General features: G+C 39.0%; 4 protein-coding genes and 2 long non-coding RNA genes across 7 annotated transcripts; 4 read left to right on the plus strand and 2 right to left on the minus strand.

Moving 5' to 3' along the window:
• Window positions 1-65559: 65559 nt before the first annotated feature.
• On the plus strand, window positions 65560-67508 carry LOC110884597 (lactoylglutathione lyase). The gene is made up of 4 exons (XM_022132316.2): window positions 65560-65782; window positions 65876-66106; window positions 66212-66287; window positions 67362-67508. Exons 1-4 carry the CDS (start codon window positions 65699-65701, stop codon window positions 67391-67393), a joined length of 423 nt encoding a protein of 140 aa, XP_021988008.1. The 5' UTR covers window positions 65560-65698; the 3' UTR covers window positions 67394-67508.
• Window positions 67509-75257: 7749 nt separating this feature from the next.
• LOC110881353 lies at window positions 75258-77332 on the plus strand. The gene is made up of 3 exons (XR_002559702.2): window positions 75258-75692; window positions 76769-76844; window positions 77282-77332. It is a non-coding gene; the product is annotated as an uncharacterized LOC110881353 (long non-coding RNA).
• A 987-nt stretch (window positions 77333-78319) lies between these two features.
• LOC110884596 (protein SEMI-ROLLED LEAF 2) lies at window positions 78320-87093 on the plus strand. 2 transcript variants are annotated; one of them, XM_022132314.2, is made up of 19 exons: window positions 78320-78562; window positions 78781-79119; window positions 79212-79286; window positions 79387-79502; window positions 79675-79918; window positions 80740-80787; window positions 80872-81050; window positions 81816-82012; window positions 82724-83016; window positions 83723-83872; window positions 83960-84340; window positions 85082-85231; window positions 85316-85391; window positions 85495-85619; window positions 85712-85915; window positions 86002-86118; window positions 86202-86303; window positions 86427-86555; window positions 86725-87093. In XM_022132314.2, exons 2-19 carry the CDS (start codon window positions 78970-78972, stop codon window positions 86857-86859), a joined length of 2871 nt encoding a protein of 956 aa, XP_021988006.1. In that variant the 5' UTR covers window positions 78320-78562; window positions 78781-78969; the 3' UTR covers window positions 86860-87093. The 2 variants fall into 2 exon arrangements, with proteins under 2 accessions (XP_021988006.1, XP_021988005.1); XM_022132313.2 differs by having other exon boundaries at window positions 78321-78562; window positions 85495-85622.
• Window positions 87094-94672: 7579 nt separating this feature from the next.
• LOC110881352 lies at window positions 94673-95683 on the minus strand. Its single transcript, XR_002559701.2, has 2 exons — window positions 95485-95683; window positions 94673-94981 (listed from the first exon to the last, which is right to left on the minus strand). It is a non-coding gene; the product is annotated as an uncharacterized LOC110881352 (long non-coding RNA).
• Window positions 95684-100244: 4561 nt separating this feature from the next.
• On the plus strand, window positions 100245-103050 carry LOC110884595. Its single transcript, XM_022132311.2, has 3 exons — window positions 100245-100367; window positions 102546-102648; window positions 102741-103050. Exons 2-3 carry the CDS (start codon window positions 102555-102557, stop codon window positions 102887-102889), a joined length of 243 nt encoding a protein of 80 aa, XP_021988003.1. The 5' UTR covers window positions 100245-100367; window positions 102546-102554; the 3' UTR covers window positions 102890-103050.
• Window positions 103051-105151: 2101 nt separating this feature from the next.
• LOC110884594 lies at window positions 105152-107423 on the minus strand. Its single transcript, XM_022132310.2, has 3 exons — window positions 107284-107423; window positions 105976-106473; window positions 105152-105803 (listed from the first exon to the last, which is right to left on the minus strand). The coding sequence occupies exons 1-3, from the start codon at window positions 107375-107377 to the stop codon at window positions 105280-105282; spliced, it is 1116 nt and encodes a 371-aa protein (XP_021988002.1). The 5' UTR covers window positions 107378-107423; the 3' UTR covers window positions 105152-105279.
• Between the last annotated feature and the right edge of the window lie 36756 nt (window positions 107424-144179).

Consider the following 144179-nt stretch of genomic DNA (forward strand, 5'->3'; position numbering starts at 1 on the left):
TCGCAAGCTCGGACGACAATAAAACTGTTGAACAATTATCTTATTTTATTTGATCCGCCTGTGGATCCGTTTCAACTACTCGTGATATTTAATATTACATTTTATTTAGAGTTGAAATGAATCTATTTCTGCTTCCGTTGTGCATTATTATATTGTGTTCTTTGTCTATGATGATGCCAACTACGTCACCATACCCTCCACCGGGCCCACCGGTGACACGTGGAAATTGGGGGTGTGACAGGTTGGTATCAGAGCCAACTCTGAGTGAATTAAACACTAGCTTTTTGTGTTTAATCTCAGTTACACAATTGCACATTCCTCGATTCTCGAGTCTAGACAAAGAACTTAGGAAATATTCAAAATTTATTTTATTTTCTAACTTTGTCTTATATATATTTTATTGTGCCACTTGTTTGATTTTTGACAGGTTCAAGATGCCGCCACGTGTAAGAGGAAGGGGACGAGGAGCATTCGCAACCTCTCATGACCATGAAGCTGGGCCTTCGCATAGGCGAACCCCTTCAGGACCCCAAAACACTGATGCCCGAAACCTTTGGAGATCGTTCGCTGAACCCGCCAGGCACTCAGCATCACTGAGTACCTCACTTTCCCTACCACACTCTTTTGGGCCTCATTCTGAAAATGAGCCCCACAACTCCCACCAATCCTACATTCCTCTTCACCAGTCACCTTATGATTACCCAGCACCTGTCTATCAGGGCCTGTACAACCCGGATGATTACTTGGGAGAACCAGTGGGTCATAACCCACTTGGACCTGAAGACCACTTCCCGGGTGGCAATGAGATGGAGGTCGATGAGGATACCGATCCTTCTATGCCACCGTCCGGTACACCGAACCACCCCATCGAGATTTCTGATGGGTCACCATTTTTGGGATCACCTTACAATGGTCTCGACAGTTATGAGGAGAGATTCAAGCAGCATGACTGGGTGTTTACCCCCAGTTACCATAACTCTCCCATGCACCAGTCCTACCACAGCTCTCCCTTGCACTCCCTGCATCACTCCTAGCAGCAGCTTCAGCAGCAGCCTCAGCAGCAGCAGGACCCTTCTGAGGGTTTCTGGCGCGACGTGGTCACTCCGCCGCCGCCACCACCTCCAGTTTTGCCTCCTCCACCTCAGAGGCGAAGGGGAAGGAACGCCCGGATGTCCTATCGGCACCCCTCCACATTCGGGTAGCAGCCGATACTCGCCCCTTCATGAGGAGCCAGAGATGGGAGAATCTTCGCATCCCGTCTCAGAAGTAACATCTGCGCCAATCGCGCCACCACCACCACAGGATTTTGGGAACCCAATTCCCGCTTATGCTAGCGCGGCCGCATATAATCCCTTCGAGCCGACTTTTCCCCCAGGTTATGACTATACAGGGGATCCCTACTGGATAGCTTCGGGCTACAACCCTCTCAATCAGGAGGGTGCTTTTGGAGGTCCCTGGGCTACGGGACAATCAACTTTTGGATACTTATCGCATGGATACCAGCAGCCGCAGCCTCCTCAACCACCGCAGTATCCGCCACCGCCGCAGGCGCCGATGATGTCGCCACCGCAAGTTCAAGAAATCCTCCAGGGGATAAACGATGTGCGACGTGAATTGCGGCATGAATTGCGAGAAGATCGCCGACATAACCGCGGGATGTTTAAGAAGATGGTAGACTTGATCAAGGGAAAAAGCAAGAAGGATTATTAAATCCTTTGTTTGTTAGCTTATTTACTCATGTCCCTGCGAGGACATTTATTTTGTACCCTGCCTCTGCGTGGGCATATTTCCTTTCCTGTTCTACCCCTGCGTGGGTATGTTTGTTTCTGTTTGACCCCTGCGTGGGTTTGTTTGTTTTGTTGTTTGTTGGTTTAGCCCCTGCGTGGGCATGTTATTTGAGTAAAAGTCCCGTTTAGGGCAAACTGGTACTAGCCTATTTTATTTAAAATGGTTAATTTAAGTTTTTCATTTTATCTATATGCATAAATATAATATACAAATGAATGGAAAATATCAATTTTTATTTTAATTTACCAATTTAATATGAATCTTAAAAAGGTAAAACCTAGCTTGAATGTCATATTAAGGACCTGGCCAATATGGTAAAACCTGGTTAAAAAGATTCAAATCTCTGTTAACATCTGTAAACATGTTAACATTCTTGACTAGCGTGATTCGAAAAATCACACATGTCACCCTTTTAATAAATTGTCCAAAATTATATTGTATACATGTCTGATTATGACTTGATGCCTACGGGTTATGACTAATGTCATAAAAGGCAGCCGTGGGTTATAGACTCCCTGCCAAGCAAAGGATTATTTGTTTTAATTATACAATTCTAATCCTATAAAAATTCTAAATTTAAAATTTAGAAGTTTGTCTAAGTGACTAGGCCTACTGTGCCAATATATATATTTCATTCTATGATAAAGTTGCTAAAAAAAAGTGCTGAATGAAATTAAATAAATTAACTAATATGGCTTTATTACCATGGTTAATAAATCGTCAAGAACGATAATACTGTTAGGTTTCTAAATAGACCTTGTCCTTACTTTTATGTAGCTCCTAAAGCTACATGGCCAAGTCGGAAGAGACAAACAGTCATTCTGAGGAAAACCCAGATAATACTAAGATTCATGTAACTGGTGCGGAGCTACAAGCACTGGTAGAAAATGCTGTTGCCAGGGCCATTGATAGGCAATTCAGGGAATCGAGCGGGACTCGAAGTAGGACCCGAACCGTACCACGTTCCAAATCCAAGAATCATTCAGAGGCTCATAGCAAGCCGCCCTCTAAGAATGATGTATCAAAGAAAGATGAGCCAAAGAAGAATGATGAGGATAATCACTCCTCTACCCACAGCAGTGTTCCAAAAAAGGAGATCAAGCAGAAGCATGAAACGCACAGCAAGTCCTGTACGTATAAATATTTCGTTTCATGCAAACCCCGGGACTTTACTGGGGAGAAAGGAGCGGTCGACTGCATGACCTGGTTAGATGAAATGGATACAGTTGTTGATATCAGCGGGTGTGCTGATCGGGATGTAGTGAAGTACGTATCCCAATCATTCAAGGGAGACGCCCTGGCGTGGTGGAAATCTCTCTTACAAGCTGCCGGAAAGGCCACACTTTACAGTATGTCATGGGATCAGTTTGTAGCCCTGATCAAAGAAAATTTCTGCCCACAACACGAAGTCGAAAGGATTGAGTCAGACTTCGTATCCCTGGTAATGAAGAACCTCGACTGCCAGGCATATCTCACCACCTTCAACACTCTATCTTGATTGGTTCCATATTTGGTAACCCCAGAGCCGAGAAGGATTGCCCGTTTTATTGGGGGTTTGGCGCCTGAGATTAAGGCAAGCGTTAAGGCATCGAGGCCTACGACGTTCAGATCAGTAGCTGATCTATCTCTCTCTCTCACCCAGGATGTAGTCAGGTTGAGAGCTCTTAAGAACTCGGAGGAGAATAAGAGGAAACGTAAGGACGACACCTCACGAAGATCGGAGAAAAGACACCGAGGGAATAACGACCACAGGAAAGGGTCGGGATTTAAGAGAGATGGGCAACAATCAGGAGAGAAGCCCAGATGCAAAACTTGCAGGAAGAACCACTTTGGGAAGTGTCGATTTGAGTCGAAATCCCAGTCTCACGCAAAACAATGTGGAATCTGCAAATCCACAGACCATAAAACCTTGGAATGCAAGAAGCTAAAGGATGCAACTTGTTATGGTTGCAATGAGAAAGGGCACATCCGACCTAATTGCCCAAAGAATGCTAAGAAAGCCGATGATGGAAAGAAGACCAATGCAAGAGTCTTCAAGATGGACGCTAAGGAAGCGGTTCAAGATGACAACGTCATTACAGGTACTTTTCTTGTAAATGATGTTTTTGCTAGAGTACTATTTGATTCAGGAGCAGATAAGTCATTTGTAGATGATAAGTTCTGTAAGTTGTTAAACCTACCTGTTAAAACCTTAAGTGTGAAGTATGAGGTGGAATTAGCTGATGGAACCATAGAAACCGCCCCAACTGTTTTAGATGGATGTGTTATATCCATTAGGAATCATTCTTTCCCATTATCCTTGCTTCCCTTTAAGCTAGCTGGATTCGATATAGTGATAGGTATGGATTGGTTATCGCGTAACCAAGCCCAGATTGTATGCAACAGAAAGCAAGTGGTAGTTAAGACTCCGTCTGGAGAGTCACTCATTATCCAAGGAGATACCCAGCATGGATTCCCGGAGCAAGTGTCCATGCTCAAGGCATCCAGATGTCTGCAGAAGGGTTGTGCCATTTATATGGCACAAGTTACTATTGATGAGCCAAAGCCAAGGATTGAAGATATCCCTGTCATTTCGGAATACCCTGAAGTGTTCCCTGAAGAACTACCTGGTTTACCACCGGATAGGCAAGTGGAATTCCGAATTGACATCATTCCGGGTGCAGCGCCTGTAGCGAGAGCACCATATAGGTTGGCACCAACGGAGATGAAGGAGTTGAGGACGCAGTTAGATGATCTGTTAGCTAAAGGTTTTATTAGACCTAGCTCGTCTCCTTGGGGAGCGCCAATATTGTTTGTCAAAAAGAAAGATGGATCGATGCGTCTGTGCATCGATTACCGAGAGCTTAATAAAGTCACTATTAAGAATAGATATCCGTTACCCAGGATCGACGATCTGTTCGATCAGTTGCAAGGAGCAAGCTACTTTTCAAAGATCGACTTGAGGTCAGGCTATCATCAGTTGAAGGTCAAGGATGAAGATGTACACAAGACAGCGTTTAGGACTCGTTATGGACATTACGAGTTCCTAGTGATGCCTTTTGGGCTCACTAACGCACCAGCCGCATTCATGGATCTCATGAATCGCGTTTGCAAGCCTTATCTAGATAAATTCGTTATCGTCTTTATTGACGACATCCTTATCTATTCAAAGAACCAGGCTGACCACGAGAAACACCTTCGTTGTATTCTCAAACTTCTGCATCATGAGAAGCTCTATGCCAAATTTTCAAAGTGCGAATTTTGGCTTCGAGAAGTCCAACTCCTTGGGCATGTGGTAAGTGAGCGTGGAATCCAAGTAGATCCCGCTAAGGTAGAAGCAGTTATGAATTGGCAGGAGCCAAAGACTCCTACCGAAATTCGCAGTTTCCTAGGATTAGCAGGATACTATAGACGATTCATCGAAAATTTTTCAAGGATTGCTGCGCCTCTAACTTCGTTGACTCGTAAGAAGATTAAGTTTGATTGGGGCCCTAAGCAGCAGGAATCCTTTGACATTTTGAAGAAGAAGTTGAGCAATGCACCAGTGTTAACATTGCCCGATGGTATAGAAGAATTCGTGGTGTATTGCGATGCGTCACACACTGGTATGGGTTGTGTACTCATGCAGAGAGGCAAGGTCATTGCCTACGCTTCGCGTCAATTAAAGGTGCACGAGAAGAACTACACCACCCACGACTTGGAACTGGGTGCCGTTGTATTTGCATTGAAACTGTGGAGACACTACTTGTACATAACCAAGTGCGTGATTTATTCGGATCACAAGAGCCTTCAACATTTGTTCAATCAGAAGGACTTGAACATGCGACAAAGGCGATGGATGGAAACTTTAAATGATTACGACTGTGAGATAAGATACCATCCAGGCAAGGCAAATGTAGTTGCCGACGCCTTAAGCAGAAAAGAAAGAGTGAAACCGATCAGAATCAATGCCAAGCGCATTGAAATAAGGAATAATTTGAACGAAAGGGTGTTAGCTGCACAGAAAGAAGCTGTGTTGGAAGCTAACTATCCTGAAGAGAAGTTAGGAGTAACTGAGGAGCAGTTATCCTACGACAAAGATGGAATGCTAAGACTAAACGGACGAATATGGGTTCCAGTTTATGGAGGACTTCGGGATGTTATCCTCCAGGAAGCCCACAGCTCTAAATATTCCGTTCATCCTGGAGCTGATAAGATGTACCAGGATCTAAAGGCAAACTACTGGTGGATTGGTTTGAAAAAGTCTGTAGCTGAGCACGTAGCTAAATGTTTGACTTGTGCGCAAGTCAAAGCTGAGCATCAGAAGCCGTCAGGTTTGCTTCAACAACCTGAAATTCCCAAGTGGAAATGGGAAATGGTGACAATGGATTTCATCACCAAGTTGCCGAAGACGAGAAAAGGAAATGATACTATATAGGTCATAGTAGATAGACTGACCAAGTCAGCTCATTTTCTACCCATCAAGGAGACGTATAGCTCCGATATGTTAGCTCAATTATACGTTGATAAGATTGTAGCGCTACATGGTATACCTGTATCTATTATCTCCGATAGAGATACTAGATATACGTCTCATTTTTGGAAGAGTTTCCAACAATCATTGGGCACTCGTTTGAATTTTAGTACGGCTTATCATCCTCAGACTGATGGTCAGAGTGAGCGTACTATTCAAACTTTGGAAGACATGCTCCGTGCATGTGTGATCGATTTGGGTGGTAGTTGGGATAAGAACCTACCACTAATTGAATTCTCTTACAACAATAGCTACCATTCCAGCATAAAAGCTGCGCCTTTTGAGGCCTTATACGGTAGAAAGTGTAGATCGCCCATCTGTTGGGCAGAAGTTGGAGATGTCCAACTATCAGGACCAGAAATTGTTTTTGAGACGACGGACAAGATCGTTCAGATTCGCGATCGTTTGAAAGCTGCCAGAGATAGGTAGAAGAGTTATGCGGATCCTAAGCGCAAAGATTTTCACTTCGATGTAGGTGATAAGGTGTTGCTTAAAGTATCGCCCTGGAAGGGGGTGATGCGATTTGGTAAGAAAGGCAAGCTAAGCCCGAGATATATAGGACCTTTCGAAATTGTCGAACGTGTCGGGTCAGTTGCTTATAAGTTAAACTTGCCTGAAGAACTTAGCGCTATACATAATGTGTTCCACATCTGTAATCTGAAGAAGTGTTTCGCTGACGAATCACTGGTTATACCGCATACAGATATACACATTGATGAAAGCTTGAAGTTTGTAGAAAAACCATTGTCGATTGAGGATCGACAGGTTAAGAAGCTCCGAAGAAAGTACATACCTATTGTTAAGGTCAAATGGGATGCCCGTAGAGGTCCCGAATACACATGGGAAGTAGAATCCACGATGAAAGAAAAATACCCTCATTTGTTTCAGTAAATCTCGAGGTCGAGATTTCTTTTAAGGGGGTGAGGATGTAAAACCTCGAAAATTTACGTCCAATAATGCATTGACACGTGTCATAGGCTTTGAATATGTAAAAACATACTTTAGAGGGACTAAAGTTGACAAAAAGTGAAAACTATGGAATATAAGGGTCCGAAGTGTCAACAATGGATAAATAGACTCTACAATAACCCTACATGGTGTTTATAACCCTAAACGGATAGATCATGGATCATACGAAGCGGAAAATGCACGAAAGTGAGGAATTACAAACTACAGGGACTAAAAGTGTCAACATGTTGAATTTATACCTCTGAGTGATCTTTTGGCAGCCCCGAAGCTTTGTAATGATAAAATATACTCACTAGAATATGTGGTAAAAATTTCATGAAGTTTCGTTATCGTATGAGAAAGTTATGGCCAAAACGGTACTTGAAGGGTTAAAAGCGTCAACGTCGAATTTCATGGCTGTTCGGGTGAGCGCAAAGTTAACCGAGGACTTTACCATGTTGGTAAAAGTCCCAAGGTTCCTAAAAATCAAGTTTGAGGGTTTACGAGTCAAGATAAACGGCAAAAACCTCGCGTGCGAAGAACAGGGACCAAAACTGCAACATTTAACAAATGTTTGGGAGCTGCAGACCCCAGGCGGCCCGCCTGGGCTGCCTTACGCGGGTCGCGACCCGTGCCCAGCTGCAGAACTCGCGAACAGCGGCTGTTTTAGTCCGATTTTTGAGTTGAGGACAGCTTGCATCACCTCCCAAATGCTCCAATCAACTTCCATGCATGTAAGGACACCTGGGGACTTCTCACAACACCTGAAACCACTTTAAATCTGATCAAAATCACTACAATTGAGGTCTTGTGTTAGAAACAAGAACACTAGCAACCTTCAAAAATTCACAAGGCATCTCCAGGAGCTTTCTGATCGACAAGGCTACTACAAAGTGCTATCTAAGCTCCATTAGGACTCTGGTAAGCATCCATAACTTCCTCTAATTCGTTCTAGCATAGATTATTAGCCAAAAGTCAATCCGTAGTAAATATAGTTTGACTTTTCGATTAAACGAAGATGGCTCTGTCATTTCTCAAATTGAAACTACTTACAAGTTGGTATTTATGTGGGAAACAAACCCTCAAAAGGGTATTCTCTGATTCCCACTCTAAGCATGCTATTTGTCGAGTCAAAGTTGTTCTTAAAAAGTCAACAGGAAGTGTTTTTGCAAAATATAGCATAAATGGTAATGTAGATGACTTGCAATCAGTTTGATCATCAAAAATAACTTTGTAATGAATGTAAGAATATGTTTTATCATGATCAACTCGACAATCTTGGGTATAAACTCGGATCGGAACCGAAAGTCTTATAAAATGACTTTTTCTTTGACTCTCGATTCGGATCCGTGCATGCATGTTTGAGATCTGCATTAGAGCTTATTTTGAACCATTTATATTTATGATTAACCCTCTGGAATTTTACAACTTGATTCCATGCTTAACCGATTCATATGCATGTTTCCGATTTATGCTTAAAGTTGACTATTTTGCCCTTTTTGTTATAAAACGTGATTTTTGGAAAAATTAAAGAGTAGAAACCTTTATTACTGATTTATAAACTTGCACCGAAAATTTGATATCAGTTGGAGGTCCGGATTTAGAGTTATGGCCGATATCGTAAAACTATAGCTTTATGTTAAATAAACGGCGCATTTAGCATATAACCTATTTAAGGCCACTTTTTGATATAAAACTTTTTAACCACTGATGTTATATAATATTTTGGGATTTTTGAAGATTTTTATTTAATTTTGGCTGATCGTATCATAGGTCTCTAAATTTGATTCGGTTAATACCGGTTTTGACCTTTTAAGCCATAAAATGAGTTTTATGCATCCTTTTGACCCCAAACCTTTTTCTACTGATTTTATTTGTTAAATAAATTATTTTTAGCATTTTGGAAATATAAAAATCTCAGCTTTCTTTTGAAAACCCGGAAACGGCTCTAAATCGCCTTTCTAAGCGTTTTTAACGCATAGTATGCGTTATACCCATATTAAACATATAAGGATTATACCTACTGATGTATTTAGCATATTTTTATAAAATAACAGTAAGTATAAGTTTTTGAACTCAGATTTTCAGTTTTGACATTTTTAGCCCTTGTGAAATTACTAAAATACCCCTACGGTGCATAGTTTGATTTTAAATGATAAGTTTTGTATATGGGTCATACCCTACTGTTATAATATGTCAAATTAAGTATATTTATTGTATAAATCAGACCTATAACTCAGATTTCCAATTTAACTCGTTTATAATCTTTTAAATGACCAAAATGCCCTTATAAGGCATAAATTGAGTTTAAATTTATTCGGGGCATAATAGAACATAACTTGCTGATATTATATCATATTTAAAGCATATTATCTCAGGGAACTTGCATATGACTCTTTTGGTTGCCCGTAACGCTCTTTTAGCGTTCGGTTCGTTTTATGTAACTAGTTTGCATAAATTGACCGAAACGGGTCAAACGTTATCATTTTTGTCTCAAAATCCAGAATGTATTTAGTATACCCATATTATACAAGTATTCAAACTTGTAGGGTCTAAATCACATTCTATCCGGTCTTCGCTTAATCGTGCGCTTGAACCGTATCGTCCTTAAAACTAACCGGTCAAGCTTAGGCTTAAATAAAAGACCCGTTAGGAATCTAATAGGTTATTATAAACCTTTGTTCCAGAATAGGAGGCCCAGTAAAAGCTACCCTCACTTGCCAATTGTGATTCATACTTACTAAGGTAAATACTTTTAACTTATTTTCCCTATACGGGCTTGGGTTACGGTATATAGAATACCGCTTGATCGAGCGTACAAATCTTGCACCCTTGGGTGTTCAATTGAATAATTTGATCGGCTCGTTTAAACAGTCTTGTTTTACTTTAAGCCTTTGGGGGGTTAATGACCATGTCCCGGATATCCTTGGCATCATCTTACGAGATGGCCACGACAAGAGCACGAGGTGTAGGCGTACACCTGTCAGTGAATAACTCTTTAATGTGGTGTGTCTATTGATCTTTAACCCGGACAAGATCCGGGCTACTGAACGCACAAGTAACATGTAATTCGTTCACAAGATTATATTGCATAATTATCCCAAGTTATAAAAATATTTTATGCCATGTGCATTTAAATCAATTTTCAATCATTTTCAAAATGAGTCAGTTAATTTGTATTTACCAGTGTAAACTGACGTATTTTCCCAAAAGGTTAAGTGCAGGTACTACACGTACTAGGCTGGCTGTCTCCTAGAGCGTCCACAATAGTCTCGCAAGCTTGGACGACAATAAAACTGTTGAACAATTATCTTATTTTATTTGATCCGCCTGTGGATCCGTTTCAACTACTCGTGATATTTAATATTACATTTTATTTAGAGTTGAAATGAATCTATTTCTGCTTCCGCTGTGCATTATTATATTGTGTTGTTTGTCTATGATGATGCCAACTACGTCACCATACCCTCCACCGGGCCCACCGGTGACACGTGGAAATTGGGGGTGTGACAGTCAGCATGTTCAATAGGTTATCCGTTCATGGTGCTACTGTGCTTTTGTGCATCATGTTTGTCACTAGGGTTCAGTATGAAAATAATGTAGTGACGGAAATCAAAGTATGATGCAGATATGTACAAGTATCAACAGTCAAGTAGCAGTTCATTCACAATTTCAGTTAAGCACAGTAATTAGGCAGCAATTAATTATTAATTAAATCTTTTGGATACCTGGTTTTGTGAGGGTTGTCACATTCTCCCCCCGTTAGAAAAATTTCGTCCCGAAATTTAAGTTCTGCTTGTAGAAGCAGGGTTTTTAGGAAATAGATGGGGGTATTTTTCTTTCATTCGGTCCTCACGCTCCCAGGTGAATTCAGGACCATGGCGGGCATTCCAACGAACTTTGACGAGCTTGACACTGCTCCGGCGGGTCTTGTTCACTTTCCAATCCGTGACCTCAACGGGTTCTTCAACGAAGTGGAGCGTGTCGTCAACATGAATTTCGTCGGTAGGAATGAAAACGGTATCTTGTGTTGGACTTTTCTTCAGATTGGATACATGAAATGTATCGTGAACTCCATTTAGCTCAGCAGGTAAGTCCAGCTTGTAAGCTACGGTCCCGATTCTTTCCAAAATCCTGAACGGACCAATATATCGCGGATTCAATTTTCACGCTTCCCAAAGCGTGCCACACCCTTCCAGGGTGATACCTTCAACAAAACCATATCTCCAACCTCAAACTCTAGAGGTTTCCTGCTTCGATCCGCGTAGGCTTTCTGCCGGTCACGAGCCGCACTGATGCGATCTCGTATCTGTGCAATCTTATCTGTGGTTTCCTGGACTACATCAGGACCAACCAACTGTCTATCACCGGCGTCAGACCAACAGAGCGGTGATCTGCACTTGCGCCCATATAAAGCTTCGATTGGCGCGGCACCAATACTGGTATGGTAGCTGTTGTTGTATGAAAACTCAACCAGAGGCAAATGCTTATCCCAGCTACCGCCCAAATCCATAACACATGCTCTCAGCATGTCCTCCAACGTCTGAATCGTCCGCTCGCTTTGACCGTCGGTCTGCGGGTGAAACGCGGTGCTCATATTCAACTTCGAGCCAAAAGCTTCTTGGAATGATTGCCAAATCCTTGATACGAACCTTCCGTCTCTATCGGAGATAATCGAGAGAGGTACTCCATGGCGTGTAACAATCTCTCTCATGTAAATTTCCGCCAATTTGCTTGTATTATCCTTTTCTCAGATAGGTAAAAAGTGTGCTGACTTCGTTAATCGGTCCACTATCACCCAGATGGTGTCATGGCCTCTTGGCGTTCTTGGCAATTTCGTAATAAAATCCATGGAGATTTGTTCCCACTTCCACTTGGGAATCTCTGGTTGTTGCAGAAGTCCTGAAGGCTTCTGGTATTCCGCTTTAACCTTGGCACAAGTTAAACATTTGCTCACATAAACAGCCACATCGCCTCTCATCCTAGGCCACCAATAATAATCTTTAAGATCCTGGTACATCTTATCCGCTCCAGGGTGGATAGAGTACCGCGACTTGTGAGCTTCATCAAAAATAACCTTCCTTAAACCTCCAAACAAAGGAACCCAAATCCTTTTCTCAAAACACAACGTTCCTTCCTTGTTTAGTATCAATAACTTCTCCATCCCACAGAGATACTCTTCTCTAAGGTTTCTTTCCTTGAGAGCTTCTTGCTGCGATGTACGAATGCGTAAGGAAAGATCGGTCTGAATAATCATCTCCAAAGCCCTAACCCTTATGGGCTTGATTCTCTCTTTTCGACTTAGGGCATCGGCGACCACATTCGCCTTCCCTGGATGATACTTAATCTCGCAGTCGTAGTCGTTCAACAACTCAACCCATCGTCTTTGCCTCATATTCAACTCCTTCTGGTTGAATATATGCTGGAGGCTCTTGTGATCTGTGAAGATCGTACATTTCGTCCCATAAAGGTAGTGTCTCCAGATCTTTAAAGCAAAAACCACTGCGCCGAGTTCCAAATCATGTGTGGTATAGTTCTTTTCATGCACTTTCAATTGACGCGATGCGTAGGCAATAACCTTTTGGCGTTGCATCAACACACAACCCAATCCTTGACGCGAAGCGTCGCAGTATACCACAAAATCATCTGTACCTTCTGGTAGTGCTAAGATTGGCGCGTTGCAAAGCTTATCTTTCAATATCTGAAATGCTTCTTCCTGTTTGATTCCCCAATCAAACTTCTTGTCTTTCTGCGTGAGGAGCGTCAATGGTTGAGCGATCTTTGAAAAGTTCTCGATGAATCTTCGGTAATAGCCAGCCAAACCCAAGAATTGCCGAATCTCGGTTGGCGTCTTTGGCGTTTCCCAATTCTTGATCGCCTCGATCTTGGTTGGATCCACGTGGATTCTATTTCCATTTACCACGTGCCCAAGGAATTGCACTTCTCTTAGCCAAAACTCGCACTTAGAGAACTTGGCATACAACTGTTCTTTCTTTAGCAGCTCCAGAATGACTCTTAAATGCTGCTCGTGCTCAGCCTTCGTCTTTGAATAAATCAAAATATCATCGATGAAAACAATCACGAACTTATCCAAGTACAGCTTGCAAACCCGATTCATCAAGTCCATGAACACTGCAGGTGCGTTTGTCAGACTAAACGGCATAACGAGAAACTCGTAGTGTCCATATCGAGTTCTGAAGGCTGTCTTTGGGATACTCTCCTCCTGTATCCTTAACTGATGGTAACCAGATCGCAAATCGATCTTCGAATAGAAGCTTGAACCTTGAAGTTGGTCGAACAGATCATCAATCCTTGGCAGAGGATATCTATTCTTGATTGTCAGCTTATTCAGCTCTCGGTAGTCAATACACATGCGGAAACTACCGTCCTTCTTGACAAACAAAACTGGAGCTCCCCAAGGCGAGAAGCTTGGTCGGATGAATCCCTTGTCTAACAACTCCTGGAGTTGTGTTGACAGTTCTTGCATCTCAGACGGAGCAAGTCTATAAGGTGCCTTAGCCACAGGCGCGGCGCCTGGAACTAAGTCAATGCGGAACTCTACTTGCCTTTGAGGCGGCAAGCCAGGCAAATCTTCTGGGAAGACTTCTGGGTACTCCCTCACGACAGGGATGTCTTCGATCTTCGGTTCTTCAACTTTCTTATCCACAATGTGTGCCAGAAAAGCAACACATCCTTTCTGCAAACACTTTCTTGCTTTCAGACAGCTAATAATCCTCAACGGCGTCTCACGCTTCTCTCCGTGAACAACAATGGTCTCACCATCTTCGGTCGGGATACGAACGACCTTCTCATGACAAACTATCTCGGCCTTGTTGCCTGATAACCAATCCATTCCTACTACCACGTCGAAGCTTCCCAACTGGACTGGTAGTAGGTCCAGAGCGAACTCACGCTCTCCCAATTCAATCACACAACCCCTGACGACTTCATTGGCCTCTACTAACTTCCCATTCGCCAATTCGATCGAGTACGGAACATTTAATTTACTAGCAGCTAAACCAAGCATATTCTTAAACTCTAACGACACGAAGCTGAAATCGGCGCCAGTATCAAATAAAACGGATGCATAGCGTTGGTTTACAGGGAACGTACCAGTGACAACATTGGGATCCTGGTGCGCTTCCCTTGCTTCTATGTTGAAAACCCTTCCGCGGGCTTGGTTTAATTCCGGGCAATTCCTCTTGTAGTGCCCAAGATCACCACAGTTGAAACATCCGGGTCTCTGCCCATTTCCACCACCGTTTCCAGCTTGATTGTTCCTCTGATTACGATTCATAGTGCCCGCTTGGTTTGCATTTCCCATCACCTCCATTGTTTCCTTGTGAGCGATTTCCATTACCACCACGATTATTTCTATTCCTGAATCCTCCTTGGCCTCCCCGGCCAGCATTAGCCCAACAGGAATCCTTCAAGTGACCAGTCTTTCCACAAGCTTCACATACTTTTGGCCCGCATCGACCAGAGTGATGGCGTTGGCAAGAGTTACATTTGGGATGTGCACCCATATATCCCTTACCTTTCCTCCTACCACCAGTTGTATCCTGAACTGGCATACTTGATTCCCCTTTCTTAACCACCACCCCGGTGCCCTGCTTGAAGTTTGAAAACTTCCGCTTGTTCCCTCCTGATGACTCCACATGAGTCTCTTTCTTCTTTGGCTCAACTTCATCAAACTTGTTCAAACGAATTGCCTCCTCTGTGAGAGCCACGCTCAAATCAATGGCTTCAGTGATAGTCGCGGGTTTGGAGGAGGTCACCATGCTTATGATTTGAGGAGCTAATCCCCAAATGAAGCGTTCAATTCTCTTGAACTCAGGAGTGACCATGTAGGGTACCACATGCGACAAGTCGTGGAACCTCTGAACATACTCTGCTATCTTTGGACCTTCCATTTTCAAATGCCAGAACTCGGTCTCTAATCTCTGAATTTCAGCGCGGGAACAGTACTTTTTGCGCATGAGTTCCTTCAGTTCGGTCCAGGTCAGCGCGTAGGCAGCAGCTTCGCCAAGTGTCTGTACTTGCAAATTCCACCAGGATAGGGCTCCATCCAAAAATAGCCCAGAGATATAGGTGACTTGCTGATCCAGTGCGCATTTGCTCATGCGAAGAACAGATTCTGTTTTCTCAGCCCAGCGGACAAAGGCGACAGCACCTCCTGTGCCATCAAAGTTTACGGGCTTACAGTCTAAGAACTGTTTGTAGGTGCACCCATGAGGTGGATTGTTGTTGTTGCCAGTGTTGCCAGAGTTGCTTCCACTCATTCCTCCTTGAGAGGCAGCATATTGAGCAATGGCAGTAGCAATGACTTGCTGTAGTTCGGCCTGAGTCGTAGGCATTTGCTGTTGTTGACGTCTTGGCGGCATCTTCTAAAGATGTGTTTACGTCGGTCAGGCCATAGTAAAGCGTATTTATATAGTAATAGTAATAGTACATAACATCTCATGTTATCAATATATCACAGATACCAATCACACAACATCCTATGTCATAAAAATATATGTAAGAAATCAAGCGAATCAAATATGATGAGAATACTGCGATTGCTATATATTGAGACCACGTAGTAAGTGTATCAGTACATCACTGTGTCATACAATCATCAATCAACTGGGGGCTACATCACCCCTGTCCAAAAACTATATCAGGTCAGTGTCAAATACATCAAATACATCAAATATATGTCAACAAAAGTCAGAATCATGTAGTCTCCAAAAATGTTGTGCAGTCAAAAGCAATCGCGGTCCTCTCACCAACGTCTACCCAAACAGCACTGATGAGCTCTATACAGATGACGGTGGAGGAGGGGGAAAGTGAGTGTAAAACAAACGAAGTAACTGGAGCCAGTCCTCCTCCATGGCTCTCTGTGTACGGATGAAAGAAGCGACCTGCTGCTCTAAAGCAAAGAGACGTGCAGCATAATCTGGGGGTACAGGTCGAAATGGCTGCAAAGGAGAGTGTGTCTGACCATGGCACTGGCATGGTGGCAGCTGAGCTCTCTCAAGCTCCTGGATGCGCTGCGTGTGTGACTCGTGCTGAAAAACGAAAGACATCAAAACGTCCTCTATAGTGTGTCCCACATGGAATGGATGGTAAGGATCAGTAGGTGGCATGACAGGCGGTGACGGCCAAAGGAATGGCGTACTGGTGGGATCAAAAGGTGCCACGTGAAACGGTGAAGCGGATGGTATAACAGGTGGAAACTGTGGCCTGAAAGGAACAGACATCGGCACATGCCCAAAAGGATGGGCCGAAGAACCCTCTCCAGGTCTCGTTGGAGGTACAAACTGAGGAACCTGAAAAGAGAAATCAATATGTCGTGTATCAGTGTGGTGTGGGGGAATAGGTGGAACATCCTCATCAGCAGGGATCCACCCGTGCTGTGCGTGCTCGTCCGGTGGATCCATGTGTGCCGCGAACAGTGCATGCTCGGGCTCTAGTGGAACGGGATCAGGTGGGGGAGCAACAAAAGGATCAACGGGTGCAATATGATCAACAGGATGGTCAACAGGTATATCAACAATAAGAGGTGGATCGACATGATCGGCACCAATAACATGATCACCCTCCAGATGATCATCGACAGGCGGGTCAGCTAGAACAGGCTCAACAGGGATGCCAGCATGTACGGGGTCATGCTCAGGCATAGGGTCTAGAGCAGCTGCCTGCTCAGGGGCGATGGCAGGCTCTGGATCATCAAAAGCCATCTCAAAATCGAACTCGGGGTCGATAGGATCGACTGGGTCAGCTGGATCCTCCATGGGCTGATCCATCGGTATGAACTCTATATCATGATCCGGGTCGAATCCCGGAGGAAAGATAGGATCAGAATCCTCTATGTCATCATGGTCAAACGCAAAGCTGGGAATAGGAGCAACAGAGGATGCCTGGTCGGGGTCCGAACCATGCGAAAAGTGTTGTGCGCTCAAAGGGTGGGAAGGTGCGGATGCCACAGACTCAAAGGAGTCTGGGACCGGAGAATGCGCAGGCGAATCCTCGGCGGGAGCATCAGCGATCATCAGAAGATCGCCAGCAGGAAGTAGGGCCGCGTCCTGGATCTCATCCTCTAGAAGATCATCATCCTCTTTGGGCTCATCATCATACAGATCAATATCGCCATCGGCCTCGGCGTCAAGAAGCAAATCATACGCAGGATAAACGGCTAAGGGTATAGGAGCCGGAATCTCTACTAATGGTAGGTACTCAATGGGAGGGCCATCTGCAGGCTCATCAGCACCCTCAGGTAGTGCAAAGGGCTGAAAATCGTCCTCGTCAGTGCTGGTGTAGTCAGAAGTGTGCACCTCGTGCTCTGAGGATGGGAGGTCATCAGATATTACAGGTATAGGTCCGGTGGTGTCCGAATCGCATACGCATAAACATGTCGCATGGCACAGGCGATTCATGATGTCAGTAACATAAACACAATTATGCACAAATAATCAGTCATACAATCAAGTAATCACATAAGTCACCGAGTAAGAAATCACATAATCCTCCTAGTCCCACTAGCCTCCCAGTCTCCTAGACTGACATTCCTAGTCCCACTAGCCAAATTCCTCCCAGTCTCTAAGACTGCTCTATCATCCACCTCGACCTCCTAGATCGAGCCTCGGCCTCCATGACCGAGCCTCAGCCTTCATGACTGAGCCTACTCTTCCTAGTCTCACTAGCCATCTACCTCGATCTCTAAGATCGAGCCTCGACCTCCTAGACCGAGCCTCAGCCTCCAAGACTGAGCCTAACATAATAAACATCTACCTCGATCTCTAAGATCGAGCCTCGGCCTCCAAGACCAAGCCTCAGCCTCCAAGACTGAGCCTAAATAATAAAATGTGCTCAACATTTGTTTATAAAAAGGTTTTGGATCTGGACTTAAGTGGTATGCAGTAAAAATGTTTTCGTGAGAGCCCTAGTGATCATAGTCTAGACTCGAGAAAGAATCCTAGTTCGCTATGATCAGAGCTCTGATACCAAGCTGTCACACCCTGGCTTTGCGGAAGCGTGGTTAATTTGGTGTGACTTCTTAATACCATAGCTTAATCATAACAAAGCTATATGAATTAAAAACATGCAAGGTCATCCATTAAGTTTTAAAAACCAAATACAATACCATTGTCTTTAACGGGAAAATACCCTAGCAACCATAACATTGTTCAATCCAACAAACAAAACATAAACACGGTTTAAGGACTGTGACTTGTCCAGGAAAGAGTCACATTCCCTAAACCCCGGATGACCTCGGAAACTAGTGCAGCGGGAAAACGTGCCATACCGTGCCAGATCTTTTAATTCCCTGAAATACATGTAAGTTGAAAAATCAACAATAATGTTGAGCGAGTTCATGCGAAAGTGAGTAAATAAACCTTTATATTTATCAAAATCCTGGTATGTAGCAAATAAGAAAAAAGAGATCACCAATGGTTTGCAAGGCCATTGATACGTGTGAAGTGCAAGTAGGAAGACTCAACCCTTGCGATTTTGCGTCGGGGCACAAAGTCACCCCGAGGTCCGTTATGCTGGACCTGGGGTTGGGCTCGCTACACCCAAATAGATCTACCGCTTACGTCCCTCGATCCTACAATGAGGATTAATGGCCTCCAGTTCCCGCCTACCCACTCACATGATCTAAGTAGTAACCCTCCTTACGCTAACCATACCATGTAAAAGTACTCATAATCATAGTAACATGTATTTCACCCCCGCAGTTTAGAAAACTGAAAACAGTTAAGAGAAAAGGGGGACATGAACTCACAGTCGGTGCCTCTACCAAGTACTCCAAATCGGGCAGCTGTGCAACGACCTACATGTGCTAAGTCTATTAGACGGCCGTGCCTTAGCTTTATAGTTTAAGTTTTTGGGAAATAGTTAGACAACTATTCCGTGTTTACTTTTCGTATATACTTGGTAGTTAATCTCCTTCCCAAGGATGGGGGATTTAATACATGTGCGTTCAAATTATATCATTAAGTCTCACTTAATATATAATTATTTCTAATTCCAAAATATAAATATTTTTCTCAAAAATATTACATTTTCATTCCACGAAATTTTCCCCAAAAATAATACGTTGACAAAGTACGCGTTCATAAATATTTCCGTATAATGCGTAAGTTACGTTTTATCATTCGAGTGGTAATAAATATTACCAGTGTAACTTATATAGTTTTCGTAGAGGCGTTCGTATTATTTTGGATCTGTTAACGTTCGAAAATATTATTTTTACTCTAAAAATAATATTTATGTATTTTTCACAAAATAATCATAAACAGTGTGGTGAAAATATATTTACTAAACATATATATTTATCACGTTTAGTTTTTGTGAAAATCCCATCTCCGATATTTTGTAAATAAAGTCATGGCGAAATTTATATTTCGAAAACCTGTCAAAAATAATTCTAACACTTGTAGTGTAAATAATTTTAAGTGTTAGGTTTTTAGAAAATTTCGCCAGAGTTTCCTCTGTAACTGGAGGTGGCCACGCTTTCAAGCGTATCATTTTCTTTTACTAAATCAATTTCAACAACTTCTTTATTCAATCAAACAATTTCCGACACATCAAACTAGTCGACAAGTATGTAAATCGCATAAGTACATGAACTTGTAGTTTTTCCGAAACTATAGTGTAAACCCCATTATATTTTGTGGATCTTTATATAAAGTAATCCGATCTCGTAAAAACCTCGTTTTTAGAGTAAATCCATCTTTACAACTTCTCGTCATCTTTTACAAAGTTTGTTATTTTGTCGAAACTTTTCATTTCACAAGTGTTTACACACTTGTGGGTTATAAAAATCATACTTGTTAATGTAAGATCTATTTTTAGAAAACATGATTTTCTTTGACGCTTGGTCCTTTGAAAATACCACTTGCAGATACGTAGATCTGCTAGTTTTAAACACTATTTTTACAAGTAAAACATTTTTACACAAGTTCATGTTTCGCGTGTGGTAGAGTTTCACCTTTTAACCCTTGTACCATTCAAAACAAGCTTATGTCAAGATCCATGACCTTAACCAAACCGGGTTAAATGATGATCCGAGCTACCACAACATAGATCGGGTCTAGATAACCACACAAAATCAATACTACAACATTTACACAACTAGTGATCTTTTAACCAACAATACTCATGTTTTTAGTAGACTTTTGTGCTTCAAATTGCAAGTTTCCGAATTTTAACTGTTATATAACATATTAACCACTTTAGAATAGTTCGAGAGAGTGTTTTAAGCATTATACCTCTAGCTCGAGGCTAGGGAAGAATCTATGCGAAAAATGCGTGGATAAAAGCTAGGTAGAGGGGTCCTTCGTCTTCCGTTTGCTCCAAGACTCCTTATATGCGACCCTTAACACTTGTAGATGATTGGAATGTGATGATCAAGATCGAAAATGGATGGATGGGGGTGAGGGGGGTTCGGCCGAGAATATAGGGAGCAAGAGAGGGAGTAATTTTTGTGTGTTGTGTGGAGTGAATAATCTCTAGTGCCATCCATCATACTTATAGACAATTTAGAAGTTTTAATCCAATGGATTATATGTTATTTAGATATGGGACAAGAGGCAATATTTTAATAAAAAAAAATGGTACAAGACTTGTTACATGGGGACCGAACTCGGCCCAAGGGGGGGGGGTACTAGTTCGATTCCAATTAGATTAGTTGGTGTTTAGTTAGGTTAACTAAGTTAGATTTAGGGATTAACTTGGTTAGTAGAGTGTTGTGCTCTAATGCGGGTGCTAGGGTATTCAGGGACCCTAACTGGCTCAGAAAAAGATAAATAATGTTAGTGTCTATATTTTCATGTTCCGGGTATAGTCCGGTTGTTTTGTTGGATAGTAATCCGTTAATGTGCTTAACAAAACTTTTAAGTGTCGTAAATACCATTTTTAGTGACACAACTTATTCCTGACACTTTGGAAAGTGTCTAGTAATATTTTTCTCATGTTTTGGCACTTTATTAGCTAGCCAGAAGCTGAAATGTTAATTAAAGTGCTGTGTTTTGTGCTCAGTGTATGTTTTAGGCACATCCAGTCATCGTAACTTATTCCTAGAGACGCAGTTCTACAACCCTTGTATCCCTACACTCACTATGGGTGTAGTAAAATAATTCTGGCTCATACAGGCCTTAGAGGCAGTATTTGCCTGATGCTGGCTTTGTCAGCATGTTCAATAGGTTATCCGTTCATGGTGCTACTGTGCTTTTGTGCATCATGTTTGTCACTAGGGTTCAGTATGAAAATAATGTAGTGACGGAAATCAAAGTATGATGCAGATATGTACAAGTATCAACAGTCAAGTAGCAGTTCATTCACAATTTCAGTTAAGCACAGTAATTAGGCAGCAATTAATTATTAATTAAATCGTACGGATACCTGGTTTTGTGAGGGTTGTCACAATACATACAGAAATACATGATTTATACAAGAATACATGATTTATACAAGATACATACCATGTTTTCATACCAAGTTTCCATATAATTTGACAAGAAAATGATTTTAAATTCGTTTTCTCAACCATACTTCAAAGACCGGTTATTCAAAAAGGACTTATTTCAAATCTTTTACAAACAAACTATGAACTCGCTCAACTTTGTTGATTTTTCGCATGTTTCTTTCTCAGGTTGCATTTCTAAGGCAAGGCACGGTTGGAATAGGAGAACTATTGGAGACACGAGTACTTAGTGGCGTTCAATTTCTAAAACACTTAGATTATTTGCTTCCGCTGTGCAATGAAGATACCAGTCCAGTCACGCCAATGCTCTGATAATTTCGGGGTGTGACAGATTGGTATCAGAGCTATAGGTTATAGCGAATAAGGTTTTCTGTAGAGATACCTAGGCTCTAACCTCACTATCCTCTGGGAACTTAGAATATTAAAACCTGAATGCATACAGAATGCCTAGTACTCGAATATGGTTTCCAACCGTTGCCGAAAAACAAACAGTCAAAATTCTGTTTTCAAACATACGCTATTGTGGTGTTTTAAACATGGTACACAAAAACAGTCGCATACAGTACACAAAACTCTGAGAGTTTAGGAAACATGCATTTAAGACCTTCAGAAACTTGTGTTGAAGTTCATTAAAGGTCATCACGTAGGAACCGCGAATATAAACTCGGGCACACACTATTATCCATATTGTCTATGATATTTTAACTTCCCGAGCAGGTAGCCTACGCAGAACGAAACGCTAGTGCACAGGTATACGTGAAACTTAAGCTATACATCAACGAAGGTTGAAGTACGTCACATACAACTTTCGAGGAAGCGGCAGTTTGGCACGCGGTCCTGCAAACAACACGAGTCATGCTAAGAAGCAGACGTATGTCTCCGCATCCCCCCTATCTTATTAATGATGAGTACGCTATGTTCGACATCCGATGGTAATGTCACCTAACAACTGGTCGTCACATGAAACCCCAGGTAAAGTCCTTAAATTTCTTTATTGAAATTCCGACTTTTGCATCTAGTGAGTAGATTTTCGCATCTCTACTCCTTTACATGGTCATTGTATCACGATCATTTCTTTCATTATAGCGAATCCTCATTGCTTCATTTCTTCAAAACTTATGTGTTACGCATGCATCGTTTGTTGCGCTTGTGGTTTCGTTTCGAATGAGCGTTTCATTAAAGTTCAAATATTATTTCGCTAAATCTAATTATTGATTTGTGATTCGAATGACCCACGTTATTGTAATTGTTGGCTCCTTTGTAATCAAGTCAACACATTTTCTTGAAATCCCTTTCTTTTCAAGTTACATACATGGTTTTCATTGTGACCATGTCGAAAGTTTTCTTGTCGATACATGCAATTATTGTCGGCTTGCGCCGAAATCGAATTCAATTGTTTGAACTTGTTCATTTCACATATTCAATTCAAGACACCATATGATGTATTGAAAACATCATATTCGAATTCGTTTTAACAAGCGTTTCATTGTTCTGAGTCGTAGTAGATTTGTTTGGTCTACGACTCCATTAAGTCGTTTGTTGATTTCGACACCTTGTGGTGAGATTTTCACTAAATTGAAGCTCGCGCTAATCTCATGCATGGATTTAATTGTCTGTTTATTGATTTAGATTAAATCCGCTTCGATTTATTATCGCGCTTTCATTTGACTTCAAACACAGGTGATACTTGTTTGATCACCACTATTATTGAATTATTTTTTATCACTACGACACCTTGTGGCATCGGTAGGACTTGCAGCTTGGGCTGATCATGATCAAGCGTTTCATGCAAAACTATTTCGTTTGGGCTTGTTGATTCTAAGCTTCTCCCAGCGAATGTTATTGTTTCTAACATTCATTTGCATATTATAAACATCTATTTGGAATTCCATTGGTCGAAATTCCTCTTTTATTGGACCCCTGTTAACTTGGTCACACAAGTGACTGTATCAGTATGCCTGGTTTCCTTTGACATTATTCGTAATTACTTACATATAATGTAACTCTAAGGAGTTGACGTAGTCTAAATTTCGAGGACGAAATTTTATTAACAGGGGGCGAATGTGACAACCGGTAATTTACGCCCTTAATTACGTGATTAACAGGTGATTAACACGACGATAAATAGTGTTTACGGCGCTAATTAACTTAACCAGACCCTTGGAGTGCCCAGGAACGTTTATTCGAATATACAGTGCGCGTGTGGTGATTTACAGGAAATCTGCTGAATGTTACGCAACAACGAACTGATACCGTACGAAATACTGACGACACCGACAAATATGGATGTTACACGAACATTTTATGCTTATGGAGTTTGGGTTGCGATACCGTGTCTCGTAGGAATTACGGGTCATTTACACACGAGATGGGCTTGTGGGCCCTGGGCCCAAGCCCAAAACCCACAAGCCTAAACCTACATATAATATATTAGATCTCTCACTTGAAGATCTATACAAAATCCATACATAATCTGTACATGATCTTGCCAAAATCTTATAAAATAACTATAACTAGAATTATCACCCGCCGCAATGCGGCGGTGATTCTTTAGTTATATATTGTATTAGTGAAATACAAATGTTTCTTACATGACCACGAGCCTGTGTGTAAAACATAGAAAAGAATAACTAAGTCGATTTCTGACCCGAGCGTTGCGACAAGCCTATCAAACGGGAAAAATAGACGCGCTGCGATGAGCCTGTCAAACGGGAAAAGTAGATGAAAAAAACATTGAACCCCACACGCACATTGCGACGTGTTAATTCGGAAAATTTAGAACGAAACATTAAACAGAAAATTTAAGAAAGATGAAAAGTCTAAGGGACCAAAATTGAAAGTAAAAAAGTATTGGGGTTAAATTGTAGAAGATGAAAAACTTTGTGTTAAAAGAAAAAAAATCAAAGGGGTTACTTGCAAAAGATGGAAACTTTAGAATTAAAAGTGAAATATCAAATTAATCAAAGGGTTAAATTACTTAAGATTGAAACTTTAAACCTAATTTGTCAAATATGTAAACTTTAGAGTTAGAAATGAAAATTTCAAAATTATTTTTGAAAAACTCCCAAAGCAACATGTACAACACATATATGCATAACAAACTTGCTAATTTATAGTATTTAAATTAAATTAAATTAAATACCTTTATAAAATCTATGAAAGATTGCAAATCTTTACAAAAATCTATAGAAAAGATTTTCAAAATATCATCAACATGCCTATAAAATACCCTAACTTCCTTGTCTACACCCACAAATATTCTTACTCAACAATCCATCTTCTCTAATTACATCCTTACAAAAGAGAGCTTTCACTCACACAACACACACACATAAAAACAACAAGTCCCTCATTTCTCTCGATCATCTTTACAAACAACAACACATACCCAAACACCCTCTCCCCTCTTGTCTGCTTGGTCCAACAGTCGGAGTGGAATTCCAGCCGGTCGGTGCCGTTTTTCCGACGCCTATGACACGACCACCCTCCTCCCTCTTCAACTCTACCCACCCCCCCTCTCTGATGAACTCCAGCACGACACAACGAAGTCCGCGGCGGCCGGAGGTGATGGCTGCGGCTGCGATACACAGAGGGAACAGAGAAAGAGAGAGACTGAGACAAGGAGAGAGAGAAACGGAGACGGAGCAGTGCCGCCGCTCACGGCGGCGGCAGTGGAAGAATTCGGCGGAGCCGGTGTCGTTTTTCTGAGCGGCGATAGTTTCTGCCGACGTGTATTTTCCGGCGATGGTGGTATCCCCGGTAAGCCCTCTCATCTCATGTTTTGGTTATTTATTCTTTTCTTTGATTTCACCGGCCGATGTGTCTGTTCAGGCGAGGTGTGGTTGTTCCGGTGGTAACCGACGATGGTGATGAGGATAGCCAACAACAGGCTCGGGATTGTGGTTGGTTCGGTCAACTTTGGTCAAGATTTGGTTCAAGCTTTTCGGTTCAATGGGATCTAACAGTGTTAGGTTCGGGTCTTTTCGGGTCAATAGTCGAAAACTAGTCAACAGATGGGTTCGGGTCAGCGATCAGGTCAACGGTTCGGGTGGGATCGGTTAACCCGAGTCGACTCGGTCAAACTCGGGTCAACTCAGTTGACTCAGTCAACTCAGTCAAACGTCACGCCACGAAGACTTGGTAAAGAATTTAGGACGCGACACATTAATTTCGTTAACTATTCCTTATTTTAATATTATGTGATATCGAGCTCGAACCGACATGATTATAGTTTACGTTTTTATGAAATATTGGCGAATTTGATATATTGTTTGATTATTGTTGAATTTTTAAAAATATAACGACAACTTGTGTTGTCGGGGCCGTCCAAAAACAGAGGAAAGTCTGCCCATTTTTCGAGAAAATCCGTAAAATAAAACGAGTTTTATTATAAAACAAAAATGTGTTTTTATTAAAACGACAATTATTGATATAAAACGAGATACAAATATAAAGTTTCTTTCGACAACAACTTACAACTTACGAAAACAACGATACGGAAAATATTTCGGCAACAAATAAATATATTTATTATATTTATTTCGAACGATAAACTCGAATCTTCTTGTAGATAAATATAGTTTATTTCGAACATTAAACGACTCGTATCCTTTTATAAAATAAATATAGTTTATATATTTATTTCAAACGTCAAACAAAAACAACGATTCTTTTATAAAATAGATATAACTTATCTATTTATGTCAAACATCGTACAACGTGAATTCGTTTTTACAAAATAAATATAGTTTTTATATTTATTTCAAATATCGTACCACACGAATTCCTTTATAAAAATAAATATAGTTTTATATTTATTTCAAACTTCAAGCAACTCGATGATACTTTTGTAAAATAAATATATCTTTTATATTTATTTCAAACGCCTAAACGACATATACATATGTTTTGGCAAATATATACAAAACGCAATATATATAATACAAGTTTATTATATATTACTTTCGTACGAATATTCCTATATACACAAACGACTTCTCGGGGCGACAAAGTTTAACTTCATCGTTTTCATTAAGTTAACAACATACCGTCAAATTTTTCGATTAACGATTCGGTAGAGCTCAGTAACACGTAGTGTAGTTACCGCAATTGCTTAGAAACTTATAAGATATTCCGTGTTAGGAATATTGTAGAACGCACGCTAGCAAGTCAAGTCTTGGAAACGGCATCACGAAGTCGTAAACTAGCTAGCCTTGCGCAGGAATATTCAGGTGAGTTCATAACCCCACCTTTTTACGGTTTTACATTTTTCTAAATGTTTTCGGGGTGGAAAGACATGCACTTTTTGCAAAGCATACAAGAATTACATATTTCTAAACCATTTTACAAGCAAGTTTTAACTGACACAAATGGTTTACGAAAAGCCTATGTTTTATACCGGTTTTTCAAACAAGCGTATTTTTCGAAATATGCATACACACAAATTCTAGTATGACACCTGGGTCACTGCGACCATCAAACAAATCCCAAACCAATAAAATATTGTATTTCGTACTTGGGATTTGTACAAATATGTGTATCATTTGCACATATCAATTCTTGTTCGATTTTGGGCTCTAAATCGCTTTCTGGAAGGTCATACGCGCACTGATGCGTAAATATAACCAGTTTAATGCAACGGACACTCCGGAATAGTGAAAAAGACTTAACATACCTTAAATAACCTTTACATAACTTAGAAATAAGTTTTGAAGGCTTTGGTATGTCAAAAACAAGTTAATTCGCCTACAGGGACTAAATTTGACAAACTGCGAAAGTATGCCAATTTGAACTGTAACAGACATTCTGGAACATGACCATAAGTTAAACATACCATAAATATCCTTTACATAGCTTAGAAATAGGCTTTGAGGGGTTCGGTGTGCTAAAATAAACTTTTGGGTCATTCAGGGACTAAAAGCGTCAAAAAGTGCACAAGTTTGCACTTTCGCGCATAACTTACGTTCTGAATACATCCGGACATCCAAAATTTATGTAGGCACTAAAATATTTTATTTTAGTGTTTGGAATAAGAAAAATCCATTCGTCACGCCATTTGGATCGTTTTTCGCGCTTATGCGCATTCCGTCGTAATTAACCGAACATCGCGATCGTACGGCCAAATGAACCGACATCTGAGATGTTTTCAAGCATATTTCATGTTCCCAATGTCTTAACATCATTTTGGAGCTTGAAATTGGGTTTGACGGGTGTTAGAAGTGCCGTTACGCAACGAAACAAGGTGCAGGGACTGAAACTGTAATTCTGCCAAAGTTAATGGCTTACGGACCGTAAGCCATGACCCTTACAGTCCGTAAGGGGTCCCCAGAACAGCAGATCAGTTTAAACAACTGTTTCCTCTTCAGGATAATGAGGGGCCAATTTGCACTTGCCTCTTCAGGATAATGAGGGGCCAATTTGCACTTGCCTCTTCAGGATAATGAGGGGCCAATTTGCACTTGCCTCTTCAGGATAATGAGGGGCCAATTTGCGCTTGCCTCTTCAGAATAATGAGGGGCCAATTTGCACTTGCCTCTTCAGGATAATGAGGGGCCAATTTGCACTTGCCTCTTCAGGATAATGAGGGGCCAATTTACACTTGCCCTTTCATGCTCATGAGGGGCCATTTTGATGTTACCATAAGGTTTCAACAAGTGAATGGACAAGATCAACGCACGATATTCAAGAAACGATCCTAACGGTGGTCCATTTCCTATAAATACCCACCATCTATTTCATTCTTCCTCACAAAATCTGATCTAAAGAGCTCTAAGTTGATGCCCTTGCTTCATACCTTGCGGGGACCCGTTGTAAGTGTTCCTTCGTTCTTTTATCGCTTTTCGTGTCTGAAAGTCAAACTATGTTTAACTTTCTGCATTGACCAGTTTATGGTCAACACGAAGTTCGTTCGAACTTCATAACGTGAGCGTGATCACGATGGTTATAGTCCCTAGTGACTATACCTACTGATTACCACGTTATCTAGGCTCAGTGACGAACCGTAGTTTCGGCCAAAATACGTATTCTTGCGTATTTTGTAACCAAACTACAATTGGGTGTCAAAACCGTTTGTTTTGATACCAAACTTGTTTTCTAAACTTAGTTAAGCATGTTTTAACATGCTTAGCTCGTCACTTTTAGTTTAGTGCTTATATAGGGTCGTACGATAAGCGATCTAAACAATCGCTTATACTTTCGAACCCGAGTCGTTTGGTCGATCATTAGGATCCGACCAAACACATTAGGTGACCATAGTTGTATAAGGAATAACCTTCCGAGGTTATACCTTATGGGCACATCGTTTAAGTAGTTGTATGATAGGTAGTTTATATGCCTTAGGTAAATTACCAAAATGCCCTTTTTACGCCAAAATTCATATTAAGCATATGTAACATAACTTTTGATATCTAAACTGATCCGGTAACAATATTAGACATGTTAAGGCACATTTTACTTATCATAGGACTAGTTAGGCGTTCCGAACGCGTTTTACGCGAACGACACGTTAAAGTAGCATAAGCTACCTAAACTGGTCGTAATGGGTCGTAAGCACTTAGGTTAGGTTTCATTTTAGTATGTGGGCTTTGTTAAACCATATTACATGAGTTCCCATACTCGTTTGGTTTACGAACCCTCATTCTATCCAATCCTCCGACTTAGGTCCGGTATATTAACATAGTTACCTATATTAGGTGTCGTTTGATATCCGTGATCTCTAGCACTGTTTGGTTGTTACTCAAGGACTACTAAGCAATCTCAAGTGAGTACATAGACCCCTCTTTTACTGTTTTCCAAACATTTTGGGGTGAAACACATGTGCCTACTTGTTACTTTTGTGCCTTTCATGCTTTCATATCATATGCTTGTTATGTTCAATAATACACTTATAGTACATGATTTCATTGTTTTTATGCTATGTATGCCCATTGTATGCATACTTAGTACATCATTTTACATTACATTTTATGCTATGTATACCCATTGTGTGCATACTTAGTACATCATTTTACATTACATTTTATGCTATGTATGCCCATTGTGTGCATATTTAGTACATCATTTTACATTACATTTTATGCTATGTATGCCCATTGTGTGCATACTTAGTACATTTATTCATCACATGCTTACATTTTGGTATGACATTTGGTTTGTTTAAATAAGACAATGTACATTCATTAACACCGATCATGCCGCTCGTTAGTAGGTAATGGTACCATAGGACTTGACAACTCCCGTTCCTGAACCCTAGGTTTGTTTGGGTGGAAGGAATGACCGAATTCGATATACATTTACACAAGATAGACCTTTAAATTCGTTTAGGGGTTTATCGCCACAGTCACAAGGCTTGGATGTATGCATTTTCACAATATCGCATAGATGTTTATATCAGTATATCATGCATTTGTTCCACAAAACATAACTTTGATTTAAACCCTATTTTACTTCAATACCTTGTTTTGTGCATTTTACGTATGGTTTAGTTTATATATTTCACTTACCATACATGATATTTTGGATACACATTACATGATTTACATTAGACATAAACATTTTGACATTCATATACACAATTCATGATTTACATTAGACATAAACATTTTGACATTGATATACACAACTCATGATTTACATTAGACATAGCTTTCACACAAAAATTTTGACATTTGATTATACATAAACATTTTACAATGGTGGTTTGGTTTGAGTAAGTGATTTAAGTAATGAGGCGTGTGTAATATGATACAAGCATGGTGGATACGCCGCTGGTACTTCTTATATATAAGTGCTTGTATGATATTACATATCGTAGCGTTATTTGAATCATTTCAATCTAGACATATAACATTTTTTACAAATAACATACTTTTCACAATACATTGTTTACAAACAACTTATCTAATACAAACTCATTTTACTTGGTTATTTACTTAACCATGTATTGTTCTTTTATACATATATATATCATTTGGTTTATTTATCACTTTTCAAATGATTTACAAGACAAAGCTAATTACAAGGTTCATGACTAAACATTTTCTTAAACATAAGTCATGAATCTTATTTTCACAAAACCTATGTATCTCACAGGCATTTTTTATGCTGACGTACCTATTTTCACATGTGTTTCAGGATATGATGCATAGGATTTATTAAGATACACTTAGGCGGACTTGGGCCTTAGTGACAATAAAAGATGCAAGACTAGTTATTTATGTTATATTTCTTTGAGTGTCAATACATTGTAACTCTTTTATTCAATTAAACAATATTTCAATTTCCATGTGTTATGAAACAATGATTCTGTTACAACACTCCCCGACGTTTCTGCCACGTTTTGTTGTTCCACGTGGTCGGGGTGTGACATCTAGCTTTCTAAACTACGGGAAAATACAAGTACAAAGAAATGATACAAGAATTGAGAAATGATACGTGAATTGAGGAATGATACGAGAAATCGTGTCACGAATAGGGTACCATAAGCACCATTAATCAACAAAAACAGTCAAAATTTTGTTTTCAAACATACGCTATTGTGGTGTTTTATACATGGTACACAAAAACAGTCGCATACAGTACACAAAACTCTGAGAGTTCAGGAAACATGCATTTAAGACCTTCAGAAACTTGTGTTGAAGTTCATTAAAGGTCATCACGTAGGAACCGCGAATATAAACTCGGGCACACACTATTATCCATATTGTCTATGATATTTTAACTTCCCGGGCAGGTAGCCTACGCAAAACGAAACGCTAGTGCACAGGTATACGTGAAACTTAAGCTATACATCAACGAAGGTTGAAGTACGTCGCATACGACTTTCGAGGAAGCGGCAGTCTGGCACGCGGTCCTGCAAACAACACGAGTTATGCTAAGAAGCAAATGTATGTCTCCGCATCCCCCTATCTTATTAATGATGAGTACGCTATGTTCGACATCCGATGGTAATGTCACCTAACAACTGGTCGTCACATGAAACCCCAGGTAAAGTCCTTAAATTTCTTTATTGAAATTCCGACTTTTGCATCTAGTGAGTAGATTTTCGCATCTCTACTCCTTTACATGGTCATTGTATCACGGTCATTTCTTTCATTATAGCGAATCCTCATTGCTTCATTTCTTGAAAACCTATGTGTTACGCATGCATCGTTTGTTGCGCATGTGGTTTCGTTTCGAATGAGCGTTTCATTAAAGTTCAAATATTATTTCGCTAAATCTAATTATTGATTTACGAAAAGCTTATGTTTTATACCGGTTTTTCAAACAAGCGTATTTTTCGAAATATGCATACACACGAATTCTAGTTTTCTAAACTACGAGAAAATACAAGTACAAAGAAATGATACAAGAATTGAGAAATGATACAAGAATTGAGGAATGATACGAGAAATCGTGTCACGAATAGGGTACCATAAGCACCATTAATCAACAATATACCTAGACCGCAGAACAAAAGGTTAGATCTAACGGGTGTCGGGCAGCCTCACTCTTGGTGAGAACGAGTACCAAGCAGTGCTTTTGTGTCTCAGAATATGCCAACTAGAAAATGCCTAAGGTTTGGTTGCTTCCTATGTCGTGTCACATGTTAATGGCCTTGCAACCCATTAACAACAAGATACATACAGAAATACATGATTTATACAAGAATACATGATTTATATAAGATACATACCATGTTTTCATACCAAGTTTCCATATAATTTGACAAGAAAATGATTTTAAATTCGTTTTCTCAACCATACTTCAATGTCACACCCCGATTTCCACACGTTTCACCGGTGGGCCCGGTGGGGGATTTCCGTGACGTAGTTGGTAACATTACAGTCAAACAACACAATATTCAAATGCACAACGGAAGCAAAAGATATATATATTTCAACCGAATATTATTGTAATATCATGTATTACAAACAGTTGAAAATAATCCACAGGGGGATCAAAAATAAATAGGAAATATTGTTCAAAAGTTGACATCCAAGCTTGCGAGACTTATTGTGGACGCTAGGAGAAAGCCAGCCTAGTTCGCATAGTACCTGCACTTAACCTTTTTGGGAAAATACGTCAGTATACACTAGTAAATACATTCAACCGACACTTTTGAAAAAGGTTTAATAAAATTGATTTGAATGCACGTGGCACAAACTTTTTCTAACTTGGGATAATTATTTTAATATAATATTATAAACGAATTATATGTTTCTTATGCGTTCAGTAGCCCGTTCCGTAGTCCGGGTTAAAGATCAATAGACACACCACATTATTTATTCATTCATTTATGCACAGACGGGTGTACGCCTACACCCCGTGCTCAAGTCGTGGCCATCTCGTAAGATGATGCCAAGGATATCCGGGACATGGTCATTAACCCCCCAAAAAGCTCCAGAAAAGCTCCACAATGCAGAAATGAGATGTGAACTAAATGTTGCAACTCTAAGGCTTTATATAGTGATCTTTGGTGCATAAGATCATGATAACTAAGTCTACTATGGATCCCAGATCATTTACAAGTGCCCCTAAGGCCTAGGAACAGTTTAGGGGTCGCCTATGCTGAGAATAATGGTTCTAAGTCGGTTAAAACACCAAACAGTGCTGCTGCCAACGTTTTCTGCATCTGGGCGTTTCACGCGGCCCGCGTAAGATCTTAACAAGGCTTTCGCGGCCCGCCTGAATCTCTCTGACAGAAACAAATCATTCTACTACCGACGCGGCCCGCGTAAGCCCTTGTTAAATCTTACACGGCCCGCCTGAGACCTGCTGTAAGATTTTTCAAATCTTTTACATTATTGCAGTTGGCTCTTGGCTCTTCGGAGGGGTAACTTTGCATTATGAACCCTTTTTATTTACGTACAAGGGCCTCGAGACTTTTACCCATCTTGTTAAGTCCTCAGTTACTTTGTTACTACCCGAAAAGTCATAACTTTCAATGTTGACGCCTTCAACCCCTCATGTACGAATTCGGTCATAACTTTCTCATTTTATAACGAAACTCTATGAAATTTATATCGTGCATTCTCGTGAGCATAATTTACCGTTACAAAGCTTCGGGTTTGCTAAAAGGTCTCTCAGAGGTATAACTTAAACATGTTGACACATTTAACCCTTATAGTTTGTAATCTCTCGCTTTCTTTCACTTTTAGTTCCGTATGATCCATGATTCATTCGTTTAAAGGTACGAGCATCATGTAGGGTTACTGTAAAGTATATTTATCCCTTGTTGACATTTTGAACCCGTGAATTCACATACTTTCTATGTGTGTCAACTTTAGTCCCTCTAGAGTATTCACTAACACGTTCAAGCTTATGACACGTGTCAATACATTATAGGACGTGAATTTTCGAGGTGTTACATCCTCACCCCCTTAAAAGAAATCTCGACCTCAAGATTTACTGAAACAAATGAGGGTATTTTTCTTTCATCGTGGACTCTACCTCCCACGTGTACTCGGGACCTCTTCGGGCATCCCATTTTACCTTTACAATCGGTATATACTTCCTTCGAAGCTTCTTAACCTGTCGATCCTCGATCGACATAGTTTTTTCAACAAACTTTAAGCTCTCATCTATGTGTACATCTGTATGCGGTATGACTAGTGATTCATCAGCGAAACACTTCTTCAAGTTGCAGATGTGGAAAACATTGTGAATACCACTGAGCTCTTCCGGTAAGTTTAACTTATGGGCAACCGATCCGACACGTTCGATGATCTCGAATGGTCCAATGTATCTCGGGCTTAACTTGCCTTTCTTACCAAATCGCATCACTCCCTTCCAGGGTGATACTTTAAGCAGTACCTTGTCACCTACCTCGAAGTTAAAAGGTTTACGTTTCAAATCTGCGTAGCTTTTCTGCCTATCCCTGGCAGCTTTCAGACGGTCACGAATCTGGACAATCTTGTCCGTTGTTTCAAAGATTATTTCAGGTCCTGTCAGTTGGACATCTCCAACTTCCGCCCAACAAACGGGCGTTCTGCATTTCCTACCATACAAGGCCTCAAAAGGCGTAGCCTTAATGCTGGTATGATAGCTATTGTTGTACGAGAACTCGATTAATGGTAGGTGGTTATCCCAACTACCACCTAAATCAATCACACATGCACGAAGCATGTCCTCCAAAGTTTGGATTGTACGCTCACTCTGTCCGTCCGTCTGAGGATGGTAAGCCGTACTGAAATTTAAGCGCGTGCCCAAAGATTGTTGGAAACTTTTCCAAAAATGTGACGTGTATCTGGTATCTCTGTCAGAGATAATAGACACCGGCACGCCATGTAGAGGTACAATCTTATCTACGTACAATTGGGCTAGCATGTCGGAGCTATAAGTCTCCTTAATGGGTAGGAAATGTGCTGACTTAGTCAGTCTATCAACTATAACCCATATCGTATTATTTCCTTTCCTTGTCTTCGGCAACTTGGTGATGAAATCCATCGTCACCATCTCCCACTTCCACGTGGGAAGTTCAGGCTGTTGCAGCAAACCTGACGGCTTCTGGTGTTCAGCTTTTACTTGCGCACATGTCAAACACTTGGCTACATAGGTAGCTATAGACTTCTTCAGGCCTATCCACCAAAAGTTTGCCTTCAAATCCTGGTACATCTTGTCAGCTCCAGGATGAATGGAGTATTTGGAACTGTGGGCTTCCTGGAGGATAACATCTCGTAGTCCTCCATAAACTGGAACCCATATTCGTCCATTTAACCTTAAAATTCCGTCCTTTCCATAGGATAACTGTTCTTCAGTTACTCCTAGCTTTTCATTAGGATAGTTAGCTTCTAGCACAGCTTCCTTCTGTGCAGCTAACAACCTTTCATTCAAGCTATTCTTTATCTCAATGCTCTTGGCATTGATTCTAATAGGCTTCACCCTTTCCTTTCGACTCAAGGCATCGGCGACTACATTCGCCTTACCAGGATGGTACCTTATCTCACAATCATAATCATTCAGAGTTTCCATCCATCGTCGCTGCCTCATGTTTAAATCCTTCTGGTTGAACAGATGCTGGAGGCTCTTGTGATCAGAATAGATCACAAACTTGATACCATATAAGTAGTGCCTCCATAGCTTCAGTGCGAATACAACGGCACCCAACTCCAAGTCATGGGTGGTGTAATTCTTTTCATGCACCTTTAATTAACGTGAAGCATAGGCAATAACCTTGCCTTTCTGTATAAGCACACACCCCATCCCGGTGTGTGATGCATCACAGTATACCACAAATTCTTCTATTCCTTCAGGAAATGTCAACACAGGTGCATTGCTTAGCTTCTGCTTAAGGATATCAAAAGCTTCTTGCTGCTTAGGGCCCCAGTTAAACTTAATATTCTTTCTAGTTAAAGAAGTTAGGGGTGCAGCAATTCTTGAAAAATTTTCAATAAAACGCCTGTAATAACCTGCCAATCCCAAGAAGCTGCGAATTTCTGTGGGCGTCTTCGGCTCTTGCCAATTCATGACAGCTTCCACCTTAGCGGGATCCACTTGAATACCATGCTCACTAACCATATGTCCAAGGAATTGGACTTCTCGAAGCCAGAATTCACATTTAGAGAATTTGGCGTAAAGTTTCTCCTGTTGAAGAAGTGAAAGAATACAGCGAAGATGCTTCTCATGATCAGCTTGGTTCTTTGAATAAATCAGAATGTCGTCAATGAAGACGATAACAAATTTGTCCAAGTATGGTTTGCAGACACGGTTCATGAGATCCATGAACGCCGCTGGTGCATTAGTGAGCCCAAAAGGCATCACTAGGAACTCGTAATGACCGTAACGAGTCCTAAATGCAGTCTTGTGTACGTCTTCATCTCTAACCATCAGTTGGTGATAACCTGACCTCAGATCGATCTTAGAGAAATAGCTTGCCCCTTGAAGTTGATCGAACAGATTGTCGATCCTGGGTAATGGATACCTATTCTTAATAGTGACCTTGTTAAGCTCACAGTAATCGATGCACAGACGCATCGATCCATCCTTCTTCTTGACAAATAAGATTGGTGCTCCCCAAGGAGACGAACTAGGTCTAATGAAACCTTTGGCTAGCAATTCATCCAGTTGTGTTCTTAATTCCTTCATCTCTGTTGGTGCCAATCTGTAGGGTGCTCTTGCAACAGGTGCTGCCCCAGGAATAATGTCAATCCTGAACTCCACCTGCCTATCTGGGGGTAAACCAGGTAGTTCTTCGGGAAAAACTTCAGGGTCTTCAGAAATGACGGGGATATCCTCAATCTTGGGTTTCGGCTCATCGATAGTTACTTGTACCATGTAGATGACACAACCCTTCTTCAAACACTGAGAAGCCTTGAGCATAGATACTTGCTCCGGCAGTCCATACCGGGTATCTCCCTGAATGGTAAGTGACTCACCAGACGGAGTCTTGATCATCACCTTCTTCTTATTATAGACAATCTGGGCCTGGTTATGAGATAACCAGTCCATACCCAAAACTATGTCGAAACCGGCTAACTTCAAAGGAAGTAGGGACAAGGGAAAAGAGTGGTTCTTAATGGATATGAAACATCCTTCTAATATGGTTGAGGCGGTTTCTAAGGTGCCATCTGCTAATTCCACCTCATACTTCACGCTTAAGGTTTTGACAAGTATATTCAGCAATTTGCAAAACTTATTATCTACAAATGATTTATCAGCTCCCGAATCAAATAGCACTCTCGCATAAACATCATTTATAAGAAAGGTACCTGTGATCACGTTATCGTCCTGCACAGCTTCCTTTGCATCCATTCTGAAGACCCTAGCATTGGTCTTCTTTCCTTCATTAGCTTTCTTTGCATACTTTGGGCAATTTGTCTTAATGTGCCCCTTCACGTTGCAACTGTAGCATGCCGCGTCCTTCAGTTTCTTGCACTCGAGGGTTTTATGTTCTGTGGACTTGCAAATCCCACAAGGCCTTGTATGAGATTGGGATCTCGAGTCAAGTCTGCACTTCCCAAAGTGATATTTCTGACAAGTCTTACATTTGGGCTTATCTCCAGACTGATGCCCATATTTCCTTGAACCAGATCCCTTCCTATGGTCATTGTTTCCTACGTGCTTCTTATTCGATCGACGCGAGTTGTCATCATCATCATGCTTCCTTTTCTCGGCATCCTTGTTCCTCAGCGATCTCTGCCTGACCGCATCCAGCGTGAGGGATAAGGATATATCAGCTACTGACCTGAATGTAGCTGGCCGAGAGGCTTTTACACTTGCCTTGATCTCCGGAGCTAAGCCCCCTATGAAACGAGCTATTCTTTCGGGTTCCGGGGTCACCAGATAAGGAACCAACCTTGACATTCTATTAAAGCTCGTAAGGTAAGCTTGGCAATCCAGATTCTTCATCACTAACGACAGAAAATCCGACTCAATCTTTTCCACCTCATGCTGAGGGCAGTAGTTCTCTCGGATGAGGGCAACAAATTGTTCCCATGACATACCGTACAGTGGATTCTTTCCAGTTGCCTGAATCAATGATCTCCACCAGGCTAAGGCTCACCTTTAAACGATTGAGACACAAATTTCACTACATCCTTGATGTGCGTGAAGTGTGTTATATTTTTAGGTATGTATTTTAAGCCCTTTTACACTTTTTAGCCAAGTTTTAAATTTATAAAACACGATATTTACTAACACTAAACACACATATGGGCAAGTGCACCCATCGTGGACGTAGTATAGTGTTGGTAAGATACCGAGGTCGTCCAAGGACACAAGAGCTTTTAGTACCGGTTTATCCTCAACGTCTAATCAAATCAAAATGTTAGAAAAAGATTTTTAAACTAAGAAAATAAAACTAACTAAAATGCTGAAAAATAAAATAAAAGTAAAAACAGATAGACAAGATGAATCACTTGGATCCGACTCGTGTGTTAGTATAACCTTTGATTATTTTTGCACTTTTGCACTTGTTTAAGAGATTATCTTAGTTATTGTAGTAGGCCCCTCTTTTGAAGGCGACGTTACCCTCAACCCAGTAGTTTGAGTCAGCAAGGATACAATCCTAAAGGGTCGGATTATTGAAAGATAATTAATTAAGTTATTAATGCAAATTATGGTAGGCCCCTCTTTTGGAGGTGACGTTACACTCGACTAAGTAGTCTGAGTCAGCAGGGATACAGTCCTAAATAGCCAGGTTATAGTATTAATAATAGTTAACTTATGAGGGGATCAAAGAGTTTGGACCCCCGCCATCCAATACCTTTGGGTATTGAAGGAGGTCCTACTAAATTTGACCCAGGTCCCTTGCAGGACCTCTAAACGCTGAACAAGTGCAAGACCCTTACCAAACCGTTCCCTTAACCCCCGGCCAGGTAGCCAACATACCTCCATATAGACCGTGGAGATATGAATGGTGAAAATCTTTTATTTTATATAGACAGTAAAATAATGCCAAGACACCACGGACAAACGATAAGGAAGAATCACCTTCAACATAAGAAACTAGTTATTAAAGTCATTAATACAAAACCAAATAAGAAGTGCAAAAGATTAAAAATAAAAAGTATTATACTAAACACTTGTCTTCACCAAGTGATGTAAGAGACTTAGGCAAACATGGCCTTGATTGTCAAGAACTCTTACGATCAATCTTGGATCCCGAGACGACTCACACACTCTATGATAGACAATGGATGATGGTGGTGGATGATGGTGTTGTGATGGTGGTGGGTGGTGGATGAAGTGTGAGAGAGGTGGTGTGCCAAGGGATGAGTTGAAATGTCTCCAAGCACTCCTATTTATAGGCTGGGCAGAAGCCTGGGCACGGCCCCGTGTCCACTGGGCACGGCCTCGTGCCCGTCTGACACTATCTCTCCTCATTAATTGTAATTCGCAATTACAATTAATGCGCCTGCAGTACTTTGGGCACGCCCCCGTGTTCACTGGGCACGGCCCCGTGGTGAGCAATAGAAGCTTCTACAGGTTTGTCTTTTCTGCTGCTTCTTGGGCACGGCCCCGTGCTCGCTGAGCACGGGGCGTGTTCAGCCTTCTGTCTTCTCTGTTTTGCTTGGGAGGATGCTGTCGAGGGGTCGGGCAGTCTACTTTTGTTCCCTTTCTTGTATTTATGTTAGATTTAGCTGTCTTTTTGCTTCTTTTGTTAATTTGAGCTCATTTAATCTTGAAAATACAAAAGGAAGACAAAAATGCCCTCTTTCCAACATTAGTACTTAAAAAGGGTTAGTTTTATGCCTCATTTGATGTAATTTATATGTTGCAATTTACACACATCAAATATCCCCACACTTGAATTTTTGCTTGTCCTCAAGCAAAACTCTTTAATATGTGGCTTACACTCCCAAATGGAATGGGTAGAAGAGAAGGTTTTGGGCTTGTCATAGAGTGTCGGGAATTTCCAAGATTGTTTAGGTTTTATTTTTACTTATTTACAATCCTATTCGTCATGATTTATTAAAAACTTTTCATAAGGTAAATTATTTATTAAGGCATAACATGCCTTTCTAAAATTCCATTTATATACAGGTTCACATACCTCACGGGGGAAATCACTCACACTCGGCCGAAGGTGTATTTTTAGTGAATCACTCGAGAGCGGCATGGAACTTATTCCTACCATAAGCTTGCCAAGTAATCAATCCTCCTCCTTTTTAACTTTACACCTTTGTAAATATCAAGAGGACTTTTTGGGTAAAGGGTTAGGCTTGGGCTAAAGGTGGGTAGTTGGGTTAGTGGTTAGTAGAAAACGCGAAAGGCGTAAGAAGCGTCGGTTTTCGTAAAACATTTTGTTTTTGTGACTTTCTATTTTTTTAATGAAGTATTTATTCAAACAAGCTTTTGTTTTAGGAGCTTTGTTTGTTTATTTCCAACTTCATATAAATTTTTTTTTCGATAGTCACACGAAAACCGAGCTTGTTACTAAAATAAAAGGTAAAAATAAAAAGGGTTTTTGGTGGGTAAAAAGGGTTTTGGGTTAAGAAATGAAAAGGTTTAGGCTCAAAGGGGTTAACTAGGGGGAATTTTTTTTTTTTTGGGTAGGTGAAAAGAAAAATAAAAATAATGGTGTTGAAAGAAAAAGGGTTAGTCCTAATGCCTCTATCATTTACTTACTTGGGTTTAAGTTGGTAAGGACCGGAAATGTATTGTCGTGGCAAGTTCTAGAGTCGTAAGAACCAAGCGGCTATTCACACAAGAAACGAAAAATGAGCATTTAGCGTAAAGATGTATATTTGTATGCTCAATAAAGGCTCAAAACTCACTTTTGTGGGAATGGGTTTTTATGTGATCAAGTATATATAATCAAATTTTAACTAAGCTTGTTATGCCGTTTCATAATTTTCTTATGTTGGTTCTTTTTATCACGACGCTATCGGTTGTAAACTTGTAAAAATATAACCTTGTTAGACTTAGAATTCCCAACTTAAACTTAGACAAGTAAAAAAAATGAAATTGCTTAGCGGTTCCAATAGAGTTTTGTGCAAGGCTTGTTATTAGGACTTGCAAAATTCAAGGTTTTAGCATCCCCCCCACACTTAAATTACACATTGTCCTCAATGTGTCCCAAAAATAATTTTTTTTAGGTTGATTGAATGTGTAAAATGGTGTTTAAAGCAAAATTCTATGTTACTGGCAGTCTGGACACGACCCCGTGTTTAACTGCCAGTAATGTGAACTTACAGAAGATGGACACGGGGGCGTGTTGGCTGGACACGACCCCGTGTCTGGCAAAAATCTGCAGAAAAATAAGCAAACAGCAGATCTAAGAGGTGGGCACGGGGGCGTGTCGGCTGGACACGTCCCCGTGTGGACTGTCTGCAAGGCTGAAAAAGATGTTTCTTCTTCCGGTTTTCTTGTCCTCGCTTTGTTAGTGCTAATGATTAGCACTCTAAGCACCAATTGTACCTGTTTTATCACTAAATACCACACCAAGCAATACCAAACGTCCTAAATTACCGTAGTTAATCATCCAAACCATAAAGTAAAAGAAACATAAAGCAGAAAGTAAAAAGAAGTTAAGGAAAGTAAATTGTCTAACACTCGGCACGTAGGCCGGAAATTGTTTTGATAGATAAAAGGGGACCTTAACCTGTGGGCTCGCCATCAACCCGCTCCTGCTCCTTCTTCAACCTTCTAGTCCATATCCTCATCGCTGTCATCACCTCCGTCCCCATGACCCGCCATATACTCCCGGATGTTTCCAATGCCGTCTTGTATATCGGTGATGCTTCGCTTAATAGCCCCGACCCGGTGATATGTATTGTTGGCAAGGTTGTAGGTGTTCCTGGTGCACATGAGGTTTTCCTGCAAAAGATCATGTAAACTTTGAAGGTTAGGAAAACTGCCTCCTTGGGAGGAGGATTGGCACGGATCACCATGGGGTTGATACTGGTAGTGGGGAGGTGGAGCGTGAAGGACTAGGGCCTCCTGTGGGTTCCATACATGACCTTGCATCCTTTGAAAGCTCACTGATCCGTCTTCCGCCTCATAAATTAGGTTCATGGCGCGGCAAATGTGTATATCAACTCGTCCCGACCATGGGCTCCTTTCAAAGGACCTAGGAATGCGCGTGAAGTGCTTGAAGAGGCGGTACACCCACCCTACAAAGAAGATAGGGGTTGGTGCACGAGCAATACGGTTCAGATGCATGTTTCGAAGCAGGAGATATGGAACATCGAGGGCCCTCCGGTTGTGGATGCAGTGAAGGACTACCAAATCTTTTAACCCAACAACACCGCTACTGTCATGTCGCTGACTAAGAGAGTAAGTGAGGATCCTATGGATGTAGCGATAAAGCAGATCCCTCAGCTTAGTACTCTTTGTGTTGCTCGGGTTGTAGTGTCCTTCACCGATTTGGGCCCATGCGGCTTGGCGCTCATTTTCATCCAGATCTCGTAGTCCCCCGGTGTTTTCCTCATTTCCCGAATCTTCTTCCGTATACAGTCCCAATATTGCCCCAAACTGCACCATAGAGATCGAGTACCTTGTCCCACCACATCGAAATGCAACCCCCTCATTGTCAAACGGGTCACACCTTGAAGTGAAGGTGAAAGTACTGTAGAATTCCATAGTGCATTGATGTACCGAACGAAGTCGAGTGGTCAAGGCAACCCTTAGTGGTCCGGTAACAAGGTTGTTGAATCGGTCGAGCTGGTTCACCAAGGTTAATAGGTCCGTGCACGCTTGCCTCGGGTATTCCTCGGGCCTTGTTTGAAGTATCTCGTATCTTGCCCTAGCATCGAGCTCATTCGCGTTAAATCTTGTGAACTTCGACATCTGAAAGAATACACCAAAAGTTAGCACGAAACAGTGAGATTTTCGAAAGAAACTGCAAACAGTGAGCTGGACACGGCCCCGTGCTCAGCGGGCACGACCCCGTGTCCAGGCGTCTGTTACTCAAAAACTTCATTTTTCGACCCGGTCCCGAAAATCTGAAAATTTTTGGCCAAATAGGTGCGGTTTCCCCCGAAAATGAAACCCCAAGTGCCGTTTTTCTCAAAACAAACTGTTTACCCCTTCAATTTTATCTTTTTCGGTTCAAAAACAAGGGTTTGAGGTTTTTGTGAGAAATCGGGCAAATCTATCAACAATACAAGTGTATTTACTTCCCATTACACTAATCTAAACTAATACTAACGAATTATTTCAAAAATTTGAGGTTTGATCCGGATGAACTTCAAGAACCCTAGATTTTTCCCCAAATTTTTTATGTTTAACTACATGCAAGTAACTAATCTAACTACTAATGATGATAGAATCATAACTTGATGTTGTTAGATCTAGAGGTAACGTCGAAAATCTGCAGAAAATCGCCTCGGACCAGAGCTTTTTCGGGGAAACGGGGCGTGTGGAATGATGTAACTGTTATGAAAAGAGGGTTTTATCCCGACAGTTGCGCCGACACGGCCCCGTGCCGAGCAAAGTGTTTAATTTTTTTTATGTGCTCGTGTGAGTGCCCGTTTTTCCCAATAAGCATGGTAAAAAGACTTACCTCTTTCGATGTATACTTACTTGTTCGTAACATACCAGGTATGATGTGGATGCTTTTTATTCGTTGACCGTTTGAAGCGAGATCTTTTCTTCCTCATCCTCAATGGATCCTTGATAGAGTTTTAGCCGTTGGCCATTGACTTTGAATGGAATCCCATTTCGAGCTTTAATTTCTACTACACCGTGAGGAAAAATATGGGTGATGGAAAAAGGTCCTGACCACCTAGATTTCAGTTTACCCGGAAATAATCGAAGTCGTGAATTAAACAACAGAACTTGGTCTCCTACTCGAAATTCATTAGGTTTAATATATTTGTCGTGTAAATTTTTCATTCTTTCCTTATAAATTTCAGAGTTAGAATATGCATAATTCCTTAGTTCGTCTAATTCATTCATTTGACAAAATCGATTTTTACATGCAGTTTCTAAGTCTAGGTTTACATTTTTTATTGCCCAGTAGGCTCTGTGAGCTATTCTACTGGCAAATGACAACTTTTTCCATAGACAAGCTTATACGGGGTTGTGCCTATAGTGGTTTTATAAGCAGTTCGAAAGGCCCATAAAGCATCATCTAATTTATCAGCCCATTCCTTTTTATTTAAACCCACGGTTTTTTCAAGTATCCGTTTTAAACCTCTGTTAGTCACTTCGGCTTGTCCATTTGTTTGAGGGTGATATGCCGTTGAGACCCGGTGATAGACCGCCATATCTTGTTAAGATTTTTTTCGAGTTGGTGGTTACAAAAATGGTACCTCTATCACTTATTAATGCTTTGGGTGTTCCAAAACGAGAGAATAATTTTTTCAGAAATCTTACCACTACTCTTCCATCGTTTGTTGGCAGAGCTTCGGCCTCGGCCCATTTAGACAAGTAATCAACTGCCACAAGTATATATTTGTTTCCTTTTAACGGTGGGAAGGGTCCCATGAAATCGAGTCCCCACACATCAAAAATTTCACAAACGAGAATGCCATTTTGAGGCATTTCATTTTTGGAAGAAATATTACCTGATCTTTGGCAAGCATCACATGTCCTTACAAGATCTTGCGCATCTTTTTAAATCGTTGGCCAATAAAATCCGGAATCAAATACCTTTCGTGCGGTACTAGCGGCACCATGATGTCCTCCATATGGACCTTCATGACAATGGCGGAGAATTCTTCGTGCTTCGCCACCATGGACACACCTTCGGATGAGTTGGTCAGCACATATTTTGAAAAGATAAGGGTCTTCCCAAAAGTAATGTTTCACATCGGCAAAGAACTTCTTTCTTTGATGATGTGGCCATCCTTTGGTGACTATACCGCTAGCTAAGTAATTAGCGTAGTCGGCATACCATGGTTCTTGTCTGCTTTCCACCATTTCCAAGGATTCTGTTGGAAATTTTTCATTGATTTGTTCGTCCCTGGTTGCCTCCAAAGCTGGGTCTTCTAGGCGTGAAAGATGATCTGCAGCAGTGTTTTCTGCTCCTCTTTTGTCTTTGATTTCAATATCAAATTCTTAGAGGAGTAGAATCCATCTGATCAAACGTGGTTTTGCGTCTTGTTTCTTGAAAATGTATCGGATAGCTGCATGATCTGTATAGACTACAGTTTTAGAAAGAACAAGGTAAGAACGGAATTTATCAAATGCAAATACCACAGCTAGTAACTCTTTTTCAGTAGTTGTGTAATTTTCTTGTGCATCATTAAGTGTTTTACTAGCATAATAAATTGGGTGGAAATGCTTGTCTTTTCTTTGTCCCAAGACTGCTCCAACAGCAAAGTCACTTGCATCACACATGATTTCAAAAGGTAATTTCCAATCAGGTGCTATCATGATAGGTGCATTGACTAGCATTTCCTTGAGGGTTAGAAATGCTTGATTGCAATCCTTGTCAAAGATGAAAGGTGCATCTTTTTCAAGTAATTTTGTTAGAGGTCTTGAAATTTTTGAAAAGTCCTTGATAAACCTTCTATAAAATCCGGCATGCCCTAGGAAACTTCTGATTGCTCTTACGGAGGAGGGTGGAGGTAATCGAGAAATAGTGTCCACTTTTGCCGATCAACTTCCATTCCTTCGCTCGAGATTTTGTGACCGAGTACTATCCCCTCTGTCACCATGAAATGGCATTTTTCCCAGTTAAGGGCGAGGTTAGTTTCCTCACATCGGGATAGCATTCGTTTAAGGTTATCGAGGCATTGGTCATATGAATCTCCAAAGATAGAAAAGTCGTCCATGAAGACTTCCATTGTTTTTTCTATCATATCATGGAAAATGGCTACCATACAACGTTGGAATGTTGCAGGTGCATTACATAGACCAAATGGCATGCGTCGATAGGCGAAAGTTCCGTAGGGGCATGTGAAAGTCGTCTTTTCTTGGTCTTCAGATGCTATTGGAATTTGAAAGTAACCTGAAAAACCATCCAAGAAACAGTAAAATTTATGACCGGATAGTCGTTCTAACATTTGATCAATGAAGGGCAAAGGAAAGTGATCTTTCCTTGTTACTTCATTTAATCGTCTATAGTCTATACAAACTCTCCATCCCGTGACGGTTCTTGTTGGTATTAATTCATTCTTTTCATTATTTATTACCGTCATACCTCCTTTCTTCGGGACTACTTGGACGGGACTTACCCATGGACTATCGGAAATAGGATAGATTAGTCCGGCGTCAAGTAGTTTGATGACCTCATTTTTAACCACTTCTTGCACATTGGGATTTACTCTACGTTGTGGTTGTATTACCGTTTTGTAGTCATCATTCATTAAAATTTTGTGCGTGCACATGGAAGGACTTATTCCTTTGATATCTACAAGCTTCCAAGCGATCGTACTTTTGTGTTTTTTAAGAAGATTGATTAATTTTTCTTTTTCTACACTACTTAATTTAGACGAAATAATTACAGGTAATTTACTATCTTTGTCTAGAAAAGCATATTCCAAACCTTTCGGAAGTTCTTTGAGTTCAATGGGTGGGTCTTTAGGAGACACCTTATTTTGTGGCTCATCTAGATCAAGAACTTTAAAGGTTTGTTCTATGGCGACCTCTTCTTCAACAAAGTGGTCAACTTCTTCACTTGTATCGGGTGGCTCATCTTCATCTTCAATTAGGGGGTCATTATTGCCAAAAGGATATTTCATTGAACGCTCAAGATCTATGCTCCTTTTGAATGCCCCTAATTGAAGAGTTAGATTGTTAAATTTCTGGTTTTTCAAAGCTTCATGAGTTTTTACAAAAGGTTTTCCCAAGATTAGAGGAGCGTCATCGAGGATGACAAAGTCGGTTGGAATAACCATTTGATTTGTTTGAACCAAAACATCCTCAACCATACCGATTGATTTTATTACCTTCCGATTGGATAGAAAAATGGGTATTTTAAGTGGAGAAAAATCAATAATACTTAATTTTTCAAAAATGTAGTTAGGCATTATGTTAACACAAAGATCTTTATCAATGGTGACATTACTAATAAATGAATTTTGAAAAAAAAACATGGAACCAGTGTAATGTTAATTTCAAAGGGATCCTCTTTTATTAGTGAAGTTTGATCATTAGTTAACTTAACACTTACCATTTCCTCAATTTTAGTGTTAGTGTTTAACTCTTTTAAAAACTTAGCATGAGTGGTTACTAAACAATGATTTTCAAAAGAAGGTGACAAGAGATTAATTTCTTCAAAATTAGACTCTTCTTGAATTTTAACGTTATCGGCCTCACCTCTTTCGTTGTTTAGCTCATGTGTCGCTTTTTCACTTATTTGTTCTTCCATTTTTAATTCCTTAATTATCGTTTCTTCCTTTTTTAATTCTTCTCTTGCGCGGGACTCCTCTTCCCTTGCGCGAGATTCGTTTATGCAACGTTCGATAAATTTAAGGTTTTCTATTATCCTATCGGCTATGTCGGTGATAGAGTAAGGATCGGGATCCTCATGGCTTGAACCTGGTTGTTCGATCCTTGGTTCCTCATAGTACCCATATGAAGTAGATGGTTCATACCATTGTTCTTCATTGTAAGCATATGATGGATAAGGGTCGAAATTTTGTTCTTCATAGTACTCATATGAGGTGGGTTGTTCACGCCATGGTTCCTTATAATAAGCGTATGAAGGTGGTGGCTCATATCTTGAATCCTCTAAGTATGAGTATGAAGGTTCATACCTTGGTTCATCAAAATATGAGTATGAGGGAGAAGGTTCATACCTTTGGTCTTCATAAGGTGTGTATGAAGTTGATGGCTCGTACCTGGGCTCCTCATAATAGTTGTATGAAGTGGATGGTTGGAATGAGTTACAATATTGTGCCGAGTGCGGGTTACCACAATTAGTGCAATAGTCTCTCATATAATCATCCTCCTCATAGGTGTAGTTGTAGCCTCCTGAGTATTGATCCATAAGAATCACTCAACAGACCACAACTGAGTCTCGGGACCAGAAAACAAAAACAAAAATGGAAACAGAAGCTGGACACGGCCCCGCGTTCAGTGGACACGGCCCCGTGTTCAGGGTCTGTATCTGGGCATTTTAATTAAAGTTTCTGGTCTTGTTGAGCACAGGGGCGTGTTCAGTGGGCATGGCCCCGTGTTCAGACTCTGTATCTGGGTATCTAACTAAAAATGTGCAGCACGGCCCCGTGTTTAGTGAACACGGCCCCGTGTTCAGGCTACTGTAAATGCAAACTAAACTAAAATGCAGGAAAATGTGCGCGCGTTTTAAAAAGGTTTTGAAAAACTGATTAGGCCGTCGATTTTAAGCTTTCTTAAAATCCTTGTGTCCCCGGCAACGGCGCCAAAAACTTGATATGCGTGAAGTGTGTTATATTTTTAGGTATGTATTTTAAGCCCTTTTACACTTTTTAGCCAAGTTTTAAATTTATAAAACACGATATTTACTAACACTAAACACACATATGGGCAAGTGCACCCATCGTGGACGTAGTATAGTGTTGGTAAGATACCGAGGTCGTCCTAGGACACAAGAGCTTTTAGTACCGGTTTATCCTCAACGTCTAATCAAATCAAAATGTTAGAAAAAGATTTTTAAACTAAGAAAATAAAACTAACTAAAATGCTGAAAAAATAAAATAAAAGTAAAAACAGATAGACAAGATGAATCACTTGGATCCGACTCGTGTGTTAGTATAACCTTTGATTATTTTTGCACTTTTGCACTTGTTTAAGAGATTATCTTAGTTATTGTAGTAGGCCCCTCTTTTGAAGGCGACGTTACCCTCAACCCAGTAGTTTGAGTCAGCAAGGATACAATCCTAAAGGGTCGGATTATTTAAAGATAATTAATTAAGTTATTAATGCAAATTATGGTAGGCCCCTCTTTTGGAGGTGACGTTACCCTCGACTAAGTAGTCTGAGTCAGCAGGGATACAGTCCTAAATAGCCGGGTTATAGTATTAATAGTAGTTAACTTATGAGGATCAAAGAGTTTGGACCCCCGCCATCCAATACCTTTGGGTATTGAAGGAGGTCCTACTAAATTTGACCTAGGTCCCTTGCAGGACCTCTAAACGCTGAACAAGGGCAAGACCCTTACCAAACCGTCCCCTTAACCCCCGACCAGGTAGCCAACTGTGACACCTGTGTCACTTCAACCATCAAACAGATACCAAACCAATGAAATATTGTATTTCATACTTGGTATTTGTAAAAATATGTGTATCAATTGCACATATTAACTCTTGTTCGATTTCGGGCTCTAAATCGCTTTCTGGAAGGCTATATGCGCCCTGATGCGTAAATATAACTAGTTTAATGCAACAAACACTCCGGAACAGTGACATAGGCTTAAAATACCTTAAATAACCTTTACATAACTTAGAAATAAGTTTTAGAAGGTTTGGTATGCCGAAATCAAGTTTATTCGCTTACAGGGACTAAATTCGACAAACTGCGAAAGTATGCCGATTTGTACTGTAACGAACATTCCGGAACTTGATCATAAGTTACAGATACCCTAAATATCCTTTACATAGCTTAGAAATAGGCTTTGAGGGGTTCGGTATGCTAAAATAAACTTATTTGATCAATAGAGACTAAAAGCGTCAAAAGTGCATAAGTTTGCATTTTCGCGCATATCTTTCGTCCTGAATATATCCGGACATCCAAAATTTATGTAATCATTAAAATATTTTATTTTATTGATTGGCATAATAAAATTCCATTCGTCGCGTAATTTGGATCGTTTTTGCGTTCATTACGATTTCCTTCGTAATTAACCGAACAACGCAACCGTACGACCAAACAAACCGACATCCAAGATGTTTTTGAGCATATTTTAAGTTCCCTATACTTTAACTTTATTTTAGAGCCTTGAAATGGGGTTAACGGGGCTTAAAAGTGCAAAACAATCAAGTTTTACAAGTGCAGGGACCATTTTTGAAATTTCTGGCAGATACATTGAACTTGGTCCACTTTAGAGATTTGATTGTTTTAAACCCATGGTTTTGCAATACCATGGGCTGATATTTAATGGTTATTACAATTCTATGGGCTCATATTAGGGGCTCCCATGGTTTTACAAAACCATGGGCACATGTGTATGGTTGAGATTAAATCACGTTTTACGACGAACGATCTTAACGGTTCCATGAAATCTATAAATACCCCTCACCCATTTCATTCTTCCACACATTTGAATCTGATTCTACACTCTCTAAGTGGAAGTATATGCTTCCTACCTGAGAGTGAATCGGGTTCGAATCTTGCGGGGACCTTCTGTAAGTATTCTTTCGCGTTTATTGTTCGTTTTAGCGTTAAAGTCAAACTGCGTTTGACTTTTTGCATTGATCAGTTTATGGTCAACGCGAAGTTCGTTTGAACTTCATAACATGAGCGAAATCACGATGGTTATGGTCCCTAGTGACTATACCTACTGATTTCCACGTTATCTAGGCTCAGTGACGAGTCGTAGTTTCGGCCAAAATGCGTTTCCTCGCGTATTTTGTAACCAAACTACTCTAGGGTATTAAAACCGTTTGTTTTAATACCAAACCTGTTTTCTAACTTTACTAAACATGTTCTAGCATGTTTAGCTCGTCGCTTTTAGATCTGTGCTTGTCTAGGGTCGTAAAGGTAAGCGATCTAAACAATCGCTTATACTTTCGAACCCGACCCATTTGGCCGATCATTAGGATCCGACCAAACACATTAGGTGACCATAGTTGTATAGGGAATAACCTTCCGAGGTTATGCCTTATGGTCACGTCGTTTAAGTAGTTGTATGATAAATAGTTCTTATGCCTTAGGTAAATTACCAAAATACCCTTTTTACGCATAAATTCATTTTAAGCATATGTAACCTAAATTTTGACATCTAAACTGATTAGGTAACTATATTAGACATGTTAAGGCATATTTTACTTATCATAGGACTAGTTAAGCGGTCCGGACGCGTTTTACGCGAACGACGCGTTAAAGTAGCATAAGCTACCTAAACAGGTCGTAACGGGTCATAAGCACTTAAGTTAGGTTTCATGTTAGTATATGGACTTTGTTAAACCATATCGCATGAGTTCCAATACTCATTTGGTTTACGAAACCTCATACTATCCAATCCCCCGGTCCGGTTATTTATGTAGTTATCTATATAGGGTGCCGTTTGATTCCGTGATCCCTCCAGCTTTGCTTGGTTGTTGTTCAAGACTTCTAAGCACCCTCAAGTGAGTACATAGTCCCCTCTTTTACTGTTTTTCAAACGTTTTGAGGTGAAACACATGTGCCTACTTGTTACTTTCATGCTTTTCATGTTTTCATATCATATACTTGCTATTTTCATTAGTACACTATTAGTACATGATTTCATTATGTTTTGCTATGTATGTTTACTTAGCATGCTAGCACATTGTTTTACATTGCATTTCTTTTGCTATGTGTGTTTACTTAACATGCTAGCACATTGTTTTACATTACATTTCTTTTGCTATGTATGTTTACTTAACATGCTAGCACATTGTTTTACATGACTTTTCTGCTTTGTATGTTAACTTAGCATACTTAGTACATTTGATTTACATTTACCTTTTCATGCTATGTATGTTCATTTAGTCCATACTTAGTACATTCACATCACATCACATGCTTACATTCGGTATAACATTTGGTTTGTAAAAACAGGACTTATATACATTCATTAACATTAGCTACTCCGCTCGGTAGTAAGTAATGGTACCATAGGACTTGACAAATCCCGTTCCTGACATCCTGGGTTGGTTTGGATGAAAGGAATGACTGAATCCGAAAACATTTCACATTGATAACCTTTACTTAAGGTTATCCGTCTGTCTCAAGGCTTAAATGTATGCGTTTAACATACCGCATAAGTGTTTGTATCAGTATAGCATGCATTTCCACAAAACATAACTTTGATTTAAACCAAGTTTTACTTCAATACTTTGTTTTGTTTATTTTCACCTATGGTTTAGTGATACATATTTCACTAGCCATACATTACATTTTGTTTACACATTACATGATTGACATTTGACATAGACATTTTTGACATGGTTTTCACAATGACATTTGACAATTGGTTTAGACATGGGCAATTTACATTGGTGGTTTGTTTGGGTAAGTGATTTAAGTAACGAGATGTGTGTAATATGATACAAGCATGGTGGATACGCCGCTGGTACTTCCTATATATAAGGCTTGTATTATATTACATATCGTAGCGTTACATAAATCATTCAATTTGGACTTATATATTTTATACAAGTGACATATTTTTCACAAGACATTGTTTTACAAAACTGCTTGTTATATACAAACTCATTTTATTTGGTTATTCATTTAACCATACATTATTCTTTTAGATATACATATCTATCATCGTTTTTCAAATGATTTATAAAACAAAACATTTTTACAAGGATCATGACTGACTTTTGTTAAACAACTTTTTCCAAACTTATAAGTCATGAGTCCTAAATCAATAAAACCTATGTACTCGCCGGCATTTTTATGCTGACATACCTATTTTCACATGTGTTTCAGGAGTTTATTCATAGGATTGATCAAGATACACATAGGCGGACTTGGGCCTTAGTGACAATAAAAGATGCAAGACTAGTTGATTATGTTATATTCTTCGTTTGTTAAGACATTGTAACTCCTTTAATCAAGAAAACAAAATTTCAATTTTCCATGTGTTATGAAACAATGATTCTGTTACAACACTCCCCGACGATTCCGCCACGTTTTGTTGTTTTACGTGGTCGGGGTGTGACAGAAAAGTTGGTATCAGAGCTCATGGTTATAGGGAATTAGGTTATTAGTAATGCTTTGACCTAGTCTATAACCTTCCTAGGACCCCAACGCGAGATTACTTGCGTTTAGTCATAAAACAATACCGTCACCTATCCTTAGGCGACAACCACAACAAGAACAAAAATTTCAAATCCGCTTTGAAAACTAATCATCTGTTCTAGGATGATTGATTACTAGGTTTTGAACCCTTCGTTATAAGGTTTCGAACCCTCTAAGTTTTCAAAATCTCGTCAAAGTTTGGGTCTTATAATGTGAACACGTGCAAACTGGAAGGGTGAATGCCTGTACTCTGAGATTTCTGTCTAAGGCTAGAGTGTTCGTACAAATCCGCAGTATCGGACCAGTCACTCTTACCTGGGAACTCTTGGGGTGAGTGTTCACTTATAGGCAAGCATTTCTTCAGCGATACATTATTATGACCCACTTGCTTTGATTTGTCACCATCTCATTTGTTTGCCTTAGGTAACAAACAAATGATCGCAATTTTTATGCATTGCCATTCTGTTTTGATTATCCGATAACCTTTCACTTGTTTCTTCCTCTGTCTTTCATTCCCTTCTAGAATGTCTCTTCCTCTCAGCAACGGTCAAATGTCCGAGCAAACAGCCAAATCTGCCCAGCAAATAGGCGAAGTGATTCTGAAGTCTGTGGATTTAGGCATTGCCATGTCTCGTCTCAATAATGAAGCCACTCAAGAGTCACCGATGGAAGCAGAAGTTGAGCCTGCACCAAAATCAAGGAAGCGTAAGGCTTCAAGGAAACCCGTTTCAGTTGCATCAAATCAAGCGGGACCTAGCCAAGTAGCGACGCCACCAGCTAGGAAGCCGTACTTGGGAGCTGCCCCATGGTGCAAGCGATGCAACCGTCATCATTTAAACCTCATACCCTGTTCTAAATGTACCTACTGTGGACGGTGGGGACATTTGATTAGCATATGCCGCTTTGCTATCCAAAACAAAGCTGTTGCAAACCTTGCTGCTACCCAACTCTAAGTCAACCCTACTCAAGCTCGTTTTCCGTCTGGTGCTTGCTACAACTGTGGCGAGATGAGCCATTTCAGGAACAAATGCCCAAAGATTGTCAATGCAAATCCAACCCTTGGATAAGCATTTGGCTGAGCAAAAGATGTTGCTGTCTTATGCCTTGTTTCTTTTGTTTTCTTGTATTATGAAACAATCTGTCTTGTTCATAAATAAAAGTCGTTGTTCGCAATTCTGATGTGCAAGTGTAGTTACATGTGTGTATGGCATTTCCCTATAATACCTACATTAAGGAACTATGCTCAGACTACTATTGTGATTCTCCCTTTCAAGTGATCGCTCATGATTTCCTCGAAAAATTTAAGTACTCGTTTCATTCTAGGAGACGAAGTACGAGAAATAAAGCGAAATTGTGAGTAATCGTGCTTTTTGCACATCTGTGTCTTTGAATCCTTGGTTAGATAACTAAGTTTATTTTCAAATCTCATACCCATTACGTTCTGATTTTTTTCAACATGCATAACATGAGTTTTCAAAAACAACCTTCATAATTTCAAAATGTTATTAATACAGTATAATTACTTATATCAAGTGCATGATTTCAAAAGCATTATTCATGTTTTCAAAAACCTTATACGTAATTTCAAAATTCATCTCGCATGATTTTAAAACATTTTTTTATATACCTACCTAATACACCTACTTTATGATTTCAAAAGTATTATATATAAGGTTTCCAAAAACATTGAACACATTTTAGAACCCCATGCATAGTTTTTCAAAGTATCATCCTCATACATTGACTTAACCTTCAAATTCCGCTTCATATGTCGCCTTGGCATATCTAGCATCTCAACTTCATAAGCATTTTTATCTCATGTTTTGACTCAAGCACGTCTAGTGCAAGATTTCAAAACATCTTCAACTTCTAAAATCCATATGGGATCTTTTTATCTTCACAATTAGACCCTTGTGGTTGATTATCATTCAAATCCGAATCCTTAATTGGATTCCTTGTGTACCTTAATTCGAACATTTCGATTCCTTACAATCGAAATCGAATTCTATCTTTAAGATCTTTCTATCTTCATAGTTAGATTCTTGATAATGTTTAAAGTACCAAATGAAATCCACGGAATGGATTCCTAGTGTGCTTTAAATACTTGCGCGCAATTAACAAAATGATAACAAATTTAAAATCAGGTTAAACAATTATATGATTATGTGTTTATGCATTTTGTGTTTTCTTTTATGCATTTTGTGTTTTTTGTATACTCTGGATATTCGTTATCCAAATCCTCGTAGAACCTCTCATATCTTCATATGAGGGATTCGTAGTAGGATATTCAAAGAGGTACTACCTTAAATCCTTATTGGGCTTCTACGTGATAGTCAAGACCCTTGGATTATATAGTACCATTCCACGATTCAAAAAGAGACCCTTTGAGTGGTCTAATCAAAAGATCGATTCAGAATCTGGTTAAGAATGACATGTGATGATATAAGCTGAAAAGACTCCTTGGCGGTCTAGAGATCATTTATTGACTCAATTGAAAGGACCCTATGGTAGTCTAGCCACAATCATCACAGGATCGTTCGTTGTTCTCTTCCCCTACACATTTTAAGATGCACTGTCCGGACTGTGCAAGGAATTACATAATTATGGACGCGTACATAATTATGAAATTCAGTGCACAGAAACCCAGTAAGAATTATTAGGTGTAAGAACCAATAGTGACAACCATAACAAAATGTGAACAATGTAATAGAGGTACGGTGGACGCACCAATAACACTTTATATACTTGTATATAAGTGTCCCTCTCACATTTCAAGCATGATGTTATTTAAAGTTACTAGAAGTTCAGGACTCTAACCAGTGTTGTTCGATCTTTTCAAACTCTCACAAGTTTCCTCTAAAGTAAATTTCGGGACGAAATTTCCTAAAGTAGGGGAGACTGTGACACCTGTGTCACTTCAACCATCAAACAGATACCAAACCAATGAAATATTGTATTTCATGCTTGGTATTTGTAAAAATATGTGTATCATTTGCACATATCAACTCTTGTTCGATTTCGGGCTCTAAATCGCTTTCTGGAAGGCTATATGCGCCCTGATGCGTAAATATAACTAGTTTAATGCAACAAACACTCCGGAACAGTGACATAGGCTTAAAATACCTTAAATAACCTTTACATAACTTAGAAATAAGTTTTAGAAGGTTTGGTATGCCGAAATCAAGTTTATTCGCTTACAGGGACTAAATTCGACAAACTGCGAAAGTATGCCGATTTGTACTGTAACGAACATTCCGGAACTTGATCATAAGTTACAGATACCCTAAATATCCTTTACATAGCTTAGAAATAGGCTTTGAGGGGTTCGGTATGCTAAAATAAACTTATTTGATCAATAGAGACTAAAAGCGTCAAAAGTGCATAAGTTTGCATTTTCGCGCATATCTTTCGTCCTGAATATATCCGGACATCCAAAATTTATGTAATCATTAAAATATTTTATTTTATTGATTGGCATAATAAAATTCCATTCGTCGCGTAATTTGGATCGTTTTTGCGTTCATTACGATTTCCGTCGTAATTAACCGAACAACGCAACCGTACGACCAAACAAACCGACATCCAAGATGTTTTTGAGCATATTTTAAGTTCCCTATACTTTAACTTTATTTTAGAGCCTTGAAATGGGGTTAACGGGGCTTAAAAGTGCAAAACAATCAAGTTTTACAAGTACAGGGACCATTTTTGAAATTTCTGGCAGATACATTGAACTTGGTCCACTTTTGAGATTTGATGGTTTTAAACCCATGGTTTTGCAATACCATGGGCTGATATTTAATGGTTATTACAATTCTATGGGCTCATATTATGGGCTTCCATGGTTTTACAAAACCATGGGCACATGTGTACGGTTGAGATTAAATCACGTTTTACGACGAACGATCTTAACGGTTCCATAAAATCTATAAATACCCCTCACCCATTTCATTCTTCCACACATTTGAATCTGATTCTACACTCTCTAAGTGGAAGTATATGCTTCCTACCTGAGAGTGAATCGGGTTCGAATCTTGCGGGGACCTTCTGTAAGTATTCTTTCGCGTTTATTGTTCGTTTTAGCGTTAAAGTCAAACTGCGTTTGACTTTTTGCATTGATCAGTTTATGGTCAACGCGAAGTTCGTTTGAACTTCATAACATGAGCGAAATCACGATGGTTATGGTCCCTAGTGACTATACCTACTGATTTCCACGTTATCTAGGCTCAGTGACGAGTCGTAGTTTCGGCCAAAATGCGTTTCCTCGCGTATTTTGTAACCAAACTACTCTAGGGTATTAAAACCGTTTGTTTTAATACCAAACCTGTTTCTAACTTTACTAAACATGTTCTAGCATGTTTAGCTCGTCGCTTTTAGATCTGTGCTTGTCTAGGGTCGTAAAGGTAAGCGATCTAAACAATCGCTTATACTTTCGAACCCGACCCATTTGGCCGATCATTAGGATCCGACCAAACACATTAGGTGACCATAGTTGTATAGGGAATAACCTTCAGAGGTTATGCCTTATGGTCACGTCGTTTAAGTAGTTGTATGATAAATAGTTCTTATGCCTTAGGTAAATTACCAAAATACCCTTTTTACGCATAAATTCATTTTAAGCATATGTAACCTAAATTTTGACATCTAAACTGATTAGGTAACTATATTAGACATGTTAAGGCATATTTTACTTATCATAGGACTAGTTAAGCGGTCCGAACGCGTTTTACGCGAACGACGCGTTAAAGTAGCATAAGCTACCTAAACAGGCCGTAACGGGTCATAAGCACTTAAGTTAGGTTTCATGTTAGTATATGGACTTTGTTAAACCATATCGCATGAGTTCCAATACTCATTTGGTTTACGAAACCTCATACTATCCAATCCCCCGGTCCGGTTATTTATGTAGTTATCTATATAGGGTGTCGTTTGATTCCGTGATCCCTCCAGCTTTGCTTGGTTGTTGTTCAAGACTTCTAAGCACCCTCAAGTGAGTACATAGTCCCCTCTTTTACTGTTTTTCAAACGTTTTGAGGTGAAACACATGTGCCTACTTGTTACTTTCATGCTTTTCATGTTTTCATATCATATACTTGCTATTTTCATTAGTACACTATTAGTACATGATTTCATTATGTTTTGCTATGTATGTTTACTTAGCATGCTAGCACATTGTTTTACATTGCATTTCTTTTGCTATGTGTGTTTACTTAACATGCTAGCACATTGTTTTACATTACATTTCTTTTGCTATGTATGTTTACTTAACATGCTAGCACATTGTTTTACATGACTTTTCTGCTTTGTATGTCAACTTAGCATACTTAGTACATTTTATTTACATTTACCTTTTCATGCTATGTATGTTCATTTAGTCCATACTTAGTACATTCACATCACATCACATGCTTACATTCGGTATAACATTTGGTTTGTAAAAACGGGACTTATATACATTCATTAACATTAGCTACTCCGCTCGGTAGTAAGTAATGGTACCATAGGACTTGACAAATCCCGTTCCTGACATCCTGGGTTGGTTTGGATGAAAGGAATGACTGAATCCGAAAACATTTCACATTGATAACCTTTACTTCAGGTTATCCGTCTGTCTCAAGGCTTGAATGTATGCGTTTAACATACCGCATAAGTGTTTGTATCAGTATAGCATGCATTTCCACAAAACATAACTTTGATTTAAACCAAGTTTTACTTCAATACTTTGTTTTGTGTATTTTCACCTATGGTTTAGTGATACATATTTCACTAGCCATACATTACATTTTGTTTACACATTACATGATTGACATTTGACATAGACATTTTTGACATGGTTTTCACAATGACATTTGACAATTGGTTTAGACATGGGCAATTTACATTGGTGGTTTAGTGATACATATTTCACTAGCCATACATTACATTTTGTTTACACATTACATGATTGACATTTGACATAGACATTTTTGACATGGTTTTCACAATGACATTTGACAATTGGTTTAGACATGGGCAATTTACATACCGCATAAGTGTTTGTATCAGTATAGCATGCATTTCCACAAAACATAACTTTGATTTAAACCAAGTTTTACTTCAATACTTTGTTTTGTGTATTTTCACCTGTGGTTTAGTGATACATATTTCACTAGCCATACATTACATTTTGTTTACACATTACATGATTGACATTTGACATAGACATTTTTGACATGGTTTTCACAATGACATTTGACAATTGGTTTAGACATGGGCAATTTACATTGGTGGTTTGTTTGGGTAAGTGATTTAAGTAACGAGATGTGTGTAATATGATACAAGCATGGTGGATACGCCACTGGTACTTCCTATATATAAGGCTTGTATTATATTACATATCGTAGCGTTACATAAATCATTCAATTTGGACTTATATATTTTATACAAATGACATATTTTTCACAAGACATTGTTTTACAAAACTGCTTGTTATATACAAACTCATTTTATTTGGTTATTCATTTAACCATACATTATTTTTTACATATACATATCTATCATCGTTTTTCAAATGATTTATAAAACAAAACATTTTTACAAGGATCATGACTGACTTTTGTTAAACAACTTTTTCCAAACTTATAAGTCATGAGTCCTAAATCAATAAAACCTATGTACTCGCCGGCATTTTTATGCTGACATACCTATTTTCACATGTGTTTCAGGAGTTGATTCATAGGATTGATCAAGATACACATAGGCGAACTTGGGCCTTAGTGACAATAAAAGATGCATGACTGGTTGATTATGTTATATTCTTCGTTTGTTAAGACATTGTAACTCCTTTAATCAATAAAACAAAATTTCAATTTTCCATGTGTTATGAAACAATGATTCTGTTACAACACTCCTCGACGATTCCGCCACGTTTTGTTGTTTTACGTGGTCGGGGTGTGACACCAACATACCTCCATATAGACCGTGGAGATATGAATGGTGAAAATCTTTTATTTTATATAGACAGTAAAATAATGCCAAGACACCACGGACAAACGATAAGGAAGAATCACCTTCAACATAAGAAACTAGTTATTAAAGTCATTAATACAAAACCAATTAAGAAGTGCAAAAGATTAAAAATAAAAAGTATTATACTAAACACTTGTCTTCACCAAGTGATGTAAGAGACTTAGGCAAACATGGCCATAATTGTCAAGAACTCTTACGATCAATCTTGGATCCCGAGACGACTCACACACTCTATGATGGACAATGGATGATGGAGGTGGATGATGGTGTTGTGATGGTGGTGGGTGGTGGATGAAGTGTGAGAGAGGTGGTGTGCCAAGGGATGAGCTGAAATGTCTCCAAGCACTCCTATTTATAGGCTGGACAGAAGCCTGGGCACGGCCCCATGTCCGCTGGGCACGGCCCCTTGCCCGTCTGACACTATCTCTCCTCATTAATTGTAATTCGCAATTATAATTAATGCGCCTGCAGTACTTTGGGCACGCCCCCGTGGTGAGCAATGGAAGCTTCTACAGGTTTGTCTTTTCTGTTGCTTCTTGGGAACGGCCCCGTGCTCGCTGAGCACGGGGCATGTTCAGCCTTCTGTCTTCTCTGTTTTGCTTGGGAGGATGCTGTCGAGGGGTCGGGCAGTCTACTTTTGTTCCCTTTCTTGTATTTAGATTTAGCTGTCTTTTGCTTCTTTTGTTAATTTGAGCTCATTTAATCCTGAAATACAAAAGGAAGACAAAAATGCACTTTTTCCAACATTAGTACTTAAAAAGGGTTAGTTTTATGCCTCATTTGATGTAATTTATATGTTGCATTTTACACACATCAATCCTTCTCAGCACATCTGCTGATATCAACCACTGTGTCCATCTCATCCAACCATGTCATGCAGTCTATTGCTCCTTTCTCCCCCGTAAAGTCCCGGGGCTTGCATGAAACGAAGTATTTGTAGGAGCAACCCTTATCACGGGGTCCTTGATTCAGCACGACCCTTTGAGACGGGACACTAGGAGAAAGCCAGCCTAGTTCGCATAGTACCTGCACTTAACCTTTTTGGGAAAATACGTCAGTTTACACTGGTAAATACATTCAACCGACACTTTTGAAAAAGGTTTAATAAAATTGATTTGAATGCACGTGGCACAAACTTTTTTATAACTTGGGATAATTATTTTAATATAATATTGTAAACGAATTACATGTTTCTTATGCGTTCTGTAGTCCGTTCTGTAGTCCGGGTTAAAGATCAACAGACACACCACATTATTTATTCATTCATTTATGCACAGACGGGTGTACGCCTATACCCCGTGCTCAAGTCGTGGCCATCTCGTAAGATGATGCCAAGGATATCCGGGACATGGTCATTAACCCCCCAAAGGCTTTAATCAAACAAAACATTTTAAAACAAAGCATATCAATAATATAACCTCTAATCGATTAAAAATTCAATGCTGGACCAAGCGGTATTTTATATACCGTACCCCAAGCCCGTATAGGGAAATAAGTTAAAAGTATTTACCTTTGCAAAGTATAATTCACAAACAGCAATTGCAAGTAGCTTTTACCGGGTCTCCTATTCTGGAACGAAGGTTTATAATAACCTATTAGAATCCTAACGGGTCTTTAATTAAGTCTAAACTTAGACCGGTTAGTTTTAACGAAAGATACGGTTCGAACGCACGAATAAGCGAAGACCGGAATAGAATGTGATTTAGACCCGACAAGTTTGAAGACTTGTATAATATGGGTAATCCAACCACATTCTGGATTTTGAGATAAAAACGACAAGGTTTGACCCGTTTCGGTTAATTTATGTAAACTAGTTACATAAACCGAACCGAACGCGAAAATTGCGTAACGGGTAACCGTAAGAGTCTTATACAGGTTTTCTAAGTCAATATGCTCTAAATATGTTGTGATATCAGTAGGATACCATCCATTATGCCCATAACGAGTTTAATCCCATAATACGCCCCGTAGGGGTATTTTGGTCATTTTAAAGTTTATAAAAGAGATTATTTATACTTCTGATGTTCGGGTCTGACGTAATCAGTAAAACCACTTATTTTAACAAGTTACATCAGTAGGTAATAAGTCTTTATGACAAAAATGGTTTTAAACCCAAACTATGCGTTTAATACGCGTATAAAGTCGTTTTAAGCGATTTCCGGGTTATACAGGAAATCTGAGTTTTCTGATCAGGTTATATAGTTCAAAATACTTTATTTATTATTTAAAATCAGTAGCAATTGGATTGGCGTCAAAATGCTATGTAGAACTTGTTTTATGTCCGAAAAGAGTATATTCGGTATTTACCGAATCAAGGTCATAACCTTAGGTTATGAGTAGGTTAAATATAATTAAAAATCTTTAAAAATCTCAAAATATTATATTACATCAGTGTGTAAAAGGTTTGGTGTCGAAAATTGGGTTTAGATAGGCTTTATGCTAAGTGCGCCGTTTAATTAACAAAAGTTTTCTTAATTGCGCTATTTAGCATAACTCCTATTCTAGACCTCGAATTGACATGAAATTTTAGGGACATGTTTAGAAATCAGTAACTAAGGTTATTGTCCTTTCACATATCCAAAATTCTCGTTTTAAGGTCAAAAGGGCATTATGGTCAACATTTAAGCATTTAACGGAAAAGGTGCATATGACTCGGACAAACAACGAACCAGCCACAGAGGGTTATACCATCATGTGACCTGGTCCTAAGGGAGTCCTAAGGCATTTCTAAGTCATACTAAAACGGGTCAGAACTGAAGTCAAAGCAAAAGTCAAAGTTTTGCGACTTTCGGTTCCGAACCGGGTCAAAACAGTAAATGGTTGGATCAAACAAGCTTAGACCAGTTATTAAGCTTATCATCAAGTTATATGAGTGATAAAATAGGTTACATGCCTTCTACATTGTTAATTATGCGTTAAATCGAAAATTAGCATTCTGTTGACTTTTTCTAAGCAACTTTGACCCGATATTTGAACTAGTTAGAGTGGAAATCAAAGGGTGCCCTTTTAAGGGTTTAATGCCCACATGATTACCAACTTATAACTACCTTTGATTCGACTAATCACTGGACCATTAGTGATTAATCGCTAAGTCAACCGCTAATTACGACGGTTTGACTTTTAAGCTAAAACTAAGCAAAAACTCAACTAAGAAAGGTTAAGCATACTTACTGGAGTCCTATGCACGATTAGGAAGGCTTAGAGAAGGCACTTGTGCTCCAGAAATGCTCCACAATGCAGAAATGAGATGTGAACTAAATGTTGCAACTCTAAGGCTTTATATAGTGATCTTTGGTGCATAAGATCATGAAAACTAAGTCTGCTATGGATCCCAGATCATTTACAAGTGCCCCTAAGGCCTAGGAACAGGTTAGGGTTCGCCCATGCTGAGAATAATGGTTCTAAGTCAGTTATAACACCAAACAGTGTTGCTGCCAACGTTTTCTGCATCTGGGCGTTTCACGCGGCCCGCGTAAGATCTTAACAAGGCTTACGTGGCCCGCCTGAATCTCTCTGACAGAAACAAATCATTCTACTACCGACGCGGCCCGCGTAAGCCCTTGTTAAATCTTACGCGGCCTGCCTGAGACCTGATGTAAGATTTTTCAAATCTTTTACATTATTGCAGTTGGCTCTTGGCTCTTCGGAGGGGTAACTTTGCATTATGAACCATTTTTATTTACGTACAAGGGCCTCGAGACTTTTACCCATCTTGTTAAGTCCTCGGTTACTTTGTTACTACCCGAAAAGTCATTACTTTTAATGTTGACGCCTTCAACCCCTCATGTACGAATTCGATCACAACTTTCTCATATTATAATGAAACTCTATGAAATTTATATCGTGCATTCTAGTGAGCATAATTTACCGTTACAAAGCTTCGGGTTTGCTAAAAGGTCACTCAGAGGTATAACTTAAACATGTTGACACATTTAACCCCTGTAGTTTGTAATCTCTCACTTTTTTTCACTTTTAGTTCCGTATGATCCATGATTCATTCGTTTGAAGGTACGAGCATCATGTAGGGTTACTGTAAAGTATATTTATCCCTTGTTGACATTTTGAACCCGTGAATTCACATACTTTCTATGTCTGACAACTTTAGTCCCTCTAGAGTATTCACTAACACGTTCAAGCTTATGACACGTGTCAATACATTATAGGATGTGAATTTTCGAGGTGTTACATTCAAAAACCAGTTATTCAAAAAAGATTTATTTCAAATCTTTTACAAACAAACTATGAACTCGCTCAACTTTATGTTGATTTTTCGCATGTTTCTTTCTCAGATTGCATTTCTAAGGCAAGGCACGATTGGAATAGGAGAACCATTGGAGACACGAGTACTTAGTGGCGTTCAATTTCTAAAACACTTAGATTATTTGCTTCCGCTGTGCAATGAAGATGCCAGTACAGTCACGCCAATGCTCTGATAATTTCGAGGTGTGACAACGCTGATTCCACACCCCATTTTTTTGAGGTGGTTTGGTGGAGCTCACAATCACCACTTGTCGAGCAAAATCCCAAACCCAAACCTCCCACACCCCACAACCTAAAATGACACATGACATTAAGACAAAAGAAAAAAAAAACAAAGATCAAGCCCTCCTCGCATTTTCACAATAACGCCAGGAGCAGGGGCGGACCCACCCCCAGCCCAATGTGGGCGGGCGCACCCCCGGAAAAAAAAAAATTTAATGCTATTTTCCGTTGAAAATCCCGTCCGCAACCCTTGAAATTTTTTCGTCCGCATATCTTAGGTAAAAAATGTTATTGATTTATATTCTAAATTTTTTTAGTAAACTCTGATTTTTTTTTTTTAAAAAACTACCTAAACTATATAAACTTATACTATCCAACTTAACGCAAATAACTAATAACTTAACCCACTGTTTCATTAAACATAACTAGCTCACTAATTCCTATCCAATTAACCAAACTTAACATAAGTTCAAACTATAATAATTAAAATAAGCCCAACAGTCTCTTAGAATTCCTCCCGCCCTCTCTCTCTTGCGTCATCTCCTGCCAACGATCAGCGAACACAGCAGCAGCCACAACGGCACATCATCAGCAACCTGAACCACCGCCGTCCGACACCAAACCAGTCGGAATCTGATAAAGGGTAAGTTTTTATGTTTTTAAATGATTTTAGTTGATATTATAGGAGAAAAAAGGTAATAAAATTCTTAAATAGGTTTGAAATTTCGTGTGTTTTGATGTTGTTTATGGTTATTTAGATGATATTTCGGGTGATTATATTGTTTAGATTATTTTTAAGGTGATTACACACGATTTATAGGGCTTGAATAGTTGAAAATTAAAATTGAAACATTATGTTATGAAGCGATGAACTTATGGATCAATTTGTTTGTGATAGGAACCATGAGTAGAGACGTTATGGATAGATTTTAAAAAAAGAAAAACCGTAAGGTGACGTTTTAATTTTATTTGTAATAATGTTTGACGTGTTTCTAATGATTATATAAATTTAGTTTGATTTTGTTTTATTTTACATGACCTGACTCGACCGGATTCGAACCGATTTTTTTACTTATAAACATAACATCACACCACAAAGATGGTGTTCCGGTGTTTTAAGGCGTGAAGTGGCACATCGCCACCACTACACATATGGTCTTTTAGAGAGAGAAAAAAAGTGATCTCGGGCAAAAGGTTTGTTTAGGATATTGACACGCGTACTCCAGCATCCACATAAACAAGCCAATGTGGATGATTTCTTTTCCTGCAACTCATTAGATAACATAATGGCTGCTGCCGTAGGAGCCTCCTTCAATCATGTCGCCAGAGAGTCTTCGGACGTCGATCGGCTTGCCCACTTTTACCAAGACGTAAGTCAGTCATCCTCAACAATCTACTCTTAATCAATTTCCCTATGCATATATGTTTTTTGTTATCTGTCTGACTCACTTGTTTAATGGTAGATATTTGGATTTGAACGAATTGAAAGCCCTAAATTTGAGTTCAAGGTGATATGGCTTAGGCAATCGCCTTCTTTCTGCCTTCACCTCATCGAGAGGGACCCAACCACCAAGCTTCCAGAAGCTCCATGGAGTGCTGCTAGCGATGCTGTCGCAGATCCCAACAAGCTCTTCAGAGGCCATCATCTTTGTTTCACTGTTTCTAATTTTGACCACTTCGTCACTGCTATCAAGGTATCTATCTATTTCTAATACTAGCAATTAAAACAGTATATAGGGTTTCCAACACTGAAACAGAGATGTATCCAAAAAGTGTTGTGATTAAATAAATGTATCCAGGCAAAAGGAATTCAGACACATGAGAGGACTCAGCCGAATGGGAAAACCAAGCAAGTCTTTTTCTTCGATCCTGATGGTTAGTTAGTTCTACCTTATCTCTTCTTCGTTTGTGTAATTTTGGTTTGACAAAAATACCAGATGAAACGCTTTAATGACTAAATTGGTACATGTCCAAGAGCAACCATCTATATTGCTATCTGATGACAACAAATCTTTGTTAAAAATAGTCAAGAGTTAATTGCCCGGATGGTATCATTTTTTCACCTTTAGTCATCAACTTTTCAAAATTGCATGTATGTTTCTGTGGTTTGATTGTTTGTTACTCGGATAGTTCCTGAACTGAACTGGATGGTCGTTAGTTTGCTCAGTTAAATCCATATAAAATGACTAAATTGCCCTTGATAATAAAACAAAATAAATTAAATAAGTATTAAATAAGATCGTGTCTTTTTTGCTACCGTTTCTGATCAGAACCTGAAGGTTCTCTTTCCAGTTTATGGAAGATTGACCAACTTACTTTTATTAGGTGTACGGAAGATGCAAAGAACATGTTTGATGAAATGGCTAGTAAAGAAAATGTTGTATGAAACGCCTGAAGATGATTTTTTTTTTCTGTAAAATGTGTCCAAGATTATGGTCAGGGCTAGCGATCTTTCATTTAAATACAATAACTTAATCGCCGAAGTTAAGATGTGAAGGTGCTCCGCCGCCGGAAGTTTTGGCCGGAGTAGAGTGGGGCCAATTGAACTATTAAATAATAAAAATTATATTTGTTATGTTTTATTTATTATTTCTTTTAATATGAAGGGTAGTTTAGTCATGTTACACCAACTTATCTGAGTAAACTAACGGTCATCCACTATCGAAGTAACAAAACCACAGGGAACATACATGTAATTTTAAAAAGTTAGGGACTAAAGGTGAAAAAACAACAAACCACATGGAGCATCCGGGCAATTAACTCAAATAGTTATTTAGGAGGTTTTGTGGATTAATTATAACACTGTAGCGACTTCGGTTCTGGTTCCTTTTCATCCAACGTATTTGTTTGACGCGTGAAAAATTTAACCTGTATAAGCCAATGTACTTGATTTACTTTTGATGCGTTAATGTTGTTTGACTGACAATCAGTGTCATGTCCCATGTGCAGGTAATGGCTTGGAGGTTGCTAGCAGTGAGTAACCAGATCCATAAAATAGATGACAATGTAATGCACCATAGTTAAGGATGGTAATAAACTTTTAAAACTGGATGTTGTTGTGTTGTGTTGATTTACATGTTTTTCTTTTTTCTTTTTTCTTTTTTCTTATTTTTCCTACGACCTATATAAGCCCTCGGGCATCGTCCGTTAAACAGATAAATCTAAACGAAACATCATCAAACTCAACATTGGATACAACCCGTCAAAGGCAATCAATAAACCCAAAACATCACCCGATCGTAAGAAACCCTAAAATACGTCTTCCTTAGAGACGAACGTCACAATAAGCATACCGTGACGTGAAACCTTTGGTAACATTAGTATAAAAACAAACCAAACAAACCAAAAGTCGGAAAGACGATACAACTCTGTAACGTTGGCCGGAAAATGTAAATAAGTAACACAAATCCAATAAAACAATTCGTTCAAACAATAACCACCCAAAAACCAAGCCATTCGAACAACATGCGTGAATCAATGAACAAAAAACTTACCTAAAGTAGCCGGAAAATCGCCGGAGAAAGTAAGTCAAAGTTGCCACAGTGTAGAGAGATACAGAGAGACATGTAGACAAAGAGTGAGAAAGCCTAAAGAATAAGAGACGGTGAGGGGAAAACCTTTTAAACCTCTCACCAACCTAAAATCTACAACCAAAAAAACTAAAATCTACAACCAAAAAAGCAACACAAACAGACACCTAAAGCAGGTAAAACCAATAAAGCACAAAGTACAACCCAGAACGTATAGAAATCTTGTAAATTAACATTATATAAATGAGGTTTGTATTAAAAATAATTGATTTTGATTGGTTTTTTAATTCGTTCTCATAGTTCTCGCAATATTTAGTGTTCGATAATCATCCCCATAAACTAGTATAATTCAATTGTTGCATTTCTACTCTTTAAGCCGACTTAGTTATTTAGCCTTTGTTAACTTTAATTAAGCTTAATACAAAATGTATTTGATTTGATTAAGATGAAATGTAAAAAATGGTTAAATATATTGTCAAATCTTACGGCGGTCCGGTTTTATACGACCGGTTTTTAGTATAAACCGTAAATCAGATCGTTTGATACGGTTTTAAACCGAAGCGTGAGCACTCTAATACGAACTACTCATTCTCTCTTCTCTGTTTTCCATTTTCCCATTTTTATAATATCTAGCTAAATATATAAACCCATGTTTGTAACCCGATGCTACAACCCGGTTTCAACCTGATTTAGACGACCCGTCCATATTCAATGTAGGTGTAAGTTAAATCACAACACTAAAAAACGTTGGAACACACTCAAAAAATGAAAAAAAAAAAAAAAAAAAAAAAAAAAAAAAAAAAACGCTCTCAAAATGCTATACTAGTGGAGGAAGTAATACAAGATGAAGAGGAAAAAAAATAAAATATGTTTCATGTTGTAACGGTTTTTTTTAATGAAATTATATATTAGTTACTTATAAAATTACAAAACATTTTTTAGAATGGCGATACCAAAATAAATAAAGTATGAACTTTTAAGTAATATATGAACATTATTTATTTTTGAAAGTTTTTTAATCGGTTTGAATAAGAGGGTAAAGAGGCTCAAAATGGGGTTGAGAACCTAAACCAGTCCCAATCAAACCATATTCTGTTTCGTACGGTTCAGTTCTCTAATTCACCAAACCAGTTTCAACATGACCCGGGTTTAGGCACAACCGGATTTGTATACTTTCAATCTCAACCCAAATTGATTTCAACCCGAATCATGTTAAAACCCGATTTGTGCACCTCTAACAACCCGATTTGTGGACCTCTAACTAAACATATAATAGGATGTCTGTAAACCTTTTTTTACATCAATTTTTTTTTTTGAGTTTTTGTATATAACACACATACTAGCCGTTAAAATAAAAAAAAAAACTTATTTTTTGTAAATTATATTTTACTATTTCTAAATGTTTTTAAACTTCTATATTTATCCAGTGGCGGATCTAGAAACGGATCGTAGCCGTAACGTTTTATAAATAAGCCGTAACGAAATCGAAAAAACGTCAATTTTTTTCGAAATTCACATTAATTTTTCCAAATTTTTCCGTGCCAAGCCGTAGCGGGCGTTGCCCCCTTGTATAAACTACATCCGCCACTGTATTTATCGATATGCAAAAACTTCGAAATATATTAGGTATAAATAAATTTCTTACATGTAAAAATAATTTTGTTATGAGTTTTTCATGTTTTATCAATGGTTTACCGGGTCCTCACTTTTTATGGTATATATATGGAAAAAATAAAATAAAAACTCACTTGAGATGAAAAACCCATGAAAACCTTATGTAACAAATTGTTATACATATCTTCAAAGAGCAAAAAAAAAAAAAACGTTGAATAAGATATGAAACGATAAAACAAATAATGATTAAAAAGAGAGCAACTAAAAAAAGTCCATTCGGGATGGATTAGTTAGTTGTTCAAGTATTTATCAAGTCAGGTGACGTTATTGGTACTCACGAATAAACATTAATGTATGGAAACAAACACGACTTTAAGTGTATGGGGGTGGCTTTGGCACGAACTAATATATGGTTCATGCTCCGGGTCACCTATTCAACACACAAACCCGCAACCGAATATACTACAACCTAGGACTGTAAACGAACATAACAGAACCAAACGGAGCCATGTTTATGTTCGTTCATCTAGCATTGAACTTGTTCACCAACACATATTGAACGAAACTTATTGTTTATGTTTGTTTATTAAGAAACTGAACTTGTTCACGAATGGTTAACGAACAGAAACAAACATATACCCTTTAAAAAATAATTTCTTAATGTCAAAAACTAGGCATATTCACCTTCTTAAGCACTTGATATCCCAAAACAAAGGCACTCTACACTAGTTACACTTAAAAAGCATAAACACATAATCCCAAAATAATGTATATATGTGTGTGCCCTCGAGAGGGGGGGGGGATGAAATTGCACTAATTTTAACGTTATTTACTAATTTCGTGAAAATAACGTTAAAAGCGGGGGACAGTTAATCATGCATCATGTAGTGTCGTTGATAGTTGAAAGACAATGAGGTACATGCACCAATCGGCCTTTTTGCCGAGAGTTATGCGCCTTATGTCCAAGGCTTGATGCAAAACTATTATAGAGTCGGGGGTCTCACTAGAAACAACCTCTCTAGTCTTATGAGGCAGTGGTAAGCTGTCTACATCTTACCCTCCTCAGACCCGACCTTAACTTTGTTGTTGGTGAGATTTACTGAGTATGATGATATAATCCCAAAATATTGTTTCAAAGATTTAGCTTTCTAATGACTAAAAAATAAACAAACATAACAAAAGGCCATAAACGGGCATAAACAAACATATTACTGAACGTTCACGAACACAATTAAACAAACGTGACTTTGCCCGTGTTCATTCATTTAATTAATCAAACGAAATTCCATATTCGTTCAATGTCGCTTAAATGGCAAGACAAGACAATTCGGGTGTGGGTTGAAGAGGAACAAAGGGAATGGTTACCGAATTGTTTGGAGGAGGAGGAGATTGTAGATGAGTCACTTTCAATGAACGACGGCATCAATGTTAACATGGTCGATGAACAGGTAGACAATGGCAAAGGAGATCCCAGTGAAGATGCGAAGGTTGACGGCATGGCTGATTCCGGTAACGTAAATTTGGTAAACAGTAGTAATATGGAAAATCGTAATGGTGTCAATTATGGCACTAATAATCAGCCGTCTTTGGATGGAAAGGATTCGAATTTGCATATTAAAAGGGACAATTTCTTTTGTTATTCTTTTGGGCACATTTCTAATGGTGATAAGGTGGGCCTTAAGAAATACAAAAAGGTGGATAGGATAATAAGGGCCCAATCTGTTTCACCGCAGACAAATGTAGGCCTAAGAAATGACCAAGAAGTGATGACCCATTTGGGTTAAATCCTTTATTGGGTATTAATGATGATTCAAGTGGGCCAAGTGAGGAGGAGAGTGTTTTGTTGGCTGAGGAAAATAGAGATGTAGAAGAATATTTAACACCAGACCTGAACCAGAAGCTTCATACTGAGTCTGCTAATACTGATGCGAACGATGAACAACAGTTTCGGCATTCTGAAGAGGTTGCAAAGACGATTGAACTGGGTCAGAGACTTGGTGTCGAGAACAATGGGGAATTCAAGAAACAGGTAATGGATTCGATTCATCATGAAGGCTTTCAATCGGTTCCTTTATGAATTTTTTAACTTTAAACGTCCGTGGGTTGGGGGTCCAAGCGAAGAAGGTTTGGTTTCGGGATATACGTAGGGAGCAACAGATAGGGTGTGTTTTAATGCAAGAGACTTTGTGTCATAGTTTGGTTGAAAGGGATCTTGAGGGTTTTTGGGGTAATGGAGGGTTTGAATTCGGTTTTGTGGAAATCACAGGACGATCTGGTGGTCTGGTGATCGACAATATGGGATACAAACGTTTTTGATTTGCTGGTCAAGGAGAGGAATCAGAATTATTTGTTATGTTCTGGTTCGATTAAAGGAAGCGGAGAGTTGATTATGTGTTGAATGTGTACGCGCCACAAAACGAGGTTGATAAACGGAAATTATGGATGAATATTGTTGATATTATCACAGCTAGAAATGGTTTATAGGTAGTGGGAGGGGATTTTAACTCAGTTCGGTATGAGGATGAAAGGCAAAATTCCAACTTTAATGCGGCAGCGGCTAGAGAGTTCAACACTTTCATTGAAGAGGCGAGGTTACATGAATTTATGCTCAGGGGGCGCAAGTTTACTTTTTCGGTAGGTAATAAATTAAGCCGAATTGATAGATTATTCGTTTGTTGGGATTTTTTTTTGTAGATGGGCGTCTGCTGAATACAGAGTTTTGCCAAAAGGTTGTCCCGATCATTGTCCGGTCATCCTCAAGACGTTTTCAGGTAACTTCGGGCCAAAACCATTTCGGTTTTTCAACTCTTGGTTACAAAGGGACGATTTTGAGGGGGTGGTGTTGAAGGCAAATAATGAATTTCGTGGACATGGTTGTCCTGATGCGGTGTTATTACAAAAACTCAAATGGTTTCGAAAATACATCACAGAGTGGAAGGAAATTATTAAACAAAAAGATCTTGAGGAAGAATTGATTTTAAAGAATGAGGTTGAAGATCTTGATATAATTCGCGAACAAAGGGATTTGAATGAAGAGGAAGAATGGGTTTGGGAGGAGAGTCGAAGACGAATTAGAGAAATAGAAGAGTTCAAATATAAAGATCTGCAACTGAAATCTAGCTGTAAATGGGCAACAGATGGGGATGATAACACGCGGTATTTTCATGGTCTCATTAACAAAAGAAAGGCGTCAAACAGTATTCCAGGGTTGATGGTTAATGGGAATTGGGAGACGAAGGCGTCTAAAATTAAAAAAGAAGTTTTTCAATTTTTCAAGAAGAAGTTCGTTGAGGAAATGAAAGTTAGACCTAAACTGGTAGGTCATGAGTTGAAACGATTGTCTGACGATGAAGCGGCCTTGGTGGTTGCACCTTTTCCAGAGACGGAAGTCAAGGAGGCGGTATTTGGTTGTGGTAATGATAAGGCACCGGGACCGGACGGATTTAATTTTATGTTCATAAAGAGGTTTTGGAACATTCTTTCAGCAGATTTTATGAATATTATGAATGAGTTTTTTGAAACCGGGTCCATAAGTCGAGGTGTTGGCTCTTCATTTATAACTTTAATTCCTAAAAATTCGGCCCCTTCGGGATTAGGAGATTATAGGCCAATAACTCTCATTGGGATGATTAGCAAGGTGATTTCTAAGATCTTAGCGAATAGGCTCCGAAAGGTTATGGGGAATATCACTTCAGAAACGCAATCTGCTTTCTTGAGTGGTAGATTTATTTTAGACGGGCCGATGATGATTAATGAGATATTGGCTTGGGCGAGGCAGATGGGCAAGGAGATGTTTATTTTTAAAATTATTTTGAAAAAGCATATGATAATGTGCATTGGGGGTTTTTATTAGATATGCTTCGTCAGTTGGGGTTCCAGATTCGATGGTGTTTATGGGTGGAGGGTATCTTGATGTCGGCGAGGTCGTCAGTGCTTGTTAATGGAGCTCTTACATTTGAATTTGACTGCAAGAAAGGAATTCGACAAGGTGATCCGTTATCGCCTTTCTTGTTTGTCATTGTCATGGAGGCATTCTCTAGCTTGTTCAGGAAAGTTAAAGACATTGGGGTTTTTGATAGTATTCGGCTTCCTAATGGTGGCCCCAGGTAAATCATTTTTTATATGCAGATGATGCCATGATCCTAGGAGAATGGTCGATTTATAATTTCAACAATCTGAAGAGAATGTTGCGATTATTTCATATATGCTCGGGACTTCGAATTAATATTCATAAATCCATCTTATATGGTATGGGGGTGGGGTTGGATGTTACTCAAACGATGGCTGCGGGTATGGGTTGCAAGGCGGGTAATATCCCTTTTGTATATTTAGGCATAAAAGTTGGCGCCAATATAAACCGAGTTCTTAGTTGGCAACCGGTTAAGGAGGTTTTCCAGGCGCGGTTATCTAGATGGAAATCACAAGTTCTCTCAATTGGTGGAAGACTAACTCTAATCCGTTCGGTTTTAGAAAGTCTTCCCACTTATTATTTTTCCCTCTATAAAGCACCGAAAAAAATTATCAATGATTTAGAGGCGATGATGAAGAAGTTCTTGTGGGGGGGGGGGAGGGGGTAGTGACGGGGTTAAAAAGTTACATTGGGTTGGATGGGATAAGGTCACGGTGGCGAAAGGTAAAGGCGGTCTGGGTGTTAATAGGCTAGAAAATTCGAATCAAGCTCTTGTGTTAAAATGGTTGTGGAGGTATAGGAGCGAGAACAATGCTTTATGGAAAAAGGTTGTAGATGCGGTCCACTCATCAGCTCGCAATTGGGATCTTTATCCAGTTCAAACAAGGTACAAAGGGGGTTGGTATAATATTGTGAAATGGGGAAAGCAATCGAAGGTGGCTGATGTCGGCTTTAATAGCCTTATTAGAGCTGATACTGGAAATGGTGATTTGATTCGATTTTGGATGGATCCTTGGTTATGTGGGCAACCATTAAAGGTGCGTTTTCCTAATCTTTACAGACTTGAAACTGACAAACATTGTAAGGTGTCGGATCAGGTATTGAAGGCGGGAGGCGCTAGGAGTTTTGGGTGGAAATGGCGGCGCGATCCGACATCTTTAGAAGAATCTTTGGAATTGACGGATTGTATTAATATGCTTACGACTGTGAAGCTTTCTGAAAAGAAAGTGTAACATTCGTCAAAATGGGTCCCAAGACCCGACCCATTTTGAAACTAGGATCCTGACCTTTGAACCAACGGAACTTATTTCGCGAAATGAATAATCGTTGAAAGATTTTTATCCTAATTTAATTCGGTTATAAATATGGTTACTTATTTATATATTCGTTTAACTAATTGTTAGAGTTTGTAATTAATTTAAGTTATAACTCTGTAGGTGTCGGTTAGTATAAACCTGTAATGTTAAGGGACCTAATGGTAAGCTTTGAAACTTGGAATTAATAATAATAATAATAAGGAAACAAAATGTCATTCGTATGATGGGCTTTATTAACTTAATCTTACAAGTTATTTTAGAATCATATAAAGTTAAATATGACATATAAATAGAGTATATAAATGATATTACAAGGCTTTTGGTTTCAATCCTAGTGTACCTTTTTATGAGTAAAGTTTTAATTGAATTTGGACATTTAATATTAGGTTGGTGATAATTAATGGTTTGGGTTCAACATCATTTCTGCACACCACGTTTGAAACCTTTGCCGCCCAAATGCCAACAACCACATCTCAGTGAATTTACTTCTTGGTTGTTCCTAATTTATCGAAATTGAACCGACGTTTTCTGTTTTTAAAATCAACCCTACATGCCTTAAACTTACCTCATATCTTCTTTTAGATCAAACTCAACCTTACACATCACCCCAAACCATTCGGCCGCCACCCTCCTTTTTGCGCCACAATCCCTCACCCCCTACAGCTTCTGGTCGCCCATACCCCTCCTCTGGTACACCCTCATAGCCACCCTTGGTCACCATTCTAAACACACCTCACCTCTATTCACGTCCGCAATGCACCAAGACTCGCCGGAGACACGAAGACGCCGCCGCCGGGCTCTTTGACTCGTTACGTTGCAAACGGAACGCCACCCGGATCACGTGGAACTCACCGGAGCATCCCGAAGTCATCGGAAACTAACCCGGAACTCGCCTTATCACCTATAGTTGGTATACATCTCTTTTTTTTTGTCAATTCATTTCACGATTTCGTTGTTTCATTGCTATGGAAATAATGAACAGAAGAAGATGAACACTTGAACGGTGTTCAAAACATTACTAAAATTTAAAAACAATTGTAATCTTTTACATGTAACAATGGTATTTCGAATGGCTTTATTACGAAGAATATGTAACTTGATTTGAATAGTATAAGAATGCAAAACAAAAAAAAAATGCTTGATGAACTACCATGCTGAAACAAAAAGAAAATATAGAACAGTTCGGTCTTTTTTTTATAATGAAGATGATGAACCCCCCACTCTTTTGTCTTATTCTTAATTTATTTTATCTGTTTGATGTTAATTATTTATTTATTTTTTTTTTTTTTGAACGGCCAACAAACTCAATCCCGAGGACTCTCGGGGCACCCACTGGACAAACGGAGTACTCCGAGAGTAACCCGAGTCCACCACCAATTCCGGGGAAAACCCGGTATTTATTTTTCTTCTCTATTGCAATCATCCATATTCTAAATATGTTATTTTTGAAATTTGTGTACACTAACATACTTCCTTACGAGCATCTCGATTAAAAGTTGTGTTTTAATATCAAGAGCATTAAATTAAAGCCAATTATTTATGTTCCTTTTTTTTTTCTTCTCAAAGTTGGTCGCACAACATTTGAAGATAGTGAGCAAATCATTTTGTCCATATTATTTAAAGTGTTCCTATCTTATAACTATTTTTATTTAAATAGTTAGTAATATCCTTTTATAAAAATAGATAAATACAATCTAATATTATAAATTACTTTATGAAGATAGGAATTTTAATAGAATAATTTATTTAAATTATGTGTCCCATATATTATGTTGAGAAGATAAAATGAGGGACGCATATAGTTTAATATAAAATAATAATAACAAACAAGTAAGGCATAAGCTAATATGCGTGGTTTTATTAAGTTTCATTTTTTTAGGCATCATGTTTTCAAAATAATAAACAAACGAGACCCATAACTTCAACGCATAAACCATAAATATTAGGGTTATTAACTAGATCGTGTTATGTGTTGTAAATGTTTAGGAAAATCGTTATCGTTTATTCGGTTTCCCAATCTTTACTCGTGCGTTATTGCAAGAAATCTCCATATGCGACCACTGTGAGTATACTCGTATTTTCCCCTTTTACTTTTACCACTTTTGGGGTGTAACATGTTTATCTATCAACAAACTTACACATGAACATTTTGCTTAAACACATGAACATTCCTATAACATGCTTGTATACGTGATGGCTTGATGCTTTAAACTTGGATTAATCTTATGTGTTGAATTTATCATTAACTTCGTACGAGCCAAACCGTGACATATGTAGCGCTATAGGATTAACGACCCGCCTCTTTATCTTCGGTTATGTCATGAGCATATTGCGTTTCCTTGGTTCGATATGTTAGACACATACCATGTTTAGATGTTTATCTTGAATCACATGCTTGCTATGAGGAATTGTTTAAAACTTATCTTTTGCTATGTATGTATCAAACTTGTATACTCGCCTTTGCTTTTGCATTGAATTGTATTTTTAAACATGTTACAGGTTGATGATGACGATGCTATAAAAAGAAGTAGCGTTGATGCCTAGATACACATATAGATGTTTAGGTTAATATGTTGTATCAAATTTTGCTTATGTTGTTATGTATTACTTTTTGGAACTTGTTGTCATTTGAGTTTATGTAATGTTGACTATTTGAAGTTATGAAATGAAATTGGGATTATTAAAATATTGTCACAAATAGCGTTATGATGTCTCTAGCAATCTTCACACTTCGTCTCATCCCGATGTTTCCGCCATTGGTTGGGGTGTGACAGAAAGATTCATGGTCGTGGCATGGTACCGGCTCAGAGTTCACAGTGGCAAATGTAAAAGATTGGATTACTTCGACAGACATATCAGTTACGACGGCTCAATTTGACTGGTGTAAGTGGTTACCTTTGAAACGCAATGTTTTTATGTGGAGAGCGATGCTTGAAAGACTACCGACCAAAGCAGCTTTGATCAAGAGGAACATTCAAGTGGAGAATAATTTGTGCATCTTTTATGAAGATAGCGAAGAGACTGCAGAGCACATTTTTACAGGTTGCATGTTTTCAACTTTACTGTGGTAGTTTATAGCAAAATGGTGCAGGTTTCCGGTTCTATATATTTGCGACTTAAAGGATCTCATGGGTCTTTATAATAACATGAGACTCAATGCGGCGACAAAGAATATGGTTCAAGGTTTGATGATTATAGGGTGTTAGAGAATATGGAAGGCTCGGAATGATTGCATATTTAATAACAAGAGTACAAAAATTGCGGAGATCATTTCGGATGTGAAGGCGTACGGCTTTTTATGGTACAAACATAGGAATAGAAATAGAACATGTACTTGGGAAGAATGGTGTAAATGTGATATGATGTAAGGTTTTTGGGCCGTTTGGTCTCCGTCTTAGGGATCAAACGTGTCGTTTCTTTTTAATGAAGTTTAATTTAAAAAAAAAAAGTATTTATTAAAATCATGGGCCCACACAAATACATTTGAATACTTCCCTCCCTTGTCCCAATATTACATATATCCTACGTTAATAATAAAGGTATATTACAATAACGTCAATATGAGTATGAATAGCTTAAAAATTTTGGGTGAACGATAAAAAAAGAAAAACAAGGGAGAGAGAGAATGCGAGAGAAAACAGGAATGGTTACTGGTTTGAGGGGGAGACACATAAGAGGAATGGTGCAGCAAATGTTGAAAATTTGGTACATTGTCGAATTTCTTTAACGTTTATTAACCAGCCTTCTTGCCTCTCTCCGTATAGGCGTGTCGACTTGAAGGTAATCAACAAATCTTTCATGTCAAATTACATAATTCAATCAACCATTTGATCCAGTTTTGTTTCCATGATATAGGATTTCAGTTTCGCCATGAATAATATATATGCACACCACCTGTTTGATGAAATGCTTGACTGACATTTAATATTATATTCTCTTGTTTCTGTGTGATGGATTGGGGGTGAATTTGATTTGCTAATTTAGATCTTTTATTACAGGCTGGTGGGGCATTTGCAGAAGTACCCCTCTTTTAGTTTCTTAGCTTGACTTCCCTTCTCGAATTACGAGGATTTTCGTGATTTAGAAGGGAAGGAAGCTGAATTATTCTTTTTTTTTTCTTTTTATATTTGTCACCTTCTTGTTATACATTATACATTATTACCTTTGTCATAATTTAAATATCGAAAATGAGCGTTGTATCCGGGGTGATATCCCGGCAAGTTGTGCCATGTTGTGGCGCGCTTTGCTGCTGCTTTTGCCCTGGATTGAGAACACGGTCTCGGCAGCCTGTGAAGCGGTACAAGAAGCTGATTGCAGATATATTCCCTACTTCACCGGTTAGTGCCCTATTAGATATTTTATTGTATATGTTATTAGCATTTTCATTGTTGACTCTCTAATTTCAATGTTCTGTTTTGGATTTTAATAGGATGAAGAACCAAACGATCGAAAGATCGGAAAACTTTGTGAATATGCTGTGAGAAACCCTTTACGGATACCGAGGGTAAGTTTTTGTTTTCGATGTAGTCAAAATTGATGTTAACCATATTTGTGTGAAAGTGATGTAATTTCCCACTTTTGTTAACTTTCAATCTTATATCCAGATCAATGCCACCCTTGAGCAACGCTGTTACAAGGAATTAAGAAATCAAAACTTTCGAGGTGTAAGAATTGTAATGTGTATATACAGGAAGATATTGATTTCATGCAAGGATCAAATGTGAGTTCATTCATATTATGTACATTTGTATTCTTCCACTATTTCATGCATTCGTATATATCTATATCTATATCTATATATATATATATATATATATATAGAGAGAGAGAGAGAGAGAGAGAGAGAATATCATTTTGCATATGAATAATATATTTTGTGTTTATGTGAATAGGCCTCTTTTTGCTAGTAGTCTGATATCTATCATGCATACTCTATTGGACGAGACACGACAGGACGAAATGCAAATCATAGGATGCCAAACACTATTTGACTTCGTAAACAGCCAGAAAGACGGGACTTACATGTTTAGCTTGGAGAAATTTATCCCTAAACTTTGTCAATTATCTCAAGAAGTTGGGACCGATGAGAGAGTGGAGCCACTTCGTTCCGCTGGGTTGCAAGCCCTTTCTTCTCTGGTATCCTGTTCTTCTCTACATCATTATTCTAAATGAGTGGTTCAGGCAGGTCACAACGGGCAGTTTGTAAGTGCGGGTCGAAATGGGTCGGGTAGGGTTGGGTTGACCTACAAACACTTTTTTGTTTATCATTCCTAACTTTTTTTTATAAATATCTAATGCTTGTATTGATTTTAATAAACTATATTATTACAATAATAATCTAACTTTTAAAGAAAGAGTACAATAATAATCTAATTTTAGTGAAAGAGATTTAGAAGGTTGTATGCGTTAAAATACACAATGGGTGACTTTCAACAAGTTGAACCTATTTGATGTGTTTGAGATAAAAAAAAAAGAGTTAAGTATACGGATGGTCCCTGTGGTTGACTAAAATTTTGGATTTGGTCCCTAGATTTTCAAAATTACATGGATGGTCCCTATGGTTTGCACTTTGTAACACATTTAGTCCTTAACTTGGACCTGCTGAAACCTTTAAATTTGTTAGTCGGGGACTAAATGCGTTACAAAGTGCAAACCACAGGGACCATCCGTGTACGTTTAGAAAGATAGGGACCAAATCCAAAATTTTGGGTAACTACAAGGACCATTCGTGTACTTTACTCTAAAAAATAACCTCGTTACCCAGATCGATTATCCGTAAATAAATAGGTCAAAATTGCCACCTCTGGCTATTATAATTTGTAATTAACCTAACGTGGATCTAGTAAGTTAGATAATAAAAAGCAAAGTGAAGGATTAGCTACTCTTTTCTTTATGCTAATATGATATACAAAAAGGATATGGAATATCTTGTTTATTTATTTGTTTTGTTTTGGTAGGTTTGGTTCATGGGCAAATATTCATACATGTCACCAGAGTTTGACAATGTAAGCATAGTTCTTACAACTTATAGTGTACAAAGCATATGAATTAAGACCCTATTAATGATGTCTTTCATCTATATTACATAGATTGTTTCGGTAGTTTTGGAAAACTATGGAGCTTCAGTAATCGACTCTTACAATCCAAACCAGAGCCGTCGGGTACAAGACGTGCTTAAAAGTGAAATGAATATCTCTCCAAATGGTTTGACGAAGGTTCCATCGTGGAGTGCAATTGTTAATGAAAAGGGTGAAGTGACCGTGACACTGTAAGTTGACTCTTTTTTTAAACTAATGTCTCCTTTCCACGGTAATGCGATATAGAAAATAATTTAGATTAGAGGGTGTGTGGATGTCAGTTTGGAAAGTGATTATGTGATATTGAATAACTAGAATCAGATACTTATATAGTGTTTGATAAACTCTCTTATTTGACTAATTGAGGCTCTTTGTGAAACGGGAGTGAGTTTCTCAAACTAGCTTAAAAGAAGGGTAAAAAAGTAATTTGATTTTACCTTAAAAATCATTTTATTTATTTATTTATTCTTTGCGATTGGTATGACACTATTATCCATAGAGCAAATTGTCCATCCCTGAGGTTGGCCACTTTTGCGACTTTCGTCCAAAGGTTTGTTATTTCGCATATGGGTCCTCGTGGTTTGAAAATCTTGCCATTTTTGTCCCTAAGGTTTGACACTTTATTGCGACTTTCGTTCCTCGAGGTTTGGCCCTCAAGGATGAAAATGACAAGATTTTGAAACCATGAGGACCCAGATGTGGAAAAACAAACCTTTGGATGAAAGTTGCGAAAGTGGCCAAACCTCAAGGACGGAAATGACAATTTATTCTTATCCATAATTTATTATTTTATCAGTTAAATTACAGATAGTTAGAAGCAGAATATGTTAACATTAAAATCAATTTTGAGACTAGATTATTGCGAGTTATCATCAGATAAAAGCATTTCCAACACACAAATCAACAGTAAATATACCATTGTTTCATTTGTGTTCCTTTTTTCTTGTTTAATGCAGGGAAGATGCTAAAAGCCCTTGCTTTTGGTCCCGTGTATGCCTTCATAACATGGCTAAGTTAGCCAAAGAAGCTACAACCATGCGCCGAATTCTCGAATCTTTGTTCCGTTGTTTCGATAACGAGAATCTGTGGCGTGCTTCACGTGGGGTTGCGTTTCCGGTACTCAAGGACATGCAGACCATAGTAGATGAATCTGGTACTTATACTTCATGGAGTAAATTTAGTAGGGGTGTGCACGGTTCGGTTCGGTTCGGTTTTATGGCAAAACCAAAACCGGAATGTTCGGTTTTTTTTTCCGGTTTCGGTTTTAGCACCGGTTCAGTTTGGTTTTTCAGTTATTTTGGTTTTTGGAACAAAATTACGTAAGATTTAAAAATAAAAGTATAATCTAAGAATTAATAATATTTCTTAGATGTTTACATTTATGTTAATATATTTAACTTTTTTAATTAATATTGTCCACATTAACCTAACCTTCTAGTCTATTTTTATGTTTTTCCAAAGTTTTTATTAAGACATTTACTTTTATAATACTTTGAAAATCATTTTAATTTTATGTTATATTTTGTTATTTCTTGTAGGCAATGGATAAATCATTTCAAAGATAAATAAACATGTTAATGTTCTTATTATAAATACTTAAGATTCAAGAATAAAATTAATAACTCCTAAATCAGTATATAAAAAATTTTATAAAATGACTTTTCGGGATATTCGTTTTTTTCGGTTTTCATAAAATGCAAAACCGAAACCGAACCGTAAATTTGGTTTGGTTTTCTGTGCGGTTCGGTTAAATCGGTTTTTCAGTTTCGATTCGGTTTTCTGCTCGCCCTACCATTTAGTGTCCTTTTTTCACTGTTAAAAGTTAATGACTGATATATACCCCACTCGTCTTTAATATTTTCAGGAGAAAATACGCATTTTCTGCTTTCTGTTTTAGTGAAGCATCTTGATCACAAAAATGTCCTTAAACCACCCAACATGCAACTTGAAATTCTAGAAGTTATCACATCACTTGCACGGGAAACAAAGATAAAACCATCTGGCGCAATAGTCAGTGCGGTAAATGATATCGTTAGACATTTGAGAAAAGGCATCTACCATTCGTCAACCGAGACAAACCTTGGAGTCGAAGTCATAAAATGGAACACAAAGTTCCAAGAATCTGTCGATGAATGCCTTGTGGAGTTAACTTCTAAGGTTTCTTTACTTCTTTCCTATCATGAATAGTATTACTACACGTTACAAAATGGGAGAGTCGTTAACAGGGCCAAACGACTAAATTTTGGTACAAGTTGAAATGGTCAAATGCGTCAGCTTGACCGAACCTCTTGTTATCCAGATCATTTACCTTTTCTTTATAAATATATAGCGTGTCACATATGATTAGAAAAATGATGCTATTCCAATAATAATACAGATTTTTGGAAAAAGATTTAGGATGTTTTATGCATAAGCAATACGCATTGAACCACTTTTGACTTGTTTCCCTTTTCGCTAGGGGTGCAAACGAGCCGAGCACGAGCTCTCGATTAACTTATGAGAGCTCGAGCTCGACTCGGTTCGAGCTTTGTTTTCGAAGCTTGAGCTCAGCTTGTTGGTAGTATCTCAAGCTCGAGCTCGGCTGGTTTATTATCTATTAATTAATATATTAAGTAAAAATAATATAATTAATAGTTTCGTTTAGGCTAAAGCTCGCCTCGGGCTCGATAAGGCTCGGCTTGTTTCGAGCTTTTTCTCGAGCCAATCTCGAGCCGCTCGGCTCATTTGCACCCCTACTTTTCGCCTATTTTTCTCTCTTCATTTTACCCCACGCTACCAGTTCAAGATGCTTGACTGTAACTAGTTTTCCTTTGCATATTCTTTCGTTTATATTGCTAAAAATGAATATTTCTTGATCAATCAGGTGGGTGATGCTAGCCCAATTTTTGATATCATGGCTGCCATGTTGGAAAACTTATCCACTGTTAAAATTAACGCACAAACGACAGTTGCTGCTGTTTACCGTACCGCTCAAGTAATAGCCTCATTGCCACATATGGCATATAACAACAAGGCAAGAACACTACTTATACAAATTCATATAATATTCAATCATGTTTCAAATTTTAGATATATATTTCTGATATTTAAATATATTTAGGCATTTCCGGACGCACTATTTCATCAACTGCTTCCTGTAATGGTTCATCAAGACAATGAAACTCGAATCGGAGCACACCGTATCTTTTCTGTGGTTCTTGTACCATCTTCGGTTTGTCCTCAGCCAAGTGCTGGCACGGTGTTTGACCCCAAAACTATTGCAAGGTCACTATCGAGAAATGTTTCGGCTTTTTCTTCTTCAGCTGCCCTTTTGCAGAAGATGAAAAAGGATACAAATACTTTTGGTAAAGAAAAAGTTCGTAATGAAGCGGAAAAGAAACCCGTACCCAACAATGTTGGAATGATGAACAGAATCAAGTCAAGTTATAGCCGATCATATAGCATGAAAATTCCAGTTTCTCAAGTTGGAAAGAATGATAATGTAGGTTCTTTCACAATTTCACCCATTATATATATATATACATATATAACAAAAAAGGGTGTCTTAGGAATAGTACCTAAGACATAACCTCTATTGCCACAACCCATGGTTTTTTTTCTTTGTGCGTATTCAACCCTTCAACTTTTAGCATTGCCACTTACACCCCTCAGCTTTTTAAAAACTTTGTAAATTGTTAATTTGACCCCCTCAAGTTTTATGGCTTATTTTTATGTACATGGGTCAAATATAATACGTTCTCGTGCTTATTTCTTATATACGTTTTTGGTTGGTCTACGCTTTGTTTAGAAACGAGTCAGGTCAAATATAATACGTATTCACTAGGTGGTATAAATTCGAGTTACTTTATGTTTCGACTCCGTTGCAATGCGTGGTACCATTCTTTAACGTAAAAAAACACTATTTCTTACGTGCTTATTTTTAAGTACATTTCGTTATAAATCCAAGTTGGTTTATGTTTTGACGTATATTTTCTCGGTAATGAGTGAGGTCAAATATAATACGTTTTCGTGCTTATTTTCATGTGCGTTTTCAGTTGGTCTACGTTTTGACGTAAATTTGTTCAATCGCGAGTCGGGACAAATATTTGACAGTATAAGTTCTAGTTACTTTAAGTTTCGACACCGCCGCAATGCGCGGCAGGTCAAAATACTAGTTATGGCATATTTATCGTATGAATTTTAAATATTTTTTTGGAATTTTATCTTTCGTTTAAAATTGTAGGAGGCTGATATACTTAGGCTCAGTAGTCATCAAATATCCATCCTTTTATCGTCAATTTGGGCACAATCAATCTCCCCTGATAACACACCTGAAAATTATGTCGCAATTGCTCACACCTACAGTTTGGTATTGTTATTCTCTCGTGGGAAGGTAATTTTTGGTTTAATTATAAAAAAATATAAGATACTATTTGGTAATTCTGTTGTAATTATTATACCTGTGCAATTTGTGCAGAACTCCAGCCGTGAGGCGTTAATCCGAAGTTTCCAGCTGGCACTTTCTTTGCTAAATATTTCTCTCAGCGAAGGAGGTAGGTTTGCAGACAATATTATTACAAAACCGAAAGGGATTACTTGACCGGCAAGTGTGTGTGTATACATATATATAGTTATATTATTTTTATGTATTTTCAGGATCACTTGCACCATCGCGTCGAAGATCACTTTATACATTAGCAACCTCGATGATCATCATTTCAGGGAAAGCTTTTGGTATTGTTCCTCTTCTTTCACTTGCTAAGGATACACTTTCTAATAAGGTGGTACGTGATCTAACTAAATCCCTCTTCCCACTCTTTAATTTAACGCAAGTTCTTAATAACTTCAACTTTATGATTTGTTACGGTGTCAGGTTGATCCGTATTTGTGTTTGGTTGATGATTGTAAGTTGACCGTTAGATCTGGATCGGATCAAACTGAAAACGGTTACGGTTACGGTTCTAAAGAGGATAATCGGGCTGCCCAAAATGCCCTTTCGGAAATTAAGCTCACACAGGACCAGTCAGCAGAATCATTGGCCGCTGGGATTGTGAAACACTTGGAAACCGTCTCAGGGGTACATATGTCATATAATGTTATACCCCTTCTAATCAAAAAAACAAGCTTAAAAAATAAAAACTCATTTTTCTTGTATGTTTGCAGTCTGAAATAACAAGCATTGAGGAAGAGTTGCTACACAGGTTTGTGCCTGATGATGTGTGCCCGATAAACTACGGGTCAATAGATATATTACTAAATAAGGGTCGCGCAAAAGATGAGGTAAATGCTCTTGAATATTTTCTTCATTTTTTTGTACATTCATGTTTATTTTTTTTACTTATTATGCGTTGATTTTTTTCTAGGTTGCTCCACTCTTTTCTCTCGATGATGATGTCAGCAAACCTAATTCAGAAATGGCACTTGAAACGTCTGAACTTTGGAGCGTCGATCAATTGTTGGAATCAGTAAGTGGTTTGGGAATCTAATATAGTTGTCATAGTTCATAAGAATAATAATCATGTGAATATGTGACATTCTATTTGGGCCCTCTTGATCATAATAGTGACATGTTATTTAATTGTGAGCAGGTTATGGAATCTGCACAACAAGTTGGTAGAATGTCGGTATGCAATGCACCAAATATGTCTTTCGTGGAAATGACCAATGGGATGAACATGCAACACAGGCCCGCGTATGAAAACATTGGAGTCCAAACGGTACCTTCTTCTTCTTTGAAATACGAACTATGTCCGTCCAAAAGTGTGCGTGTGCATACACTGACGGACACATATGGATTTGATATGTGGCATATTGACAATTATAATAATTATACAGCATTATCTTGCTCTTTTATACAAACTTAATTGACAATTTTTGGTTCCTTAGCATGCTGGAAATTCTTTTATGGAACAAAGTGAAGCTCCGACGATAAGTGAACGTATATCAGATGAACCGTCATCGTTCAGGCTACCACCTGCAAGTCCGTATGATAAGTTCTTAAACGCGTCTAGGAGATCATGACATGATGGGTTCTTAAACGGGTCTAGGAGATCATGACATGATTTTACTAGTTGGAGAGTATAAGTTTTGAGCAATGTGAGTTGGTATTTTCAGACTTTTTTTGTTGTACATGGCGTTTTCACGCTCTCTCATGAAGGCGCTTGTAAACTGTTGACTAATAATAACAAGTCGTGTCTTGATCCTTTTTTGGTCTTGTAAACTGTTGACTAATAAGAACAAGTCGTGTCTTGATCCTTTTTTGGTCTTGAGAAGATTTCTTCCATCTTTTTTCTAATGGTTTTGAAACCACACTTCTGATGGTAGTAAACTTCACAATACCAAATGCATTATGTAAATTAAAAATTTATATACTATAATTTTGTTATAATCTTTTTCGGGAGCTCAAATGCGTTAAAATACGATTTGAATAATTTCAACCTAGTTTACATGTAATTGCAGTTATACCATTTGAACCATTTGATGTGTTTCTTGTAAACATGCATCACATGAGGGCCGTCTGAGTCAACCCAGTTTACATGTAAATGTTATACCTTGATCTGATTTGAACCATTTGATATGTTTCATGTAAAACATACATCACATGAGGGCCGCCTGAGGATCCGGGGTCCTAAGCGATTAGAATATATGGGCCATCGAGAATGCAATCGTCAAATCGCAAATTGTCTTGTGGCCTGTCACTTCGGTGCCACTGCCAAAAACGGAATTTGTTATTTAAATGGGTTTAAAAATATAAGTTTTCAAGTGGGTTACAAATTAAATAAAAAGTGGGTATAAATGGACCAAACTAGATAGATTAATGGGTTTAAAAAAATTATAGACGACTGTAAATATTATTGAGTTTTAAATTTAGTAGGCTTTTAAAAAAACTTATACATAAAATTAATAATATATATTTAAAAAAATTTGGGCTAGGGCAGTTGTTTACCTTGCTCTTGGCATGGGCCGGGCCTGGGTATGCATTAGAGATTGCATAATAACCGGTTCTAAACCTGACCCGGTAGACTCGATTAGGAACCGGTTCCAGTTTCTACCCGTTGTATAGAAGAACCGGTTCTGGGTTTAAAAAATCCGTAGGTTCTTACCCGGTTACACATTTTATAAAAAAAAATAGGTTTCTACCCGGTTCCTACCCGAAACCGGTTCCTCTGTAAACAAAAAGAACCCGCTGCATTAAAATAAAACCGACTACATTAAAACCAAACATTACGTACCATTAAAAGATAACATTAACATAAAACCAAACATCATAACTAAACATCATAACTAAACATAAGATTAACATAAAACACACTCAAACCAACATCACATAAACACACTAAACCTTCGAAGAACCGGTTCCAGATGATTCACCGTCTTCACTTTTCTTCGCCGTAGCCTTTGTCACCGGACAATGACAGTCGGTGTGTTTTTTAAGCGTCGAGTTCGCCGTGGCCTTCATGAACTTCCCGCAACCTTTGCACCGTGCCAGTTCATGGCTATCGGACATCAAGCATAGATCAAAGTGCTTCTAAACTTGAGGGTTTCTATTGGTTTCCAAAACCATGACCACTTCATCGTTGCACGCCATGACCGATTTGAGGTGTAACTTGAAAGTTGAAACCGATTTGAGTGGGAGTAAGTTTTGTTTGATGGTGATATACATATAAATACTTGAAACCGATTTTAATGGCGATAACTCGATTCCTAACGGCTTTATATTCGTTGGAATCGATTCCGGCAGCCTTTTGCAGCTTTTTCTGGAAGTTACCCGGAGGAACCGGTTCCTCCGTGGAACCGGTTACAATATACTCGGACCGGTTACTAACAGTTCCGGTAATTTTGGTTTGAAACTGGGTACAAACCGGAACCGGTTCCTACAAGAATCGGTTCCATTCAAACTCAGTCAAAAACCAGGTACGGTTAGGAACGGTTCCGGGTAAAAAAAAATTCAGTTTACCCATCTCTAGTATGCATCACACATAAAGGGTTGACTGTTGACATGAAAATAAAGTTCTTCCATTGATTGGCTTTAATTTTGTTGTGTTTTTAGACATTAATCCTCCAGCAAGAATGTGCCACAAGGATGAGTGTGTATACCCCCATTTTCCCCTGCGAGATCGCTTAGGTGGAACCTGTGCGTTGTTGTGGGAGCGACAATTTGCTTATTTTTTAGTTGAAATGATAGACAATTCCGTTGCTTACTACAGTGTGGGACTTACATAAAACTAATAAGAAGTAAAAAAATCATGAAAACTTTCAAAAAGATCAATCTATTCTAACAAATTTGCTGTTGTGACATGCGTGACAACATGATCTCAATTGATGCATCATCTGTGGCAGAGAAATATGCTTACTGAGCTCTTCAACTATATTCTTCTAACTATTATGTTTTTTTTCTTCATAAAACTCCACCAATTCAATATCTTCCTTGGTTTTACCCCTTTCAAACAAAACACAAATGGAATTAAAAGGGTGTGCAATTCAGATCCTTACCTTTTAGGATTTGTCCAATTTTCTTTTAACAACAAATTGATTTTAAAGTTTGAAAGTCTTAAAAGTCAAACCCCAAAGTCATTTTTACTTTGCTGTTTGCTTTTTGAGCAAATTCAAATCTAGTTATGTAAACTAAAGAATTAGAACTGTCCATTTTTACCGAAACCCAACCCAACCCTACCCGAATCTAAAGCCACCCAAACCCGACCAACCCGAACCTTATATGGGTCGGTTTTGGGTCACTTTTCCCGGCCAAAACCCCAAACAACCGGCCCCGAATAACCCAAAACACGAAGAAAAAACCCAAACTTTTATTGTTTTTTATAGATGTGAATTACCATTGATTTGATTATACTATTCAATAGTAGATGAGATTCATTAAGATGACCCAAAACCATCTCCTTCTGCTGTAACCCATTAAAAAGGTTTCCAGCATTCATTGTTCAAAGTATTTGGAATGCACAATCCATATTATGACAAGAAAAATTGCAATGCCAGATTCCACATATCTACAAAAGCAACAATTTAAGTTACTACAAGAAACAAATTTCTAAAACACTTAGGCTTACCGATAGCGTTTCAGAGTTGCATTGCATGACATTTTCTTGCAAAAACCCTTCAATTATTCTTCGTAGTTTTTATCCAAAACTCATTTTTATTTGTAATTAATTCCTCAAGAAATTCATAATCTCTATTTGTAATTAATCTAGCTATTTTACTTTTCAATGATTTAAAGAGTAATGGTATCGCAAGAGCAACCAAAAAACAAATAATTAACTCAATTTAATTACAAATCGAAGAGAATGACAATCTATTTAATTACCGTTGTTAATTTCACAATCTATTTAATTAATTTTTCTTCTTCAATTTAATTGTTATACAGAAAGACCACTTTACCCCCAACTAACCTCATTTAGTATTTGTACTATAAGCATAAAAATTTGTAATTTGTATTATAGTGAAATGTATATGAAAATCGCAAAGGTTGCATGTCTAACCATTAATTTAATCAATTAATTCCTTTAATTTAATCAATTAGGGTATTCAATTGAATGCATTATTTACAAGAACTTAAGAGTTCCTTATAATTAATTTATGAAGATAATTAGTATCATTCTTAAAACTTTTATTTAATTCCTTAATTTAATTCAATTAATAGAAGACATAAATGGACATGGATTCCAAGGATCAAATGTCTAAATTGCCCTTAAAGTGTCTTAAAACTTTGGAGAATGTCCAAGTTTCGCCCTCTAAAATGGCTTGCTTCATTTGTACATGGTGCTTTAAGATTTGTACCTATGGAAAAAATACGAAAAGGGTAGAAAACCCAGTTCTCTTAATAAGGTATTATAGATTATAAATTATAGATTATAGATATATTTTGTTGAAAAAAAGTTTACTGAAATACATATTTTTGTTGAAAAAAAGTTTACTGCACCAACAGACTCCCCCTCAGATGTTGACGAGTCTTAAGTGTCGAGTCTTTGCATCTTCAGTCTTTATCAGTCTCTTTTCTTACTTAGTATATACCAGGATCTTCTCTTTGGCTCTAGCCTCGTCAGACTCCCCCTTTCATCATGATGGGATCGATATCTGGAATTTGCTATCACCTTGAGATCAAATCCTAGCTTTTCAGTTTAAGCTCATCTCAGGTTCTGATGTATCTCCTGACTTTCCGTAGCAGCAGAATCAGAAACCTACACATCTCAAACACTCTATTACAAACCAACAAAGATGTGATTCAACTTAATGAATCAACTAAACATTTGAGAATTTTTCACATTTAAAATTTATCAAAATTTGAAACATTTCAAACTCTGATTCAACATTTCAAAACACTTAACCAAACCATCTGTTCATCATGTTTAGCCTTTGAGATTTTGAAAATTAGCTCTCCAACATCAGTTGTCGAAAACCTTTTTGGATTTTCAAAATATGAAACATAAATGCAAAAATTAAATGCAGAAATGAAATATGTACAAACATATTTTTGTGAGTTCGTGCAAGAGGATCATATCAGCTATTGACTAAACACTAGCACCGTTAAGCTGTTATTTCATTTTAAGCTTTTAAACAGTTCGCATTGATTGCCGATATACTGATCCACTTAAATTCTCACAAAACTTTCAACCTGTTCGGGATACTGAATTAGTGTTTTAGAACTTAAACATCTACATGTGTCCCACCTCAATATATACTCCCGTATCCAGACCCCAATATTCAGTCTTACATGTGAGTATACCACAGCTGATATCTGTTAAGGGGTAGATGCAAGGGCCGTGAGAGCTCAGGTCGATACTTCCGTATACGCAGAGAGATGACGGCTTCGACTTTTGGTGTGTCCCCTTTAGAGGATCTTTTAATTTCAACAGCAGCGACTATCAGTTTTATTGTTTCATCAGCATGCTGAGGGTGAAGCTATGTTTCAAGCTTTTTGCGGAAAGCATTATCTGGGGACTAGGTCAGTACTTCCATACAGCAGAAGTCCCGGGATAATACCCCAGATATCACTGAGCATAAAGACCTAGTATCTCAGAATATGGGACCCTTCAAACAGGATTTCAGGGGTTACCTATATATCCTGGAGGTGTTCCCCACGTAGACGCAAGTGAAATTTATGTTTATATCCCAAACTGATCTACTAATTCTGTAAAAACCTATCGGCACATCTTTAGCGAGACTGCTTAATTGCATTTATACATTACAAATCTTTAGCGTACTGTGCCAGTCTAGCTGATGTACTATCATTTCCCCTATTCGCACCAAAACTCATTTTTAAGTTTTATCATGTTTTTGTCTTTTTCAAATTTTCTGATGTTTTTGGATTTTCTAAAAATTCTTACTCCCCCTAAAATTCAAATACATCTAATGAAAATTGAAAACAAACTATACAGAACATGACAACTGATATCGAATCGCTTCAATTCTCCATCCGTTTGGCTTAAACAATCAGAACTCCCCCTCACAACAAACTATTTTCCCATAATGATTTCAAAACACTTAAGTTTGTTTTAATTAGAATGGTTTTTCCGGAAAATAAGTTTTGTTGATTTTACCACTTGTAAAATTTGGGATTAAATCATCACATTGTTTGCCCATTCTATGAATGATAGTTAACTCAAGTTCAAGTTAATGACCTTGATTTAACCACTTGTAAGATCAACCTGGTTCAAATTCTGAACCACTTATAACAATCACAAATATACAACTCAAACCTGTTTTTCAACCAATTACCATCTGTTGGTTGAATTCTCAAGGTGTCGATTCCTACTCCTCGCTTAAAAACCTGGGAGTTCCGGCAAGTCCTGCAAAACTTCTCAAACACATTATACCAACATGATAAAGAATGATGCCGATTCATGATCCACGATTACCAACTTGGGATCTCCGGCAAGTCAGGTTTTTTTTATTTAAACAGATTCACCCAAGCCTGACGGTCCTTGGGTGATTTCGAATTCTTGTTCAACAATGGTGGAAAGTTTGCATCATCCATTGTTAAACCTGAATTCTCCTTTTTTACCTCAACCAATGGCTCCTCTGGCTTTGACGAACCAGAATCATTGCCTGCACATGGCTTGTCTGACTTTGATCTGTCAGATTCATTGTCTGAAAGTGGCTTGTCTGACTTTGATGAGCCAGATTCATCGCCGACAACTTTCTTTTTCTTCTTTTCGTCTTTCGTCCTCAGATTTGTATCTGATGAATTCGTCTTGCTTGACTTTGCAATCGAAGAAGTTGATTCATCAGAACTCTTATTTTTACCAACAGATGAACCCGAGGACAAGATCTTTTCGAGATACTCTCTCGCTTTCTTCCTCTTCTTCCTCAGTCTGTCTTTCTGCCCCTGTGAAAGTTTAACTTTCTTTTCTTGAATTGTCTGTTCTTGAACTTTAGGTTTTAGAACCTTCTGTTCATGGGGCTTGACATTGACTGGAATTTTTGCCAATTTCTGAGAATTAACCCTCAATCTTTCATTTGATCTCCTTGGGCAATCTTTGGCAATGTGACCTTTAATTTGACAGTTATAGCATCTTCTCATCTCATAACTCCAATCCTGGCAGTTAACAACAATGTGTCCTTGATAACCGCATCGGTAACACATTCTATTATCATACCAATCACCATTTTCAGCCCAAATGCTCAGATTAAAGCACTGTTTGGCTTAGTGATACTCCTTCCTTCTCTTGATTGCTGGATTTGACTTTTGAGCACTGTGGTCCGACCTGCACCACTTATTACCAACAGTTTTTGAGTTTTCATTTTTCAATTTTTGTAATTTTTGATTTTGATTGTATGATCGATCTGATGAGCTGTTATTCTCTTTTTGAATATTTTTCAAATTTTTACTCTTTTGTTTTTGTTCTACTTTCTTCTTCAAAGGTTCTTGCTTAGAGCATTCTCCCTTTTTAGTCGATTGTAAAACAGTTTTCTGAAAATTTTCTTTTAATTTCAAAAACAATTTTTGTTTTTCAATTTTTCCATTTTCATCATCAGATTTCTCATCACAATCTTCAACTTTGACATTGTCAAAGTTTGTGACATTGTCACTTATTGGAACTGAATTGATTGGTTTTGGACAGGGAAAATTCAAACTGTCTGATGCAGTCACAAAACCTTTCAATTTCTTCTCAAGTTCATCAATCTTGTTTCTTGAATTCTCAGCTTCATGTTCAAGCTGAGATATTCTTTCAAGATGAGACTTGATTGCCTTTCCATTCTCATTTTTCATGTTTTCAAGAACAGACTTTTCATTTTTCAAAACTTTTATCTGTTCTTGAAATTTCGTTTCATTTGCTTTCAGATTCTTGTTTTCCAGCTTAATCCAGAAATCCTCATCTTCTGAAGATTTCTTTTTGCTTTCAAACTCTTTTTCAAACTCTTTGATTTTCTTTTGAGCACATTCACCTTCTTTTTCCAGTTTTATAATTTTCTGAAGATGGGAATTTATCATTTTTTGTTTTTCAATGTTGTTTTTGCTAAACACATCTCTCCCATCTTCAAGAATTTTCATTTGTTTTTGAAATTCTTTTTCAATTCTTGAATTTTTCAATTTCAAAATTTTTAATCTTCTCTTCAAAAATTTTTGCCTTTTCTTTCACACTTTTGTTTTCAGATTTCAAACTGTTCAAACCATTCAACAGTTTGTCATTTTCAGTTTTCAACTTCTCACAATTTTCTTTTAACATAAGAATCTGCTTATCATCGGTCTGCTTCTCGTCTTTCAACTTCTTGATCTCCAATGCCAAACTTTCCGCATCTTTTACGAGTTTGTCATTATCAGTCTTAAAGTTGTCACATTTTGTTACGCCCCATTTTCACTAATTTCGACGTATAACATAAGTTAAGAAAATTTTTGAAAATTTCGTCATGACCTATTCGTTTCAAACCACAACAACCTGTTTTACAAACCAAACTTCCAAGTTTAATAGTTATGACGAAACTTCTAAAAACAAAAGACTACATAGAACACGACATGACTTCGACTACCAAGTTTTTACCCAACAACGAAGTTATTAACATACTACATAAACCTAGTTACATATGACCAAAACTTAACCCATTTTAAAAGACTTAATAACGGAAGCGTGAGGCGGGCGTAATCCAAGTGTGCACGTTCCAAGCCGTCCAAACGTCTAAGTCGAGGATTTACCTACATTAAACATCAAACTTTAAAAAGTTAGTAAAGACACTTATTTAGTCCATAAAACCAATATGGTAATTATAATCATCTATATGCTTCCATTTCTCATATGCATTCGATTACCCACTTTAGTGAGTATGGCATACAAACTCATGTTGAGATTCAAATATCTCGCATTCGACCCGATAACATCGGGTTAATTACTTTTAGCTTAAGAATCTTTCGTTCTATCCGTTCAATGGATTGAACCTTATGCATACGGTTATTTGCTTGCGTGACCACCCATTCTAGTCGGATGGTTTCATATCCTTAATTGACCTAGTTGCAAGAACCGGTCGTTTTGCATAACTTAGCATAGTCCGTTTTTAGCTTAAACGAATCCACAAGGGATTACCATTCATTATTAACACTTCAATAATTAAACATAGAATGATTCTTATAACAAGGGTTATTCATTATAATTGCAAACGATCAATAAAAAGAAGTAAACTTTCGTATGTAACGGATCATACCTCGATCTTGTGAACCTTCCGTTTTCTTAGCACTTGAGCCTTCTTCCTTCACGCCAATCTACTAGATATGCTTAGATGGCTGGATTTTTAGAACATGCAATAGACAAATCTTGGTTTCTCCTTGCCAATTGATGAGTTTTTGCAAGAACAAGGAAGACCCTTGTTTCCTCCTGCCCTAGCTCGACCCCAACGCACGTACAGGGGTTGTTTTTGGGTTTTTCCCACTTAATTAACCCTTACTACTTGTACATTTACATGTTACCCCCTTTTAGTTTTGATGTATTTATAAACATAAACCTAAAAACCATCATGTTAAGCATCATATTACCATTCACTTAAATTTTATGATATTTTATTGTCAATTATCGCGTTTTTCGTTTTTGGGGTGTTACACATTTGAAACACACTGATGCAGAACTTGAAGATTCATTCTTCACAAATTCTTCATTCTTTGCCTTTTTCTCCGTCTTGTATGTTCCTGCACAAACAATTTTAACAAAATCAAGAGGATTTGAATTTTCATCAATATAACATCCCCTTTTAAAGTCATATTTCATGTTCTGTTTTACAGCAAAACACATACATATTATTCTATCAATTTCAGAAATTACATCCAAATTGATTTTATCTAGATTTCCCAAATTCATTTCATTTAGATTTCCTATAATTTTATTCATCAATAGCTTCTTCTTATCAGAATTTTCATCATGACTCTTTTGAAGTTTACTGATGAAATCAGATGGATGTAATTTCAAAAATTTAGGCTTTTGTTTTAATTTCTCTAAAACCTCATCCCATTCGGCAGGTAAAGCGTCTGCCAACTTCGATACCTTTTCAGTATCTGTCAATTTTATTCCAAATGATTTTAATTTGTCCATCAAGTAATCAAATCTCTTTCCCATCTCTTTCACGGTCTCATCCTGTTGACAAGCAAACCTTTCAAGTCTTAGAGTCCAAATCTTCTTATCATCTTTTTCATACATACTTGTATGATACCAACCAAATCTATTTAACCTTTCAATCAACTCATTCTCCTTTTCATCAAACATCTTGTCCATCTTTCAAAAACAACATGTTCAAACGAAATACCAAGTTCAAACTAGATCCCCTTTTCAAACTTTTCCGAAATCTGAGTATGAAGTAGACTGCTCTAAACAGTGATTAGGCCGAGAACTTTAATCACACAACACTTAATTGGGCCGATGTTAATGAAACTTGGGCCGATGATTTTAACTCTTGAACCAATGAGAGCACATGCAAATTCTGATCACATGCAACTAGACAAATCCAAAACAAATAGCCGACACTTTATCTAATTTTTCAATAAACTTGAATTTTGTGATTGGGCCGTTAATAATCTGCATGCATTGGACCTCCAAAGTTTGTATTTATCTACTTCTGATCGGATCTTTTGAACTTTTCCGACAAACTGAATTCCCAACAAATTAATTGCCGACAATTTTATCCTTTCAAAACTTTTTGATTGGACCGAATACTAAAGTCACATGGGTCAGAAACCTTTATCTCATGAGATCACATGGGCCAACTACAAAACAACTGATGGGTCGGCAACTACTAATATCAAGATGATTATGATTGGGCCGCACTATAATACTTCAACAATTAAAGTTCAATTGATGTAATTGGACCGCAAGAATCACGTGGGCTGAAATAAATCTTTCCGACAACTCTGACGATTAAACACATTGACCAAGATGTATTAGTATCAAACTTTTACAAAACTCTTTCATTGGGCCGATACAATGTAGTGGGCTAACACTATGTCTGACAATTTTGAATCACAAGATACTATGATTGGACCAAGAATTTGTGTTATCAATTCAATTATTAACTTGCCAACAAAACTCACATGCACAACTGAATGGTGGCCGACAACTATATAATTGCTCAACACAAACCTATTGAACCAATGTTATGGACCTATTCCATGCAAATGTTGACAACATTAATATACTGACACCTTTGATCAAAAGTGGCTGACAATTGAATTATCAACACTCAAGGATTGGACCGTGCATCTTGAATCACATGCACACTGATCTGTTCCAAATAAATTCACATGCAAACCGACAACCTTCTATAATATTTCACACAATAATACATTTTTCACGTGATATATCGTATCCAAGCGGTGTGACTGTTTCAGGCGAGATTTTCAAACGGTATACCTTTTTTAAACGACAGTTCAAACGGGATGGCCAATTTTAAACGGAAAGGGCCAATTTTCATACGGAAAGGTCAATTTTCAAACGACAACTTCACGTTTTCAAACGAACAGATCAGTTTCGTTCAAACGGTCACCCATTTTCAAGCCATTTTTACCAGTTTTACGCCGAGTTTTGATCTGATATTTTCAAGGATTGATTAAAACACTGTTATGTATATTATATGTGAAAATCAGCCGTTTTTAACCGTGAAAAGTATCAAAATTTTGAAAGAAGGTGTAGAAAATCAGAATTTGCTAGCGAAAACGAGCTAAACAGTAAGAACTCTTCCTCCTGAGCTCTGATACCACATGTAGGATCGTGAAACGACCTAACGAGTCGATCAGAAGAGCGTTCAGACCGAATCAGAGGCGGAATACATTGATTTGGTCTTCGTTTAACTTGGATTCACTAATAAATGTCTCTTGTATTGATTATAAAGCAAATACAGTCACGGAGACACTTCGACGGAGTTTCGCCGTCGGAAATAAGACCGTTACCAATGATGACAGTTTGAAGCCTACTTATAGTAGATGACCCTGACCGTTTGAAACCCCTCAAACGGACATCTAATTCAAACGGCCACTCATTGGACCTTTCAAACGGTCAACAGCAAACTAAATACATTCAAACGGTCATGACTTATTCTAATTGGACCATTCAAACTTTTGTCTTATATGTGATGATGCAATGATGATGTCACTATTGTGATGTCATCATCAAAGATGATGACTTCCAAACCGCAACGAACCCGAGACTCGACACAAGACGAAGACGACAGATGACTGCACCAACACCGTCACCGTCTCAAAGGTTGGTTCGAACCTCGCGGACATCTCAGTCACGATCTCAGAGGTTGGTTCGACACACCAACAGGTGGCACCCAACCCTGATGACATCAGAAACCATACTACCAGATTAAAACCCTAGGCTGAGAATTTCGCATCAGACGAAAATTGCTCACCGGTACGGAAGAGACGTCACACGACTCTACCGGATCCCCAGCTTGATTTTCTAGAAGCAGGAGCCATCTACATGGCCTAAAATCTTCTCCAAACTACGAACTACCTTCTAGACACCATAGTCCAGTACTCCTCCCACATGCAACTTACATAAGGGAGCAACACTAGACTGGGGGGACTTGAAGGGGTATGGTCCCAGATCTCGCGTCAGCAGGACCGCGAGTGACCATTACCCTTATCAAAAACCCCCACCAGCAAGAACTTATCTGTGTCCGTGCGGGCACGCGCGAACACAGCTGTCGAATCCAATCTGTCAAGTGATGGGAAAATAAAGATAGGCATAAGTGATGCGGCCTGGCACCACATCCTATGAATATCTCCTTACCTTGTGTATGAAAACGGGTGTACGCATAGCGATGCGGCCTCGCACCGCATCCTGTGAACGTTTTCATCAATATAAGGGATCTGGACAACAACAGTCACCACAAGTGGCGATGCGGCCTGGCACCGCATCCCGCAATCTTAGCCAGAGTGAGAACGTGGAAACAACAGTAGTTACCGCAGGCAGCGATGCGGCGCGGCACCGCATCCTGCCCACGAGGCAAGTGGGACTGACATCACAGAGCAAGTGGCACCTATGACAGTCGCCTGTCAGCCCATACGTAAGCGACAGACTGACACCGCAGTAGGACATGGCTTCACCTCCACAGCCGACAAGCCTGACACACCTGCATAAGGGCGGCGCGTCGTCAGTCTGTCCACTCAACCACCCTCCTTCACTCCTCGGCTATAAATACCCATCCCAAACCAGGTTTGAGGTATCGCTTCTTAACTCCCTCACAACTACTACTATCACACACTTTGCTTCTCAAGCGAACTACTGATTCTCACGCCGGAGAGTGGTAACAAGGAGCACCCTCGACCCCTTCCTCCTTGTTACGAGTCACGGTGTGTTTTCCTTGTGCAGGAGACAGCCCAGCTGACGGTCAAGCCACCGATCCTCGGAAAGAAGGGATTAACCCTACTTGACGAGACCAGTGAATTAACCTTTCTTGGTTAACCACTGTTTCATCAGTTTCATTACAAATGAGTCTTAACATACAAATGTTTAGTTAGTTTACTGAAATACATGTTATAGAGTAATTACATAATCACTCTAGAGTAATTACATAACTAATCTACTAGAGTAAAGTCATGAATTTTGATATTTTTATATTTTGTAATTCAACATAAGTAGATGAAAAAATAAATTCTAAAAAAGTTTTCTACACTTCTTAACATCTCATGTTAAGACTATTTTACATGTTAAAATTCATTTGTATATAATCTTTGTATTATAGATGTTTTAAAGGAGGAAAAAAAGCTTTCTTCACTTCTCATTTTAAGACTATTTTATATGTTAAAACCCATTTGTATTATAGATGTTAATATAGTAAGACCTAAGAAATGGGCGATACTTTTGGGAGGAGGGATCTTTTTAAGATGGTTCTGGCGTGTTTACACAAGTTTTTAATAAATAAAGGGGTAGTTGTAAAAACTAACATAAAGTGAGGCCCTTATTGCAAAACTGAAAAATTCAACTCTATAAATTACATTTCCAACCCCTCCGATCGCTAGAATCTACTTCATCTTTGCTGTTCGTTCCGGTTGCAAATTAGGGCTTCAAATTTTACTTCTTCTTTGAGATCTCAAACAGGTATAATTACTTAATCATAAACTTTTTTCTATTCATTTCTCCCTAAATTTGTATTTTCGATCAATTATGTTCATCAAATGTTAATGATTTGTTATATCTGATTCGCTTACGGTTAGGGTTTCATATTTAAAACTGAAAATCCAGATTTGATGCGACTCGTTTTTTGATTACGTGGTACTTGTATCTGTTTAAACGATTCAGAATTTGATTTTTGATGTGAAACTTGTGGTTATGTATATGGATTCAATTTGGTTAGCTGGGTTTTTTTTATTTTTTTTTATTTTTGCGATAGGGATAATTATAAAGATGTTGATGTTAATATTGGAAACTGCAAATTCAGATGTAGGTTTTGGCATTTGAGGTTTTGTGAGAAACATTCATTATTTAGATGTATTTTTAAAGATTAGGTTATATATTTATGTTCATGAACATATTAAAGTGGAATTGACTTTGTGGTTTGTTCAATTGGTTCTTTTGTTAGCAAGGTGTGATGTTTGTTGGTTTGTTATTTTATTTGAAGTATGAGTGATATTTGAACATTCTTGGAAACTTTATTGGTCTGCTTCAAGGATGGTGTTATGTTGGGCTAAAGATTAGAAGTAACATGAAGAGTTTATTGTAGTACTTTGATAATTAGACATGTAAACATTTTATAGAGGGGCCAAAAACGGGCCCGAAAGAATCTGACTGGCATACTTAGGTCTAGCAATTTTCAGTTTGGAAATGAGATCGTGTTGACATTTTTTTTAAATCTGGGCAGGTGATATTGATAATTGATGTTGATTAAATGTCTCTTTAAGTGTTGGTAGTGTCGGGTGCACCTCAAAAAGCATGTCATGTGTTTCTTTGTATTGTTCTTGACATATTCAGCTATTCTAGTTTTGCTATTTGTTTGTATTTTTAATAAGCTTTTGGTTGTTAAATAACAAAAACAATAACAATAACAAAATGTTTTTTTTAATATAGAAAATGGTTTATGACACTTATGACTTATGTATACTTCATCTTGCATTTTTGTAATAGGATTAAGTCGTTTATGTTAAAATTTAAAACTCGGCTATTCTTAATTATATAAGATGATCCATAGATACCTAAATCGCTAGGGTACCCACGATCCACGTATTGGATCGTGGTGTACCCAATCGCAATTCGCTACAGATCCGGAACTTCCTGGTACGGCGATCCAAATTGATTAGGTCCGGCGATCCGAGTTGCTCAGGTACGGCGTTTCAGAATGATAAGGTTCGGTGTTCCAGAATGATAAGGTTCAACGTTCCATATGACGAATTCCGACAGCCGGTGTTGTTTTCAGCCGGAAACCAGGAAGAAAGGGAAGAAGAAGACAGAACAATGAAGAAGAAGACAGTGGCTGTGTAGGTGTTTTAGGGCTTTTTAGGGTTTAAATAAGTTTAGTTATTTCAACATTTAACCCCTCTATTTTTACTAATTTACATTTAAACCCTAAAACTTGTAGTTTTTTACATAAAAAATATAAAAGTAGTTTGTGTATTTAAACATTTAACCCCCTCTATTTTCAATAGTTCAAATTATGTTTGGTAATTTGAATTTTGGAATTTGGTAGTTTCTGTTTTAATTTGTGTACGTCACCTCAAGCGAATCGCGTACCCGAACCATGTACCCGTACCGGAGCGAACCGCGAATTAGGTAACTATGATATGATCAATGCAATTTGGTAACCATGTAAACAATCAATATATCACAGTCAGTTTGGAAAGCATAGCTATAAGCTATCATCTTTAGAGAAGGATGCCTTAGTTTTACAGATTCGAAGAGTCTTGTATGCTACAACTTGATTCATGAAAACTATTTTTGAACACCTATGCTACAAAGATACAGGATGTATGTATGGACGTTGGGTATATATATATATATATATGCATTCAAATTAAAAGCAACAAACAATAGGATTTTCTGTTTTCAGTTTTTCTAAGTGCATCTGCAAAAGCCTTCTACCCTGGTTATAAGTAGAGTAGTAGAGTACTACCCGTATCTGCACAAAAAGACTTCTTTTTTCGAATGTTTAAACCCTTTACTTCTGAGCTTGAAATGACTGTTTTTAGTTTATATTCTATCAAACTTATTTGGTTTATTTGATTTTTCCAAAGAAAATGAGTTGTATTCTATCAAACTTACTGTCTGTTCGTGTTAATATTTCAGCTTGAAGAAATGACAGCCGGCAAGATTGTTGGTTCTGTTGCTGCAGCATTTGTGGTTGCATTCACCTGTGACTACATTATCGCTGACAAAAAGATCTTTGGAGGTAAGAATACATATATCTAGATCTAGATGTGAAATGTGAACGTTTTTTTTTAAATAAAAAAGCTTTTTTTTTTTTTTTTTGTGTTTGAATAGGCACCACTCCTTCTACGGTCTCAAACAAGGATTGGTGGGAAGAGACCGACAAGAAGTTCCAGGCATGGCCGCGTACTGCCGGCCCACCGGTGGTGATGAACCCCATCAGTCGTCAAAATTTCATAGTCAAATCTCGTGCTGAATCCTAAACTACAATCTTCCGATGGATTTCATGTTATTTTTATATTCAAAGAGTATTCTCTTTTCACATTAAAACTTGATCAGGGGAGCAACTTGGTCTGATAACTATTTCATTTGCTTAATTACCAATTTTAAATAAAAATTCTGTGGTTGCTGAATTTTCAACAAATTTTAGTTTGTATCACATTAGAGGATTCCAAAAAATTGATATTGAGGATAAAATATAGACCTGGCAAATGGGTCGGTTTGGGTCGGGTCGGGTCATCGGTCAAAACGGGTCAATTACAAAAAAAGGGTTGTTTTGGTTCGGGTCGAAACGGGTTCGGGTTGAAACGGGTCCGGGTCAGAATGGGTTTCGGGGCGGGTCAGGCTGGTTAAAAATTGCTTTCTTATATATATTATACAGTAAGGATCTTCTCATTTTTATCATGTCTTCGGAAAAAAACTATCAAATTCAGTGGTTTTGTTTACTTAATTGATTGATGGTAGATGATGTTATAACTTTTGATTGTACCTAGTGCTTATCAGATTTGTCAGCAACCTAACTGGATCTTCCATGCTTGAGCTTTTCGTACTTTCAGCAATATTTCCTGTACGTTTTCTATACGATGTGTTCTCGATCGAGTAGTTTTCAAAAGTTTGTTGATAATTTGTTTTGATATCTGATTTTGATTCGGGTTGAAACCCGTCCTGTGCGGAAACTTGTGTCGGCCTAAAACCCGTTGTGATCCGAAACCTGTCCTGTGCGGAAACCCGTGTCGGCCTAAAACCCGTTGCGACCCGAACCCGTCCCGTGCGGAAACTCGTGTCAGCCTAAAACCCGTTGCGATCCGAAACCCGTCCCGTGCGGAAACCTGTGTCGGCCTGAACCCGATCCGAACCGACCCGTTCCGATCCAAAACCCGCCGCGTGCCAAAACCCGTCTCGGTCCGAAACTCAATTCGTGCCAAAACCCGTCTCGGTCCGAAACTCAATTCGAACTGAAACCGTACTGATCCAAAACCTATTTCGTGCCGTAACCCGTCTTGTGCGGATACTTGTGCCGGCCCGAAACCCATTTTGATCTGAAATCTGACCCGTTTCTTTAAGGTGCTAACCCGCATCGACCCATTTCTTTAAAGTTGTCGACCCACTTTGACCCGAAAATAACATGATGGAATTTCAATTGACCCGTTGTGACCCGTTTAGTTAAAGTATCTTACCCAAACTAACCCATATAAGTTTAATAGCAATCCAAACTAACCCACTTGAAAGCCTTTGGGTCAAGATTGCCACCTCTAAAGATAATATTTCCCTTGCCTTAATACTGGTCTTGAAGTTTAATTTTAGTCGTGTATGCTCTCAATGTATGTATGTATGTATGTGTCATGGCTTTGTCTACTAGTTGGGACTAAGACCCTTCTTCATGGTAGAGATTCAAGTAGGGATGTAAACAATATGAGTTTAAGTTTGAGTTTAACTTAAGAGGTCTTAGAGCATGGCTTGTTTCAAGAATAATTTGTTTAGAATTTATTATTATTATATATTGAAATGTAGTATTGTTATCTGTAAAATTATTTGTATTTGTATATTGTTGCTAATGTTACAAGCTTATAGATATGTGTAGGTTTGCTATAATTGTTTGATGTAGAAAACTTGTTACGAGTAATAGATAGAGATTCCATGTTACAGATGTTATAAGCTTATACATGTGTGTAGTCGTGTAGGTTCACTATGATTGTTTATTGTTTGGTCTACACAGTATAAAACTTGTTATGAGTAATAGAGAGATGGGATGAAATTAATTAATGAGACAGAATTCATTTGTTACGATTTAGATATGTTCTTGCAATATTTGTAGTTTGAACTTTGAAGAGAACCATTTCCCGTAAATGTAAAATATGTCAAAACTAAAAAATAAATATACATAGAAAAAAGATCAAATGGCCTAGTTCACACTTTTAGACCGGAGGGTATGGGGGCCGTCCCATGCCCGTCCTCCCGCCGCCGCCCCAAACAGCCCACCCCCAGCCCCGTCGCCGTGCCTCTCCCGTGAAGATCGTCCGCCCACAGCCGATCTCGCCGGGCCTCCATTTCTCTCTCCTCACACACACATCTAGACATACATATATATATATAAAGGGGTTCATCCCCCACCTCCCTAGGTCCATCCTCTTGAGGATGAGGCTCTCCATACCCACTAGTCTTATACGGTTGGTCTTAAGTTCTGATTCATGAAAAAGTGATTGAAGATTCTCAGACAATGTATCATATAATATAATGTAACGCGATTAAGAAACAACATACAGTTTATTCAAAACAACTTTGACCAATAAAAAGCTCAAATCTTTTTTCAGGTTACATCATTGTTGGTTGCAATCTAGCTTCAAAGAAAATGTCTTTTAAAATTTCCAAGTGTTTAATGACGAACAGGAAAAACCTTAACATCATCCAAGACAGGACCACAAAAGTGACCATAGTCATTAACCTTTGTATGGTAAAAGGCACTGTAGAATGTAAGTCTTGTTCTGTTTGAAATGGCTTCAAACTCAAAGCTTGCTGTTTTAAACCCGCCTTTCCCGGTAGACTCATATTTAACTTTCAAGGTTTCCTTTGCCGCGAAAGCCTCCACCATCATCGATCCATGACACGCGTTCTTGGCGTCTCCAATGGTGAATGATAGTCTGTACAGTTTGTTTGGGATGGTGCGAATGATTTGGGCGATTGCAGTTTCTCTACCCCCAACCAACTCGATGGCAACTAGGCCTTCGGGTACTTGAAAGTGCTTTGAGTCTATGTATTTCGCTGGTTTCAGTGACTCGATTATCCACCCGGGGAGCGGTGAAACTATGTCGTGTATTTTGGGAAGGAGGAGGACTCCTGTTGAGAAGTTCTTGAACACATGAGGCCCGATCTCAAATCCGCCATTTTTCACCAAATTTCCTGCATTTTTTCACGTCATAGGTGATCAAATTACTTATTAATGGGATGGTCTGAGGCTTTGTGTTGTGTTGTGTTTTATCTCAAACGGGTAAAAAATATGTAGCTGAAAACGAAACAGGCCAAATGGGTTGGCTATTTTTAATGCATACAACCTCTTAAACGAACATATTACCTTCGGTATATCTTAGAGGAACCATTTCTTTGATTGCAATGGCATCCAAAAGAGGTCCACAAGCCGGATCCTCTTGAACACCAGGATTATGAAAAACGACCTTCACTCTCCTATAAGTAGCCATGAATGCAAAAGCATACGTATCTCCGCCATCGGTGCTATACAAAGTTTGAATGGGAAGGTCACCAGACTTACCCGAAGCCGAAACCCGTAGCACCTCATCTTGAGCACAAGTTCTTGTTGCAGAAAATGTGAGTGAGTAGGTTGACCCAACCTTCACATCAACAACTTGTGATATAGAGGCTTCATTCCCAAGCCTTGCTGCATGGGCCCCACGAGGGATCGCAAAGTAGAACCCACCCGGTTGGGGCCCACCAGAGACGTACTCCACCAAACCGGAGATTTCCCATTTTGGTAAAGAATACTTTCCTATGATCACTGTTTTCTGGATGTTTGATGCTTCTGGTCCTAGTTCAAAGTTTCCATTTGCAAGTAGACCTAAATACATGACATATTAATGATTAATAAGAGTTATCATAAAAAACCTAAAAGATTAATTCACCAAGATCTTGAAACTACATATTCTTGGTATGGGTACTCACCCATAGAGTGTCCTAAAGTCCTAAACCCAATTTTATGACCGTTTTTTCTCGATCGCAAAATATGGTAGTTGATACCCAGTTTTGTAGTAGTGTAGTTAGTGGCGAAGGTTCTTGGTGGCCTGGGGGCCTCGGCCCATACTGATTTTTCACTTGTGATGTTAGTTTTACCAAAAATTTCTGAATTTTTTAGTGTAAAATATTGGATGTTTATGAGTCCGGCCCTCACTGATTTTTCGTTCAAGCTCCGCCACCAAGTGTAGTAACACACTAATGTTTTTAACCTTGCTATCCACTACCATTATTAAAACTACAATATTTTTCCAAGGTATGCACAATAGACCCTTTTTAAGTGAAACCTTAAAAGAGACGTACGATAATACACCATATTTCCCTTGGGTATAACACGACTTAAAAAAACTTCTTCTAGCTAATGTTGAACTTCGTCAATAGACCCTTTTTAAGTGAAACCTTAAAAGAGACGTACGATAATACAACATATTTCCCTTGGGTATAACACGACTTAAAAAAACTTCTTCTAGCTAATGTTGAACTTCGTGTCTTATCAAACAAATAGAACCCAGTATCTTATTATAAAGCGGGATCTATTTGTCCGTCTTTCACTATCAATGCAATTTTACGAAACAAGTATAAAGCACAGACGTTGGACGACGACAAACATTAGTCGGTATATAGTTAGTAAGCTTACCATCAAGATATGGAGTACTAGAAGATGCTTGAGAGTATGACGTTAAGCTAGATGAGATGATGCAAAGAAAGAAGAGAGACATCAACAAAGCCATTTTTGTTTATGTCAAAGGTTAACAAAGTGTACCTACATACACGTTATACATATATGTGATTGTATATATAAGTAAAAGGGTGTATATATAGGTAAAAGGACATATTAACGTTTGGAAATTTGAATGAAGGGACAAACCACGTTAAAGTAGCATAAAATTAGGAGCAGAATGCGTTTGTTTAACAAGAGTAATGAGTGGCATTGGTTATGGTTTCTTGTGCTTGAATTTAATGAAGCTTCGCCACTTGTTTTAATTATCCACTTCTGTAGTACTTATGTTGTAAAAACTGGTGGAATTTGCAGTACTGTTAGTCACGTGCTAATGCACGTGGTGAAGCTGGTCATTTTGATTAAGACTAAATAATACGCCTAGTTTGAGATCAATTAAAATGAGTCATTAATTGTAACACCGGGGGGTTTACGCAATAATAGAGGTAACTTTGGGTGTTTTTTATTATTTTTGTTTTAACGACTCACTCACTACACCTGCTTCAAAATCAACAATAGAGGTAAGTGATTCTAGTATTTCGATTGTATTTCTTTTTCTCACTCAAATACGGTTAATTGTTGTGTTTTCCTTTTAGTTATACACATTGTTTTCAGGTTAGGGCGTTGAGCCGGTCTTCTTACCGGTCCACTGATTGGATCGGATTAAAATCTGGATGACGTCGCAAATATTATAAAAATAAATAGGGTAAAACTGGAAGAATTTAATCAATTTCTGGTTCGACTCCACAAAATTCCGATTCAACACCTGGTTCTCCGATTCTCTCATCCGAACCACCCATGCCTATGTTGGGTTGAATCAGTCTGACGGGCTGGTCTGACCCTCAAAACATTGGTTCTACGTTACGTCATACATCAGAACGACTTAATTATTTAAAAAACTAAGTATTATTTATAAATGTTTCATGGTAGTTAATTTGTATATCATTCTTTATCTTTCTTTCGCCCATCGCCTAATTAAATGACTCAATATCCTTGTAGTCACTAAGGTTACAAAGTTTTATCTGATACCAGTTGTAACAATCTTACCGTTTATAACAACTAATGCACGACTTTACAACCAAATGCTTATTACTTTGTTTTTGTTTATCTAGGTGGAGGCTTTGCAGGGGTCACCCGTCCTAAAACTTCTCACCAAAGCATGTGTTAGTGTAGAGTCTTTCTCACATCTAGACCTAAGACGTTATAATGTGTTGGTGATATTTGAGACTAAGTAATATAACCCAACATCTCCCTATGTGCCAACGCAGAATGTGGGATCGTTCTTTATATCTTTTCTTCTCGATTTCGATTGTGACATCTTAAGCATATACATGCCCATTATGTACATGAGACACATTAGATCATAAAGAATGGTCGGCCTGCCTAACGTGTTTAGTTGCTTTAGTTGTTGATGAGGAAATCATCAGTAAAACTTGCTTATGTGTGAGAAACTTTAGAATTAGTGACCTCAAACTCTCCACTCAGGTAACCAAAAAACATTTAAGGTCGTGCTTGCAAAACCATGCACCACAAAGCACATGATTGTCGCACCCTGATCCACAACGAAATAAGTAATCGGGACATGATTAATGAAACCAAAGCTTATGACAAAATTATCAAATGTCTAAATATATTTACTGCCCAATATTAAAATAAGCCAAATAACAAACATCCAATTTAAACAAATAACATAAAAGGAATAGTTCATCGTTAATATCCAAATAAGTCAAATTTCTCTTTTAACTATAGTCCATCCTATGTGTCTACTCTTCTCTTCAAACCGAATCACCCGCATCATGTGGAAAAATGTATATGTTTGGTCAACAATAGTTGGTGACAGAATCTCATAGCTTTTGTGAGAAGATAAGTTTATTTAGTATAATGGAAATGTGCATAACCAATGGTAATTTAATATGTAAAATGTACTTGTTATGGGTCATTATTTTCTGTATATATATCCTGACTAATGTTTTGGATTTGATTGTTTATTTGCAATCAGGATACCGGATCAGGATATTGGTAACATCCTGATACGATATCCTGGTACTAACCAATTAGCTCACGTGCAGATTATTGTAGCAAGTCTCTAACGGTCAGGAGGACTTCTTCCCCTCGAGACTCGGGCAAATCAGTTAGCTTGTAGACGTTGAACCCGGAAGAAGTGGACTACAACGTTCACCTAAGGAATATTAGAAGCATCCCGGTTTAATAGGATAGTTAGTTATTTTCGTTTTACTATAAATAGATTGATCGGATCAGGCTAAGGCACATACTCTCTTTCGCACACTTTACTCTCTAGCTACAAGCAATCACTACACACAAACACTTGTACTCAAATTACATTGTAACACCTAGTTGATCCGCATCATATCCTGCACTGTATCCTGATATTTGAAGTAATAGAAGAACAAGGCAACTGCGATTGTCAGCTCCCAAGGTTTTGTGCCGACGATCTAGATTGATCAAGGGCTTTCCTCGTACATCTCATGTCACCCTTTACTTTTTTGCTCATTGTTTGATCATAGATACAACTCTATATCCTGAGCTGTATCCCGAAACTGTTTTTTGCAATAACTAGACTAGCATATTTTCAACACACATTTCTAGCACACTACCTCACTTAACTAATTTGATCACTTAATTGCTTCGCTAATTTTTGACCAAAACAATTTGGCGCCTACCGTGGGGCAAGTGGTGCTATTCATATTAAAAACCTTGTTAAAATCTTTACATGGTTTTCTATTTTCAAAACTTTTTGCTACACTATTTTCAATGGCCTCAAGATCAAACATGAGCTCTTCCACCGTGTCTGCTACAACCTCTGCAACAGTTGGTTCGATGCTTCCACCACCTCCTCCGAGATCTCAAGCCTCTTCCCAAGGAACTGAAATTCATGTGGCTCGGGATGTTATCCCCGCTCGCAATATACAGGGATCTGGTCCTGTTTTGGCTTCTAATGAGGAAATTCTAAATTTGTTTGGTAGTGTACAGGAACAGATGAGGCACCAGCAGGAAACTAATCAAATGCTGATGAGAGAGATACAACTCTTGAAGTCCGGCTCGAGTAGGCCTGCTGAAGATACTGCCACTCCCTTGCAACCCAGGGCTTTGAACTTCAGTTCTGCAGTTTATACTGAGGATAACCGAGGAAATATTGTGCCTAGCCATTCCCAGAATCATACTCCTGAGATACCCTCTTCAGTAAGAGTATCAACTGTGAGAAGCTCAGGATATGCTTCAGGATATGGCCAAAATCCTCAGATCGGTAATGTATCTAATAATAATAATACTCTTGCCACTAATGGTGTTGGATCTTTGCAGGATGCAGGTGTGACATCAGCATTATCTAAGGAGCTTCAGAAGCTAAAGGACATGATATCCAGTGTGCCTGGGGTGGTCCAGCCAATTCCAGAAGTATCCCAGGACAGTCACAGGATATCCCGGTTTGCGCATCCTATTTGTGATGTTGAAATCCCAAAAAGATTTCAGACCCCCAACATGAAGCTCTATGATGGAGCCACGGATCCTGAGGAGCATATTGCCCAGTATAGGGAAAGGATGGAGATCAACCCCTTTCCTCCGGATCTCAAGGAAGCATGCCTGTGCAAGGGTTTTGGCTCTACCTTAACAGGATCAGCCTTAAAATGGCTCTTAAACGTTCCTCCCCACTCAATTACTTCATTTGCTCATTTGGTTAATTTATTTAATAGTCAATTTTCTTGCAGCCGAAGTTTTGAGAAACTAACCAGTGATCTTTACAGGATAACTCAAGGACCTCAGGAATCCTTGAGGGATTATGTGAACAAATTTAGCCGGGAATCCTTGGATATCCCGCATCTTGACGTTGCAACAGCTGTGCAGGCTTTCAAGATGGGGTTGCAAAAGGATTCTCAATTTTACTAGGATCTTGTAATGAATCCCTGCAGGAATCTGGATGAAGCTCGTAACAGGGCTCTAAGATATATTCGGTTGGAGGATGATAAGAAGATGCAAGAGAGGATGAATTCATCTACAACCTACGAGTCGACCAACAGGAAATCAGAATCCTCGTATAAACCATATCGCTCTAAGCCATATGACAGAAATGACAGCAAGAAAGTGAATGCTGTTGAAGACGAGGATCCTGAGGAGTATCTTGAGTTGTCTGAATATTGTTTTTCTGTTAATATACCTGAATTGATATATGCTATGTAGGGTTTAGGAGACAAAGCAAGATGGCCCCGGAAAAACCAACAAAAAGCTGATTGGAAGGATAAATCCAAGTGGTGTGCCTTCCACGAGGATTTCGGACATGTCACTGAGTATTGCATTGCTCTAAGGAAAGAAATAAGCTATCTCTTGAGTAAGGGATATCTAAAGGATCTCCTAGGAAGAAAGAAGAATAAAGGACAGGATCCTGAGAAGGATCCCGAACGAGCAGCATCACCTCCAGCAGATGCCAAAATAATTAACTTTATTTTAGGAGGATCCGACATTTGCGGGACTTCATATTCCGCGGCCAAGAGACATGCAAAGGAAGCTAAAGACGAAAGAGGGGAAAAGCCAACCAGGATGACAACCCTCACAACTGACAAAGTGATCACTTTTGATAGTGATGACAGGGATACTGTTCAGGATCCTCACCATGATGCTCTAGTAATTACATTATATGTCGCTAACCATTTTGTACGCAGGATACTGGTAGATAATGGCAGCTCCGTCAACATAATTCAGCTGGAGACATTGAAGAGAATGAATGTATCCCCGATGGATATTACTTCGAAATCCACTGTGCTTGTCGGTTTCAGTGGAGAAGCCAGGAATACCGTAGGGGAGATAAAATTGTCTGTATATGTTGAAGGGGTCAACTCAATACAGCGCTTCTGTGTCATGGACTCCCTATCCTGCTATAATATTATATTAGGCAGGCCTTGGATCCATGACTTGAAAGCTGTGCCGTCGACCTTGTTAGGGGAGGATTTTCCAATCCTAAGGATCCCGGATCCTCAACTACTGCCAGGATCACGGATCCTCAATTCTGTTTGAATTAAGGATCCTCGGAAGACATTGCAGGATCAGGATTCAGGATCCTTGTTGTTATCCTTATACTAACAGTTGCCTTCATTATGTTTAAGTTTGTTTTGCAGGAGTATACGCCTTGGAATTGGTCTTGCCGATATTCTTGGGGAATATGCCCTCAATATTCCGCACGTGCATGGCTTTGTGCACGCTATGGAGATCGTGGGAAGCTTGCACATTTAGCGGATAGTTAGTTGTTTTAGTTATTTCTAATTTTAAAAGGGGATAACAAGCTTGAGTTAGAACACTTGGCTATTTTAGCAAACACACACTCTCGAAATAGCTCTGAATAGCTCTCAACAGTTTACTTGGCGATTTCATACATTTTTGCACTTTTGTACGCTAGTGATCCTTGTAACAAGGTTGTTATCATCCCGAGTTGTAACAATCTTTTGTTTAATCTTAGTTGGTGATCGGTAGTTTCCATCACCCGAGGTTTTTTATGCTGGAGATCAACTCTTGATCAAGGGCTTTTTCCTCGTATAAATCCTTGTGTCAATTGTTCATTTCACTTGCAAGTTATTCATACATTTGTTCAAGCATCATTCCTCACAACAAAGATTTGGTTGCATTATCCTTGCCTGATTTTTGACCAAAACAGTTTGGCGCCCAGCGTGGGGCAATTGGTGCTTCATTCCTAAGAAATTTTTGTCTTTGTGATCATTTCGGTTCATTACAACCAAGCAGATGGCTTCTTCAGCAAAGAGCACTTCAAGTTCAATGCCGGCAATCAGTTCTTCACAGGGCGTTCCACCTTTGCCTCCACCAGCTTCTGGATCTCAGAAGAATGCTGAGAATGCTGCAAAGAGACCAAGCCCCATTTTTTCAAAACCACCAACTTCTTCTTTTTCTTCTAATCCTACTACTAGTGATCTTTTTACTTTGATTTTGCAGATGAAGGACCACATACAAGAGCAGGATCAACTGTTGACACGGCGATTACACACTTTATTGCACTTTACACTTTAGTGATCCTTGTAACAAGCTCGCTATCATCCAAAGTTGTAATACATTTTCTGTTTAATTTGAGTTGGTGATCGGTAGTTTCCATCACCCGAGGTTTTTTATGCCGGAGATCAACTCTTGATCAAGGGCTTTTTCCTCGTATAAATCATTGTGTCACTTGTTCATTACATTTCTGAGTGATCCTTAATATTGTTCATTGATTCAAGCATCACACCTCACATCTAAAGATTTGGTTGCATTATCTTGGCTTGATTTTTGACCAAAACAGTTTGGCGCCCACCGTGGGGCAATTGGTGCTTCAATTCTGAAAATTTTGCTCGCTTCGTTCATTTCGGTTCATCACCTTCAACCGCATGGCTTCTCAGGGGAAAACCACCTCAAGTGCAATGCCGGCAATTGATTCATCCCAGGACGTTCCACCTTTGCCTCCACCACCTTCTGGATCCCAGAAGAATGCTGAAAAGAGACCGACTCCTATTTTTTCAAAACCTCCAACTTCTTCTGTATCTTATACTCCTACTACTAGTGACCTCTTTACTTTGATTTTGCAGATGAAGGATCACATACAACAGCAGGATAAGACTAACGAAAAGATTCTCAGGGAAATTGGAGATATCAAGAAACAGAAGAGATCAGTAGAGGATCATTCCCCATTGATGCCAAGATCTTTGAATTTCGACACTCCGGTCATAACCTCTCAACATTCTGCAGCTCCAGATGTCCAATACTTGGGTGGAACAAGAGGAATGCACTACGGATCCTCAGCAACGTCTCAGGCTCTAGGATCCTATTTTCAACTAGCAGGATCCTTCTCTCAGCATCAAGGATCCTTCGTCAGCTCAGGAGGATACATGGGGACGCAGCAGGTTCAAGGATCCTCTCAGGTTCAAGGATCTTCTCAGGCTCAAGGATCCTCTCAGGTTCAAGGATCCTTTCAGGTTCAAGGATCCTCTCAGGTTCAAGGGTCCTCCTCTCAACCTCAAGGATCCTCTCAGGTTTTCGGATCCATGGATTATCCTCCAAGACCCCTATTCACAGTACTTCAAGGATCCAATGTTTCTCAGGATCAAGGATCCTTAAGAAGCTTGCAGCTTGGAAGTTCAGATGTCCATCAAGGAGACTTCATCCCAATGCAAACCATTGCCTCTTCTGGTCCTTCAATTATACCAGAATCTCGACAACATGGATTCACAACTGGGATTCCGAACTTGAATCCACCGGGAGGTAACAGTTTCAATAATTCTTATACCACTAACCATGGCCTTATGCATGATACAGGTATCAACCAAGCTATGGCTAAGGAGTTACAAAAGCTTAAGGATATGATATCTAGTGTTCCAGGAGTGGTCAAGCCCATTCCTGAGATCGCAGACAGTAGCCACAGGATATCTCGTTTTGCACCACCCTTATGTGATGCTGAGATACCCAAAAGATTCCAGATACCATCTATGAAGCTATATGATGGTTCAACGGATCCGGAGGAACAATTAGCTCAATACAGAGAGAGGATGGAGATCAATCCAATTCCTGAGAGGCTAAAAGAAGCATGTCTATGCAAGGGATTTGGATCCACACTTACTGTTTTGGTCAAAAATCAAGCAATGATAATGCAACCAAACTTTCTGTTGTGAGGTGTGATGCTTGAATCAATGAAAAATATTAAGGATCACTCTGAAATGTAATGAACAAGTGACACAGAGATTTATACGAGTAAAAATCCCTTGATCAATGAATGATCTCCGGCCTAAAAAACCTCGGGTGATGGAAACTACCGATCACCAACTCAGATTAAACAAGAAATGTATTACAACTTCGGATGATAGTGTCACACCCCCAAAATCCACCATGCGGAGTACCACCGCTTGGAGGCGTGACGTGACCAGGATCGAGCCACCAATCATATTGAACAACGTACTTAAGTAAATAAAACCAACCACAATACAATTGGTGACCAAAAGCCAGTTAACCAAGTTTTAAATTAAACAGCGGAAGCATAATACGTGATACCAAAATATAAGTTCATAGTCCATAAGTTTAAAATCCAAAACGTAGATTTAATAAGTTCATAAGGATTAAGTGTTTATTACGGAACATGACAGTCCGTATTCCACAACAACTCCTTCCTCGTGTAAGCTCCAAACATTTAACGACCTGTAAGGCATGTAACAACGAGTCAACAACAAAGTTGAGTGAGTTCACGTTTGGTTGTTTAGTTTTAAGTTGTTTTCCGAAAACGTGGTTTGTCTTTCGTTGGCGAAATTGCCGTGGGGGTTACCCCGTAGTTGAAAGAAAGTTTAACCAGTTCATTCTTTATTACCCATACCCTGTTCATGATTAGTGGGGCTTCCCCATGTGAACCACTAGATCGTATGATATCGACTACTACGCAAGTAAGTTGTGCCCTACATCAGTGTCTATCATCACTGATGGTTTGCCATAGTCCATTAGTACACGCCCGTCCGACTGGCACGGTGTGAGGTTTGTTAAACCTAATAGCGCTATTAACTAATGACCCGCTCGTCATTGGCCTCGGCGATTAAGTCGATATAAAATGAGGGACTTATGATAGAGTTTTGTCTAGTAAGTTTAAGGTTGTTGTCCTACACCAGGAGGACGAACGTACATAGTTCTCCTAAAGAGAATACGCAGGATTAATACTGGCATCCTACCCGAGGAGGATGGCCGTACATATCCTACCTAAGTAAGATATGTAGATTCCATTTTAATTCTTTAACCCATTCCCAAACCACCGGGAATCCCATGCCTTAGAAAGTGTGTGAACTCACCTTGGTTTGCTCGGTTAGATTCTCAATATAGCTAACAGTAAAGGTCGGTCAATCACGTCCTAGTATGATTTACCAGTTAGTCATTTAGTGGCTTTCAAATAGAACACAAAGTTCCTACACGTATCTATCACATAACATGCATCACTTTAACGGTTTATGCCCTCTAAGTTTCCCATCCATTACCCACTCAAAATCAAACATACGATAATGCACATAACATATATAACATGTTAGATCATTCACGGATAGCATACTCGACATTTAGACATGCAAGTCACAACTTATCTCAATTCAGCATTTATATTCAAAACCGGCTGTTTTCGGACATTTTAATAAAATAGTTAAATTATTCCAAAAATTCCCATATTTTTACAGGATGTCTTACACGTTCCATCTTTTGTTCTGTAAAAATATCGGGGTCCGCTTCACTACCAATATTTTATAAAAAATCATATTCTGGACTGAACTTAGATTTATGAATTTCTGACCACAGTCCACGGAACAATTTATTAAAAATTCATCGAGTGTCCGATTTACGAAATTCCAGTGGGGTAATTACACATGCATCGGTTGTCATCTACTGTACAAATTTCATGGTCCGATTCATCACAAAACTCAGGTTATGACCGAAAGTATGACACCCATTTATTGCTGTCAAAATTCAGCTTAAGTTGCTGTTACAAATTAATACTTTAAAAATAGTAAACGATGTCCAAAAATTACGATTCCGGTGCCATTAGAACCGTATTTCCTAATAACATATTTTAGATTCAAAATATCGGTTTTTCGTTGAATTTATGCCCTGTTTACAGCCTGTTAAAGGCGGCTGAAAATACACATCAGCAAGCTGTTATCAGTCTAAAGGCTACTAAAACACACACATATGATTACCATTCATTCTAATAATGATTTACAACAGGTTATAAGTTATTTACAGCAAACTAATACTCATATATTTTAGATTTATCTTGTATTACCATGTTTCATCATTATTTACTCTTTAACCAACAAGTTCATCACTCTAGCAAGACGTTTTAGTTTTGATTTTTAGTGTTCACGATTTATCCGACAAAACGCTTATTAACCACTCTAGACAAGATCAAGAAGAGGTTTAGAGTCACTTACTACTAGCTCGAGGCTAGGGAAGATCAAAGGCGTAAAAGTGGTGGATAAAAGCAAATAAGAAAGGTCCTTCAAGATCCAAAAGCTCCAAGCTTCTTTTTATGAACTTTAACACTCTTGTAATGGTTGAAGGAGATCAAATGATGGTGATGGTGGGTGTGATGGGTTTCGGCCGAGAATGGGAGCAAGGAGAGGGAAGGAGAAGTGTGTGTTAGTGGGTGTGAGATAATGAGCTCAAGATCACAAGGTTACTACTTAAAACCATACTCTTACACTAACCTTTGTATAATATGTCTTTGTAGGGGGGACAAGATCCAATAAACAAATGAAATAAAATCTGTCAAATAGGCCATGTGTGGGCCGTAAGGTAGGTGGGGGGGGGGGGGGGGTCTAGCATAGGTTAAACTAAATTAGTTACAATCTAGTCTAATTTCAAGTATTAGTTACATGTCTTAGCTATTAGATATTTTTAGTAGGTGTTATGATGTTCGGGGATCATAACTTGTTCAGAAAAATAAAAACAATGTTTCTTGCATTGTTTTGGTGTTTCGGGTAGTGTCCGGTTGTTCGGTTTGATACCGGTTCGTTAAAGTGCTCAATTAATCCGTAAGGTGTCTTTAATGTATATTTTTGTAACACTTTTAATTTCTAACACTTAGGAAATTATAACGGACTATTTAATGACTTTTCTACATACTACTAGTATGTTAACAAGCACATGTAAGCATAACACAGATATCAGAAAGCAGTTAAGTAATTTCACACAGTCGTCAAACACTTTAATTATCAATAATAAATTGTACGGAATACATGGAATTTTGAGGCTTGTCACAGATAGCGAGCTAATTACAAGGATCACTATAGTGTAATGTGCACAAAAATGTGTAATCGCCAAGTGAATTGTCAAGAGCTGGTGAGAGCAGTTACGAGTGTGTGTGTTAAGCAAAAAATAGCCAAGTGTCTCTATTTAGCTCGCTATCCCCTTTAAAAATAGAAAATATCTAAGCTAACTAACTATCCGCATTTGGTGCAAGTCCTCCACGAACTCCATAACGTCCACTTCAGTCATGCACGTGCGGAATAAACATGGAATATGCTCCAGGAATATCGCCAAGACTAAGTCCAAGCTCGTACTCCTGCAAAACAACATCATATTCAAAGCAGACAATCGTTAGTATAAGGATCCTTATGATGATCCATGATCCTGATCCTGCAATACTTCTGAGGATCACTAGCTCAAACAGAAGTGAGGATCACTAAACCCAACAGCAATTGAGGATCACAAATCAGGAAAATCCTCCCCTAACAATTGCCCCCAAAATATAAGGAGTAATGATGCAAATAACGAGTTATATTTTCTCATCCTTATCTGCAACGAATCATCCAGAGAACTAGCCGTTATAAGCGGACTAGCCGTTAAGATCCTGACGTCATTGAGGTGACTATCCTGCAAAATCATCATTATAAATTGAAGTTAGAGATAAGGGCTAGAGAGCATTTAAATTCGTGCGTTTCCTCTTTAAATCCTCATTCGAAGACTTGATCAGGTACTTCTGTCTCCTTTCTCTCTTCATCTTCTTACTCTGTTTCTCCTTCTTCACCATTGTCATAATCAAAATGATGCTACGATCCTCACCGGCTAAGGATCACAAGAAGGACAGCCCCTTGAAAAGCCAAGGGATCATAAAAGATTCTGCAAAAGAACGTTGCTGCTTCACCGATCCACAGATTGACAGAATTCGCCATTGTTTCCCGGCGAACACCGTTTCCAAACCATTTGATCCTACCATTCTAAGCGATTTTGTGTCTGAAACCTGGGTAGCTTTTCCAGTCACCCCATTCACAATAGGATACACATACCCTTTTCCAGATTTCACCCAATCCTTCTTCTCTCTCACTGGCATCTCCTACATCCAAACAATGCCTATGATCTGGAGGGTCTTGATCACCCTTGAAAGGATCATAGAGCAACAAGGTATTGATCTGGGAATGTCGGAGCTTTCAGAGATGTACGACCTTGTTAGCCACGGGTCCCACCGGTATCTACTCAAACATAAGCCTGGTGAAGAACATCCCATCTTCAAAGCCACTAAGAATAACACCAACTGGAAACGACGATTCTTCTTTGTCAGAAGGGATTCTATCCCTGATGGAAAGGATCTGCCTAGAAAGTGGACCACTCATGGTAGGATAGAGGATCCTTAGAAGGATCACCAGATGAGTTTGCTTCTGATCAGGATCACTAACATATTTTTATTTCTTTTGTGCAGCTATTTATGTCTCACATCTCTTCAAAACACCTGCAACAAAGGAAAGGCTTGCTGCTTTCTGAAGACTTGATCCTGCAATAAGATCATTCAAAGCAAACACCCAGGATTCTCAAGAGGTATCCTCAGGTTCTGTCACCATGTCAAGTAAGTACCCGTGTTTATATGTGATTAAATGCTTAAATAAAATAAAATAAGGATACTTATCTGATTTGAATGTGTAGGTGCTGGAAAATCTTCAAGATCTGCCTCCAAATTCAGTGTCACTGACCTTGACACTATGCGATCCTCAAAGAAGAAGCTTGCTGCCAGTCCAACTGTCTCGATCCCCAAGGCACCCATTTCTAAAGGCAAGGGTGGCAAGAAAAGGAAAACCTCCGAAGCTGACAATCTACAAGGCTTACCTCTGCTCCGTCATCAGTTCCTTGAGTACTTTAATGAGGTAAGGATCACTGACTTAGCTTAAGTATCCTACTCACTTGAGGATCACGTGATCCTGAACTTTGCACTATCTTCTTTGCAGAAATTTGCTGAAATTGAAGACTACGTTGGGAATGTTGAAGAATTTGAGCAAAAGTACTCGGACCTCCAACAAGTAGCGGTGCTCAAGGATCACAAGATTGCTGCTTTCAAAAAAGACCTCAACGATGCCAAAACCCAGACGGCCAAAGTTCTGATCAATGCTGATTATGAGAAACATTAGCTCATGGAGGGTGCTAAGGTCTCCGCTGCCATTGCCATGTACAAGACCAAGCTACAAATGGCCCAGGAAGCTCAGGATCCTGACTTTGACAGGAGTAACTGGGACGTTAAGGGTTGGAAGGCTAGGCTGGCTGAGTTGGACGACGAAGAGGAGGCTGATGAGGTTCTAGCAATCGAGGCTGGTGGCAGTGGCAAGGATCAGGGTGGAGAGGCAGGTGGAGCTGGAGATGGTGATGCAGCGAAGGTGTAGCTGCAAGGATGGGCGATGATGGACACTTCTAGACATAGCCGGAGCCCATTTTTTTTGTTTGGTAGTGGTTTTTGTGGTTATTGATGTTTTCGTTGAACAATGGTTGGTCTGTACGTTGAACAATAGTTTTTAGGATTATGGATCAAGGATCCTTAGACAATAGGTAGGATAATAGGTGGTGGAGGGATTCTCTGTTTGGGGGATGAAGCCACTTGTTATCCTGCCGTCTTTTATTTCATGCACTGCTATGACCGTATGAACAATGGACACCCTTTGCCAACCCATGTGGACGGGCCACGTTTTGCTGGTAGAAACATGGGTTGGCAATTTTGACAACCTTAAAGGGTTTAATATTTTGTGAATAAATAAAACCTTAACTTTTTGACTTATCCTGTGTTGTTATCCTTATGAATCCTTTAGTTTCCAAGCGTTATTATATACTTTGTTTGAATAAGAAAAGTTAAACAAATTAAGTTTAAGAATTTTAGGATATGATCCAGGATCAAATATCCTATAGTTGAAAAATTCCAAAAAGTAGTATATTTTAAGGATCATAAGTTCAGTTGTCAAAGCATAAGGGTTATTCAAATGAATAATGAATAAAATCAAAATAGTTAAGGATCATACCTGAGAATCCAAGTTAGGATCCTAACCTTTAACATTATAATCAGGATAACCATAAGACAAACCTTAATAGAAGGTAAGGATTAAGGATCCTTGGTTGTTTGTCTCCAAAAAGCTGAAATAGAATATAACTTGGGACCAAGCCAATATAAGATGAGAGTTAGTAACTGGGGACAAGCCCAACAATTCTGGGGACAAGCCCAATATACTGGGGACAAGCCCAAAGGATAACTGGGGACAAGCCCAAAGGATAACTGGGGACAAGCCCAAAGGATCGTGTGTAAACTGGAGTATGGCCCTCACTGGCGACTATCCAAACTTAGTGACATGAAAATGCCAAAACCTTAGCTAACGTGAAAACATTAGAAACCTTAGGAACGGATGTATGGTACGTCTACCATTATACGTAGGATCCCGGATACAGCCAGTACAATGAAATTGTCAGCCCCTAAAGCGAGTACTGGTCCCATTGCCATGAACTGTACCAGGATCATCGTGCGCTACTGGCGAAACTGGGGACAGGCCCAAACTAGGGACTAGCCCAAAAAACAGGGGTCAAGCCCAAATAACTGGGGTCAAGCCCAAATAACTGGATACTTCTGTGGATAATCAATCCTTTATTAAGGATACCTGAACCTTTAAAACTCAGAATCAAGTGAAAGGAGGATAAAGGATGCAGGATCCTTATCCTTATATAAGAGAATAAAAGAATGAAATAGTTTGAGATTAGAATGTTACCAAAATAAGGATCATCTGTTCTGTAAGGATCCTTCAAGGATACTTGTCATGTGAGGATCATCTGTTCTTTAAGGATCCTTGTCACATGAAGTATTTCTTCAGATGGACAGCATTCCAGGCTCTTGGTAGCAAATCACCTTCCATTGTTAGTAATCGATATGCCCCCTTTCCTGCCTCAGCTTCAATCAAATAAGGGCCTTCCCATTTTGGTGCCAACTTTCCATCAGCAGGATTAGTGGTATTCTTAAATGCTTTCTTTAGTACCATATCACCAACTTGGAATTTCCTGATCTTGACATTTTTGTTGTAAGCTCCAGCCATCCTTTGTTGATAACTGGCCATCCTTATCCTTGCCAAATCCCTGAGTTCTTCTATAGTATCCAGGTCTTGAACCAAGTTTTTAGCATTTCCTTCAGGATCACGGATACTTGTTCTCGCAGTAGGAACCACCATCTCTGTAGCGATCACTGATTCTGCCCCAAACACCAAAGAAAATGGAGTTTGACCAGTAGCATTCTTGGGAGTTGTCCTATCAGCCCATAATACATAAGGTAGTTCTTCGGCCCATTTTCCTTTCTTGGATCCAAGCTTCTTTTTCAAGTTGTTGATGATGATCTTGTTGGATGATTCTGCTTGACCATTAGCTTGTGGGTGGACTGGTGTTGATGTTATCATCTTAATCCCCCAACTGTCACAAAAGTTAGTAGTTCTACTCCCAATAAATTGGGATCCATTATCACATACAATTTCAGAAGGAATACCAAATCTAGTAATAATGTTTCTTTTAATGAAGGATATAACTTCCTTTTCTCTGACTTGAGCAAAGGCTTCAGCCTCTATCCACTTGGAGAAGTAATCAGTCATAGCAAGCATGAATACTTTTCCACCAGGTGCCTTAGGAAGCTTACCAACTATATCCATTCCCCATCTCATAAAAGGCCAAGAAGAGGATATAGGATGCAAAAGCTCTGCTGGTTGATGAAGGATATTACTATGTCTTTGACAAGAATCACACTTCTTGGCATATTCCACAACATCCTTCTTCATAGTAGGCCAATAGTATCCTGTCCTCAGGATCCTTGAGAATAATGCTCTGCCCCCAGTGTGGTTTCCACAATCTCCTTCATGGAAATCCTTTAGGACTTCTTGGATTTCAGGATCCTCAATGCATCTTAGATATGGTCCTGCAAGAGATCGTTTATAAAACATATTATTCAATATTGTAAATTGAGATACCTTAGTTTTGAAAGCCCTGGGGTTTTCTCCTGTAGGAATCTCTCCATGTTGTATGTATCTCATGATTGGGAGGATCCATGATCCTGAATGAGATTGAGTATCATCACTAGGGATGATTGCAGAATCCTCTCCTATCTCCATAACCACATGATCTTCAATAGCAGGGGTCAGGATATGGATAATAGGAATCCTTATATCCTCCGGGATCTTCAAGGATGATCCTAGATTAGCCAAAGCATCAGCCTCTGCATTTTCTTCCCTTGGTACCTGTGTAAAACTAAAGGATACAAAAGAGAGTGCCAATTCTTTGACTATCTCTAAGTATTTGATTAGCTTTTCACCTTTAACAATATAGGATCCATTAAAGTGATTAGTGATTAATAATGAATCTACATGTACCTCAAGATACCTGATCCTCATATGCTTAGCAATTTGCAAACCAGCTATCAAGGCTTCATATTCAGCCTCATTATTAGTAGTTTGGAACTCACAAGCTATATAGTGGGGTATTGTGACACCCCAGGAAAACCAGTAAACGATACAACTTACCTAGCTTCCTCAGTAACCGCATGCTAAATTTCGGGACGAAATTTCTTTCAAGTTGGGGATAATGTGACAACTCGAGTTTCCGAGATTCCACTTTCGTATTTATTGCACGTTCACTGTTTGTTTAGTTGTTTACTTGCACAATTAGTTTGCTATGAAACTGTATACGTTTTGATTCAATAAAGTGTATTGTGTTTGTGCATGGTTATGTGTTAAAGACTTGACAAATACATGAACTTGGTGATGAAACTGTAAATTATATTGTGATGGGTGTGTTTTATGTAAAAGATGATACTTAGGGGTGAGTAGAGTAATTAGTGAAATTTTAATCACCCTTAACCCTAATCTCCTTCACTAGTCATTCACACAATCATCATACGTACTTTCACCATTCCTCTACAATTCTCTCTACAATCATCCTCTTGGCACAAGCTCTCAATCATCACTCTTGATTCCTCTCTTCATCTAGAATCAATCCAAGGTAATTATTAATGATTGTTTGTTGTTATAAATTCTTGATTATGTGATTCATGTAAACCCTCGTTCTTCACATACTAGTTCTGTGTTTATTGATTTAATTCTGATTATTGTGAAATGATGTTGATTAGTTGTGTAATCGTTTGCCTGATGTCAAGATACATGATATGTTAGAATGATTGATTGTGGATTTGATTACTGCACTACGAATATGAAATTAGGGTTCTGGATCGAAGAACGTAACTGTTACATTGAACGTGAATACTCGTATGATTTTTGTCCAGAGAGTTATGTCAGGGTTTTGTGAAGTCACAAAGTCCGAATTTTATTTGAGAAACATAGTCTGAGTTTTAACAAGCATGCATATGTTCCGAATTTTGATCATGTATCATAAAGTCCGAATTTTATTAAAGCCTTATGTCCGAATTTTACTAAAGCCTTTGTCCAAATTTTTTTGTGAAATGCACACTTATGTCCGAGTTTCCTAATGTGTAGAGTCCGATGTTTGGTGATGATATATGTAATCCGAGTTTTGTAAGGTAGTGACATGTCCGAGTTTTAAAGGCAAGCCTGGTCCGACCTTTTTCTCGTATTAGTGTTGTCCGACTTTTTGAAGGTATAAAAGGGGGGGGGGGGTCCGACTTTGATGAATGATGAGGATGGTCCGACTTTTTGGAATGGGTAAGGGTCCGAGTTTTGTGACTAGGGTAGGGGTCCGAACTTTTGATAAAGGAAAGCACTGGGTCCGAGTTTTTAAGCATGATTTCTTGTCCGACTTTTACATAAGACATCATGTCCGACTTCTATCAAGGACATATGGTCCGAGTTTCTTTTATGCTTGTGATATAGTCTGAGTTTTAGTGTATACGCATAGGTCCGAGATTTAATGTATGTGTGCATGGTCCGAACTTGGCAAAGTGATGTGCAGTCTGAGCTTTGTGATGCTAGAAAAGTCTGAGTCTACTTATAATGCTAAGTACGAACACTTGCATGCTACTGTATATTACTGCATATCACTGTATGTTATTGTATGCTGCTGGATGATACCGTATGTGTGAACAATCTATCTTATGCCAATCTGTACACAATTATCACACAAATCACATTTGTTGGACATCAAGGAATTTCTAAACCCTAATTGAACGTAAACACTTACATCGAGTTTATGTGAAATGTACCCTAGGTCGTGTGTAACGGACCTAATCATTTATTTAACACTAGAAGCAATAACATACCGAGCAAACCAAGGTGCGTTCACACTCTTACCAAGGCATGGGATTCCCGGGGTTTGGGAATGGGATTGAATGAATGAGGTTGAATAGATACCTGTACTTACACTGTTACTAGACTATCTACCATCGTCCTCGGATGTGCAGGACACATACGTAAAACCTACGTATACTTGTACTCATCACTGTCCTCAGGTTGCGAAGGACACTCACGTAAAACGTACGTGAACTTATACTCACTACTGCCTCGGTTGTGTCAGGCACTTACGTAAAACCTACGTAAACCCCCGCGTACCCCTGTCCTCGGTTGTGAAGGACACTTACGTAAAACCTATGTAAACTTTGTACGTACTACTGTTCTCGGTAAGAAGAACACTTATGGTTACAAATAGTCTAGTGTATATGCATTTATGGGAAGCCCCCACCAGTAGAACATACTATCAGCCTAGTAGAGCCACACGTTACGAAAGGAACTTACTATAACAAACTTACTTACTGTGAACTCGCTCAACTAGTTGTTGACTCTCTGTTACATGCCTTGCAGGTCGTTAGGTATACATGGAGCTTGCACTGGGAGGCGCGGTCGTTGTGGACAAGGACCGTGATTGCTTTGATTAAACATTATGACATTACATACTTTATTTATGTTGGGCTTTTACTCATACGCTTCCGCTAAACTTTGTTATTACACTTATGTTTTGGAACACCTTTCATATGGATTGGTTTGGTTAAATGATAATTACTTTTACTATGTACATTGTTCTATATGATTGGTGGCTTGATCCTGGTCAGTCACGCTCCCAAGCGGTGATACTCCGCGTGTGGATTTTGGGGGTGTGACTGATTGGTATCTGAGCCATTGGTTATAGAGAACTCGGTTTTAATAAGGGAAAAATGTTTTTATTAAAACCAGACTATAACCAGTACAGTGCTCAACGATCCACAACGACGCCTCGCTCCACGTGCAAGACTCAACATCCTAGGTAATAAGGTTTATGTTTATTGCCTACATGCTAGAAATATGTAGAACTTTGCTCGTGGTATGCTTAGATTACATTGCTCACTATCTATTATTGCTTGAGAACACTTGTGTGCTTACACTCTTCTGTCATCGCACTATTCGCGATCCTTTCTCACTTATGTTGCCTTTGATGTGAAGATCAATGGCCGGACGTATTAACTTGACTCAAGCCCAGTTGACGGCTCTTATCAACGAACAAGTTGCTGCGACACTTGCAGCTGCAAACGCAGGAGGTATACCCTGCAGTCGTAACTCATACTAGGTCTTTAGATCCTACATTCCTAAACCAACTCTTGTGTTTAACCTTGTCCTATTCTTACACATTAGGTCAACCAACTCAGCAACCTGTTTGCACTTTCAAGAATTTCATGGACTGTCGTCCAAGCACGTTCAGTGGCACGGAGGGAGCAGTGGGACTCCTCCATTGGTTCGAAAAGCTCGAGTCGGTATTTGAGATGTGTGAATGCCCTGAGGCTCGCGGGGTGAAATACGCCACCGGTACTTTATAAGGGATTGCGCTAACTTGGTGGAATGCGCAAGTCCAACTTTTGGGATTGGCAGCTGCTAACGCCACTCCCTGGAATGATTTCAAGGAGCTGATTAAGCGAGAGTACTGCACACGCGACGACATCCACAAGCTAGAGGTGGAGTTCTTTCAGTTGAAAATGTCTGGGTCGGAAATTGAGGCTTATATTAAAAGGTCAAACGAGCTGGCCGTTCTGTGTCCAACTATGGTGGATCCTCCTATCAGACGCATCGAGTTGTATCTCAAAGGGTTGGCACCAGAGATTCAAAGCCACGTGACATCGGCCAATCTTGCTAACATTCAGGATATTCAGTGCCTTGCTCATCGCCTCACGGAGCAGGCAGTGGAACAAGACAGGCTGCCTAAACGCGTCAGCGTTACTGCTACCGTTACCGCTTCTGCTACTCCTGCTACCCCCAGTGACAACAAGAGAAAATGGGAGGGGGATTCCAACAAAGGTTCAGCTTCAGTTCAGTCTCAGGTTCAGCAGCGAAAGACTGACACCTATCAGAGCCCTAGTCAGCAGTCTTCGGGCAGTCACAGGCAAGGTGGTTATCGAGGGAACCTCCCAAGGTGTAACAACTGTAACAGGCATCACAGTGGCCAGTGCAACAAGGGTCGCTGTCGAAGGTGCCTCAAGATGGGTCATGAGGCCAAGGATTGTAGGAGCCCGCGGCCTACGAATCAGAATCAGCAGCAACAGCAAGCACAGCAGAATCAACAACAGGGCAACAAGGGATGTTTTAATTGTGGCGCTGAAGGTCACTTCAAAAGACACTGCCCCCAGTTAAACCGAAACCAGAACAACAATAACAACAACAACAATAACCAAGGCAACGGGAACAACAATAATGGGGGAAACAACAATGATGGGAACAACGGTGCTAGGGGTCGTGCATTTGTGCTGGGGCAGGGTGATGCCAGGAACGATCCCAACGTAGTCATGGGTAAGTTTCTTCTTGACGACTTTTATGTTACTGTATTGTTTGATTCGGGTGCGGATACCAGTTATGTGTCTTTGAAAGTTAGCCAAATGTTAAAACGTGCACCAACTCCCTTAAACACCAAACATGTCGTAGAGTTAGCTAATGGTAAAAGCCTAGAGGCCACACACATAGTTCAGGGTTGTAATCTTATCCTCGCTGGTCAGACTTTCTCTATCGACCTCATTCCTATACTTCTGGGGAGTTTCGACATCGTCTTCGGTATGGATTGGTTATCCAAGCAGCAAGCAGAGATCCTATGTAAGGAGAAGATCATTCGTATTTGTCGTTCTGGTAAAGAACCTCTCGAAGTTCAAGGCGACAAGAGTGGTGCTGTGGTTGGCATCATCTCCTTCCTGAAGGCTCAGAAATGTTTACGAAAGGGACACACTGCCATTTTGGCACTAGTTACTGATGCATTGACGAAAGAGAAAAGAATAGAGGATATCCCAGTTGTACGTGATTTTCCTCAAGTTACCTGGTCTACCGCCTCATCGCCAGGTCGAGTTTCAAGTCGAGCTAGCTCCAGGAGCAGCACCAATAGCTCGCGCGCCGTATCGATTAGCTCCAACCGAACTGGAAGAACTGTCAAAGCAACTACAAGAGCTCTTGGATAAGGGCTTTATTCGTCCTAGCTCTTCGCCTTGGGGAGCTCCAGTGTTATTTGTGAAAAAGAAGGACGGTACCTTTAGGATGTGCATAGACTACCGCGAACTGAACAAGGTGACAGTAAAGAACCGCTACCCTCTACCACGTATTGATGACTTATTCGACCAGTTGCAAGGGTCGAGCTACTACTCCAAGATTGACCTGAGGTCAGGTTACCATCAGCTGAGAGTCCGGGATGAGGACGTCTCTAAAACAGCATTCAGAACTCGTTATGGCCATTACGAGTTTCTAGTCATGCCATTCGGGCTAACAAACGCGCCTGCAGTTTTCATGGATCTTATGAACAGGGTGTGCAAACCCTATCTAGACAAGTTTGTAATTGTCTTTATCGACGACATTCTGATCTACTCCAAGAGTCAGGAGGAACACGAGCAGCACTTACGACTTATCTTGGAACTTCTTTGAAAGGAACAACTGTATGCCAAGTTTTCAAAATGCGACTTCTGGCTTCGCGAAGTTCACTTTTTGGGCCATGTGGTTAACAAGGATGGGATTCATGTCGATCCATCCAAGGTAGATTCGATCAGGAACTGGCCTGCACCGCGTACACCAACGGAAATACGCCAATTCTTGGGTTTAGCGGGTTATTACAAACGGTTCATTAAAGACTTCTCCAAGATCGCATAGCCGCTTACACTACTGACGCAGAAAGGTGTTACCTATCGTTGGGGTAATACACAAGAAACGGCTTTTCAGTACCTAAAGGATAGGCTCTGCAGCGCACCTATTCTCTCATTGCCAGAGGGCACGAACGACTTTGTGGTTTACTGCGACGCGTCGATTCAGGGTCTTGGTTGTGTATTGATGCAAAGGGATAAAGTCATTGCCTACGCTTCGCGGCAACTTAAAGTTCATGAACGGAACTACACGACGCACGATTTAGAGCTGGGAGCTGTTGTTTTCGCGCTCATGATATGGCGACACTACCTGTACGGTACCAAGTGCACTATTTACATCGATCACAGGAGTCTCGAGCATATCTTCAAGCAGAAGGAATTGAACATGCGTCAACGACGATGGGTCGAGCTGCTGAATGATTACGAATGCGCTATCAAGTACCATCCAGGCAAAGCCAATGTTGTGGCTGACGCTCTCAGTCGAAAGGATACTTTACCTAGACGTGTACGAGCACTACAGCTTACTATTCAGTCTAGTCTTCCTACACAGATACGAGATGCTCAGATAGAAGCATTGAAACCAGAAAACGTAAGGGCTGAAGCGTTACGTGGCTCAAGGCAATGATTAGAACAGAAGGAAGACGGCGCCTATTACGTAACAGGACGCATTTGGGTTCCACCATATGGCGGTTTACAAGAACTTGTTATGGATGAAGCTCACAAGTCTCGCTACTCGGTACATCCAGGTTCGGACAAAATGTACCACGATCTTAGAACTACGTACTGGTGGCCTAGCATGAAGGCTCACATAGCAACTTACGTCGGCAAATGTTTGACCTATGCAAGGGTCAAGACGGAGTACCAGAAACCCTCAGGCCTACTTCAGCAACCCAAGACACCACAGTGGAAATGGGAAGAAATTTCCATGGATTTTGTTACTGGCCTGCCTAGATCCCAGCGTGGGAATGATACTATTTGGGTGATCGTGGATCGACTCACTAAGTCTGCTCATTTCTTGGCTATCAAAGAAATGGATAAGTTCTCTACCTTAGCAGACGTCTACTTGAAAGAAGTTGTTTCGAGGCACGGAGTGCCAATTTCTATTATCTCGGATTGTGATGCACGATTCACTTCAGAACTATGGCAAGCAATGCACAAAGCTTTTGGCTCTCGGCTAGACATGAGCACAGCTTACCACCCACAGACAAATGGGCAGTCCGAGCGCACTATCCAGACTCTAGAAGACATGCTTCAGGTGTGTGTTATTGATTTCGGCAACAGCTGGGAAAAGCATCTCCCTTTAGTGGAGTTTTCGTACAATAACAGTTACCACACCAGCATTCAGGCCGCTCCATTCGAGGCATTGTACGGACGTAAATGCCGATCACCTCTCTGTTGGGCAGAGGTGGGGGATAGTCAGATCACAGATCCAGAAATGGTAGTCGATGCTACTGAACGAATTGCACAGATACGACAACGCATGGCGGCAGCTCGCGACCGTCAGAAAAGCTACGCTGATAAACGCAGAAAACCACTCGAGTTCCAAGTTGGGGATCGAGTGCTACTCAAAGTCTCACCCTGGAAGGGTGTGGTTCGTTTTGGTAAACGAGGCAAGCTCAATCCGTGGTACGTTGGACCGTTCGAGATCATTGAAAGAATAGGCAAAGTAGCCTACAGACTAAACCTACCAGCTGAACTTGGTGCAGTTCACAATGTTTTCCACGTGTCGAATCTGAAGAAGTGTTTGTCAGATGAGACCCTCATAGTTCCTTTGAAGGAACTCACTATCGACGAACAGTTGCATTTCATCGAGGAACCTGTTGAAATCACGGACCGGGATGTCAAGGTCCTCAAGAACACCAGAATACCTCTTGTACGAGTTCGTTGGAACTCCCGTCGTGGCCCAGAGTATATCTGGGAATGAGAAGACCAAATGGAACTTAAATATCCCCAGTTATTTCAGAACAATGCAACTACTACTGAGGCTGAAGCTACTACAGAATTTCGGGACGAAATTCCAAATCAACGGGGGGATGATGTGACACCCCAGAAAAACCAGTAAACGATACAACTTACCTAGCTTCCTCAGTAACCGCATGCTAAATTTTGGGATGAAATTTCTTTCAAGTTGGGGATAATGTGACAACTCGAGTTTCCGAGATTCCACTTTCGCATTTATTGCACGTTCACTGTTTGTTTAGTTGTTTACTTGCACAATTAGTTTGCTATGAAACTGTATACGTTTTGATTCAATAAAGTGTATTGTGTTTGTGCATGGTTATGTGTTAAAGACTTGACAAATACATGAAATTGGTGATGAAACTGTAAATTATATTGTGATGGGTGTGTTTTATGTAAAAGATGATACTTAGGGGTGAGTAGAGTAATTAGTGAAATTTTAATCACCCTTAACCCTAATCTCCTTCACTAATCATTCACACAATCATCATACGTACTTTCACCATTCCTCTACAATTCTCTCTACAATCATCCTCTTGGCACAAGCTCTCAATCATCACTCTTGATTCCTCTCTTCATCTAGAATCAATCCAAGGTAATTATTAATGATTGTTTGTTGTTATAAATTCTTGATTATTTGATTCATGTAAACCCTCGTTCTTCACATACTAGTTCTGTGTTTATTTATTTAATTCTGATTATTGTGAAATGATGTTGATTAGTTGTGTAATCGTTTGCCTGATGTCAAGATACATGATATGTTAGAATGATTGATTGTGGATTTGATTACTGCACTGCGAATATGAAATTAGGGTTCTGGATCGAAGAACGTAACTGTTACATTGAACGTGAATACTCGTATGATTTTTGTCCAGAGAGTTATGTCAGGCTTTTGTGAAGTCACAAAGTCCGAATTTTATTTGAGAAACATAGTCTGAGTTTTAACAAGCATGCATATGTTCCGAATTTTGATCATGTAACATAAAGTCCGAATTTTATTAAAGCCTTATGTCCGAATTTTACTAAAGCCTTTGTTCGAATTTTTTTTTTGTGAAATGCACACTTATGTCCGAGTTTCCTAATGTGTAGAGTCCGATGTTTGGTAATGATATATGTAATCCGAGTTTTGTAAGGTAGTGACATGTCCGAGTTTTAAAGGCAAGCCTGGTCCGAACTTTTTCTCGTATTAGTGTTGTCCGACTTTTTGAAGGTATAAAAGGGGGGGGGGGTCCGACTTTGATGAATGATGAGGATGGTCTGACTTTTTGGAATGGGTAAGGGTCCGAGTTTTGTGACTAGGGTAGGGGTCCGAACTTTTGATAAAGGAAAGCATTGGGTCCGAGTTTTTAAGCATGATTTCTTGTCCGACTTTTATATAAGACATCATGTCCGACTTCTGTCAAGGACATATGGTCCGAGTTTCTTTTATGCTTGTGATATAGTCTGAGTTTTAGTGTATACGCATAGGTCCGAGATTTAATGTATGTGTGCATGGTCCGAACTTGGCAAAGTGATGTGCAGTCTGAGCTTTGTGATGCTAGAAAAGTCTGAGTCTACTTATAATGCTAAGTACGAACACTTGCATGCTACTGTATATTACTGCATATCACTGTATGTTATTGTATGCTGCTGGATGATACCGTATGTGTGAACAATCTATCTTATGCCAATCTGTACACAATTATCACACAAATCACATTTGTTGGACATCAAGGAATTTCTAAACCCTAATTGAACGTAAACACTTACATCGAGTTTATGTGAAATGTACCCTAGGTCGTGTGTAACAGACCTAATCATTTATTTAACACTAGAAGCAATAACATACCGAGCAAACCAAGGTGAGTTCACACTCTTACCAAGGCATGGGATTCCCGGGGTTTGGGAATGGGATTGAATGAATGAGGTTGAATAGATACCTGTACTTACACTGTTACTAGACTATCTACCATCGTCCTCGGATGTGCAGGACACATACGTAAAACCTACGTATACTTGTACTCATCACTGTCCTCAGGTTGCGAAGGACACTCACGTAAAACCTACGTGAACTTATACTCACTACTGCCTCGGTTGTGTCAGGCACTTACGTAAAACCTACGTAAACCCCCGCGTACCCCTGTCCTCGGTTGTGAAGGACACTTACATAAAACCTACGTAAACTTTGTACGTACTACTATTCTCGGTAAGAAGAACACTTATGGTTACAAATAGTCTAGTGTATATGCATTTATGGGAAGCCCCCACCAGTAGAACATACTATCGGCCCAGTAGAGCCGCACGTTACGAAAGGAACTTACTATAACAAACTTACTTACTGTGAACTCGCTCAACTAGTTGTTGACTCTCTGTTACATGCCTTGCCGGTCGTTAGGTATACATGGAGCTTGCACTGGGAGGCGCGGTCGTTGTGGACAAGGATCGTGATTGCTTTGATTAAACATTATGACATTACATACTTTATTTATGTTGGGCTTTTACTCATACGCTTCCGCTAAACTTTGTTATTACACTTATGTTTTGGAACACCTTTCATATGGATTGGTTTGGTTAAATGATAATTACTTTTACTATGTACATTGTTCTATATGATTGGTGGCTTGATCCTGGTCAGTCACGCTCCCAAGCGGTGATACTCCGCGTGTGGATTTTGCGGGTGTGACAGGTATTATGTCCCCCTGTGGCGATTTTAGTAGTATTCCAAGCCCTCTTCCTTTGACATTAGAGGCTCCATCAGTGTAGAGTATCCAAGGATCCTTAGTTTCCTCTAGCTGTTGGACTTCTAATTCAGCTTCCCTTTGCAAGTCACTACAGAAATCTGCCACAAAGTCAGCTAAGGCTTGGGATTTAATTGCTGTTCTAGGCTCATATCTTATATCATAAGCACTGAGCTTCACTACCCACTTAGCCATCCTTCCTGACATTTCAGGTTTCCTGAGAACATTCTTGATTGGAAAATTAGTCTTAACAATAATGGCATGAGTTTCAAAATAATGTCTTAATTTAGTGGATGCCATAATTAAAGCAAGGATAAGTTTTTCTAAATGTGAATACCTGGATTCAGCATCAAGCAAACTCTTACTTACATAATAAACAGGATGTTGTGTACCTTGGTGATCCTTAACAAGGACCACACTTACTGCTTTTGAGGATACCACTAAGTATAAGGATAATATATCCCCTTTTTCTGGTTTCATCAAGGCCGGGGCTGAGGATAGGTAATCCTTAAGAGCTTTCAGGGCACTTTCATGCTTCTCAGTCCATTCAAATTTCTTGTTTTTCCTCAGGATGTCATAGAATTCCTTCACTTTTCTGAGGATTTGGATATGAACCTGTTCAAGGCTGCGATCCTGCCCGTCAATCTTTGCACATCTTTAGCATTGACAGGAGATTTGATATTCACAGTAGCCTTGATTTGTTTTGGACTTGCTTCAATCCCCTCTTCGTCACCATATAGCCTAGGAATTTACCTGCTTTTACATCCTGTTCTCTGGCCTCCAAGACATCCCTTGGAGGATAGTTTAATTGCTATTGCTCTGTAGGCTTGGAGGCTGATTTCATTGATGAAGTGTAGCAGTTCTTAGCCTCTTGCCGATCACTCTCAATTTTTATCACTCCCCACAGACTAGGAAGCTTTACACACTGATGATAAGTGGATGGGACTGCCTTCATGTGATGTATCCAAGGCCTGCCAAGGAGAACATTACAACAGGATAAGCAATCTATAACACAAAATTTTTGAAAAGAATGTAATCCTTCAATATAGATTGGGAGTTTGATGTTCCCCCAGAGTATTCTTGGTCTCCCCACTGAATCCCACAAGCACTGAGGATCTTGGTATAATGTCGGATTCAGGAATATTCATCTTTTTAAGGACTTCAAGCTGGATGATGTTCACAGAGCTTCCTCCATCTACAAGGATCCTGCGAACAAAATGGTTAGAAATAAAAAGAGTAATAACGAGACCGTCATGATGAGGATCCTGGATGTCAACACGATCATCCTCATCAAAAGTTATGACTTTGCCCTTGGTAACACTGGATGTTCGAACGGGTCTGTCTCCATTATCCATCTTGGTTTCTTTGGCATGTCTTTTGGCTGCTGAAAAGGAAGTACCACAAATGTCTGATCCTCCAGATATGAAGTTTATAACTTGTGCATCTGCTGGAGGAGCCGGAGCTTTTTCAGGGATCCTTTCAGGATCCTGGGTTCTTGACTTCTTTCGTCCCAAAAGTTCCTTTAAGTGCCCCTTGCTTAACAAGTAACCAATTTCCTTTCTCAGTGCGATACACTCTTCAGTGAGATGCCCGAAATCCTCATGATATGCACACCACTTGGATTTATCCTTTATAGCAGCTAGTTTATCACTTTTTCTCGGCCATCTTGCTTTCTCACCTAGATCCTGCATCGCAAGAATCAGTTCATTGTTATCAACAGAAAAACAATATTCAGAGATTGGAGGATAATCCTCATCATCCTCTTCCTGTTCCACTGCATGCACATTCTGGTTATCAGACTTGTTGTAGGATTTGAACTTGTTGCTCTTGAAAGAGGATCCTTGTTTTTCCTGTTTTGAGGATCCTGCTAGTCTTTCCTGGATCCTTTTGTCATCCTCTAACCGGATGAACCTAAGGGCCCTGGTTCTTACTTCATCAAGATTCCTGCAAGGTATCATAACAAGATCATCATAGAATAATGAATCCCTAAGCAATCCCATTTTAAAGGCTTCTACAGCCGTAGCTATATCCAAATTAGGAATATCTAAGGATTCTTTGCTAAACTTAGTGATATAATCTCTAAGTGATTCATTTTGACCTTGTGTTATCCTATACAAATCACTAGTTAATCGTTCAAACTTTCTACTACAAGAAAATTGGTTATTAAACAAGTTAACTAGATTAGCAAATGAAGTAATAGAGTAGGGGGGAAGACTTAGCAGCCATTTAAGAGCTGATCCTGTGAGGGTGGATCCAAATCCCTTGCATAGACATGCTTCCTTTAACCTTTCTGGGATGGGGTTAATCTCCATCCTTTCCCTGTATTGAGCTATATGTTCTTCAGGGTCTGTGGAGCCATCATATAACTTCATGCTTGGTATCTAGAACCTCTTGGGTATCTCAGCATCACAAATAGGTGGTGCAAAACGAGATATCTTATGGCTCCCATCTGCAATTTCAGGAATAGGCTTAACTACCCCTGGAACGCTGGATATCATATCCTTAAGCTTTTGTAACTCCCTAGCCATAGCTTGATTGATACCTGTATCCTGCACAAGGCCATGGTGAGTGGTATAAGAATTATTGAAAGTGTTACCTCCCAGTGGATTCAAGCCTGGAATCCCGGATGTGAATCCATATTGTCGAGGTTCTGGTATGATTGAAGGACCAGAAGAAGCAATGGTTTGCATTGGGATGAAGTCTCCTTGATGGACATCAGAACTTCCAGGTTGCAAGCTTCTTAAGGATCCTAGATCCTGCGGAGCATTGGATCCTTGATGCACTGTGAATGGGGGTCTTGGAGGATAAACCATGGATCCGAAAACCTGAGAGGATCCCTTAGGCTGAAAGGAGGATCCTTGAACCTGAAAGGATCCTTGAACCTGAGAGGATCCTTGAACCTGAGAGGATCCTTGAACCTGAGAGGATCCTTGAACCTGAGAGGATCCTTGAACCTGAGAGGATCCTTGAACCTGCTGCGTCCCCATGTATCCTCCTGAGCTGACAAAGGATCCTTGATGCTGAGAGAAGGATCCAGCTGGTTGAAAATAGAATCCCATGGCTTGAGACGTTGCTGAGGATCCGTAGTGCATTCCTCTTGTTCCACCCAAGTATTGGACATCTGGATCTGCAGAATGCTGAGAGGTTATGACCGGAGTGTCAAAATTCAGTGATCTAGGCATCAATGGAAAATGATCCTCCACTGATCTCTTATGTTTCTTGATATCGCCAATTTCTCTGAGAATCCTTTCGTTGGTCTTGTCCTGCTGCTGTATGTGATCCTTCATCTGCAAAATTAAAGTAAAAAGATCACTAGTAGTAGGAGTATAAGATGCAGAATAAGTTGGAGGTTTTGAGAAAATAGGAGTTGGTTTCTTCTCAGCATTCTTCTGGGATCCAGAAGGTGGTGGAGGCAAAGGTGGAACGCCCTGGGATGAATTGACCGCAGACATTGCACTTGAAGTGTTCTTCGCTGAAGAAGCCATCTGCTTGGTTGTAACGAACCGAAATGATCACAAAACAAGAATTCCTTAGGAATGAAGCACCAATTGCCCCACGGTGGGCGCCAAACTGTTTTGGTCAAAAATCAAGCAATGATAATGCAACCAAACTTTCTGTTGTGAGGTGTGATGCTTGAATCAATTGAAAATATTAAGGATCACTCTCAAATGTAATGAACAAGTGACACAGAGATTTATACGAGGAAAAAGCCCTTGATCAATGAATGATCTCCGGCATAAAAAACCTCGGGTGATGGAAACTACCGATCACCAACTCAGATTAAACAAGAAATGTATTACAACTTCGGATGATAGCGAGCTAATTACAAGGATCACTATAGTGTAATGTGCACAAAAATGTGTAATCGCCAAGTGAATTGTCAAGAGCTGGTGAGAGCAGTTATGAGTGTGTGTCTTAAGCTAAAAATAGCCAAGTGTGTCTATTTAGCTCGCTATCCCCTTTAAAAATAGAAAATATCTAAGCTGACTAACTATCCGCATTTGGTGCAAGTCCTCCACGAACTCCATAACGTCCACTTCAGTCATGCACATGCGGAATAAACATGGAATATGCTCCAGGAATATCGCCAAGACTAAGTCCAAGCTCGTACTCCTGCAAAACAACATCATATTCAAAGCAGACAATCGTTAGTATAAGGATCCTTATGATGATCCATGATCCTGCAATACTTCTGAGGATCACTAGCTTAAACAGAAGTGAGGATCACTAAACCCAACAGCAATTGAGGATCACAAATCATTGGAAAATCCTCCCCTAACACTTATAGGATCTGCTCTTAAATGGCTGCTAAGTCTTCCCCCTTACTCTATTACTTCATTTGCTAACCTAGTTAACCTGTTTAATAGTCAATTTTCTTGTAGCAGAAAATTTGAACGATTAACTAGTGATTTATATTGGGTAACACAAGGTCAAAATGAATCAATTAGAGATTATATCTCTAAGTTTAGTAAAGAATCCTTAGATATTCCTAACTTGGATATAGCCACGGCTGTAGAGGCCTTTAAAATAGGTTTACTTAGGGATTCATTATTCTATGATGATCTTGTTATGACACCATGCATGAATCTTGATGAGGTAAGGACCAGGGCCCTTAGGTTCATCCGATTAGAGGATGACAAAAGGATCCAGGAAAGGCTAACATGATCCTCGAAATAGGAAAAGCAAGGATCCTACTTCAAGAATAACAAGTTTAAATCCTACAACAAGTCTGATAACCAGAATGTGCATGCTGTAGAACATGAAGAGGATGATGAGGATTATCCTCCAATCTCTGAATACTGTTTTTCTGTTGATAACAATGAACTGATTCTTGCAATGCAGAATTTAGGTGAGAAAGCTAGGTGGCCAAGAAAAAGTGATAAACCAGCTGCAACGAAAGACAAGTCAAAATGGTGTGCATATCACGAGGATTTTGGGCATCTCACCGAAGAGTGCATTGCACTAAGAAAAGAAATTGGTTACTTGTTAAGCAAGGGGCACTTAAAGGAACTTTTGGGACGAAAGAAGTCAAGAACCCAGGATCCTGAAAGGATCCCGGAGAAAGCTCCTGCTCCTCCAGCAGACGCACAAGTCATAAACTTTATATCCGGAGGATCAGACATTTGTGGTAATTCCTTTTCAGCAGCCAAAAGACATGCTAAGGAAACCAAGATGGAGAATGGAGACAGACCCATCCGAACATCCAGTGTTACCCAGGATAAAGTTATAACTTTTGATGAGGATGATCGTGTTGACATTCAGGATCCTCATCATGATGGTCTCGTTATTACTTTTTTTATTTCTAACCATTTTGTTAGCAGGATCCTTATAGACGGAGGGAGCTCTGTGAACATCATCCAGCTTGATGTCTTAAACAAAATGAATATTCCTGAGTCTGATATTGTGCCAAGATCCTCAGTACTTGTGGGATTCAGTGGGGAGACCAAGAATACTCTGGGGGACATCAAACTCCCAATTTATATCGAAGGGTTACATTCTTATCAAAAATTTTGTGTTACAGATTGCTTATCATGTTGTAATGTTATCCTTGGCAGGCCTTGGATACATGACATGAAGGCAGTCCCATCCACTTATCATCAATGTGTGAAGCTTCCTAGTCCATGGGGGGTGGTGAAAATTGAAAGTGACCAGCAAGAGGCTAAGAATTGCTACACATCATCAATGAAACCAGCCTCAAGGCCAAGGGAGCAATAGCAATTAAAGTATCCTCCAAGGGATGTCTTGGAGGCAAGAGAGCAGGATGTGAAAAAAATCCTTATGGATCCTCATGATCCTGAATCCAAGATTTACATAGGATCAGAGATCCTTGGCAAAATAGAAGAGGATTTGGTATCCTTCCTCAAGAGGAGAAAGTCTACCTTTGCATGGAAACACGAAGGTATGACAGGTATATCTAAAGATATAATTACTCATAAACTTGGCATTGACAGGTCATTCAACCCAATCCATCAAAAGAGCAGGAAGTTTGCACCAGAAAGAAATGCCATTATCCAGGAGGAGGTAGAGAAATTACTCCGAGCAGGTATGATTAGGGAGGTCAAGTATCCAAGATGGTTGGCCAATGTGGTTGTTGTTCAAAAGAAAAACGGAAAGTGGAGGGTATGTGTCGATTTCACAGATTTAAATAAGGCATGTCCCAAGGATCCTTTCCCATTGCCCCATATTGACTCCATGGTGGATGCTACTGCGGGTCATGAACTGTTAACCTTTATGGATGCTTCCTCTGGATTTCAGCAGATTCAGATGGAACCATCTGACCAAGAGGATACAGCCTTTATGACCCCAACTGGTATTTATTGTTATATTGCTATGCCATTTGGACTAAGAAATGCAGGTGCTACTTATCAAAGGCTAGTCAATATGATGTTCAAGGATCAAATTGGACACACTATGGAAGTCTATATAGATGACATGGTAGTTAAGTCTAAAAAAGCTGAGGATCACCTTAAAGACTTGGAGGAAGCATTCAATATCCTTGATAAATTTAATATGAAACTAAATCCTTCCAAGTGTCACTTTGGTGTAAAAGTAGGTAAATTCCTAGGCTATATGGTGACTAAGAGGGGCATTGAAGCAAGTCCAGAGCAAATTAAGGCTATTGTGAACATTAAATCACCTGGAAATGCTAAGGATGTGCAAAGATTAACTGGCAGGATCGCAGCCTTAAACAGGTTCATATCCAAATCCTCTGAAAAATGCAAGGAGTTTTATGACATCCTAAGGAAGAACAAGAAATTTGAATGGACTGAGAAGCATGAAAGTGCCCTCAAAGCTCTTAAGGATTACCTATCCTCAGCTCCCGCTTTGATGAAACCAGAAAAGGGGGATATATTATCCTTATACCTGGCAGTATCCTCAAAAGCAGTAAGTGCGGTCCTTGTTAAGGATCACCAAGGTACACAACATCCTGTTTATTATGTAAGTAAGAGTTTACTTGATGCTGAATCCAGGTATTCATATCTAGAGAAACTTATTCTTGCATTAATTATGGCATCTACTAAATTAAGATATGAGCTTAGAACAGCCATTAAATCCCAGGCATTAGCTGACTTTGTGGCAGATTTCAGTAGTGACTTGCAAAAGGAAGCTGAGTTAGAAGTCCAACAGCTTGAAGAAACTAAGGATCCTTGGATACTCTTCACTGATGGAGCCTCTAATGTGAAAGGAACAGGACTTGGAATACTACTAAAATCGCCACAGGGGGACATAATACCCCACTCCATAGCTTGTGAGTTTCAAACTACTAATAATGAGGCTGAATATGAAGCCTTAATAGCTGGTTTGCAAATTGCCAAGCATATGAGGATCAGGTTCTTGAGGTACATGTAGATTCATTATTAATCACTAATCACTTTAATGGATCCTATGCTGTTAAATGTGAGAAACTAATCAAATATTTAGAGATAGTCAAAGAATTGGCACTCTCTTTTGTTTCCTTTAGTTTGACACAGGTACCAAGGGAAGAGAATGCAGAAGCTGATGCATTAGCCAATCTAGGATCATCCTTGAAGATCCTGGAGGATATCAGGATCCCTATTATCCACATCCTCACACCTGCTATCGAGGATCATGAAGTCATGGAAATAGGAGAGGATTCTGCAATCATCCCTAGTGAGGATACTCAATCTCATTCAGGATCATGGATCCTTCCAATCATGAGATACATACAACATGGAGAGATTCCAACAGGAGAAAACCCTAGGGCTTTCAAAATCAAGGTATCCCAATTTACAATATTGAATAACATACTATATAAACGATCTCTTGCAGGACTATATCTAAGATGTATCGAGGATCCTGAAATCCAAGAAGTCTTAAAGGATTTTCATGAAGGATATTGTGGAAACCACACTGGGGGCAAGGCATTATTCTCAAGGATCCCGAGGACAGGATACTATTGGCTCACAATGAAGAAGGACGCTATGGATTATGCCAAGAAGTGTGATCCTTGTCAAAGACATAGTAATATCCTTCACCAACCAGCAGAACTTTTGCATCCTATATCCTCCTCTTGGCCATTTATGAGATGGGGAATGGATATAGTTGGTTGTAGGTCCCCTTTGATGTATGGATCTTTAACAGAATTGTCAATCCGATCAAGAGTGCGGAATCCTCTTGATCAGAATATAGCAGAATGAGTAGAAACAGAAATCACTTTCAATCCGGGTTTTCTATTGATTATCAAACCAAGGTATTACAATCAATCCAAAACCCTAATCCTCTCACAAATTCGTCCAAGCTAGTAAGCTCTCACGAAATTCTCTCTAACAACTGTTTTTGGCTGATTAACCTAAACCCTAAAGTCTAACCTTGTTTATATAACACAAGGTTTACAACTGGGTTAGGTCAAACACTCTTGGGCTGCGAATTGGACAGGCCCAATTCGCCCCCCATCACCCAATCTGGGTTTAGTTTAGCCCAAACTCAATTATCTCACTAATACAAAGCTAAACCCGCTAACTGTTTATCGTTTAACTAATTACAAGATATCCAAAGACCAAATCTAAGCTGTTGTCACAGAATATGCACCAACAAACTCCCCCTTGACAATAGCTTCATAAAAACTTTGTCTTCAGGCTTCATAAAATTTTGTCTTCAGTCTTCTTGCAATCTTAACGTAGTCTTGCACTGTCTTTGGTCTTTGGATAGCTTCAGCTTCAACAGCTTCTGTCAGCAACAGACTCCCCCTAAGCTGATGCATCCAATCACCAAATCTTCAACATGTTAGCACTTGTCTGCAATATAGAAAGGAGGTTCTACCATGCATCCAATCAAACTCTCATCTTCACACTTGACAGCAACTTCTCAGCAACAAACTGCTTCAATCTGTATACTATAAAACAAACATCTCGAGAAACCATAAGAATTTTTCAACAAAGTTAAATAAATTATTATTTTTCAAGAGATAGTTAAACTGTATTACAGATTAAGCATTTTCAACTTCATCACCAACGCGCAAAAATCACACAAGAACCTGTCTGATTTTGAACTCACTTTCTAACACCGTCTCCCCCTATCAGTAATAATTCCTCCAAGAATAACAGTTTTCCGTACATTAATAATTTTAAACAGAAAAAGACACTATCTTTGGATTTTTATATTTTCTGAAAGCAAGTAAATACAAAAGCAATAAACACTCTATTTTTGTGAGAATCACTGGTAAGAAGATCATATCAGCACAATCAAACTGTTTCACACAATTAGATTATTCTTTATTTAATGTTTTAGTGAAAAGCAGTTCAAGACGATTACCAGTATGTTTGTCCACTTAAACAAAATTCATGAACATTTCAAGTACCATTACCATATGATACGTTAAGGTAATTTTATTTACTGAAATACGAGCGTGTCCCACAACAGGATATACCCCCGCGATCAAGGTATGCACAAAGATTCATCGTAGTAGGTGAGTATACTGATATCATCCTTTAAGATATCCTGACTGTGTCTAGTTCTGCATATAATCTGTTTTATCATGTTTTGTTTGCTTAACAATGAACACCCAAATAAATACTAATCAAATCCTGGAAATATAAACAACACACTCTATCATGCAAGTATCTTCCCTACCACATATTTCACAAGTCCAATCCAAATTTCTGAAATCTTAACTGGGAATAGGTTGAGAAAAGAACAGAATAGATCTTTAGCAGATATGGTATAATATACAGATCAAATGAGATTTTCTCAGTTTGATATAGGTTTCTTGGGTTTCTTTTGGGCACTTGAGGGCCTCTTTCGGATGTATTAGATCTATAGCGCGACAACGTACAGCTAGGTCAGCATGTATCTGGATGCAGCAGAAGCTGTCGTTGCCTAGCACCTCCAGGTCAGCATATATCTGGATGTAGCAGAGGAGGTACACGACTTTTTTCAGAGAAGATTTCAGAATCAGATCAAAATTGTGGGTATCGGGACAACATACAGACATTCAAATAGAAATGAGCTAATTCCAAGTGACTTTCTTTCCTGGGGTCATGTACAAATTTTAGTTCTAAACAGAAAGATAGCCAAGATATCCTCAGATGAAATAACAGTATAAAGACCCAAAACTTCAGATTTTGGCAATCTATCAACGCAAGAATTAAGGTCATTAAACCATACACCACTGATGTGTTCCCCACTCATATTCAGTTCATTTAAGTTTATATCACATTGGTAAGTTGATTATTTCATGCTTTTTGCCTACTGGTACATCATATAATGAAGTTGCTATCACACTTAAGCAATTTTGGTTCAATTTCAGTGTGACAGTCTAACTTGCTGATGTACTATCATTTCTTCTTTTTTCACACAGTGAA

Source organism: Helianthus annuus, chromosome 10 (assembly GCF_002127325.2).
Source record: "Helianthus annuus cultivar XRQ/B chromosome 10, HanXRQr2.0-SUNRISE, whole genome shotgun sequence".
Classification (NCBI taxonomy): Eukaryota; Viridiplantae; Streptophyta; class Magnoliopsida; order Asterales; family Asteraceae; genus Helianthus; species Helianthus annuus.

What these genes read in the sequence shown, in the direction of transcription:
- LOC110884597 (XM_022132316.2), top strand. Translation starts at nt 65,699, where the DNA reads ATGGCTGCTGCCGTAGGAGCCTCCTTCAATCATGTCGCCAGAGAGTCT. An exon ending in ACTTCGTCACTGCTATCAAG is followed by an intron (nt 66,107 to 66,211) that starts GTATCTATCTAT and finishes AAATGTATCCAG; the next exon opens with GCAAAAGGAATTCAGACACA. An exon ending in CTTTTTCTTCGATCCTGATG is followed by an intron (nt 66,288 to 67,361) that starts GTTAGTTAGTTC and finishes TCCCATGTGCAG; the next exon opens with GTAATGGCTTGGAGGTTGCT.
- LOC110884596 (XM_022132313.2), top strand. Translation starts at nt 78,970, where the DNA reads ATGAGCGTTGTATCCGGGGTGATATCCCGGCAAGTTGTGCCATGTTGT. An exon ending in GGTGAAGTGACCGTGACACT is followed by an intron (nt 81,051 to 81,815) that starts GTAAGTTGACTC and finishes TGTTTAATGCAG; the next exon opens with GGAAGATGCTAAAAGCCCTT. An exon ending in ATATGGCATATAACAACAAG is followed by an intron (nt 83,873 to 83,959) that starts GCAAGAACACTA and finishes AAATATATTTAG; the next exon opens with GCATTTCCGGACGCACTATT.
- LOC110884595 (XM_022132311.2), top strand. Translation starts at nt 102,555, where the DNA reads ATGACAGCCGGCAAGATTGTTGGTTCTGTTGCTGCAGCATTTGTGGTT. An exon ending in TGACAAAAAGATCTTTGGAG is followed by an intron (nt 102,649 to 102,740) that starts GTAAGAATACAT and finishes GTGTTTGAATAG; the next exon opens with GCACCACTCCTTCTACGGTC.
- LOC110884594 (XM_022132310.2), bottom strand. Translation starts at nt 107,377, where the DNA reads ATGGCTTTGTTGATGTCTCTCTTCTTTCTTTGCATCATCTCATCTAGC. An exon ending in TAGTACTCCATATCTTGATG is followed by an intron (nt 106,474 to 107,283) that starts GTAAGCTTACTA and finishes TCATGTATTTAG; the next exon opens with GTCTACTTGCAAATGGAAAC. An exon ending in TCCTCTAAGATATACCGAAG is followed by an intron (nt 105,804 to 105,975) that starts GTAATATGTTCG and finishes GAAAAAATGCAG; the next exon opens with GAAATTTGGTGAAAAATGGC.